The sequence below is a fragment of the Sphaeramia orbicularis genome, chromosome 7 (assembly GCF_902148855.1).
Source record: "Sphaeramia orbicularis chromosome 7, fSphaOr1.1, whole genome shotgun sequence".
Lineage (NCBI taxonomy): Eukaryota > Metazoa > Chordata > Actinopteri > Kurtiformes > Apogonidae > Sphaeramia > Sphaeramia orbicularis.
Window position 1 is genome coordinate 47,087,261 of NC_043963.1, and position 121,896 is coordinate 47,209,156.

Sequence of the window (121,896 nt, forward strand, 5' to 3'; positions counted from 1 at the left end):
TCGGACTTCCTGGACCTGCTCCTCCGTGGTAACTGGATCCAGTTCCTCATTTTTATAAGTATCTGGCATAGACATGAGAGGTCAAATGTTTGTGTCACAATTTGAGTTTTAAAGGCTACATTTGTATTACTCTGATGTACAGTTTCCAAATGACTACTGTCATTGCAAAGTGCAACCTGCAAAGAGGAAATCAAGACTGCAATTTGATTTGGCAAGAAAATATTATAGCACATCAAAGTGTAGACAGGTTAATATTAATATTTCATACTGATTGGTCTGACAATAGTGAATGTTTTCCACTGATTTGTCTGGCATCATACGCTCTGACACCAGACAAATCAACAAAGCTTGTGGGCACATTTAACACTAGGCTTCCTTTAGGCTCAGTAAAATTTGAACTGGCATTTGTGGACTTAACTCCATAATGTAGTGCTTGACAAAGATTTGTCACATCAATCCTGACCTGACCCATGTCTTTCTATCAGCTATAGATAAATGATAGTGCTATGTCATATGAGGGACTAGCTATGGTTTGCACCCTTGGCCTTTACACACTGCAATAAATCCCAGTTACTTTTATTTTTTAATGACATTACGCATAGAGAGTAAAATATACTAATCTCTTCCTATCTTTCTTTAATAAACATTGTTGTGTATTTGTTATTGAATCAGTAATCTCTGGACCATCTTTGCCACTAAAAAACAAGACTTTTCCTGGAAGCTGCTTTTGTACCAAATCATAATCATAATTACAATTTCACACCACATGGCTATTTCATTATCTTAACTAATCATTAACCCTACGTTGCCCCTGTCACAGCTTCAAGCCTTAGTGTTAGGAATGGATGTATTTACAGATTGGATTTACATATGAAATGAAGTTGATCAAATCATGAAATATGCTGCCTTCATAGTGTCTACAGTACAAAGAAACAAAGTCAAAGTACATTCATATTAACATTCATTAAATCAGTGCTTTTTTTATATGCAGTTTCCAAGTTGTTATTCTCATTTGATGTTATCCAAGTAGTGAATGCAAATTTTAGCATTTGGCAATGGAAAATTATTTACAAATCTCTGAAAGTGAATGGAATAATATTATCAGCAGCACTATTTCAGTTTGGACCAATTAAAAACTGGTACCAATTTTAGCCCAGTTCTCAAAACAGAGGTAAATCTTACCTTCTAGAAAGGTAGCACTCTCTTTTATGTAGGCTCCCAGCTGTTCAAAGATCCCATTGATCTTCTTCTTAGCTGTGACGAAATGCTTGAGTGGAGACACATTCACCTCCGCCATCAGTCTCTTATCCTTCTTGGTGTGGACTGTACTAGCGTTGGGTCGCGGGAAAACCAGAGACATGGCACTGGGCAGGAGACAGGGATTTGAATGAAAAGAACAACAACAAAAAATAAATAATCTGATAAGACTGTCACTATACAAAAAGAAAAGGCAGTGTTGAACAAGTGCAGATAATGATAACTAGCAGAATAATAAAGTTGATTAATGCAAACAAAATGCATCTCGGTTTCCTAAACTGGAGAATATAGAATATTATATAATATTATATAAATATGTGAGCATATTCTGTTTTCTACAGTGAACTCAGGACATTGTGCTACATCTTAACATCACCCTTCATGGCTCCAACTACAATACAGCTAAGCACGTATTCACTTATACACTGTTTTAAATACTAGCAAAGATGTCAGTTTATAAGTGGACAAACCCATAACAATGTCTGGTTTTGTTGACTTTTTGAAGAAGAGATATGAGGAAACTTACACCGCCATACATGGCAAACAATAACTGGATAGATTTACAGAAATGGCAGTCTAGGGATACACTGACCTGATACTGATATCTGGCTCAATACTGTCCTAAACACCTTTAACAGGTATCTGATAATGGTGATGGCTCCAATCCATGGTCCATCTATAGTATTTACTTAGGTGTTTGTGTGTGATTAAATCATGCAGTCCTTACATCCACACAGTGAGACAGAATGCTTGTTGGGGATAATACAGGGATCAGCATTCTCCCATACACAGCCTGTGAATTAATACAGGTATCAGAAGTTCGGATCTGCTTCTACCTTGACACGCAATTAACTCTCCCAACAGGAACAAACTGTGGCCTCCAGACAACCACTGGTTTAAATGAAGGTTATCATGGTTTATAGTCCAGGGTTCTGTTTAGACCTGCTTTAGACTGGTACGTGTCTGTCCTGACTGCACTGCTGGGAGGCCCTTATTCAGCTACGACCTTTCACACAGTTCCAGATACACTGCGGGCGTGGAATAAATGTGAGCTAGTCTGTCTCAGAAAGTCAAAACGATCAAGAAATGTTCTAAGAAATTTCGATATTGATGACCAAAATTCAAAATCCCACGGGTGTAGTTAAAATTTTACGGTAAAATGAGTCAGACTTAACCATTTGTCAAAACGCCGACAGGTAAGCTAGCCTAAAACTAGCCCCAGCCTCTCACATCAGAACTACATTGGAGTCTGAAAACCGAAAGAATATAAGTGGAAGTCCAAGCACTAGTCTTTAGCCACTGAATTTTAAAAGAATAGATAGAAATACAAGACAGATAACAATTCCATAGATTGTCAAAATATTACAGTAATCTTACAAAGCCATCTAGCTGTCAGTGAACAAAATAGTTGCATTAAAAAAAGAATGTGTCGTCTTAAAAGAGTGAGAACATCGGTTTAAGATGTTAACTCGTTTAGTTTTTATTTCCCACCCATCTTCAACTTAATGCGGTGCGAATGCAGCGATAATACATGACAGACATCGCCAATTTCAACTTGTCTTGGCAGTTAAAAGCTTTGGCTTAATTACCTCCGCAAAGGAGGTTATGTTTTTGCCGGCGTTTGTTTGTCTGTCTGTCCGTGTGCAAGATAACTCAAAAAGTTATGGACGGATTTGGACGAAAGTGTCAGGAAATGCTGATACTGGCACAAGGAACAAATGATTAAATTTTGGAGTTGATGGGGGGGGGGGGGCTGATCTGCCTTGGCGGAGGTCTGCGCTCTCCGAGTGCTTTTCTAGTTCTACCTGTGCCACCGACATGCTAAGACGCTGTTACACATGATTGACAAGTTATGGCTTTGAATAGTTACGAATAAGTCACGGTAGACTAAGAACTAGACTAAGAAGCTAACGCTCCACTAACCTTTACCAGGCTTAGCAGCTACAGTGACCTAGGTTGGTCTATCAAGTGTTTCAATTTGTTGACTTACCGTAGCTGGAGATCGTTCACAAATAATCCTCTGGCATCCTGGTACCTCGACTTCTGAAATGTCTGTAAGCTAAGTAGCTAGCAATATGTGACAGAATGCCAAAATTTAGCATAAATGGCTAGGGCTAAGTGAAGGGGGCGTCTACTAATATTTCAGCTAAGTTAGCTTAGCTTATCTTGCGAACAACCGGTTTCTTCTTGGTATATCTGCTCACTGCCCGTAATGTATTTCTACAAGACGTTTAGAAATATGTTTAGCAATTTCCAAACACTATATTGTTCAGTATCAATCGCGTCTTGTCCTTAGTAACTACCAATCGATGTTTCCTCTGTGATGCTACCAGTGCTAGTTGTTTCCGCGTCACTCCTCCGTTGCGTCACAGCACCTTACTGCGCTTGCGTACAAACAGCACAGCTCTTTCATTAGGTCCAGCTGAAACCACTGTCAGTGATTATTCTGTCCCAGCTGATAGTTATCAGTGGATTATTTTTTGACTGTCATTTGTTTTTAAATCTGAGTCTCAGATTAACTAGTGTCAATCAGGCTCATTTACTTTTAAGTAGTGGTTTTAGAAACATTTTGTTTCATTTTGTTGTGACACACGACTCGGAATTAAAAGTGAGGACGGTCTTTGCGACTCATATTTCTGATGTGATTGTCTAGCTTTGCTACGGAGCCCGGGAAGGGACATGAAGAGAAAAAAATTTATTGCGTTATAACGCAATAGTTCAAAAGTATTGCGTTATAATGCAATAGTTTTTGCGTTATAACGCAAAAGTATTGCGTTATAATGCAATAGTTTTTGCGTTATAATGGAAAAGTATTGCGTTTAAACGCAAAAGTATTGCGTTATAACGCAATAGTTTTTGCATTGGGATCTGCATTCGGGATCGGACAGGTCGTCAGGTCAGACACACCTGTACCTGCAGTCCTGTGCCCTATGCATTTGTAGTTCAGATGACCGTAACTCTGTCATTATTTGTCCGATCAGAAAAATTCCAACGGTTTCTGAAACCTGAGACTCTGTGCTTTATGGACATTCTCGGGTCAGTGCGAAAATTTCACGGGCACCCGTCCTAGAAGACGCAAAATAAGCCCCTCTGACTGTAGACGCACACAGCAGAGCGGATTCATGGAGCGAAGAACCGGAGCGCATAACAGAGTGGATAACGGATTAGATCTAGTTTTGGAAAATGTAGGCAAGACGGATATCCCAAGTCCCATGACCCCCCTGGAGGTTTACGGATGGATTTGTGACCGAAGGAGAGACTGATGGAGCAACATCTGAAGAAGAAAGGTAAAGTTCACCCAGTTCCATTTAGTGGATTTTCTACATGACTGAAGCACTGTCTGGTTTTTTCTATGGAGTTTTTACTTGTTTCACTTTAGTATATGTGTAAACTGACGCTTATACTGCATCGTGGTTTTATAGAATAAAGTACGAACCGTGTAGAGTATGTGTTAGTTTGGAGTATGTTGGACTTTCTGTGCGTAAAAGTGCGCATGACGCTCTCCAAAATAAGAGCGCATACGCTGATGTTCGGTGACTTTTTTTCTTCAATAGTACAATTTGACCTTGTTTTGTTTGTCTAATACATTGTTCTATGTTTGTTATTTTTCCATGTGTCCACCGGTAGTTACATTCAAGGATGAAGAGAGAGAAGACACGGTGATGCGCAAAGGCTGTGGAGATGAGAGCAGAGACTGAAGACAGTCCACACACAGATGAAGGACGGAGGAAGAGCCTGATGATGATCAGTCCAAATCCCACAGATATTCAACACATCCACAGGAGGACAGACTTTTGGTTTCAACAGACTATTTTCCATGTGCAAACTGTGCCATAGGAGCACTGCCTGGATCAGAGCTGTGAACTGACACAACTGTTTCTGCAGAACCACGAACATGAAGGCACTCTGCAGCCACAGAACGGACAAATGCCCTATGTGTGTGTGTGGTGGTGGTGGTGGGGGACACCTGTAGAGTTTGGATTTTTACCCTGTTTTTGCACAATAAAAGGCAAATACTCACACAGCTTGTTTTAAACAGTTTTTATACTTTTAAAGTTCATATTTAACTTTCAAATGTTGTATCCATGTCTAATTTCAGTGTTTTTCTGCTAAAACTAAAAAAAAAAAAAAACTAATTCCGTTTTTGTGTTTTTTGTCATTTTAAATTGTTATTACAGTATTAAAACAAATAGTGATTGCAATATTGAACGTTCGAAGTGGTCTGCAAAAATTGACAAAACGACTCAAAGCATATTTTCCGACCTTTTTATGATCAAAATAAGAAAACCAGTCCAGGTGGACCATCTGAGGCTCAGGAGTATAAAGGATTTTAATACAATGCGCACATCCTCCTTCTCATGCGCAGATCATTCACACTTGGCGCACATACATCTGTATCCATGAAGCTGCACACAGACGTGAAGCTGGGCAAATAGGAATTTAATTCAAAAACCGTTGGAATTTTTCCGATCGGACTAATAATGAAAGAGTTATGGTCATACTACACAGGACAGGGGGGCGTGTCAGACCTGGTACAGTCGGACCCGAACTGGATTACAATGTATTATGTACGGACCTCAATCAAGAGAGAGCATATATGATTGCGTTATAACGCAATACTTTTGCGTTATATCGCAATAGTTTTTGCGTTATAACGCAATAGTTTTTGCGTTATAACGCAATAATTTTTATTTTTTGCATGTCCCCTCCCGGGCTCCGTACTTTGCAGACTGCTCTGTAAAGTTTCCAAGTTGCTAAAAAGGAGCCAGTGCAAACTAGACATTTCACCCCATGGAGACTTTAAACCCCAGATTTACCCCGTCAGACCAGCTGTGACCATGTGGATTAACTTTCTCTAAGTTTTTATGAGAGAAAATGACTTGAAATCTCGCAGCCCCGGTCTAAGGCATGAAAAGACCCAAAATGAACACTGTAAGTCAACTGATGACTACGTGAATTACTCAAACTTAGTTTTATTAGAGATTCTGTCACAGGTCTTTTGATCCGTGTACAGGAAGGAAGCAGGGCTGTAACTTACACTGATCCACGCCTTCAGTGACATTTCACCGGTGAGACTCCTGAGTCCAATCAATGTAAAAACTGCACTGTTAACATCTAGGCATTGCTACAGAAGCGTATTGCTCCCATGTTGGAGAAATAAATAAGTATTTTGATATTATTATTATTATTATTATTATTATTATTATTATTATTATTATTATTATTGTTATAGTCTGGTTTACACCACTTCTTACGACGGCGTGTTAGGGCCACATACGAAAATAAATACGTTTGTCACTACGAGAATAAAGTCGTTATTTAACGAGAATAAAGACGTAGTTTAAAAAAAAAAAAAAAAAAAAAAGTAATTTAACGAGAATAAAGTTGTTAATTAACGATAGTAAAGTCGTTGATTAACGAGAATAAAGTCATTATTTAACGAGAATAAAGTCCTTCTGTTGTGAAATTAAACTCGTAATATTTAGAACATCCGACAGTCTCCGGTTTTACAGCGAAGGAAACAAGCTAAGCAGCAACTTTGCCTTCTGTTGGACTCAAAAACTCAGAGTAGCATCCCCACAGTTTGTTCAGAAACAACAAACCCTCTCTGTGTAGTTCTCTGGTGGAACCACTGACAGCCCTGCAGCTGAACACTGCATCAGTTTCTCCTCCACAAAACAGCACTTTGCTTCAAATCAGTTCGGTTCTTACAACAAACCCAAATGTGTGCAAACGCTCTTCAAAGTCCTTATGCTAATTTTTTCCCAGCTAGAAGGGAACATTCCCACAACTTTGGCAAACATTCCCTATAAGTTCTGTTAAGGGTTTCAAGAAAACATTGTCACTTAATGTTAAAAGAACATTTTAAGAATGTTTATCATTTGATATAATGTTCCTATAATGTTACCTGTTAACAAAGGAAGAACATTTGTGATCCAACATTCTGTGGATGTTTTGGGGATATTTTTTAGGAAACTGAATATAGAATGTTCTACTATAAAACGTTCCTGCAATGTTAACTGGTAACAAATAAAGAACGCTGTCCTACCAACATTCAAAAAATGTTTTAAGGATGTAATTTAGTCCTCAGATTACAGAACATTTTTTATGACAGGTTCCCACAATGTTAGATGAGATCAAAGAGAGAACATTCTGAAAGCAACATTTTGAAAATGCCTTTGGGATGTTGTTAAAGCCTCAGATTATAGAATGCTTTTTCCAGACTGTTCTTATGATGTGATATGTGAACAAAGGTAAAACATTTTGTCTGTAAGATTCTAAGGATGTCTTGCGGACATTGTCTACATAACAGATTATAGAATGTACTTTTAAAAAATGTTCCCTCAATGTAACATGATTACATAGTTAGAACATTCTCAAAGCCACATTTGGAAAATGTTTTCAGGATGTTATTAAGGCCTCAGAATACAGAGCATTTTTTATAAAACGTTTCTACAAAGTTACATGGCAACAGAAGAACATTCTGAAAGCAACGTTTGGAAAATGATTTTGGAATGTTAGACGGCAGAACCAACCCATAAAGATGGAAGACCCTAAACAGCGTCGGCTCTCTGGTTGGGATATGAGTATAAAAAAAACCAAGGTGGAACAGTTGTTTACAGTTGTTTTGTTGAAAGTGCTAAAGATGTTTAATCAGCACATTAAGGGCATATATATATCCTTCTTTCTTGAGTCTCTTTGCTTATGCAAAATGAAACGCGATGAATATAGATTAAAAATGAATTATATTTAATCATGATCAATCAAAATGAATCCACAGCAACCCTGTGATTAATCCATGGGCGTATTTAGCCCATTTTTGGGGGTGCTTCAGCACCCCTAAAATATTTTAAGATTGCTGAAATTTTTCTTTTTTATTTTATGTCCATTCTTAACATGCTAGAAAAATGTCAAAACCATACGCAGTACATGGCTGAAACATAATATTTTAACAAAAATACAGAAAAATATATAATAAAATATATAACAAAATAAATAATTAATTGATTAGATCTATATATCCATATATATATATATATATATATAAATATATATATATATATATATATATATATATATATATATATACACACACACACACATCTATATGGCTATATAGCCATAGTTAAACTTTGTTATTCTTGTGTGTATTTCCTGCAATGTTGTGTAGTTGTCCATCAACTGATGTAAAAGCAGCTTCATTTCATATTGCGCCACCCCCTCCAAGATATTGTGCATAATGTCAACAGAGAAATTATCACAAGTATTGAAATACTGCAAGGAATTTAGAATACAAGACCGTTTAACATCCATTTCATAGGGAAGCCTGGGATTTGTCTCTATTTTTTGGCAGTGTTCCTCATGAAGTACTTGAGTTCGCAAAACTATCTTGGGTGAATCTTCATCAAATTCTGTCTGAAAGTCCCCTTTCTCAGCAAGACAAAAGCGGCAACAATATCTGGCACTGAACAACTCAACAAAACCAAACAGTGAAGACCAAGGTTGTCACCTGTAACTTGGACAATAGCACCATACACTGGCTGATCACAAAGGGGAACCTTTATGCCATCCTTCTCCAGGGCTTTAATATCCTGCACAATCGGATCTAGTACAGTATTTTAGAAAAGCCATATGTTTGGATATCTTGGGCATGAAATGAAGCAACCAAATGAATATTGCTTAAACTTGAGTTGTATTTTGGAGAAAAATTCCACAAGGTGAAATAGATTGCTCCTACTTTATATATTCCCCGTTTGGATCCTAAAGGATTTGAAGTTTCAAAATCATCATAGAAAAGCTGAATCTGAATGGCATTCTTATGTTTTGAAAACAGAGGATGACACTTGAAAAGTTCTCTGTCACATAAGTCCTTATGAACCTCTTCTCCAGGACTGGAATCAGCCTGCACCATCTCCTTTATATTAAATGAACTGTAGTGTTTTCAACATCGGAATGTACATAAATATATTAGTAACCACCACTTGATTATAGCCTCCACTAATTCGATTGTGCAGGGTATCAAATCTTGTTCCAAGAACATATTCAACTGGGTCTACACTTCTCCACTTCTCTTTGAAATACTTTGATCTCTTACTTTCAGAGTTCAACACACAAAAAGGATTTTCCATTTTTTCAAAGCACTCACCAGTTTTACACTCTGCCTCACTTTTGTTAGGCTCCTGTAATGACAGACACTTCTTCACAGATTCTTTGGCTTGATTGTAGACATCATCAATAATCTCTTCCATAGAAATCACCAAAGAGTTGATGACCGTTTCAGCTGCACCTGCCTCTTTAAATTCAGCTACTGTTGTAGCACAGCTGTCTACAAGACTCTTATTGACAAGGACGGAGAAAGAAGGAGGAATTGCTGATGGCAAATCCTCTAAATTACTTGATGTTACATCTTCAGTTGTAGAGGAGCCTTCGCCAGGATCAGAACCAGGGTCAGAACAATGATCATTATGCGCTGTATTAAGGTGCTTTCTAAAACCAGAGAATGTTCCATAAACCTGCAAACAACCAGCCTGACCACACTTAAGACGAAGAGTCTATCCTGAACAAAGTCCATGAACCAACTAAAAGTGCTTTATCAGGGAATAAACATCTGCCTGGTGACATCTGCAGAGAAAACACAACATCTAAGTATCAACTCAGTGCAGCATCCGAGCCTTCACTGCAGCAACCCTGGGACTCACTTTAGTGGTGTCAACATCTATTTTGTAGGTGGTCGTTTGCAAGAAGCTGTACACATTTGCCAGATCATAGTTGTACGAGGTACCTGTCACAACGGTGGAAAACAGAGGACTCACATGCACGGTGCTGAAGGGAAAAACAAAGAATTTATTAACATAAAGAAAACATGGAATAAACAAAAACCTGTGTCAGAGTCCTGAGATGGCTTAATGTCTGGGCTATGGCATGGGTGGAGGAGATGTAATGGACCAGCGATGTGCGACTGCAGCCCCAAGTCTGAAATAGCTGACAGCTAATGAGCTGCAGCTGCACCACAGGTGAATATCATCAGTCAAGATGAGGAGAGGGATGAGCCGGCGGTCACACCAGCGCAAGTCGTAACAGTACCAAACACAAAATGAGCTTTGAAAAGCTCATCAAAACAGGCAAGAGAGTCCAGTGACTTGCAGGGAAAGGCATGTTTGTCAGTGATGATGAAATACTTGTCAATCATGCTTTTCTGGGTTCCCACAGCCAGAAGATAGGATTGACGGCTTTCCGTGATGCTGGTCCCAGTCTGTGACACAAGAACTTAATTTAGTTTAAAAATATTTTTGATCTTAATTACCTCCGCCAAGGAGGTTATGTTTTTGCCAGGGTTTGTTTGTCTGTCTGTTTGTCTGTCCGTTAGTAGCAATAACTCAAAAAGTTATGGACAGATTTTGATGAAATTTTCAGGGTTTGTTGGAAATGGGATAAGGAAGAAATGATTAAATTTTGGTGGTGATCGGGGGTGGGGGGGCCCACGGGGGGGCACTGATCAGCCTTGGCGGAGGTCTGCGCTCTCCGAGTGCTTCTAGTCTTAATATTGTGTTCATTGCTGACATCTGCAGAAGCAATGAAGCAGACATACTGCGCTTGACCTGGGACACACGATGTGTTTTATCAGAATAGTTGCTGTAAACTGATAAATCCTGGAGATTGATTCTTTGCACAATGCAGTACTTGTACATTTCAGCGAGTAAAGCACACATTTATTTTAGGGATGCACCGATACCGATAAGAGTATCGGCATCGGCTCCGATACTCAGTGTGTGTACTTGTACTCGTAAAAGACATCCGATACAAATCCACCGATACCACTTACGGCCGTGTGACATTCACAGTTCAGTGCAGGAGGTACACGGCGGTGGGATAATGTGTGTGGAGTGTGGAAATTTTTCAAAATAAATGACGTGATAAAAGTAACGCTGACTGCAAGTAACGTTAAAGACACAGACAGATACGGACGCAGCGTTCTGTCCGTCCTCTGCGTACATTCCATCCCTTTACCAGATGCTCGCGGATGCGTAAACAGAATGAGAATACCAGCGGGTGTACGGAGTGGCGCGGACCGCTGCCAACAGAAGTGAAAACGAAACTTATCACTCATTTCTCTTTTCTCTACCTGCTGAAGTAAGCTTTTAAACCTTACCAGTGAAAACGCTGCAATATTAGTATCACATTAGTGTTGCCTCTGTCGTCTCCATGTTTGTTATTACTGACTTTCTTCTTCTCAAAAAAACTTTACTCTTCTTCGTGGTATTTGTCCAGTATGGTTAATTCAGAGCGGCGCCCCCTGGTGGATTAATTGAAAAACGCTCATTCCAACACATTAAATGTCAGTAGCAGCACTTTGTTCCAGTCAGACTAATGACAACGACAATAAAGCACATTTACAAAAGGAACTAAGAACTGGAATAAGATTATTAAGTACTCGTACTCGGTCTGGAAAAAGTGATATCGGTGCATCCCTAATTTATTTATTTTAAAGGCAAAATGATAGCCACCTTAACAAATTGATTTTTGTAATTTAACAAATATTTGAAAATCAATCAACAGCTGTGTACAGTACTAATCCAGTGTGGATTACTGATTGCCATCACTGTTGTATGGCCTGGCTCAGTTTAAACCCATTTTACAAACATGAATAGATACATACAGTACAAAGAATAAATGCTACAGAATTTCTTAAACATAAACAGTAGTTTCCCTCAAATTGCATTCAACTGCAACATCACTTTACTGAACTTCACAAGATGGTCACTGGCTTCTCTGGCAGAAAGTTTTACTGGTCTCTTGTGGCCATGAGGTGATGATGGCAGAAGGTGGACAAGGACCAAAATGGCTGATATTTCACTGTCCCATCCTGAAAAATGAAAATTAATAAATGTGTTTTCACTAATAACAGTCAATCCATTTCTCTATCACAAACAATCCCCACTTCTATTATTAGAGTACTTTCAAGTGTACCATTTTCTACTTCTTCTGTAGATTCAGTGTTTTGAACAAGGTCTTGAAGTTCAGCTGTGTGTGTGAGGCCACGGCTTTGCAGAAGGAATTTCCACTTGTAGACTGTGGGCCACTTCTCCAGGAAACTTGCAGAGATGGCATCACCAAACATCAAACTGAAATCTTGCTCAATCTGCAGACAAGATGGAGTAAGAAAGGACAGAGAAGTAAACATTACTAATACTATTGTTATGAAGGACATTCAAAATTTCAAAGTAAGGGAGTTGAAGATCCACATACCAATCCTGCAATGTCTAGGAATTTTGAATAGCCGCACTTTGAAAAAGTCACTGTGGTCAATGTCAAATGACTGAAATGATCAACAGATCAGATCAAACTTTCGCTTGCAACACATTACTTTGAATAGTTCATTCACAAAGAATCTTCTGGAAGCTAACCACACATTATGTTTTTGTGTGTGTGTGTGTGTGTGTGTGTGTGGGGGGGGTGTCTTTCCCCCTCCCTCGCTCGTTGCCGCTTACCGCGCCCCCCACCACACACACACACACACACACACACACACACACACACACACACACACACACACACACATACACACAGGGCCGCACGTCATTGTATCTATGGACACTCTTTTCTACATTGGAATTCTGGTGTTTCCAGGTTACTGCTCTGTCTATATATTCCACTGGACGGTTTTTAAACGCCACTTCTCCATCTGCCTGCAGACAGAGCAGGACTCACCTTCAGGTTGTCTATCAAAATGAGAAGAAAATCATTCTTTTAGGGCAAAAATGTAGTTATCAAATACTTGAATTCTTTTCTACTTACTCCTATCTTATTTTAAAAAACAAAAAACAAAACTTAATCCATTTGTGGCCTCACATTTACTTCTAGATGAAGTCCATGCGCCGATCCTTCTCCACGAAAAGCTCTATGACTTGGTTGTAAAAGTCTTCCTTATTTTCTCTTAGTATTAAGAGTGTCTTCGCTTCAATGGAGCTGATGGTCAAAGAAGAAAGACGTCCTTGATAAGGCAGAGCATAAGAAAACGCTGTTGTTGACCTACTAGCTTTAGCTTGGCGCCGACTTTCAATTGCTTCTGTTGAAGCCAATGCAGCTACAAAGCACCTGTTAGTTCACGTCCGCCCCCTGGAGGTGAGGCAGAGTACTGCCTGCCTCACCTGCTAACTTTTCTCTGCACTTTATTGTACGATCCGCAGGAACAATTCTCTCACACGAACATTAAAGACATTACACAAACTGTAGAGAGTCATGCTGTAGAACAAATATTTCTGTAAAGTCCATATTGACGATATGCTGAGGAACAGAAACGGGCACGCGCCACGTGACCCAGTTTGTACTGACTCGTGCAGTCAGATCTGAGGCAGAGCTGTCTCGTGCCTCACTGGGATTTCTGCCCTGGATTTGATCGCGAAATACTCAAATTCAGTGATTTTTACTGAATAAAATGTCAAAAACATGTAGAGTCATACTGAAAATGCCTCTGTAACACAGATCAGTGGAAAATAAGGTGGAGGTGCAGGGGGATGAGAGCCATCCCCCTGCCCTCCACCTCTGGTGAAGGGACAGGGACTATATGCTTGGCCCAAACGGTAATGGGCCACCAGAGAACCAAATGCAGAGGGAAGGGGACCTCTGCCACCGGCTCTCAGGTGGCCCCTGACCCGCTGAGCCCACGATGCAGTCCCCTGCCCTTTGCCAGAGGTGGGGGGCACCTGAGAGCAGGAGAGCCAGTCCACTGTCCTCCTGCTCTCAGGTGACTCCTTCGTGAACCATCACCTTACCGTGGTGAAGGAGTTTGAGAGCCCTAATGACCCTAGGAGCTATGTTGTCTGGGGCACTTTGCCCCCGGTAGGGTCTCCCATGACAGATTGGCTCTAGGCGAAGGGCCAGACGAAGAACGGTTCAGAAAACCCTTAATGGCAAGAAACATTAAGGGAATGTCTACCTGGTCGGAGGGTTAGCGGGACTCCATCCTGGAGCCAGGCCTGGGGTTGTGGCATGGGCGAGCGCCTGGTGGCCCGTCCTTTGTCCGGGTCTGGCTGGGCCCAGTCTGAATCTGAGACATGGGCCCATCGTCCTGTAGGCCCACCACCTGCAGGGGGAAGCAGAAGGGTCCGATGCCTTGCGGATCGAGCCTTGGTGGTCCGATCCTCGGTCACAGACCACAGGAGCAGGACTAGTCCAGATCCAGACCAGCCACAGATCAGGACAAGTTCAAGTGCAGTGTGATTTCATCTACAACTGTCCTGTTTTTTGCTTTTTGTTTTTTTCAGCAGCAGGACTAGGAAATGTGAAGACACACAATGGACACTGGTCTGGATCGTCAATCGTACAAAGACATTGTCTCAACATGTAAGTCAGCGTGTTGGTCTCTGAAGATACATTTTTCTGCATCTGATCAGGAATGTCCACCACAGTTGTACATTTGTCTTGTTGTGTGTCAGTGGGTGTCACAGTGGATAACCTGGGTCTTATTTTGACTGTGTTTCAGGAAAGACAACAGCGATGCAGATCCTCTGTGAAGGAGGAGGCCAGTCTGATGGAGCTGTTCATCCATTGGTGGTCGTTCTCCATCAGACCCAGTAGATCCAGAGGTAGGTACAAATCCACTTCCTGTCTCCTCAGGACCCACATTTACAAAACCCCATCCTGAAATCACTCTTCCTCATCCACACAGTGTTAGATGATTCTATCTTGATGTTTCTAGATGTGGGTGTAGACGACATTAGAGGAGACGTCAGCGATGGACCTGTGAGGGAGACCAGGACCAGAACCCAGACCCCCGACCAGACCCTCCCACAAACCCCAAAATGACCCCCCTGCCTCAAACCATAACTGCAATAAACCACATGAACTTCATCTTTTTCTTGTGTCTTTGTAAAAGAACTCAGATGGAGGTTCAGTGGATTTTATAAAACATGTTATTGCTTGGATTGTACCTCACTAATCTCGTGGTTCGTAGTGAAAGATGTTGTTTAACCCTTAGGGGTCTGAGCCTGTTTTGGCTATCTTTCAAAACTGATTTTGTCTTTATATAGCATATAATTTTTTTTTTTAACATACCCATGTTTGGTGTATGTTTTTCAGCACTATTTCACCTATATGATCTGATCATTCTTGTTAGACTTTATCTCACTTTAATAACATATTGGATGCAAAAGTACACAAAAATGTACGATTTATTAAAATGAAATCCACAGTCATGGTCAATAATCTATTGTGGAAGCTCAAAGAGTTAAACAAGTTGCAAATATTAACATACAAAGGTTTTTTATTGATCTATTAATCATATCTCCAGGTTTACATGGTTAGAAACAGGATGAAAAACTGTAGTCTGAAAAGATACTTTGAAAAGTACAACGTCTGACTCAGAAGCAGAGAAACAGTAAGTATAAGTTATATACAGTGGAAAAACTCAAATAACTCAAAAACATATGTAAGCTTTTTAGGTGAGGGGCTATTGACTGAGATCCTCAGACGGAGCTGACAGAAATGCACTTTAACACTAGGACTGGTGAAAAGGACCTCCTATGAACTAGACAAAATGACAAGTTCTGAGCAACTGTACAAACATGGTCGACTCTGTGGAGGCAACCCACTATATTTCTTCATACAAGAGAAATGCAAGTGCTGATAATTATTTTTATGAGTATTCTCATAGTTTAAAGTGTGAGGGCATGTATAGGTAGCTTTGGTTCGTCTCAGTCCTGCCCTCTACCCAGTCTATCACTGTGAAAATGACTCACCTCATGAGTCAAACAAACAGCATGATCATGGTAAAGTTGGTGGGGTACTTGGTCCTGGACTTGTGCTGGTACAGACAACAGGGGACCAACATCTTCACACAGCCAGTGACAGTGGTGGAGAGTAGGGGTGTGTATTGGCAAGAATCTGGTGATACGATACAAATCACAATACTAGGATCACGATACGATAAATCACGATACTGTTAAAAAGGCAATTCTTTGTTTGTTTCTTTTTTTAAATGATTATTTCCTTGAAGAACTGAATTACACCAGAAAAAATTGCACAAATACTAAACACATTTTCATTTGATCACAACAGGATCTAATGCTATATCACAAAATGTTCTTGTGTTAAAAATTAAATTATGTTTTACAGACATTACAGTTTAAGATCCTGTTCAAATGTTCATATTCTGAGTTCAGAGCTAACATCAGAACATTATTTTTGTGCAATCCCGACAAAGGAACTAACATTATTTAATAGAGTGTTAAATAATAATAAAGAAAAAACAAAAACAAAAAAACAAAAATGATGTAAATTATTAAATTTTGGTGGTGATGAGGGGGGGGGTCTGTGTTGGCGGAGGTCTGCGCTCTCCAAGTGCTTTTCTTGTTTTTAAGTTTGGAGTTTGAACTGAGAATTGACGTAACAAAATACAGTACACTCATTGTTTTGTTTTTACAAGCAAAAAATTGGTTGAAACCTGTGCAAAAAAAGCAAAAATATATGCCCACTGCAAAAATATGCATACTGTGTGCAACCAAATTAAATTGTTGTTATTCATATTTATAAGCTCAACAATAAGATGCACATTGTTTAAAAATCTAGACTTTGTTCCAGCATTACAGTTATGTGTCCCACGCAAACACAGCCCTTGTCCCACATGTGGCTCATAAGCACTGATCACCCTGTGTTCCGCAGAGCAGCGCACCCGTGCTGTTCCTGCAGATTTCTTGTTTTATTCTCACATACCAAGCAGATACGCCTCCAGTGGATGAATGTGGGGAAGCAGCACGGCAGCTCTGACTGCAGCCTATATTCCATAGTCTTTGCACAGAGTCTCTGCTGTGGCATCTCACATGTGACCTCACATACAATCAGACTGAGATGTGAGAACACCTGGTGAGATGCTCCAAGTGGAACAGGATACCTCCTTTCCCTTCAGCTCCTTGCCCTCGACGTGGACCGCCCCAAGTTCATCCAATAGATGTGTTCTGTCGCTGCCGCCAACCCGACGATGGGCACTGGATGATAGAGTGCAGTGAGTGCAACCAGTGGTATCACAGAAGATGTGAAAACATTCCTCACTGTCTCCAAGAGATATGTTTTTACCTGTTCCACTTGTAAAAATAGGACCAATGGCCCTGTAGCTTACCGGCCAAATTAAAAGCTTTGGGAAATGTATCCAGATGCCATTTATTATCACCCAGTTATGTCTATTTATTATATTACAGAAATAGCCCATGTTTTGGTCATATTCCAATCAGATCTGTAAAAAATTCAAATTCCAACTTGATATCATTGATACTTACTGATTTATTGGATCAATCCACTTCCTTTTTTTATAATGGGGAAATTTTTCAAAGTTGCACCAAATCCAGAATCAGATCTGGATCCAAATAATTTCACTAACTTTTACTGACATCATCATAAAGAAGCTGTATACCAAGTTTGAAGTCAATCGGAATTGTAGTTTCAGAGAAGAAGACGATTGAAATTTTTGTAACGGACGACAGACGACGACGACGACAATAGCTTACGGCCTGTTGGCCAGTAAGCTAAAAAAGGGAACTTATTTTATTCATATTTCAGTGGCTGTGCTCATTTGGCACTTTAAATCACATGTGCTTACCACTTTCAGTATATTCGCAGCATCCATTTCCTAGTGAAAGTGAATGCATGTCATTTTTTAACAACATGGTCTGATCTTTGAGGAGTTTTACTGGTTTAACACATTTACATTTGTTTCTGTTTCATTCCTTCTGGATTTTAAATAGTGTAAAAATAACTGAATATGTGAATCCCTCTGGAGGTGCATTCATGTCCATGAAATAAAAGTATCCCTTCACCTTGCAAATGTGTCCCAGTTTAATAGAGTACTTTGGACTGAGTTAGAACTAGAGCTGCACAATTAATCTAAGTGTAATATCAGCCTGTGCAATTATAGTGTATAAACTTACAAGAAATATCGCTTTGATATTTATCATAAAAATTATTGACAACTTGGCATTTATGTCAGTCACAATATGTCAAATAACTTGAAATGTGAAGTTCTACAAGCTGTAGATGTGTCATGATATGTTTTATATGTCTATAAAGTGTATTAAAAATAAGAATTTTGGCAAAATATGGTTGTATATTTGGAAAATAACTCACAGAAGGTAGAAAAGACTTGTACTTATTTGGCTTAAACATACAAAATAACAGGTTTTCTGCTTTATGTGCACTCAGTCAAAAAAAAAATGCACATACTGTCAATGGCAATTTTGTGACATCATCTTCACTCGCCCCAGTGTCAGTCCACTCTGATGCATTAACCAGAGTAATAACTGGAAACCTAAACTCCGCTAGGAAACAAAAAGACTTTATAACATAAACTGTGACAGACACACCTGCACTCTAATAAACCCTGACGTACTAAAGATCCATTAACATCAGGGTTCCAGATGTGCCTACCTTCAGGAGGGGTCCTACTGAGGGTCTGAACCAGTGGAGGTTTGCCTTCACGGATACGCCATTCAGCCTCCCAGCAGCAGCAGGTGTGGGAGCAAAGAGGCTGGAGACAATGACTTTGATCCAGGAGTTTACTGTAGGGGCTCATGTCAGCTGAGAGACCAGTCTGTCATTGAGTCACAGAGAAAGGCTGTGAAAGACATGATGTTAGAAAATGTCCACATCAACATTTTCACATGTCATTATAGAAAAAAATAAATAAATAAATGAAAAACCTAAACTTAACAGGTGCCCATTAACATTTGTGAAAATGTACACATGTAAGTCTCATTACAAAAATGAAACTTGTTTATAAAAGCCAAAAGATGGAAAATCAGTAGACCAAAGTTTTCTTATATTCGAAGCCTTCAGTTCAAAACAGAGAAAAAGCTTGTTTATATGATATATATATAAGTACTGTCACATGCTCTGAAAAGGCAATCAATCAAAAGAAGAGTCAAAAACATTAGAAGAATAAAGCACAAATGAAAAAGGACAGTAAAATGTGGGTTGAATGTGCTTTTTTTTTTTTCGAACACATCATTAATTCATGGTAGCTGAACACTGTGAATACTGAGACAGTTGTGGCTGTAACAGCATGTTTCCACATGATGCTGTGTGTACTACTGACTCTGTGCTGTGATGCAGCCATCTGCTGGTCACATCCGACAGGTTTGGAGGACTTGAAATAGTCTGGAAGCTGGTGTCAATAGGGATGCTCCAGCAGTTTATGGCCTTGAGGATGTTTGTGGCTGTAAAGGCATCTTTGACGAATGGAAAAAGGAATAAAGAGTTTTGCATACATTTCACTGGGAAATCCAAAGGTGTTGATTTAAGAACATGGTTAATGTTGCTCTCTTGATATGTTGTGTTTTACTGACTGAAAGTTGTAGAAAGTGAAAAAAGAGAGTGTTGAACACAGAAGAGGAAATACAGCAAATTCTCCAATAGACCCACATGTGCAAAAGTTGTTCTGTTGGTGAAAAGACAAAATGTGCCCTAGTGAAAAACGAAGTGTAAAGTGTTAATTGTGTGTTGCTAATGTGAAACATGAAAGTTAGTCCAGACACAGAAATAGTCCAAGTATAAAGAATATAAGTGATGTTGACAGAAGATGTGTTGTGAGAATTAGCTCCTAGATTGTGTTTGTGTCAGTATATGAAGCTATCCATCTGAAGCTAGCTTTAAAGTCAGTCAGTATTGGGTGGTCAGAATACTTGAAAAAAGTCTTTGTTCTGATTTAACTTGGATCCAAAGTTCATGTTTACTTTTTGATGTGCGAAGTTTTAGCTGAAGCTAATCTCCTGTCGCTAAGACGATACCTTAGTGGACAGCTTCTTAGCCTAAATCATACCTGTCAAGTTTTGGATTTGAAAATAAGGGACATTTTTCGGCGGCCACCCCAAGCCGTCCCCCTACCCCAACCAAGCTTCAGTGTCCTTTACATTTTAACACAGATCTACAAGAAATCCAAAATACCACCTTGTTAACTAAATTTACAAATTACAATGAGGTGATCAGAACATGATCGGCTTCCCTTTGTTGACAATAAAAACATGAGTTTTTGCCTGTCCCTCATGTACCGTTGCCTTCTGATCTGCTCTCCTGTGTATGACCTGGCCTGTTTTTTGACCTTCCTTTGCTTATTCCTAGTCGGGGTTCCGTTGGGTTTTTCCCGGCTCGGCCACGCTGGTCGTCAGCTGATCCCTCTCATGGCCCAGACGTCAAGCCCCGGACACAGCGGCTCCGCAGATTCACTAATCTGTGTTGTGTCATTTCCCTTGTTAAAGTGTTCAATAAACACACTCGACTTCACGTCTGTCTATTGGTCTTGCATTTGGGTTCAGCCTCTGTACTAGACTCATCACACTAATGACATATTATACAGATGAGTGTCAGACTTTGCATCCTTTCAAACTTTTCTGGAAGGAGTGTACTTGTGGGCTGGGCCAGAGTGCTTCATTTTACAGGACAGTAAAGCACAAACAGTGCTGTTGTCTAATGCCATTCTGTTCTCAGTACCATACTAAACACCCTTTCAGAAGTGGCATTACTCTGGGGAATGCAAAGGAAAGCCTTCATGAGTCTGGACAGCTCACTGAACCTTACATCCTTCCCTATCAGGCCCCAGAATCTGTCCATTTGACCTTCTGGAGGTCATTGAGGATGTTAGAGGACATTAGATAATGTCCCGTCATAATAACATTGAAAGACATTTTCTGTTGTTTTGGAGGAATGTATTGTTTGGCCTATTTGAAAGTAGCTTGCTATTTCAGATGAAAAAACAGACACTTTTGTAGCTTGGAAGGGAATCTTGAGTATGATTACTCCACAATTACACAGTAAAGTAGTTCATGGTCTTTGTGTTAATAGTAAATGAAGTACTAATACCAAATATACCAATTTCATGATGTACTTATTGGGAAATTTTATTTTATTCATCATTGAATGTAGTCTTAAAGCCTATTTCAGATGAAAAAAAGACTTTTCATACAAAGACATTTCTGGCTAAAAGTTGGCTTGACCGCAGTATCCAAATACTCCATTGTACAGATGTAGTAGCCATTGCACCACAAAAGGCCAGAGCAAAAAACCTGGCTCTCCTCTTTTTTAATCTCCTACTTAAAATTATTTGACTGTAATGGTGATGACTTTGGACTTTATCAGTGCCACACACGAGATACCTCCGTATTTACTTCCGTAAACACAGTGCATGCTGCGTGGTCACATATTACATCAGGACCTCTTTTGCACATGCAGGTCACTTCAAGGTCGCATTCAGTTTATACTGAGAACTGATAGAAGTCGCATTTAATTTGTAATATGAACGAGCACACAAAAAATCGGATTTCACAAAAAAATCTGAATTGTGCACCAAGACCTGCACTTTGAACATAGCCTAAGATTATTATTTTCTAAAGTGCACAGCAGTAAAGTGCCAATTAAGAGTGCATTCCTGGGCTTCAATGTTGAACAAGAGTTCATTTGCCTTACCGCCTCTGGATAAAATCTATTTCGGAGTCTGGTGGTCTGTGCTTGAATGTGCCGCAGCCTCTTGCCTGATGGTACAAATGTAAAAAGTCTGTGTGCAAGGTGGGAGGATTACTGCACCATCCTGTGATTTGAAAATTGCAGCAAACCATATTGTGATTGTGATATGATTAATTGTACAGCCCTACTGCATAGGTTGTTGTGGAACCTGGTGAAATTGGCCCCCCACCCGACCAAAACCTCTGGATAAATTGTGTCATTCGTTTGTGCTTCTGCTCCAGGACATAAAACAAACAAACATTTTAACAGCACAAACCAATGTTATGGAGCTATGTGCAACCCCACATGATCTCAACGGTCAGATCCCTAGGCTAACAAGCATGTGTGATAGGCTTACTAGTACAAATCTCCTCTTGATGGTGTGAGTCTGTTGTGGGCTGCGTGGTGGAGGACCCTTGAGCTGCTGTGACGGAGCTGGAGGTGTCAGCCAGATAGGACATGCAGCTAGTTCCAGCCCTCTGTCTTCTCCTCTTAAACCTAGAACCAAAACACACAACAATCAACAAATATTAGTTGACATGTACTAACACTGTTGGTAAGGTCAAATGATTTGTATTTATTTATTTAGTTACAGGACAGTGTGTATTGGCATTAGTTGCAAAGAACAAGATGTATGCACCAGATTAAGCAGAAAAACTCAAAACTCAAACATAATAAAACATCACATAGACTACGAAGTATTAATATACTGGAAGAAAACTGTTAGACATGACAGATATAGGAAAGTTTGCTCAGACTGAACAGTTACTGCCAAGTACATAAAACGGGGCTTACATTGTAAAAGTACAATAATATTTCCTAGAAAAAAAAAAAGATATAAAAGAAAGAAGAGGAGAAAAAAAGAGAGAAATAAACAGACAGACAGACAGACAGACAGACAGACAGACAGACAGACAGACAGACAGACAGACAGACAGATAGATAGATAGATAGATAGATAGATAGATAGATAGATAGATAGATAGATAGATAGATAGATAGATAGATAGATAGATAGATAGATAGATAGATAGATAGCAAAAAACCCAGAGTTACCTGTCCAGTTTTTGGGTGCTTCCATACACTGACTCTGCTTTGACTAATTGAACAATGTGGGAACAAAGTCTGGACTTAGTGGATCCACACATGCCTCCCCTGGAAGACATCATCAGTTCTTATATTATGGGTCCCATGGCTTAGCTAAGTGTGTGCTCAGTCATAATGTCAATATACGGCACGTATAACATTGCTGTACAGTAATATGTACTGAGTGATGTCAGTGGAACCAGTGTGATTATTTCCCATCTACGTTGCATACTTTGTTGTGTGTCGTCCCACAGGCTGGAAGAAGGAGGAGTCTCAGGTAGAACTAAAAGCACAGTTAGTCTGAATGAAAGAAAATACAGTCGCAGAAAAAGTGATTAGACCATCAAAAGTCATCAAAAACAATGGTTATGCCAGTGGTTCCCAACCTTTTGTGTCTCAGGACCCCATTTTAACATCACAAATTTCTGGCAACCCCAGACATTCAAAACGGAGACTTTTTTCACTAAAATTAATTTGTTTTTGGTCATGTTTGCTATACTATGTTTCAAATAAAGGTTAATTTTAGAGGACATTTAGTCATTATAATGTATATTATTATGGACGGAGGCAGAAAAGCCAGGTGTAGATTACTGCACAAAGGTAGAATTTGATTTTCCTTGCTCAGGAAATGTACAGTCAGTCCATCTTGGATTTACAAGGCTGGCAATTAATACTGAACAAAACAGAACTCAAACTATGAATTATGAAAGAGCTGCAGCATCTGAAACCGACCACAATGAACATTTGAAAGATAAACAGAACCACAGTGCTTCAGTTTCAGACTCACAGTTTGTCATGGCTTTTATGGATTGGGATTGTCTCTTAATTCACATATATTTTTTATTAGTCAGTTTTTTTTATTTTTGATCAATTAATAGAAATTTCAGGCAACCCCATTTGAATTCCAGGCAACCCCACGGTTGAAAATCACTGGGTTATGCAATCCAATATTAACTCCTGTGTGTATCATGTGACTAAAGCAGACAGAAAAGAAAACATGGAATGCCTAAAAGCACTGTTTTTGTCAGTACAATGCCATAGATATTGATGGAAGAACTGAAGTGATTTTGGTTATTATCAAGAAAACATGGAAAATGGATAGATATCAGCTCTGACATGAAACTACTATGAGCTATTTTTGTCATTATCATTATATTTGTCCAAACAAATGTACCTTTAGTTGCACCAGGCATTAAAATGAACAAGAAATTGAAGAAAACAAAGGTGTTCTAATAGTTTTTCTCCCAAGACTGCATAACTTGAAAACATTCAACCCAGTTTCTGCTTTTTGTGTGGCCTAAATGTTATGAAAGGATATATTTTTATCAATGAAGTGAAGTTCACACAAAAAACAAAGGTTAAAGCCTTAGATAAACTGTCGTCAGATGTACATAATAAATTAAAATGAACTTTGTTGTTGTATTTATTCAGCAGTTGAAGCAGCAGAAGCAGCATTTCAACGGCTGTCTTTACATGACCAGTCCAATCCTAAGTATCGTCGTAGTAACACTGAGTATAGAACGACTTAAAGGGACTTCCACAAGTTCCATACATTTACTTTACTACAATACTGCAGTAGGAAAATACTGTAATATAGTAATGAAACTAATGTTAAAACAGCAAATAGGTTTAGTAGAGTAGCGTTTATCAGAGATGAAGATAAAATACAGTTTGATCTGTGGAAATATGTTCTGACGCCTGTGCATTAGTTATTATTAGCTTACATGCTAAGATTAGCTTCCATGCTAATGTTGCCAATTGTGGTCAATGGTGTTTTCTGTTCCGAAATAGCCTATTGGGGATGGGCGTTTAGTGGTTCCAAGTTTGTCGTTATTGGCTCCATATTTGTGTGTAATAATCAGAGGGCAAAATCGTACCTGATATGAGGTCAGAGTTCTGGACGGTTTCATCAGTCCAGTCCGTCCTTTAATGGCTTTAAGCACAAGTGTGTCCAGTTTGAGTGCGTCTCGAACCAGGGTACAAGTGAAGGGTGGGGTTTTTAGCATTTCTATTGCGATAACATATAGCACAATAAGACATTTTCCTCCTCTTTTCTGTGTATTCTCTCAATTGAACTCACTAAATTGCGTACACAATTGCGGTGACAAAAAAAAATTGACCAAAAATTGCCACCCCTCCTGCAAATGAACCACACATGGTCTCTCTGCCCTCCAGTCACCCACATCTTAGACCGTGTGCACCACTCACAGAAGGCCGAAAGTAACAGGAATTCGAGACCTATATATATCTGACCTCAATGTACCACAATGCATTGCGGGTAATGGGTATTGTCAGCTCATGTGCTGATGATAGTATACCCAGAAGTGAGTGTTGCTGTAGAGCTGAGCTCTTCCAAAAGAAGTTCATTCAAGTTATTAAGTGATGGGACTTTTGACTCTTTGAAGGGAGCCGTTCAATCAGGAGCCGTTCACTGAAAAGAGCCGTTCAAAAGACTGGCTCTTTTATGTTTTTTGCATTATTTTGAAACACCAGTGTTTTCATGACTAAATAGGCTACATGTGATGATTGACATTACATTTTAAAGGTGTTTAATTGGCGCGGCAGTAAATATCTTTTTATGCAATATTATGCAGCAGAAGCAAAACTTTGACGGTCCGACTGAACAATACCTGACAGAGAAGGCCCTGATATGACAGCTGAAGAAACCGACGACACACTTGCACAATCATTGTTACTTTCAGTTGTAGAATTCATATCATCTGTGACTGTGACATGTCGCCCGAGCTGTTCCACCAGTACATTTGGTGCTAAGTTTTCAAATGGTGGTGCAAATTATTCAATGACCCAGACTTGAAAGACAGATTTTTTGCAAATATTGCAAGTTGCATGCCCATCTTTTCTTTCTGAAAAGTGCTTTCAAATACTCCTCCTTTTTCTTTGACTCATTACTCACGGGTGCTCACTCACTCACTCACTCAAACTTCTCTCTGGTTTCGTCCAGTCTTCCAGCTCCGCCTCCTCCAGTCTTCCAGCTCCGCCTCCTCCAGTATGCTCACCTGACGCTTCAAACTGTTGTTTTTTTTTTTTTTTTTTTTTTTGCTAACTTCTTGCCAAGAGACATGCGCAGTGCACAAGCACTCTTTTTTTTCTGCTTGAACATTCTCCTCCTGCCAATGCCTCCCCAGTGACGCTAAATTGACAGGCAATCGGATACTCCCTCCTTAAAAAAAAACAAAAACCGCTCTTTACAAAGACTCGGTTCCCATCGTTCATTTCAAAGAACCGTTTAAAAGATTTGATTCGTTCGTGAACATCACATCACTAGTTAAAGGAGGCCAAACTTCTGTAAGTTGTCTTTGTATTATCCGACTCATCCTGTAAGAATTCTGTTGAGTTTTGAGTTCGCTAATGTTGAATTTTCAATGAGTTTAGAGTCCGTGCTAACACTAAATTAGCCGTTATGCTAGCCGCTGGTTAATGCCATTCATTGTGTGTGTTATCAGGAGAGCAGAGCTTGGCAATGTTTGTTTTAAAATATCAGCATTTTAACATGTTGTATTTTTATACAGAATTCATTGGAAGAATTCTATATCTGTAACAAATTTCATTAATTTGTTCTTAAGCAATTGGATGAATTTCAAACAAAATCATAAACATTTTTGAAGGACTGCATCTAGTAACTTTGTTCCAAACTCTTATGATTATTATTAGCTGCACGCAAGTAAAAAGTGACATGTAACATCAAAATCATAAATTGTTGAGGATTTAGCCTTATGACACATCTCTTGTACATCCATGGACTGAACCCACAAAGCCTCCAGCTGATCCATGACAAACATAACAAACCTGGAGCTGATGGGACTCACTCTTCCTCTTGTCATGCGATATTAAACTTTTACTAAGAAAACACTGAACCATCAGAATCTGAACTCCACTGGCACAGGGCGAGGGTAATGTGACTTGTATGAAAGTTGTGAATATTTCATATAGGCGAAAATGAACTTTAAAAAAGTTAACTAATTGAATGTTCTTGACTTTAATTCTTGTTTTTATATTGCTTTAATCTCAGTCTGGTTTAACAATCCCAAATACAACTTCCTTGATTACCAATGAAACAAGGAAAACAGATTACTGTTCTAATCTAAATTTTTAAAACTCTATTGTATCAACTTAAACAAAAAAAAAAAAAAAAAAACTTAAAAAAATGTAGCAACACTGCCTCAATGTCACTAAATCCAAATTATTCCCATGCACTCCCCCATATTTCTAAAATAAGATCCTAAATCTGGACATTTATACAGCAGTTGTCCACTTGCAGTTTGATGCTGTGATTATCATTTACAGTTGGATTAACTGTGCAGCCCTAATGTTCTACTATAACATGGTAAAGGGAAGTTAAAAATCACATGAATTTCACAGGTTTTTCATGGCTGTGACAATGCTGGACACCAACTTGTCAACAAAAAACTTGAACTTTCCAACAACCCTTTAGGAAGAACACACACAAGAACACAATGGAAATCTAAAGATTTATTTTGTATTACTTTACGTTCAGACAAATTAGAAAATATCTTTTCTTTCCCAGTCTTCTAGTCTATTCAATGATAATACAAACACCTACTGCAAAATCTATCTATGTCAAGGGTGGTGAAACCTGCGCTGTAGCCGTTCTCCGAGCCAACCCACATACAGGTGACACCATAGTACTTCAAATAAAGACTGGTCTCCTGTTTGTCTTCTGCCCAGCACTGTTTCTGTGTTCAGTCTGGAATGCTTTGACCTGAGGATGGTGTTGTGCAGACTAATTATCCACATCCCCAAATATGTCAGAAAATGATAACAGCAAACGCATAAAGCAGAACATTTTGTGACATGACTTGAGGTGCGCGAGTCTCGCACATTAAGACCATGACCTGACTGGGCTTCTAGGATGTTCTGCTACTGGGTAAAAATGATCTGTGGGCACCCACTGACCCCAGGTTTGTAACAATTTGGTTAAAAACAAATATATCTAAGTATATTCACCATGTTCATTTTCAACATCTGACCTAAATAACTGGTCATTAGTCAGTACCTTCCAAAAGCAGTCTGGATTCCATGTGGGCTGATGTATGCAGAACATCACTGCCCTTACAATTCATCACATCAAACGATATGGTCAAACGTTTCCTGTCTGATGTGTAGAGCTTGGTTAAAAGTACGATATGATGGTTACAGTTATAACAAACCATGACCATTGATGACAAACACCATGTGAACAGCTGTCTATTGTCTCCAAGTCAGCTGTACATTAACATCACAGTAGCTCAGCGTTTGCACCAACAAGTTATTTGCAGTCACAAATGTAAACATCTATAACACAAATGGCTCAGACTGTTGGGGTGATTTGCAACTCCCAGTTTGAAAGTTAAAAATCTGTGTACGAGTGCACTCTTCCCTCATTGTACCACTATTTCTAACAAAGCCACACAAAAGGCAGAGCTCTTGTCCAATGCTCTGCTGAGTAAGGAGGTTTTTCCACAAGCTGCTAGGGTCTGAAAGTGCCATGAACGCAGCTTGATTGGAACACTAAAAAAAAAAAAAAAAAAAAAAAAAAAAAAAAAAAAGAATTTCAAATAACTAAAAGAAAATAAGACCAGGTACAAATTATGACTTTTCCCTGTTGGGAAAATCACAGGTCACTCGAGTCAAACAAGTACTGCATGGTTGAAAAGAGCCAATTATCACAGGGTCCATAAATGTCCACAGTCTTTAAACTACTTGTTCACTTTCACTGAACTCAGCGACATTTAAAGAGGGAGCAGATCATCACAGCGGAGCCAGCAGGTGTTGAACATGTTTAGGATAAATTTGCATCAATCAGAGAACAGTTTTAAAATATCGACAACCACAGAGTTGTTGGTACTTTTCCTACATGATGCCAACTGTTCAACATAAATAGAACATTCCAGACTGAAGAGGCAGATACAAGGTTACAGAAAAAAATGTATATAGTCAATATGGTAAATGTGCTAGACATCATTTTCCTGTGAGCTAACCTCAGTAATGACTACAAGTATATGTGCTTGTTTTGACAAAAATAAAACTCTACAGACATTTTCTCTGAAGTTAGACGGACAGTAACCTGTCTCTTCTGAGGTAGTAAATAAGTAGAAATATCAAAGGCAAGGATAGAAAAAGTGTGTGTACTTCAAAGTTGAGTTATAAACATCTCCAACTTCTACAGTGATAAAAACTGATCAACTGTTACAGGTTAGAACTTCTAATGATTTTTGATGGAAAATAATATGACATGGTAGAGGTAGAAAGTTTGACTGAATTATAATGTCAATGTCTGCTGCTAGATAAAGAGTTTAGATTTATAAAACCTACCTTTATAGTTTTAATCTAAATGGCACAAGTAACAGCCAAAATAACTAGAAGCAAATACAATTAAAAACATAAACCCAACTCTGCATGTTTGAGGTACAGCTCAAAATTATCCTTTTTTGTTTTTTAAAACACGTCGTTAAGTGCTTAAACCCAGTCAAGAGATTAGACACTCTTAAGAGGCACAACAGTAGAAATTTAAGACATCAGACTAACACTTTGAAGATTGTGACAATGCTAGTGAGTGAAGTCCTTCAGCAATGGGTGAAGAAATTAAGGCAGAGGGGAGAGATGGGGCTATCTCTGTAAACCTCTTCTTTTTAATATCACATCAATCACTTGCAATGGTGGTGGTGGAGAGGGAAGACATCTCCACAATACATGCCCAATTTCATGAGGAGCATCTGTTACTGAAGGCTGCTGCTCAGGATCCATTTGTTGAACTCTGGGGGTGGGGGTGGGGGGGGCTTGGAAAAAGCAGCTTCCTGTCTCTGTCTTTGCTGAGCCTCTGCAGCAAAAGGACCAGGGCGGAGGAGGGGCATGCCTCTAGTCCTGATTCTGTCAGAAACCTTTCACACTAGATCCAGCACCACAGCCGAGGAGGAATGGGCGTCAATACTAACAGGAACATCAATACAAGTAGGAAATGGGTACATAGTGCTCTGGAAAGGCCTTTGAAGAATTTAGCTGCTTCCTATTCAAACTAGTCAGAAATTTACAGCAAGGAGGCCACCGTTCCACCTGCCCAGACCCAGTGGTCCAAACTAAAAATAACAAAATAGAAAATGAAACACAGTACTGTCCCCCAGTGTCCCAGGGCATGTCACACAGCCAGGGTTACCACCTCATTAATACTAACACCATTTTTACAACAAAGATTAGAGTCTATATCCAGATATTTAAAAGGTAGGTGAACCCACCCAGAATAAATGACTGACTTGTTTAAAACTGCCAGTAGATGAGCTGGCAAATGAACCCCAGCTTGCTAGTTGATTTCCAAGTGTTCATTTAATGTGTGACGTTAAATGGATGTGTAGTTAATGTACTCCCAGCAACCCCGACGATAGTGACCTGGCACAGAGTGACAACGACTGTCCAGAAACTTTGACCTTCACATCAAGGCTGGCTCATTGGGTGCCTGCTGCAGCTGGATCTGTGATCCATTGGTGCTGTACCTACATATTCTTGATTTTTTTTCTTAATAAACTCATAATGGCATTCTCCCAACTATAAAGGCAGAGATGAAAATACTCTTTTACTCATGTCTGTGTGACCCATTAAGTTGGGACTAACAGACAGTAGTGGCGGAGCAGCTTTTGAATCTAAGAGCCCTTTAAAGGTCTAAGATGCTGAAAATGGAATTTAAGTGCATTTACTCCAGAAATGCTGTAAAACACAGCAAAGAAACTAGCTTTGTGACGATTAACTTAGTCAGTCTGTTGTGACTTCACAACTGCATTTTAACAGATATCAGAGGAGCTGTATGTAACATTTTTTTCCAGAAGGAATGTTACTTTAAATCACACTCTGACATGTGTCAAATAGTTTTGTAATTCATTTCACCTGCCAGTGTGGGACATTTTTGACTTGTCTATTGTTAGTAACTAACCGAGTTGCACATAGGGGTTCATTTTGTTATTAAAATGTCAGAATTGCAAGCAGGTTTCATATCAACTATAACCAAATGCACTTACTGACTCTTATTATGGGTTTAAAGGGTTTCCACACATGCAGGGACAATGATGATAATTTTTTTAATAATAATAATGTGCTGGATACCGGATATACTAGTGTGCTGCACATGTGACAAGTGTGTTAAGTGCATTCACTGTTGGTAACAGATTTGACTTATCAAAGTCATTCTCCATTTGGTTGTAGTGAGATCATCTACATTTCCCCTCAAACGTTCAAGCATTATTTTTTAAATAATGAGGTAATACTGATGAGGTGATTTGTTGTGTTCAACAAAAGACAACTGAGGTTAACATTATTAGCACTGACTAAAGTTTCTTTTTAAAGTAAAAGTTGTGTTTCTCTCATTTTTGCGTTTTCACAAAAGAGTGTGGGGCCAGAGCTGCTTACTGCTGAAAGGCCTGGTAGTAGTGAGGTAGGGAGCTTGAAGTGCTCATAGTAGGACTGCTGTAGGCCTGAGGTAGCTGGCTGTGGTTGTGGGCTCCAGCACCCTGGGGTACATGAGCCTGGGGAGGCTGGAGGAAGGAGAAGGGCCCTGGAGCCTGTGAGGACAGCCCAGTAGAAGAGGACTGAGAGGAGGTGGAGCTGGTTGCAGGTGGATAGTTCATAACTAACCCCCCCATCCCCATATGGGTGCTGTATGGTGGCAGACCAAAAGGCAAGAAGCCCAGCAGAGGCCCGAGGTCCATGTTAGTGGAGCAGGACAGCTCGGTTGAGGAGATAGCGGGGCTCCTTGATAGCAGGTGAGGGTCACCACTTGCACCCACCCCTTCACCAAGCACCTCCCGCTGAGGGGAGGCAGAAGTAGAGGTAGAGGAGTTGACTGCACCCAAGTGGGGTGGTGGGACACTCTGTAGGTCCAGCAGGAAACTGTCCACGTCAGTGCGAGGATATGAGGTAGATACATGCTGGTACCGGCCCATGTTGCTGTAAGGCTGCTGCTGCGGTGCCGCTGGGGGCTGCAGGTGATGGGGGTGAGAGGACTGGGGGGGCATGTGGCGACCCACACCCATGCCTGAGGGCAAGGAGCTCTGCATCAGGCTATGAGGATGGCCCATGCCTGGGACAGGACTAGCCATGGAGTACGAGTTGTACATGTCCCTGGAGAAGGTCTCAATGGGCTCCTTGGAGATGGGGCCCAGGTCAGAGGTCACAGGGCTGGGCTCCTCTTTCACTGAGCACTGGGTGGCAGGGGTCGGTGTTGCCACAGGAGTGCTGGGTGTGCCAGGAGGCATCAAACCTGATTCCTGTGCATGACTCTTCTTCAAGTGGCGGGTCAGGTGGTCTCGACGGCCAAAGCGCTGCGCACAGCGGGGACACAAAAAATCACGGCGGCCAGTGTGCACCACAGCATGACGGCGGACATCTTTGCGAGTGTAAAAGCGCCGATCACACCTCTCACATGAGTACTTTCTCTCTCTCACTGGCACAGCAGCGTTAGTGTTTCCCTCTGAAGGTGGAGGCCTGTCAGTATGGCTACCCAGGTGCTCCAACAGGGATGGTGCACCCTCAGGACAGGGCAGACCCGCTGCAGCGCTGTGTGCCGCCACCAGATGTCGTCTATATCCAAGCTGTGTGTTGTACTGCTTGCCACACTCCTGACAGTGGAAGAGCTGCCTGCTGGCTGCGTGGCTCTCTTGAAGCTGGCTCTTTAGATGGTCCTGTTGATGGAACATGGTCTAACAGAAGTAACTGTACAGACTCTGCTGGTGCACAGGGACTCTGGCCAAGAGCCTGAGCAAACATAGACAACACTCATGAGGATTCCCCAGAGAGCCGACCATCAGCCTACAGATCTCTTGTTTTGTGAATTTCGAGTGCTCAAGTTAATGCTAAGTGCTGTGTGTTGACTGTGTGATGGTCCCTTGTGGCAATGACTAGTGGTCTGTCCCGCCTTACAGGGGCAAGCCTGTGTCCAGCACTTGGTTTCTGTGACAGCAGCTGCCATAGCAACCCCAAAAGGGCTGCTGGGATGAGGAGCTTTGGAAGCTCTGAGTGGGTCTGTGTTTCCTGAGAGAAGCTCTTGTACTGGCCTGTAGTCCGTTTTAGTATTCAGCAGTCCCTATCACCCCAGCAGCTGAATCACAGAGGCAGCTTAGCATCATTATAGACCTGCAAAACACAAAATCGCTGTAAGAAAATTTGAAATTTATGCAGTGTCATGCCAAGCAAAAAACAAGTGTAACACATCCATTTGACTCCACAGGTTTGCACAGTAGACAATATTTATTATAAAGTATGTACATAATGAAAATTTTAAAAATTTTGAACTTGAACCCAATTTTACTGCATTCTCCTCTGGATACATTAACCTTATGATATTTAGATTTAGCTTTTATTTTTTCATAAGAAACCAATCTGTCAAAAACTCACTACGTACCACTTTTTTTTATTATTGTCTGTGGGAAATAAAGTATCACAGCCAACCTAGAAAGATTTAGATTTAAGGAGTCCTCTAGTAACCATTCCTTAACAATTTTCAGTAACTTAAATTCATATTCATCAAGTAAGCTTTGAATTTGCCTCTCCACTATAATAAAATATCAAAATTCACCTGGTACAGAAATAACTGAATTCACCCATAACATAAATTTGTGGATGGCCCATAGTGCAGTTATAGATTTGTCAAATATTCACTTTATCACTGCTAATTTGTTTTTTTAATTATATATACAGGGTGGGGAAGCAAAATTTACAATGAATATTTAGTTGTTTTTTCTCAGCAGGCACTACGTCGATTGTTTTGAAACCAAACATATATTGATGTCATAATCATACCTAACACTATTATCCATACCTTTTCAGAAACTTTTGCCCATATGAGTAATCAGGAAAGGAAACGTCAAAGAGTGTGTGATTTGCTGAATGCACTCGTCACACCAAAGGAGATTTCAAAAATAGTTGGAGTGTCCATAAAGACTGTTTATAATGGAAAGAAGAGAATGACTATGAGCAAAACTATTACGAGAAAGTCTGGAAGATACTATTAAAGAAGAATGGGAGAAGTTGTCACCCGAATATTTGAGGAACACTTGCGCAAGTTTCAGGAAGCGTGTGAAGGCAGTTATTGAGAAAGAAGGAGGACACATAGAATAAAAACATTTTCTATTATGTAAATTTTCTTGTGGCAAATAAATTCTCATGACTTTCAATAAACTAATTGGTCATACACTGTCTTTCAATCCCTGCCTCAAAATATTGAAAATTTTGCTTCCCCACCCTGTATATATACATATATATACATATACATACATACACACACAGATAGATAGATAGATAGATAGATAGATAGATAGATAGATAGATAGATAGATAGATAGATAGATAGATAGATAGATAGATAGATAGATAGATAGATAGATAGATAGATAGATAGACAGACAGACAGACAGACAGACAGACAGACAGACAGACAGACAGACAGACAGACAGACAGATAGATAGACAGACACACTCAATTTCTCACATCACATGAATCACATAAAGTAATACAAAACATTTTTTAAACTATCAGGTGACTTAATTTTGATGAAACACACCAATGCTGGTGATAAAACAACTATTGGCAAACGAATGTATAAAAGTATGCATTTTGTAATAAAACTGGCTCAACGCAGCAATTTCTGTTTTAAAATTCATACTGTGCCTTCCCCCTTAGCTTAACAAAGGCAGCCAAATAATATCTTACTAAATGCAACTAAAGTTGAGTTGTCTGTCAGAAATTTTATCAAATAACCATTCTAAAAATCCAACTCAGCAGCCAACGCAACTGTCAGGCCTATCAGAAACCTAAATATGGCAGACATCTCTTTGGCATGAGATATTATTGAAAGAGCAATACATTTTAATGTGAACTACCACAAATCTTTGATGGTTTGAGTAGAATGAGACGAGTGACGTCTAGGTTGAGCATAACGTGCTGCGCACTAATACTCCTCAGCCAGACGCCACTCAGCCGAGGGGTAAAAACTGACTTTTTTAGAGACAGGTCCAATGTAAGTCTGCAAGCCAGGCTTTTTTGGAGCCATCCTCAGAGGCCTTCAGTAGTTTTACTACTAAAATATTTCCATACAGACATTCATTTTGGAGCCAAAGTCATTGCCTCTTGGTTTACACTAACAGAATTTTTGATCAAGTACTATGGATCATATTGGCCAATTAATTGGCTATCTTATATTAATTGATCCATGATATAATACTAATTCAATCCACTTTATTTATATAGCACATTTAAACAACAAGAACTACTACTAACAATAATAATTATTATTATTATTGTAACAATAATAATAATAATAATAATAATAGTAATAATAATAATAATAATAATTATTATAATTATTATTATTATTATTATTATTACCATCATCATTATTATTATTATTATTATTATTATTATTATTATTATTATTATTATTATTGTTATAGCTGTATTTAAAAATTACATTTTCACCTCTAGGGTAAGCCATACCCTCTAATATATTCCTGATCAAAATTTTAAGACCAGTTGAAAAATTGCAAGAATTCACATTTTGCATTGTTGGATCTTATGAAGGTTCTAAGTAGAGTTTCAAAATGCAAAAATAAGAAATGGGAGTGAGACAAAAAAAACTGCGTAAGCAATTTATTGAAAACAACAAACTGATATAGGGTGTTCATCAGCCGATCAAAAGTTTAAGACCACAGGCTTTAAAAGCCAAAATCTGTCCTAAAATGTGGATTCAATGTTATTCTGTGTCAGGTATTCACACTGTCAGGACCTCCTGATGTCAAAGGCAAAAAAAGCTTTCTCTCTTTGAACATGGTCGGATGGTTGAGCTGCATAAGCAAGGCCTCTCACAACACGCCATCACTGCTGAGGTTGTTGTTTTCAATAAATTACTTAATTTTTTTTTGTGTCACTCCCATTTCTTCTGCTTGCACTTTGAAATTCTACTTAGAACTTTCTTGAGATCCACCAGTACAAAATGTAAATTCATGCAATTTTTTAACTAGTCTTGAAATTTTTAATCAGGTGTGCATCTCATCAGCTGATCTATATTTCACAGCAGCTGACATGACACACAAATGACATCGCGTAGGTGCCAATTCTATATGTAGAGTAATTCAACAAGTATTTCACTTCATTAGTACTACATGTACAACTCGTCTGTACCGAACCGTTTCGGTTTGGGGCCTTCGATACAATATGGAGGTGTACCTAATGAATACATGTAGCCTATGTGAAGAACGCAAAACACTTGGGAAGCAGGGTGGCCGCAAGCAGAACCCATGTACAGGGTTTCCCCCTATATACACATTCTGCAGTGGCACCGCTGCAAAAACTAAACAAAATACTTTATTCTGAGACTGGAGTGGCGATAAGGGAGGGTAAAACATGACAACAGAGAGTATAACAGAACCTGGGTTGGACATTCGAAGCGTGTTAAGTTTCACTTTCGGCAGTTACAAAGTGCACCCCCCCCTTCACTGGTCTCCTTCACTGTACCGAAAACGTATCGAGAATGTATCAAACCGAAAACCCCTGTACCGAAAACATACCAAACCAAAATTTTTCTGTACCGTTACACCCCTATTTATTGCAATTTGTTTACTTTTCAAAAGGTAGACCATGGGAAAAATTATAAATCAAGTAGTAAATTGGTAAGTAATTAGTAAAATGTTTCTTCTTATAAAATGTTGCACCAAAATGAAAAGGGTGAGCCAAATGCTAGCTATTAAATTATTAGCTGTAAGTTTACAGCTAATAATTTAGTTGTAAACTCTAAACTTTCAACTGAGTTTATATTGACGATAAGTTTATATTGTAGGCCAGACTTTATTTACTGGTTGGTAGATATAATACAATTAATATTCAAGATTAATAAATTCCAAGTTTTTACTAATATCTCGCATGACATCCCCCCTGACACATACATAGCTCATCAGAAGACTGTAGTAGTGGTAGTAGTAGTAGTAGTAGTAGTAGTAGTACTACTAGTGATAACAGTGGGATCCTGCCTCCAAACTTTTCTTAAAGGGCCAAACTGTTTATGTCCTACATTTTTTTTTTTCCAGTTAGCATCTCCCGTGCATCTGTGGGAAAACTATTGGAAGAAAAAGCACCAAGTTGACCACAGGAGAAGCAGCCAAAGATGTTACTGCTGGTCTTATCAGTGTTTGATAATTTACCCATACTATCTCACTAACTGCAAGGCTTAAATAAATATATACTTTCAAAGTAAAATAGAACTCTCTTGCAAACTTTTCCCGTCTGCTGGATAAAGAGAGTTAAGCTCTTTCTGAGTCATCTTTAATCCAAAGCCAAGATGAAGGAATTGAATTTTAACTATACTGAGAATGTAAAAAAAGAAACCCATTTCAAAACACTGATGAATGAATACATTTTTCCTGACCTAATTATTCACTATTCCTTATATGTTGAACTAAACAAACCATACAAGTCATATGTGGAATCATACAACAATAATTTAAAAAAACAAAACAAAATTGTAACATTTTTATATGCATTGGAAATTTAATGAGGGCACTGTGTAGTAGGTAGTCACATACTCCCAAGTCAGTTTAATGCACTACATAATAAATAAGGAACGATTTCAAGCAGAGCCATGAAGTGGACTTGACCTGCTGCTGCAACAGCATCTATACTGAAAATTGTTCATTTGTGGACTTTCTGCAAAATGTGGCTTAAATGATTATGCTCGCTTCACCATATAATATCAGCCTTTTCTGTCAAATCAACAAACAAATTACTGTTATAAGTAATGGTGTAATTACTTTTTTTAAGTGCTCTAATTTAACATTAGTATGTACATTGATGTAACATACACAACACAAAGATGATCATGAAAGTTCACTTGCCAACATAAATGCTTTAACTGTTACTTCAGTGAACTGATGACATTATCTGTAGAAAAATACAAGAAAATAGCACAAAATAACACTTCACTGCTCCTTCGTGTCCACAAACGGCAGTTTAATAATTCAGACTCAGTCACTGTCCTGCTGTCTAAAATTGGAATCTGTTTTATTTCTAAAGATTAGAACAGGATTTTTTATTTGTTTTGTTGCATATTCAAAATAGACTGACCTGAAAATACTCAACAGTAGGAGTGTAAGAAAATATCGGCTCTGCAATATATCGCAATATTTCATTTCATGATACTGTATCAATATTAAAAAGTACTGTATGGATATTTTTATGTATTTATTCAAATGCAGATACGGTGGAGGTTCATTTTTGTTTTTGGTTTTCTTTTTTGTTTATATTTTATTTATTACTATTTAACACTCTTTTATTAAATGTTAGTTCCTTTGTTGGGATTGCACAAAAATAATGTTCTGATGTTAGTTATGAACTAATAGAATATGAGCATTTGAGCAGGATCTTAACTGTAATGTCTGTAAAACATAATTTAATTTTTAACACAGGAACATTTTGTGATGTAGCATTAGATCCTGTTCTGATCAAATAAAAATGTGTTTAGTATTTGTGCATATATCAGCTGTAATTCAATTCTTCAAGGAAATAATCATTTAAAAAAAGAAACAAACAAAGAATTGTCTTTTTAACAGTATTATGATATATAGTGATATATCGTATTGTGATCCAATTATTGTGATTTGTATTGTATCGCCAGATTCTTGCCAATACACATCCCTACTCAACAGTATACTCACTGTGGATTAAGTAATATGAAGTCCACAAAAATGCACTGTGTTCTCTTATCTATTTTTCTAGGGCACAGGTGTCAAACATGCGGCCCGGGGGCCAAATCTGGCCTGCCAAAGGGTCCAGTCTGGCCCTTGGGATGAACTTATGAAATACAAAAATAGATATTAAGAAATTAACAATCATTTTAGTTCAGGTTTCACATGCAGGCCAATTCAATCTCCAATAGGTCAGACCAGTAAAATTCTATCATAATAATCTATAAATACTCACAACTCCAGATTTCTCTCTTTGTAAATGTAAATATTTTTCATGTATTTATACTAAAACAAAGTATAATTTCACAAAAAAATGTGAATAATCTGAACAAATGTGGAAAAACCTGAAATGTCTTAAGAAAAATAAGTGCAATTTTAACAATATTCTGTCTGATACTAAATGTTTTGTGTATTTGTAGACCCATTGTGATCTGTATGTTATAATGAACATGTGGAAATGATAAACTGAGGAAGAATATTGTTAAAATTACACTTATTCTTTCAGTTTGTTGAGGTTATTCACATTGTTTGAAAGGACAATTTGTAGATGTAAACATTTTGATTGTTTACTTTTACTTTTTTAACTGAAAATATAGACAAAAGTTTGGAGTTGACATTATTTCTATATTATTATGTTGTTATTTTACTGGTTCGGCCCACTGCAGATCAAATTTAGCTGAATGTGGCCCCTGAACTAAAATGAGTTTGACACCCCTGTACTAGGGTGTCCCACTGAAGTTGGAAATTGCTAGACCCCTTCAGAATATGAAATAAATTATTTTTAAGTATTCAGCTGTAAACAATGTGCTTACAACTCAGTCTCACAAAGTATAACAGTCAACCAAACACTGAGAGATGTATACTTAAATTATTGATATTGATCTCTCTGTGGAAACTGTTGACAATGAGACAAACAAAAGTTAATTAAATGATGACTTCGCGTGTTAGTTTTTTTTCTAGGAGTGATGTGATGGGAGCTGTTAGTGCCATCTTGTGGGTCCCCACCGTGGAGCTACATTCAACACCCTCACCGCTACGTTTCTTCTATTAAATATTCCACCATATGAAAGCAACACCGAGTGGGTTGGGTTGTTAAAGTACAAACTAAACTAGGAAATACAGTCCATATAGGCTGCATAAGAACTTGGTTGAAATCACGATGTCTCGGGTGGAAGGGGCTGCGGGACCGGGACGTTACTAGACCTGGGTTAAATTTGACTCCTAGCCTCCCTGCCTTTGCAAAATTCGGCAACGGGGACTTCTGTTTAGTACTTGAAGGCTTTCGAATTCGTTGTGCTACTTTTATTTTCCATCAAAGAAACCCAATAACACTATCTAGTATTAGTATGGATGAAGTTAGTAAGTTTTCCAAGGTAGCATGCTGGTTAAAAAACAAAAGATTAGCGGTTCACCAAGTTGTATCGGAGTTTGTCTTGCGGGAGCTAACTCTGTGTTTCATAAACACACGTTTAACTATAACCGAGGTCAACAGAATCTAACACGAAGACGCTTACCGATTGTGCCTCAGACCAGCTGTCCACCCAGCCTCCATTCTGTACCCACATCGACATTTTAGAAGAAGTTTTAAAGATGTTTATTACAGTCCGGGCCTGGACTGCTGGGCGCCGCGCTGGAAGCCATGCATTCTGGGAGAGTGACGTCACGCCCCGGGCTCAGTGAGGCTCCAGCAGGAAGCAGATTCTCAAATAGCCTACATTTTTCCACAGAAAACACAGTGTGGTGACTGCCAGACCATTTGATTTATGTACAACTGCGGCTGTGCTGATAGCAGTTGTTGTGTATTTAAGTTTCAATGTACCAAAAGCAGCCATACGCTAGTCTACAACCTGCAATAAGTAAAAAAAAAAAAAAGCCATAAAGAAATTGTGGATGTTTTTCCATTGAAGAACACATTTATTATAAGAAATCTAGAGACCCACTCATTACAATTACAATTCCAGCTACAAGACTGAAATGGCTGCTTGTGTCCTATGGCCTGGCTCTGCAAAACATCTAGCAATATTTACAAATAAAACAATCCACAAAGAGGTTAGGTGTTGCTATTAATTCCTTTATGTATAGATATCTTCTGAGTCATAGGAAAAGATTTAGAGAATTACTTGTTTATCTCTTTTTTTTCATCTCTTCATTCCATTAAAATTGTATTTTCAGCTGACAAAAATCTGAGTTGTTGGTGTTGTAAGTGATGATCATTTTTATCATCTATCTACTGGCTTTAACTGATTAAGCGGTAAATAAAAGTTAATAAAATCAGTAACTCCCTGATAACTTTTGTCAGAAATGCTTTGATTGCCATTACTGCTCATTATGCAGTTTGTAAATTCTCCTTAGTAGTGTATTAAGGGGAACATGTGTTTCTGCACCTTTCACTACTGAAATAATTCCCTTATTATGTATGATAGTGCATAATAAGGTGTCAATCAAAAATACAAAATAGATCTCAAAACACTGCCTCATATAACATGTACCTTTTACAAGCAAAATTGTTCTGAGATTGATATTTTGAGACTGTCTTGCGTGGCTTCCTAAAGATTCCGTATGCATAGAAATGTGCAGTATTCCTAAGGAAAGACAGTAACCGAATGTTTTGAATTATTAGAAAATAAATCAAATAGTCAAATTGTAAATGCTGCATTTGCCGATAGTTTTCCTATGAATATATAGCAGAGCTTTTTAATAACCTCAACCAGCTGGCCTTAAACTAATAAAAGGAGAAAACAAATGTTTTTTCAGTTGACATATCAAATATCAAATGGCCTATACTAGTCAAAAATAAAGGGCATCACTATGTCTTGACTTGTGGTTTGAGTTTTGAATGTTACCCTGTCTCTATAGCCTTGTTTGACACTAGAAAACAGAGATGAAAATGGCAAAACACATGTACAATAATTGAGGATGAACCACTGGTAGTGGTGATCTTTTTCTACATTTGTTTGACATTTATCTTACAAAGGGGAAGCAAAAATCAGTGATCAAAATCGATATTGTACCGTATTTTATATTTTAGTTATAGATTACACGTCATCACACAACTGAAAGATCTGAATTTATCATTATTTCGTGTCAATTGTGGGCCAAAGGGACAATTATTTGGACACAGGTCTAATGCAAACTGCTCACAGGTCTATGGGTTATTCAGAATAATTGTTTACAAATCAACAACTTTTGAGTTTTAGCAAATACAAAAAATCCTTTTTACTCCAATCCACTAGGTTAAATTCTAGTTTGATCTTGCCTTGTTGATTTGCCGTTGAGCAACAAGCTGAAGGGTGCCTCGGTCTCTTGGACATCTTGCTTTTTTAAGAACTGGAAGAAGTAACTGAATGTCATCCTTTTACTGCTTTTACTAATGTAATTGCATTTATAATCTAACAAATCATTATGACACGGTGTATCTTATATTTTACAATTACACTGTCACCCTATACATTTCCTGTATTGTGCACATTTCTAATATATGTATATATATATATATATATATATATATATACACACACACACATATATATATATATATATATATATATATATATATATATATATATATATATATATATATATATATATATATATATATATATATGTATGTATGTATAGTATGTAATAAATTTAGGGCAGGACAAGGTAGTTATTTGCTTTAGTTAGTGGCCACCATTTATTGTGTTGAATGAGTACTATGTGTAATAAAAGTAGAAAGGACCATCTCAATACGGTACTTACTCGCTTAATTAAAATAATGGAATTTGCATGCACCTTTTTGTTTTTGTTGCATTCCTGCAGAAAATTTGACCTTTGACCTGGTTGTTGCATTCCAAAGAGGCTTGTCCTGCTGCAGCACTACAGCTAACCCTGCACTCACTCCATCTGAGATACAGAGAGATGATGCGTGTTGAGCTAGTTTAAATGAGGCACTGGCTACTGTAGTATTCATTATCAAAGACGGGCGAACGCCACAGCATCGTGCCGACCTATAAAGGAGCGTGCTGTTTTGGAACGGAGCTTGCTATACTAAGCTGGAACGTAGTTAGCCATTTTGCTAAGCAGCAAACCGCCACCGTATTGAGGTTGCTTTGTAAACGCATATCAGGGTAGCCGCAGATACCAGCGCAGAGGAAATGAAGGACAAACAAAAGAGAAAGAAGGAGCGGACCTGGGCTGAGGCAGCTCGCATGGTAAATTGTCTACATTGAAAATAAAAGTAGCTGCACGTGAGTACGTGTGGATTAAAATAAGGCGAAGAGTCCAGATGTGTAGTATTAGGTAATTCTCCTCACGACCACAGCCTGTGCTATGCTATCTTACAAGCGAGCTACGAACAAAGCACTAATTTGCTAGCTAATAGGCAAATTGTGTTTGATTTAATGTTACCCTAAGTAGACACATTTTAAGGTAGCTTCATGTATTTTTGTGGGCTGACATGAAAAACCAAAGCGACGCAACGCAGCATGCTAACGCTGCTAGCATGCCAAATCCACCACTCCAGGTTTGAGGTCTTTGTTTGCTAGGCAGGAAGAATGCTAACGCCATGCTAATTACCACCAGAGCAACCTAAATAACACACGAGTAGGTAGCGTTAGGATATTTTTTACACATTGCAATGACTCACCGTGCTATATTAGATGACCTTGTTTAATTTGCAACCTTAATGTTACGCCCAAATTGGTGCAGTACTTGTACAATATATGCTAACATTAGCTAAGCTAATTACATGGTTAACTAAGCTCTGCAATGTTTAAAAAAAGACACGAGAACCACAGGAAACTGAATAAACGTTTAGTCCACTTGGTATACCTATAAGTGACAAACAATATTACAATTTAAGAGCTCCATTTACGGTGAAAAAAAAAGAAAGGAAAAAAAACCAACCGCTTACGCATATGCGTGCTAACGGGGCTATTATTTTAAAACTATAGCTTCAACATAGAATCAGCATTTGTTGTGAGGTTACATGTTGGGTACGGAATGATGATGGATGGGGATGTGGTTTGACACTGTTCAGTGTTTGTCTTATGTGGGTAAACAATGGGTTCGCTAGCTACTCGAGTCTGTTTGGGTCAGATAGGTCCTTTCAATTGTTATGGTATAGCTGGTAGGCCTGCAGTATGTAAACAAGTGCAGAGGCCCGCAATGAAACTAGAATATCTGAAGATTCTGCCTTTACTTAAAAAGGACTACATTTTATTAAATGTGCCCGCCCTAATCATCATTTACACATCCTTAGGACTTTGCAAATGCATATATTTCACAACAGAGATTAGTATTATATGATGCTGTATACATTTAAGCGTTTTGATTATCCATTTTGTAGCTTGTGTGTTGATTGGCATTATCATTGCATTGAACCACCATCTGTAGTGTATTATTATCAAAGTAGTGCTCAAGAGGGTGGGGTTACACAGATCTAACAGTTTTGGTTATGGTAAGGTTTGTGGAAAGAGGGCAGGTTAAACATGAAATAATTCATATGAAATATGTTTTTGAAAGGAGCCAGTGTTTTCCTTCACAATAGCTTTCTTTACTGGGCATATATTGTAACCGGCTTCATGAAGTCATCTGGTATGTGCCTTACCTTATTAATGTGTTTGACACCTGTTTTGTGCCAATATTCTGTTAATATGAAACAAAAGCCCTATGCAACTGTCAAGATCAGCTCAGCTAACTAAAGATAAACAACTGTTCAGGTGTATTTTAAGAACGGAAGGTTGGTTCGTTCGGAAAATGTAAAAACCTTAAAGTTTGTTCAATTTCGGATCCTGTTCAGATCTGGCATTAATATAAGTGGTTGGCTTTTAAATATGTCAGTCCACACATGGAATTGGAGTGTGTCCACTTACAAACATTAGTGATAGACATGTATACAGCATTTTAAAATTTGTCACTGCTTCACCTTGTTCTCAGGCCATTTGGGCACCCTCGAGCTCTTTGGCAAAAATGGGTTACAGCTGTTTGAAACCATAGAATTGCACAACTAGTAGAGGTCAGCTGATCATGATTATTTCAATCATGATATGATAATTATAGTTTGAACAAGAAAAAGCCAGTAGTTGATTAAAAAGGAAAAATCTGTGCTAATAGGTGTCAACTTTGCCTATTGTATTATAATTTTCTAACTGGCCATAACTAAACTGTTCTTAATGGAGTAATATCTGCATATTTGTCTTAGGTCTTGCAGCACAGTTTCAAAGTAAAGCCTATGGTGTCATATTGAGGTCAGGTGCACACCGATGGCATTTAACTGACATGTTAGAAACACATTCATACACAAAAAGAGGGGGGGAATTTGAATCCTGGCATTGCTGCTCAAACTAATTGCTGGAGTGGAGTAGGTTGAATTCAGTATTTATGTATTTTTTTAAAAAAGTATTTATGAATTTTCATCTTAAACAATGAGTGAAATTGAACTTCATTACAAAAACTGGTCGCTGGATAGATTGGCTGCTCCCTGTCAGTCAGATTCTGTCACCTGCTAGGTGACCTACTGGCCTACAGCCCCTCCCGCCCATCTCCAAACAGGGTTAACCTTGAACCAACGGCAAACCAGGAGATGGCGAGACATGAGAACACTTTGAGATTATAGACTATAGAATGAAAGATTCACAATTAAGTTTCAGTTTTCTGTTGCGATGCATTTAGGTGCTCGTGATTTAATTAAAAAAAATATATTAAAAAATTCCCTGCTCCCTATAGTTTTTGTACATGAGCTTAACATTAATGTTCTTTATTTTTTTAGTATATTGTTTACATGCAGTCATGCACACACACTGAAATTGACCTTCTGCATTTAACCCATCACTTGCTGAAACGTGCAGGACCACACCTCATAGAGCAGGCTGCCATGTCAGTTACTGGAGGTGCAAATGTGGGGTTAAGTGCCTTGATCAAGGGCACATCAGTCAGCGATTTCTGTTCTGGTCAGGGAGAATCGAATATGCAGCCTATCAGTCACTAGCCAGTTCTCCAGGCACGACTGCCCCATGTTTATGATTTTAGATAGAATTTTGATCCAGCTTTAGTTTTTTAGACCAATGTAAAATATTACATTATATTACATTGAATGAGGTGAAGTTTGAAGCCATTTTACCTTTCTAACTTTCCCCCTGTTAGTTGAAAAAAGAATAGGTGTGAAAATCAGAAAAAAATGAAATATTTTCATACTGAAAAGTCCAAATTATGTTTTTATTCAACTGAAGGAGAGCAATTTTGTTAAATGCTAGTTATGGCTCAGTGTTTTTTTTTTTTTTTGTTTTGTTTTTTTTTTTAATAAACTCAAGTTATATGAAGCTTTGTGATTATGTCATGGAGCAGGCTGATTGTGCCATTTGATATACTGGCCAACTATTGTTATTTGTCTGATTCTTTTGTATTGGTGGTCAACTAATGTAGTTGCCGTTGGATTTTGGATTCTGAGCCTTTGAAGCTGTGATTTGTCTTTGTCATTAAAGGAATGTAAATGTTTTCCAGGTTTTAGAGAACTTCTCTGATGCCCCAATGACTCCCAAACAAATCCTCCATGTGATCCAGACCAAGGGCCTGAAGGAAATGAGGTCAGACACCCATAGACACATATGTATCTTTATTGAACTTGTTTTATGAATGCATGAATGAATGAATGCTTGTTTTATATGGTGTAGCCAATGTAAAACAACTTGTTGGAGCCCAATATAGGCCAGAAAAACATGCAGAGCATGGTATATATTTGCCATAAAAATTATACATATCATCGATTGTGAATCTCTAGGTATAGTATTGGCTAATATACCATAACAGCCAGTTTAACTCTTTAAGTGCCAGACAGTTAAGGGGCTAATAAGCCTTAAAAGTGCCACAGAATTTGGCCGTTTTTCAGTATTTCGCGTCGTTTTTATAATATTTGAAGAATCCTGCAGGAAACCGCTCGGTAACATCCGACTGATTGCTGATTAGATTCAAAATGCACTGGACACAGCCGATTCATTATTGATCGTAATTTGCATAATTTATAATAATAATAATAATAATAATTTATATAGCACTTTTCATACATTAAAAATTGTAGCACAAAGTGCTTTACATATCAGTTTAAAAACCAGTACCGCCCCCCACCCACACCCACCCACTCACCCGCACACACACACACATATACATGCAAACCCACAAGCTCACACATACTTTAGAAGACTGACTGAGCACGGGTAGACCAGAACAAAAATGTACAAGTAAAAGTAAAACATCAATTTAGGAGGCGCTGTCTCAGGGAGCCATCCGCACCAGGATGCAGCCGCCGACCCCGGCGACCAGGCACCAGCAACACAGCCCCGCATCCCAACTAGTGGGAGAGGGCCAACTGGGACTCCCACCCACCAGAAAGGAGCGGACCCCAGTGAGAGAAGGTGCCACAGCCCCCGGAGTCCACAGCCGCCCTCCAGCATGGAGGGCTCCCTCTGATGAAACACCGGAGAATAAGAAACATTAAAAAGATATAAAAATATTATTCGGTCGCGTGACCTCAAATTCCCGTCTGCTTGGTCTCAAAAGGGGGACACAGAAAGAACGTCATCGAAATGTGAGAAAGAAATGGGGGTGGATGGTTTGTTTGTACACAAATGTGGCGTGTTCTCCAAAGCCGATCTGATCGGCCCGTGGCACGTTACAGGTTGTTTTCATAAAGCCGATTTAATCGGCCCATGGCACTGAAAGTGTTAAACATGGACAAAATGTCAGTTGTAATTAGGCTAATTGTCCTAATTGTTGAATTCATTATTTATGTCGCACAGTTATTTACATGCACAAAATATTCCAGGTTTTGCTTTTGTTTTCAGGAGAATATTCCTAATAAACTGTGTACTTGTCTAATGGAAATGAATACAGTACTAATACTCTTGGGACATGTAGCCAATCACACTTCAATTTAAGAGGCTTTTTTTTGTTTTTCAGTTTTAAGTTTTTCAGTGGTAGAAGTTTGATCATATAAACACAGCCTTCCACTTTCATTCCTCCAACCACATTCTTGAAAACATTGGTGCTACAGTAATGAGCCTGTTGATGTTCTCTTGTATAATCTTACAAGAAGGTTTGTATAGAATGAGATTTCTTTCACACAAGACATGAAAACATACAACCAACTTATAACTTTCCATGCACGGATATGAACTTTGTATCATTTACATCCTGTGTGCTCATTCAACACCACTATGCACCATTGCAATGACAAACAGAATCAACAGAAGGGCCAAAGAACAACACTTGCATGTGCTCAACTTCGCCATGCATAAAACATTCACTGTGTGTAAATGAGTCTGTTTTCCATGATGGCAATCCAGTCCAATAGTATTACTCGCTCACAGGTTTGCTCTGCTCGCAAAGCTTAATTTACTGCACATGACTCGATCTGACATTTGACACTCTTATGAAAGGTGACTTTCAGCATGTTCACACTTCATGTTTGATTGAACCTTAATTGCTTGACAACCATCATTTAAAACAGGGGTGTCAAACGTGTGTGTGTGTGTGTGTGTGGGGGGGACAATACTACCATATGACCATACAAAGTAAAAGTGAAACTTAAGACGCTTTACTAATTCCTCTGTCTCCCGCTGTTGTGCACCTCATTTTCCTTTTCCCTACCTTCAGAAACTTTCATGTCACACTCTTGCCAACCCCCACCCCCCGAGAATCGGACCCAGCCAGACCTATGATATTTACCGTATTTGTACAATAATTTTATTTTCTGTGCGATGTATGATCAGTAATTCCACAAATATGTAATATGTACAATAATTTGACCCCTTCATTACACAAATAAATTATTTAATTACCAAACACAAATAGGATACAGATCCTTCGCATAGTGCTGCACTTGTTTTTATTTATCCTCTCACATGCCTCTCCACTCCTGAGGCAGGACCTTGATTCAGCCCAAAGCATGTAGAAGTTGGGAATGTCTGAATGGTGTTCTGGTCCATTCAGTGCAGGGGTTCATCCCGTGCTCCACATATGTAGGGACACTTTCTTTTTCCCAAGGTTCTGTTAGATTATTTAAAAGTAAAACTGGGTTGCAGCGTGTAATATGTACGGTCTATGATAATGTGTTACTAAAGCAGATGGCCTGAGCCACTTCAGAATAAAAATAGGGTGTATATGATAATTTTCAGCTGCTGGTATGATACGGGACTCACTAAAAACCAGGAAACCTGGCACCTTTTTGCACACTTTCCTTCTATTTTTAAAATAAATGTTCGAATGGGAAAGTTATATTGCATGTCTTGTGTGTTGTGTTTGGGAAAAAATGAGATTGGAATCAGCCAAAATCTGTATTGGCCGTCCAAGCACCCTGGAAATCGGAAATCTGGATCAGCCTAAAAAAATGTAATCGGTGCAAGTCTAGTAAATATAAATATTTTCTTAATTTAATGTTTGTTTTTTTAAAACAAAGAGAAAAATTTGGACTTGTAATTATTTATAGGCTATTATGTTATTTTACTGGTCCAGCCCACGTGAGATCAAACTAGGCTGAATGTGGCCCCCTGAAAAAAAATGAGTTTGACATCCCTGTTTTAAAACCAAAGATGAAGAAGACGCTTCTATCCAAGAGTATGAAACCAAAACTGGAAATCCGATGGTATTTTTTGGCAACAGCTTTCAGTCCACAATTGCAGATCTTCCAGATCTTCAGACCTGATCACTTATTGTCACTGTATTGATAAATGGAGAAAAAGTGATGATATACAGTCAACTATGTGCAAAGGTGATGGTTGATCTAATAGCCAAATAAATATCAAGGAGTGATTTGCTGGATTTGTGGACCATTTTTTGTATTTTTTTTTTTTTTTTTTTTGGTCAATTGCACTTCTAGCAACCAAACAAAAATTACATTTCACTCCTTTTCAGTATAAATTGTTCGATGGTAGCAAAGTGCCTGGATGGAAACCCGAAAAAAGTGAAAATGTGCTTTTGAGAACTTCTTCAATCCATGAATGTACTGTAACTCTTACAGGTTACCTTATTATAGTTAAACTTTCAGTTCTTGGTAGGGTAAGTCTTTGTTTCTGTTGAGTACGCAAGTGGACAACAGCTGGACAATGGCCGCAGTGACGCCCAACATCTATGTGTATATGTTAGATATCATAAATAGTTTTATTTCAACCCAGCAATTAAATCCCTTTTTAAGATGCAAAATAAGTAGATTTGTTAGTGTAATTGAGCTTGGATAGCCAGCTGCTGTAGCTTAATATTACATAAAAGTAATTTTCTACCTTTAGCTATTTAGCTGCATATTCTTTAGAGGATTTGAAGTCGAGCAGAGTAAACCAGTGAGAGTGTACGTTCTATTGCTATCATGAAGAACACTCACTCACTCAGATGTGGTGGATATTTTGTGTGTGTGCACCTGAGCTTTGCACACACGTGGTGTTCTTTTCACGCTGTGTTTTATTTCTAGCTCACAGTGACCAATACGGCTGTTGGTTTGTTGAATTTGTGCACAGGCTGTATATCGTTGTTGTCGGGTGGAAACCTCTTTTTTTTTTTTTTTTTTCTTCTTTTTTTTTTTTTTTCAGGAAACTGGAAAAATGATGTATAATCTACATTTATGAATGGAGTTAAGAGATGTAGTCACAAGCCATTTTCAACACTTTTCATAGGTTCAATATTTCTTAAACCGTAAGACCATGGTGAAGACTGACCAATAGAACCATTTTATGACAAAAAAAAGTCCAAAAATGTACTTACAACATTTGCACCGAGCAGCGATGATACTGTGCAAGTGGACAGTTAATACCTGTGAGTGTTGCTCAGTAGCATGTTTATGTTTATGTTTACGCATTTGGCATACGCTTTTTTCCAAAGCGACTTACAGGGGAAAACCAATTAAATCACTCAATCAATCAAATTTTATTTATATAGCGCCAGATCACAAAAAAGTTATCTCTTGACATTTTATATATAGAGTTGGTCAAAACCAGACTCTAAGTCAATTCTACAGAAACCCAACAGAATCCTCCTGGAGCAAACACTTGTGACTGGTGACAGTGGTGAGGAAAAACTTCCCTTTAACAGGCAGAAACCTCGAGCAGACCCAGACTCCTGGAGGATGGCCGTCTGCCTTGACCAGTTGGGGTTAAAGAGAGAGAGTAGAGAAGGGGAAAAAGAGAGAGCGATAGAGATAGGGACTGGGGGAGAGGGGGAGAAGGGGGGAGTAGGGGGAGACACATGGAGGCGGTTGAGGATAAGTGAGTGGTGATGATGAGGGCAGGGAAGAGGCCGGACCACCGCAGCAGGTCCAGAGATAATCGTGAAAGAATCTGTGGTTGTCCTGGGAAAAACCTTATTAGAATATTTAAAATGGAATGTTTGAAAGTGCTAGGACAGGAGGTGCTCTCGGAAGAGCTGGGTCTTCAGGAGCTTCTTGAAGATAGACAGGGATGACTCTGTTCTTGTAGCACTTGGTAGAGCGTTCCACCAACGTGGAACGACCCATGAAAAGAGCCTGGATTGTCTTGTACAAGGTCTGGGGACCACCAGACTACGTTCCCCAGACGAGCGGAGTGGTCGTGGGGTGACATAAGCTTTTATTAGTGCACCTAAGTAGACAGGAGCAGACCCACGGAGAATTTTGTAGGCTAGGATTAAAGATTTGAATTTGATGCGGGCAGCTATGGGTAGCCAGTGTAACTCAATGAGTAAGGGGGTGACATGTGCCCTTTTAGGCTGATTGAAGACCAGACGCGCTGCTGCATTCTGGACCATCTGTAGTGGTTTGACAACACAAGCTGGGAGGCCCGTTAGAAGAGCATTGCAGTAGTCAAGACGGGAGATAACCATAGTCTGCACCAGGAGCTGGGTGGCCTGTTCGGTTAGGTATGGCCTGATCTTTCTTAGGTTGAACAGAGTGAAACGGCATGATCGGGTGACAGAGGCAACGTGATCCGTGAAGGTCAACTGATTATCAATCATGACTCCCAAGTTACGTACTACACTGGTAGGAGCCAGAGGTATGGAGTCAATAGTGATGGAGATGTCCTGCTGTATGGTTGGCTTAGCTGGGAAGACCAGCAGTTCAGTTTTGGACAGGTTCAGCTGAAGGTGATGGGCTTTCATCCATGCAGATATGTCAGAGAGACAATCTGAGATCCGCACTGAGACTGTGGAGTCATCAGGTGGGAATGACAGATAGAGCTGGGTATCATCAGCATAGCAATGATATGAGAAGCCGTGTGAGTGGATGATCTGACCGAGTGAGGTGGTGTATATGGCAAAAAGGAGGGGGCCCAACACAGAGCCTTGGGGGACCCCCGTGGTGAGGCGGTGAACTGCTGATGTGTGCCCTAGCCAGGACACACTGAAGGACCGACCAGTAAGGTAAGATTGAAACCAGGAGTGTGCGTGGCCTGTGATGCCCATGTTCCAGAGTATGGATAACAGGATATCATGATTGACAGTGTCAAATGCTGCTGATAAGTCCAGTAGAATGAGTACTGAAGACTTGGCTGCTGCTCTAGCCTCTTTCAAGGCTTCTGTCACAGACAACAGAGCCGTTTCAGTGGAGTGGCCGATTTTGAAGCCAGATTGGTTGATGTCAAGGAGGTTATTTTGGGAGAGAAATTCTGTGACCTGTTTGAAAACAGCCCTTTCGATGATCTTAGAAAGGTATGGGAGGAGTGAGACTGGTCGATAATTCTCCACTTGAGTGGGGGTGAGGGAAGGTTTTTTGAGTAGTGGTGTTACCTGCGCTTGTTTAAATACTGTAGGAAATGTTCCTGAAGTCAGTGAAGCATTAATCACATGTGTGATTGGTGCTGTGATAGTAGGGGCAACAGATTATATAAACCTTACATCATCGGTATGTCATTCTGGCTTTTCTTTTGAACATCAATCTCTACCACAGAACACTGTGCTGCAGCATGCGTTCAACATAATGTACACACTGTCTGTTGCACTAATACCCCCCGGCCAGAATGGACAGACAGATGATAAAATGAGTACAGTACCCCGGAGGGTAAAACCCTATATGGTATCCTCATGAAACCATAATCCTATTGGTGTATTTCACACCTTATTTGGAAAATACTTGTCGTTTTGTAATATCCCAACAAAATATACTGTTTTCATGACAGCAGTCCAATTCAAAATGTGATATTCAGAATAATAGTTGAATATTAATATGCATATGAACTAGTGAATATTTGTTGGTTAACTTCTGTCAATTACTGGACTAGACTTGTGGCAACACTAGCATCTTTGTTGGAAATGACTCTTTGTAATTTGTCAGATTGTTTGTGTACAGTTGATCGCTATTGAACATGTAAACATATGTCCTAAACACACTTCTTGTCCTCTCTTCCCTGTGGACTCCCCTGGTCTGTTGGTGTGAACAGAAGGTATGTTCAGAACTTTTCTTATTCCACTATCTGCTTTTCTTCTGTGACTGAACACCTCTGTGTTGTTTATGGCAAACTCAGCTGCCATCCCTCATCTCACACTTACAATCTTAGCAAGTAGTTAAATGCAAAGTATGGTTCCAAGCTATTGCATGGAAAATGGCATGTACTTCATTTTTGTGTACAAAGCATTTAGTGAGGTACATAAGTGTTAACACACTATTTTACATATCACACATTGTCTGTACTGTTTGAAGACAGGTATTTCAACAGTGCACAGATACGGATGAACTTTATTGATCCCCAGGGGAAACCTCAAGAAAATAAAAAGAAAGAAAAATAACTGTCAATGTGTCATAGACGAGAGGAGAAAGTGCACTACACAGGGCTCTGTATCATTTGATAGGCAGTTAATAAAAAAATCAGTGAAGTTCACTTATGCAATCATCTGCAATAGACATTCAAAGACAAGATTCAAGATTGCTTTTGGTTTCATGCTGTATAATAATAAGACATAAAATAATAATGATAATTATTATTACATTAAGAATTAAAGTATTCTGATAAGACCATTGGTTGACATGTTTGTGCACTTTTGCTTACCCGTTGTATGTACCCGTATGTACCCGTATGTACCCTTACCTGTTGGATGTATGTTTGTCCCTTAGTTGTTTTTTGTAAAGCGTCTTTGAGTACTTAGAAAAGCGCTATATAAAACTGATGTATTATTATTATTATTATTATTATTATTTTGCAGTGGTACGGCGCCTCTGGCCTGTCTGGTCACCATGTTACACTCCCAGGTGAGGGGAGACAGAGTCAAGAACAGTATCTTCTTCAAGCTTCCTGGACGAATGAGCCTGTTCACTCTGAAGGTACATGCTCCTACATCCAACACCATTTACTCTGAGAACTTCACCAGTATTAGAAAGTTTAGCATGTATTTAACAGCAAAATATGTAACTGGAATGTGTGGACACATCCCAGTTCATGTATAAAACGGTTATTGACATTTGAGAAACCTTTGTTTATTTTGCTGTATTATGATATTCTATGTTCAGTTTATCATTTTAATAGCTCAGTTTATAATGTCATATGTTGTTTAAAGGTATGTTGGGTTTTTGAAGATGTGACACTGCAATTAAGTGCAATGTGGTGCTGAGATGAATACAAATCTTTAAATGATCAGAGATATTCATGCACAGTTGCTCCACTCTAATGTGGACCACTGGCAAAGCATCTGATCTGTCGTTTATTGAGCCTTTTTACATTCACACCAATACTCCGGTCATTATCTGATCTATGGCGTTATCAGATTATTCAAGTGACCATGTAAGTGGGAAAATGTGATATGTTTTATTAGATAACAGCAGTAATCTGATTATGAGAAATCAGATTAACACTCCTGGATTTCTCCCCAATACCCCAATGTCTTCCTGCATGTATACAGATTAATCTGATTTATTTCATTCTTTTATGTCTGCGCATGTGTAAACACAATTAAAATCATAGAAAATGGAAGTTACATAGTCCAACGTGAGCAGAAGACAACAGGAAATTTGACTCTACCATCACTATCTCCATACGGACTCTGAAAGAAGTCCAATAATGGACTGGAGCATTTAAACCAGAGTTTTCTATTATTGTATTTCTTTAGTGCATGTAATTGTGTCAGATCTGATTATTACAATTATCTGATTACTCTCCGTTATCGGATTTTTATGGTCATCTTAACAGGCTCATTGTCTCAGAATAGGAGGATTCAGAGATCAGAAGGATGCAGGAAAATTACCACACTGTCAAAATAGTTAATTCTGCATTCAGTTTTACATTTAAAAATGATGAAAAAGCCTACTTTTTTTTTTTTTTTTTTTTGCAGTAAATAGTTATTTATCATATTTGTTTCATATTCCTATCATAAAAGTTGAGCCTATGATGATTACTTCAAAATATTGCTGTTGCACTTCTAAATAAGGTTAATTGTGTAATAATTATTCCAGCCAATGTTACAAATGAGAAAATAATAAATAATTCTGTTCACACTTGAAATTGTAACTGTTCCCTTAGAAAAGAATCAGTAAGAAGTACTGTATCTGCAAGAGTAGTATCGATAAAATCTTAAAGCAGCGAATGAAGTTCTTCACCAATTTTTCATCAAATCTGTAAAGCCCGAGTGATAGCCTAAAGTCAGCAATCCGTTAGGCTTTCTGTGATTACGCACCTCAATCACTTCGATCACGGTGAACAACTTTGAAGTGGACTCCATCACAAGAGGTCCGTGTGTTGACATCCAGCAACCAAACCATCACTCGGGCCTTTTCGGAATTCCACGGAGCAGCAAGAAACAATGGAGCCTTTTCCATGTTTGTTGCTGCTGCGGCCATACTGTAGCTGCATGGAATTCCCAATCCTACAATGCACCTCACAACAAAATTTCCAGAAAAACCCGAGTGACATATCGGTTTGGTATGTAAACAAATGGACTGCTTGTGATGGAGTATACTTTGAAGTTATTCACCGTCAAGGCTGTTCTGAAAAAATGCAATCACGCAAAAGATTATCATTAATACAGATGTAACTGTGCTACAACACTGGACTTTGTTACCACAGTTTTCAGCCAACTCGATTGTTTTTGTTCCATTTTGTGCAATAGTAGTTTGTAATTTCAGTTAATCACAGAATGTCCACTGTATGACACATCTTAGGCTCCTCCTCTACTGCAGCTGCTTGGAAGGTTATAGTGAAATTCAAAATGGCTAAAGGTGTATTTACTTCTGTAGAGCAGTTGTAGATGCAACTAACCTCAAAATGATTAACCCTATATATCACATTAGTTAACCACTATTAAGGCTCACTCATGCTCGCTTTACATGCGTAAATAGGTACGGCCATTTTAGGGATGCACCAATACCACTTTTTCTCCAGACCAAGTGCAAGTATTTACATTTGATTACTTGCTGATACCGAGTACCGATATGAGTACTTAATAATACCATTACAGTTCTTAATTACTTTTGAAAATGTGCTTTATTGTCATTAGTTTGACTGGAACAAAGTGCTGCTACTAATATTTAATGCATTGGAATGAGCGTTTCTCAATCAATCCACCAGAGAGTGCTGCTCTTAATTAACCATACTTGCTAAATATCACGAAGAAGAGTAAAGTTTTTTTGAGACGAAGAAGAAGAAAGTAAATAACAGACATGGCGACGACAGTGGAGGTAATACTTATGTGGATGCTAATGTTGATATTGAGAAGGGTTTTTGTCATAAATATGCCAGTAGTTTTTCACTAATTCACATAGTCACTCCTTGGGAAGTTCCACGACTTCTGGAAATTATTCTCTTCAAATCTCAACACTGCCTCCATGGTTCCTGGTGGTACTTCTCTGTATTCTCTTTCTGGGTTTGCATCCGCAAGCTGACGGAGAACATAAAGAACGTAATGAACGTACAGGACAGACAGAACGGTGCATCTGTGTGTGTCTTCTTTAACGTAGAGCATGAATGAGCCTTTATGGGCACAAAATGTAGCCCAAATTTCCTGTTGTAATGCCTTAGGTAGTATGTACAGTACTTTTTTGTTTAGATAATTTTGAATGGCTTTTCTCTAATGAACAAAGGAGTATTAACTCTACCCCTCACTCACTGTAGAAGAATGCCCTTCAGTGGACAAAGACAACGGCAGAGTCAGAGTTGCCAACAGTGCCCGCCAGTAGCACCCCTCCCCCCGTCTCCAGCAGCAGCCCACCCACCACTAGCTCCACTGTGGCTCCAGCCGGCCCCTCTGAAGCCACTGAACAGGAGAGCTGTGACTCTACTGAGACCGCTGCTGCTGCCAGTGGAGACAATGATGGTAATACTTTGTTCTTCATACCCCTCCATGATTTTCTGGTCATTAGACATTTTTCGATGAGAATGTTATCGTGTGGGCCGAGGCTCAGTTCATGTCATTTACATGGGTCCTGATATGATCACAAGTGCAAGTGCCTGATGCCAACCATGTTGGTATAACATCATCAAAGACCCCTCCCACCCCGATCATGGACTGCTCTTGCTGCTGGCCTCGGGAACGAGGTTCTGTAGCCTTCGTAGTAGAACAGTCAGGCTCAGAAACACTTTCATTCCACATGCCATAAGACTGCCAAACTCAACATATAATCTCCCTCCCTCCCCCACCCATCCTCACCTACACAGGGCTGCTCCAATGTGCAGTATTAAATACTGAATTTTTTTTTTTTCTTTATCAGAAAACCGTAGTTTTTTATACTTACTTGCTGAGCCAACTGCAATCAATTTTAATTTTTTAACGTAAAATCTGGAATGACAAATTAAGTCTGACTGTATAATTAATGGGCAGAATTTTCGGCTTTTTAAGAGGAGTGTCATTGTGTTCTTGTTTGTGTGCCAATTAATAAATTTGACACATTGTAATGAACTTTGAATACCATTAAGTAGAAAGGTGCTATTAAAAAAAAAAAAAGTCCAAATCCATTTACTTTAGATTTACATGTGGTGCGGATTCTACATCCATGTAGAAAATATTACATTTTTGTTAGTTTGTAAGGTGAATTGCAACGCTTTTTTAAATGTGTTTATTTATGTTTTTTTACCACTGCAGCCTCAGTGGATGAGAGCTCATCCAGTGCATCATGCTCCACGGAGACTCCGGCTCCTATCAGTCAGCCTCAGACTCGCTTGAGCAGAGCAGCAGGACAACAGGGCCGCTCAGACTCACAAGGCCAGCAGGCTCAACATACTCAACATGCTCAGACCAGGCTGAGCCGCTCCAGACAGGTATAGTCTACCCTGAACCAGACTTACAGTCAGTCTGGAACAATTCGACTGTATCAGTACTTTTTTGGAGTAGATTGTTAATTTTGTACTACCAGAAGTATCTGAACAAGGTTTGGTGAATGGTTTGTTTGGATTTGATCTAAAGACAAACAGGAGGTCTTTCTTCCATACAATTCTAAATGAGCATCTCATGTTCATCATTTTTGCAGTCAGGAAGGCAGAGGAAGAAAGCCGTTATGATGCCTCGTGTGGTCCTTACACCTCTGAAAGTGAATGGAGAGCATGTCCCATCAGGTACATACACTTCCCTTGCTGTGTTGGCACACACACTTCATAGTTACTAGAATTATAGTACGGATGCAGATGAGCCAGACAGGCTAAAGTTTACCTAAAATACTGAAATGACTAAACCCCACTGCCAGAAACTATGTGAAGGCTGGCTGTCCTGTTAAGTTGTGGTTTATGTTGTGGCAGGTCCCATGAAGAGGAGTCGTGGAGGAGTTGATGTTGATTTTGAAACTCCGGGCTCTATCCTGGTCAACACCAACATCAGGGCCCTGATTAACGTGCGGACCTTCTCAGCCTTCCCTGCCCACTCTCAGCAGCAGCTGCTGCAGCTTCTGCCAGAGGTTGACAGACAGGTAAGGTTCTTTTGTTTCAGTCTGTACTGGTGGCTGGGTATTGTTCCATCTATCCACCCTCCCTTCATCCTCTGTTTGTCTGGGTCACGTGGGGAGCATTTTAAGCAGAAAAGGCCAGACTATATCAGTATGCTGATACTGTACTGATCTACCCAGTTCTACCTCAGTCTCCTGCTCCATCCTTATCCTCACTCAAGATCAGAACTCCAAATCACTTAAACTCTCCTACTTTGGCCACAATTCTTCCTGAGTAATCATGAGACCACCAAACTGGATGCCCTCCACCCCCTGGCTGTGCCTAGATATTGTGTCCATAAAGATTATGAATCTGAATTATTCATTAAATAACCATTAAAATGTTCATATCTTTTCAGTGTAGAAATCTTCAATGTGCCAACAATTTTAACACTTTCAGTGCCATGGGCCGATTAAATCAGCTTTACGAAAACAACCTGTAAAGTGCCACGGGCCGATCAGATCGGCTTTGGAGAACACGCCACATTTGTGTACAAACAAACCATCCACCCTCATTTCTTTCTCACATTTCGATGACGTTCTTTCTGTGTCCCCCTTTTGAGACCAAGCAGACGGGAATTTGAGGTCACGCGACCGAATAGTATTTTTATATCTTTTTAATGTTTCTTATTCTCCGGTGTTTCATCAGAGGGAGCCCTCCATGCCGGGGGGCGGCTGTGGACTCCGGGGGCTGTGGCGGCGCCTTCTCTCACTGGGGTCCGCTCCTTTCTGGTGGGTGGGGGTCCCAGTTGGCCCTCTCCCACTAGTGGGGATGCGGGGCTGTGTTGCTGGTGCCTGGTCGCCGGGGTCGGCGGCTGCCTCCTGGTGCGGATGGCTCCCTGAGACAGCGCCTCCTAAATTGATGTTTTACTTTTACTTGTACATTTTTGTTCTGGTCTACCCGTGCTCAGTCAGTCTTCTTAAGTATGTGTGAGCTTGTGGGTTTGCATGTATATGTGGGTTTGCATGTATATGTGTGTGTGTGTGCGGGTGAGTGGGTGGGTGTGGGTGGGGGGCGGTACTGATTTTTAAACTGATATGTAAAGCACTTTGTGCTACAGTTTTTAATGTATGAAAAGTGCTATATAAATAAAGATTATTATTATTATTATTATTATAAATTATGCAAATTACGATCAATAATGAATCGGCTGCGTCCGATGCGTTTTGGATCTAATCAGCAATCGGTCGGATGTTACCAAGCGGTTTCCTGCAGGATTCTTCAAATATTATGAAAACGATGCGAAATACTGAAAAACGGCCAAATTCTGTGGCACTTTTAAGGCTTATTATCCCCTTAACTGTCTGGCACTTAAAGAGTTAAGTACAAATGGTCACGGCATGTATATAATTATCCTCAGTGTCCGTTTTCTGCAGTTTTCTTTTCCTAACAGACACACACTGAAGGACTAAATGTACTTGGTTAATCACTTTTAACCAAGTGATTGTGTGCTGCGACATAATGATTTAAGTTCATTTTTTCCATAGAAACATCTAGCAATACCTTCAAAAATAACAGATCCTTGATGAGCTCAGAAGAAGAGTGAACAAAGTGAGAATGAAAAATCATAAATAGCCTCTCATAACTCTCTTCACCATGCAGTGCATTTATGAACATATCTGGTAACTTGTTACTGTAAACTACAATAACACTATGATACTTTTTACTTATATTGCAATGCAGTACAATTCACTATGAGTAGATTCAACACAGTGTAATTCAAAACAATTCAAGAATATAAAGATTTTGAAATTATGGTAAAGATAGTTTGAATTGAGTTTTATTTTTTTTACCATTAATGTAGACAGCCAATCTTAGATTAACTTAAAGCATTATATTTTTTCTTATGTGTGTTTAATTTGTTTGTGTTTTTTGGTAATGACCCAGTAAGCATGCCTTTTCTGCTGTTTCTTTTTGTCTTTTCATGCAAACTGACAAAATTTAAATCATGCCAGAGCTGGGCTTAAACCCAGTCCTTCTTTCTTGTTGTGTCTTCTTACACTTCTGTAACACTCCTCAGTCTCCAGAGCAACTCTTGAGCTTCGTTTAGAAGTGTATGAGACTTTGCAAGTGTTGGCCACTGACAGCAGTGGAGATCAGATGAAAGTTTGAAAAACGTTTAGAGAGAGAGCAGTCAGCCATTGATTCAAACTCCCTGTTAAGCTGAACAAGTTACTGCACCAAGAAACAATATTGACATGTGAAAGCAACTTCAGAAATCAACAAGGCAGGGCAGTGGAAGATTTTTGTTCTTTTCCAGTTACCTCAAAATGAGATTGAACAAACACATACCACCCCTCTGTACTTGACCCCTCTTTGTGGAAGTCCTTGTCCAATGTCACAGAAAGCTTCAATTTTCTCCCTGTCCTTTCACATCTTAAATTTAGAAACATGACTTTGAGTGCAGTCACAATGCGGTCTGTACTTTCCACTGACCTAAATCTAAAGGAGACTTTTTCCACCTCACACACATCAGGATGAATACAGGCACTGACCTGTGCAAGTACAGCTGATCTCACCATTTGCTGCACATTGGTAAATGTTGTCCTGTTTGGTTCCAGATTGGACCTGATGGTATGGCCAGACTGAGCAGTTCAGCTCTCAACAATGAATTCTTCACCCATGCTTCCCAGAGCTGGAAAGAAAGATTGGCTGAAGGTGAGTGATTGCTTTATTTTCTCAGACACGATGTGTGACAGAATCCCCAGAGATTATTATTATTACTCCAGCAATTATTAGTAAAAAAAAATATTAATATAATTGCTACTGCAATATGATTTATTCAGAACAAGTAATATCCAAACAGGTAATATAAATAGCAGATTCTCTTTTCTATTTTTGGTTTCGGCCTCAAATGTTCTGCCTGTCTTTCTGGAGTTTGTGTTTTGTATTTTGCTGCTGTAAACGCTGCAGTTTCCCCAGGGTGGGATCAATAAAGTCATGTCTTATCTTATTACATCATTGCTAAATTGCACTTATTTGAAATAACAGATAATTGTACAATTATGATAATTGTCTTCCTTCACCTGGCATAAAAATGGTTGGACATTAACAATAATAAAATATTTAATCATTCATTCCCTCATTATTTCCCATTGTTGGACTTTTAATGATGTCATCTCATGGTATCTCTTTGAATTCAATGAAGAACTACTGCCTCTGTGGTTTATTTTAATTTTGTACCATGGTCCAATATTTTAGTAATGGGCTTTGTGTATTTTAGTCGTGGCATATTAAATCAAAGTTTGATATTAATAGATGACTCATCATATGGCGTTCATGTGCTAATGAAGCTATTTATAAACTCCTACTTCAGTGGTGGTGTTAAGTTAACAGAATAGACAACATCAGTCACATTTATTTGTATGACCACATATTGTGAATAAAAATTGCAGTGTTGTGACACCTGCACATGCTGATATCAGAAGAGAGAGAAAAGAGAATGACAACCAAAAACGCTAGACTCCCAAAACACAATAGAAACTCACTGAAGTGTTTTTTTGTTTTTTGTTTTTTTGTCCCTAGTATTATTTTGATTACAAATACTTCCCTTTTAGTGTGAGGGGTGGTTATCCTGTGACTGGGACTGTGTGCAGCAGGGATAGATGTTACCAGATCAGATTTTTCACAATTTAAATTATTTTTATCTGAGAAAATTAAAGTTATTGAAAGATGCTGGTCTTCTATGTCTGACTTTTATCTGGTGTTATTTTAAGATTACTTTCAATATTTTTCATTTCCACAGATAACAGTTATTGGTCTCTTTCTTCCAAAGAGTGACTTTCCCTGGGAAAAAAAAAAAATTTGCTACAGAAAACAATTCAACCAGTTTTGAAAACACCACTCAGTTAGTGGTTAGGTGCATTTGGTCACTTACCAGCCAGCAACTGATGGACTGACCCCCACGCTGCATTGTTTCCCACCTTGGATATTAAATTTCATTTCATCTTTTTATCCCTAATGACATTTTTTTGTGTAAGGAAAATTAAACTTTCAGACAAATTATTGGATGACTTCATAGTAGATGTCATCTATCTGAGCATTGCGAAATAAGTGGAATTTATGTGGAAAATACACTGTTTTTCAACATCACTCATTTTCAGTTCCCTGAGCCAGTGATTCTCAACCGGTGGCTCACAACCCAAAAACTGGGATGCAAACCTGTTTTTAGTGTATTGCGGGCCTTTGCCTGGACAAAAAATAATGTTAAGACACCGATCTGTGCTTTATTTTTATTTAGCAGAGCGCCGTCCATTCATACTCCTCAACAGTAGGTGGCGGTAATGCACTGTAATGCTAATTAACGCCACACATTTAACAATATAAAGGAAGACCCAAAAGCTTCTATTCATATCATGGAGAAACTCAGACATGACGACTACATCAGATTTGGTTTGTCCTACATTGAGGACAAAAACCTTAGTGTGTTTAATGCTTGTGTTTAAGTGACTGAACACGCTTTTAATTTTTAACTGAATGGACTTTTTTGGTTTTGGTTAAAATGTACCAATGTGTTAAAGGGAATATTTCCATATCTAGCATCACCACCTACTGGTCATTTTGGTTTATCATTAATTTTGTCTTCTGTGGCGACATACTGTGTGTTCTGTATTATCTCAGGTTCAAAACTCAATGTATTCTATGCATTTTGAGCATTCTAAAGGTTATCCCATTAGAGCAGTGGGCTGCCACTGTACACCCAAGGACATTGTCTAAATGAACACCACTGTAGCGATCAGAGTCAAGACAGGAAAATCATCTTATTATGTCATTCTGGGCATAAAAACAAGGGCCTGTTTTTAGCAGGTGAAAGTGGGCTGAGTGTGGAGCTTCTCTTAAAAATGTCTTTGTCCTGTTTAGGCGAGTTTACCCACGAGATGCAGGTACGTTTCCGGCAAGAAATGGAGAAAGAGAAGAAGGTTGAAGCATGGAAAGAAAAGTTTTTTGAAGAGTACCATGGACAAAAGTAAGAACCAAACTATTGTTAACCCATAATTGTTTAGTCAACATTATTGATGACTATTTCATTCCTCCCTGAAGTGCATTGTCATTTTTGACTGCATGTTTTCAGAAATGTCTCCTTCTCAAGGCTGTTCTACATCAGTCACTGGACCTGTTGGTCAGCTGTTTAAATTAGACATAAGTTAATGTTTTCATCACCTTTTCTGTCCCTTCAGATCTGGCCTGACACGAGAGGAGTCCCTCAAGCTCACCATGAGTGAAGCTAGTGAAGTTGCAGCCAGTGTGTTGGAAAGTGATGTTGCTGTGGTGGCCACTGGAGCCCCGAAAAGACGTAGCGTGGGGCGGCGGAGGAGAGATGGCAGGATGAGGAGACGTACCCGAGCTGACCTACGGCGCCGGGCACGCCGGACCCTCTGTAAAGCTCCTGCCCCGGCCCAGCAGGCAACAGAACCACCTGAGGTTGGTACGGTTCTGGAGACCTCAGCCGTTTCCATCGGCTCACCCATGTCAGACAACGCTGTGGTTCAAGGGGAAGTCGTACTGCAGGCTGAGTGTGGTGTAGAGCTCCCAGCCGAAAGTGCCTCCATGGAGCCAAAGCCTGCACCCACCCCAGAACCAGTTATGTTGCCAGAACCCACTCCCACTCCTACTCCCACTCCTAGCCCAAGTCCCAGCCCGGCCTCCACCAGCGCCAATGAAGAACCTGAAGTCAGTGCTCGGCTGCTTCCCGAAGAAGCTGCGCCTGCACTGGCTTCGACCTCTTCTCCTTCCTCATCATCCTCTTCTTCTTCATCAGCTTCTTCACCCGCCTCTTCACCCTCCTCACCATCGGATAGACAGACATTTGCTGCAGGTTTGGACTCTTCTTCGTCATCTTCAGCATCATCCAGTGCTGCTGTCGCCGCTGATCCCCTGGATGACACCGCTTCTGTCGTCACCTCCATCACCGGGGGTACAGCCACCAGTAGTCGTGAGAGCAGCCCCTCAGCCAGCCCTGCTACCACTCCTGTATCCAGCACCCAGCTCAAGGACCAGAAGAGAAGGCCAGATGAGACTCAGGCCTTTTGCAGCTTTCCCGAAAAGAGGCCGCGGCTTGATGACCGTCAGTCCTTTCGTACCACAATTGACAGTGTCCGCTCAGAGAAGCCGCAGCCGACAACCGAAGAACCCAAAGTGCCGCCAATCAGGGTAAGAAATTGTTGTATGAACTTAAAAGATTCAAATTTCTACACAGAGGGTTATAGGGCTGAAGGATGGCTATCGTTAAGCCTTTATTGAAACTACTACTTTTAGCAATTCTTATCTATCCGGTACTTTGAGGCCAGGGTGAGGATTACAGTGAAATTGTGATCAGAAATATTAGCTTTTTTTCCTCACTTATCGTGTAGGCCTATATAATAAATATATAATTATTATATAATTAATATTCTTTAGGATTAAAGTGCAACATCATTGTTTTGAACTGATTACTATTACAAACATGACTTTGTAATGACAGTAGTGTGAAACAAATATAGTAATATAGCAAAATAATCAGCTGTGGACATACATGTCATGTTAAGTCCAACATGTCATGCTACACATTTTTTGCATTTTGATTGAGGAAATCATTTTACTTCAGTTTCATTGTTTATGGATAAATTGAATTTGTTGTTAGTGACAACTTACTAACCTTGGTCATTGTTCACATTTTTGGGTTATATAATTGCTACCCGAAAATGTAACGTAATTCTTTTGTGGCCAATTGTTGTGCATAATAATATTTTAGATCTTTTTACACATGTATTAAGTAATTAATAATTTATTAAATACAGCACATTATTAATTATAAGTCCTTTTGAGAAAAACTTGTGTGCGACAAACATCAGGTTTTCAGTCTCGTAACAATGTGCTGTTGTAGAGATCTGCAGTTGACCTGGGGTATTCTTGTGTAATGAAGGAGCACACCTGCTTTTGTGTTTGAAACTAATTGTAGCCTTATATTTGAAGATGGTGCGTTAAAATCATAGAATAAAACAATTTTTTGCTTTAAAATTTTTCTTTCTCCAGATGCATTTTGCAGCAAGATCATTCAGTTTATTTTATAATGATTAGAATTGTTTTATAGTTCGTTGTAATTACTTTAGTTTGTTTTTTTTTAAAATTACAATACATTCATCAATTTCAGTTTTTTCAGCATTGTGTATCCCTAATTTCGTGTCTGCAGGAATAGATTCCCCATTCATTTTTATGTGGTTTAACCCACTTATTCCCTCTGTGCAGATTCAACTGTCCAGGATCAAACCTCCCTGGGTCAAAGGGCACCCCACCTACCAGATCTGCCCCCGGATCGTGCCCCCCGGCCAGGGCTCGCGGCGGTCGGGGACGGGGGGCGCGCGCACTCTGGCCGACATCAAAGCCCGCGCCCAGCAAGCCCGCGCCCAGCGGGAGGCCGCTGCTGCTGTTGCAGCCTCTAGCGACGGGGCAGCGCCGGCCGGGATCGGGCTGCGGCCTGGTACTGGGCTACACGATAGCAACAATGGACGACGAGCGCGAGAGCATCCAGGACCTGTCGAGCCCGGAGGAGGAAGAAGGGGAAGTGGTGGGATGGAGGAACAGGGATCATCTGCAGGCTCTGATTCGTCTGGAACACAACTACTGCTTCTCAATGTAGAGCCAACTCCTCAGCCATCCCCCTCCCCGTCCTCTACCTCAGTCTCTTTATCCTTAGAGCCCTCACAGACCCCCAGTCCTCGCCAGGAGGACGCCATTGGAGGCACATTGGGTGGAGAGGAAGAAGAGGAAACAGCAGCTGCAGTCAGTATTCAGAGCTCCTCCAGTGAGACTGGAGACAAGGCGGTTGAGTCAGGCTCTCTGGAATCTGACACTGGATCCAGGTCTGAAGAGAATCAACCTTTCAGGCAGAGCCAGACTCTTGAGTCTGCAAGTGTTCCTTCAGAGAAGGCAGACAAAAGTTGTGAAAGTCCTCCACTTGCACCAACCTCCATTCCAGATTCACTTCCCAGGTTTGGTGCTCAAGGTGTTGATGTTATTCAGAAGCTGGCATCCTGTCAGACAAAAGAGCAGGAACAGGGAAAAGAAACTGGACTGGGAGGTGTGATCCAGCATGGGTCCCACCACATCAACACCCAGGACACTCCATTACACCGATCTACAGAGCGACAGACAGGGACTGCTTCTCCCCATCACGTGGACTCGTCTAGTGGTGAAAAAGATGACGAGGTTGGTGTTCACAGTGACTCGACTGAAACCGCCTCTGACTGTGAAAATGAAAGTCAGGAAGAAGAACAGCAGCAAGACCGGGACTGGTGTTCTCAAATGAGCAGCCAGCGAAATAGCCAACTTGTCATTTGCAATCCTGCTCCTCAGAACCAACAACCAGTCATTCAGGCCCATGTATCAAGCCGCTATGGTCAGACTGTCATCCAACACTGCTTCCCCAATGGCCTCTCCCACTCACAGCAACACAGGGATCACCAGTCTGTCCCTGCAGCCCAGCCACAAGGGCTCAAGGAAACCAATATTATGGTCAAAATGGAGCAAGGAGACGACTGCAAAGCCTCCAGACAGAGTTCTGCTGAGGAGGATTGTCGTGGGAGTTTAAAACCTTCCATCACTCCCCCAAACTCTGCTGCAGGCTCTAAGAGATCAGTCAGCTCAGCCAGACCAGTGTCAAGTGTCGAGGCCAACAACCCTCTGGTCACACAGTTACTACAAGGCAGCCTGCCACTGGAAAAGGTTCTGCCCTCACACCCTGTCAACAGATTAGAGATCAATCGATTGCCAGGGTCCCAACTAAGACCACCAGTAGCAAGGACCCCAGGGCCTCGCAGCAGATCTGAGACCTCGCCCCAGTCTCCTGGTACAGAGCCAACTCCAGTAGCTCAGTGCTATAATAAGTCTCCAACAGGCCGCACAGTCTCCTGTCTAATGGAGACCCCCTCCATGTCACAGTATCAGTCCCAGCAGGCTGCAGGGGCCGTCCCAGTCATTACGTCTCTCCCACCCTCCTCATCCTCCTCCACCTCCAAATGTAAGCCTGACCTCAGCTGCCAGCCTTCTGTGGACTCGGTCAAAGAATCTCCTGGTCATCAGCCATCCCGGGGATCCACTCCAGACCGGGCCCTGCCAACCCACCGAACCATTGCAAACGGCCCCTCTCCTCCCCTTGCAGACCCCTGTCCCCCAGAGGCAGTGCCTACCATAAAGATTAACTGGCGGCCCCCACAGTCTCTGCTACCCTACTCTAACCCACAGCAGCTATCTCCTGTGTCCTCCGTGAAGAATGAATCGGGTGCTCGTCCCTCTTGCCAGGCTCTTGCCAAGTCGTCTCCTATTGTCCCTTTGAGTGTTACCAAAAAGGAGCTTGTGAACTCTATGGATGGATACCTGAGTGGAGGGGCCATGGAGGGGCTCCTTAACATGGAAATGACACTAGCCAGGATGGCGAAAAAGGAACACAGCAAAGGAGCCTACTCCACCGGCTCACCTTCATCCACCTCCCCCTCCCCTTCATCCTCAGCTTCGGCCCTCCCTTTCCAGCTGTATGGGAAGTTGCCCAAACAGACCACAGCTGTGGGTGGAGTCAGCTACACCGCTAACGTGTCAGTAATGGACAACAGTAGTTTTTCTCGGAGTGTGGCAGATGGAGTGCTTCAGCTGCGGCCTCGCCTAACCTCAAGCCAGACGACTCTGAGTATCCAGGCCTTTACTGACAGTACAGCTGAGGAGGTGGCACTCAAGTGCTCCTGCCGCCTCAAAGCCATGATCATGTGCCAAGGCTGCGGTGCCTTTTGCCATGATGATTGCATCGGGCCCTCCAAACTCTGCGTGTCATGTCTTGTGGTCAGATAGTATGTTGAAGTCCAAGTATACTAAAGACCTGCTGTCTGTCCCATATCAGTTGTAGGACTGGGCGGGGGCTCCAGGATTTACTGAAACCTGCATTATGGTAGAGCACACAGTAGGAGCCTGACAGGCAAAATTGCCTTGTATGATAAATTGGTCTGTATTTTTTCTTGATGGAGATTTTCAGGATTTTTTTAGCTGTACTGATATTATTGTTGTTGTTATTGTTGTTATTATTATATTATTATTATTATTATTATTATTATTATTATTATTGTGGAATTGGGGCATGATTGATTGTAAATTGTGCCTTTTTTTGTTTTGTTTTTTTTTTCTCCTCAAAAACATTTACCTCATCTTATCTTGCTCCACCTGTCATCAGTTGGTGGCCATCATTGTTTTGGTCTCTTGTTTGCTCAACAAACAGGGACTTCTTGTCTCCTTGCGCAAAGAAATATTTTTTTAACCATTAAAATGAGTAAATTAAATTGTTTCAACAGTTTGTGTTTTGACTCCCTTCATCAAACCCTAAAAGCCTGTACACACTTGGCTTGTTTTTAGTTAATTTTCATTTGTCTTGCCTTTACAACATTGAAAATGGCAATATTTGTCATTTTCTTTTCTAGGGATCTAGGCACAGTATACTCACACACATTTCCTCATGGACACTACTTTGCAAAGGTACTGTTGCTGTGTCCTGCTTCATCAACCCAGAGAACCTTGTAGTCCTACTCAAGAGTGATAGTGAATGGTTCCAGTGCTGAGGTGTGGAGATAGGATAGGCTGTGCAAGGCTAGCTTAAGAGTTTTAATTTGGTTGCAAACTCCCATTAGATGTCACAAAATACAGCACACTGAATCTGTAAAACCATACTGCATAAAAGGTTTTCCTGGAAACGAGAATGTATAGACTCAGATTCCACTTTAGACCCACTAAAAGTGTGTGGTGATATGTTCACTTAGACCAGGGGCGTCAAACTCATTTTAGTTCAGGTGCCACATTTAGCCCAATATGATCCCAACTGGGCAGGACCAGTAAAATAACAGTGGAAAAAAAAAGTAAAATTACATTATGAAAGTGTTCATATCTACAAAGTTTCCTTAAAAAGCTGAATAACATAAAGAACCTGAAAGGTCACACAACTTTTAATTTTAAAAAGTAGTGTCAGGCACAACAAGCCCACCCCTTACACATGTAGCTTATTTTGGCATCGATCCGGTTGATGTCATATCTATGTGTGTGCTTTTTTACACTAAAAGGAAAAATTGCAGTTGTCATTATTTATAGGTAATTATGATAGTATTTTCCTGGTCTGACCCATTTGCGATAATATTATTCTCTGTGGCCCCTGAACTAAAATGATTATTTTGACACCCTTGATTGATTGTAATTTTTGTATTTCACAAATTCATCCAACGGGCCAAATTGGATCCATCGGAGGGCTGGTTTTGGCCCTTTGTCTATATGTTTGGCACCTGTGACTTGGAGACTATGCCATCTGCTTCATATTTTTGAGATATTTCTGGTTGTGGCCCTTTTTAAATAGTTGGTGTGTATCCCATGACATCGCCTCACGGGGCTCCTCTTCTATGGCTGTTTCAGGTAGGTGTGTGTGACAAACTCCGTCCCCCGTTCACTAAACACAGACTGTACCTGACATCAGCTGATCAGTGGTTGACTGCATGGACTAGAGATGATAGGAGAATGAATTGGACAACAGTTATATATTAGCAATGAATACATGAGATTAACATCATTAATCCCCTCAAGAAAATTCAAAGAACATACAGGTCAAAATAAAAATGGTTAATGAAAATTAAAACCCCTTGCATGTATTGTAGCTTATTTTGGCATGGATCCAGCTGATGTCATCATGTCTAGGCATGTGCTGATGTCAGCATGTCAATTGCCTCTATATATGTGCCAAGTTTGAGGTAAATTGAAACAAAATTGATGTTTTTCTAGACATTTAAAATTTCGCCCATTATAAGTAAATGGGAGGAGGAAAAGATTTAAAAGTTGCATTAAATATTTTGAACTTTGACCTACTTCTTCCCAAAAATGTAATGAGATCTGTCCTGGGTCACTGGCAATATAGAAACCAAATTTAGTATGAATTCAAGAGTTTTGCTGCTAAAGTGTTAACAAATAAAGAAACAAACCAAAAACAATACCCCTTGCCTCACCTTTGGGGGGAGGGCCAATAATCTTATTTTGGCTCCAGAATAGTTAATGCATAATGTCTCATATCTATGGGTTTGGGACTTACTGTTAACCAGCTGTTTTTTGTAATCAAAGTAAAAAAAAAAAAAAAAAATCGTTAATGAATTGTTCTACAGGGTGTCCATCAAGTATCTTTACAATTTAACAAATTTAAAACAAAACAAATGAATTGACAAATCTGTGGAAATTAAAAATGGAAGGTAGATATTGAAGGTTTTTTTTTGCCTCATTTAATTCACCTCTGTATGGACACCATTAGTTACATGAAGCACATCCAGACGGAACTGGATGTTATTCACTACTTTTATCCATCACGGTCCCTGTCTCCATAAATTTTTCGTGCCATCCACAAATTGACAGATGTGATGGACTGTGTCTTCCATACTTAATCCTGTAATGTCACTGAGTCTGCATATCTGATTTTATTTCAATAAACCATGAAACGAATTGTGCCTTTTCTAGAGGAGTAGCCATGTTTTAGGGGGTTTATTCAACGGAACCTATTTCATTGACAGGGTACCTGAAATACACAAATGCAATGTGATTAAATACTTTGATAACAACTGAGTACATAGAACAAATCTGATTCATATATCTCATCAACTGCTTTTGTAATATTTTTTTAAATTGTAGAGACTTTGTGAACCCCCTGTATAATAATATACTGTACTTACATTCCTTTCATTTCATGTGTCTGTATCATCTCAAATATAGACCTCCTGTAGTCCTTGTAAGTCTTGATTTAGGTTACTGGGTCTCCTTGTACAAACCCACTTCTTTAGTTCTGCAGATTCACAAATGTTACATTGGACAAAGGACAGGGCTTTGTGTTCTTTTTAGGTATGTTGCAGCCTTTGTGAGGCCCATGTAGAGGCACTGGGTGTAGTTACATGAACAGTTTTTTCATTCTGATTCAAATCAACCAGATCATACAGTCATGGAAAAAATTAGACCACCTTTGTTTTCTTCAGTTTCTTATTCATTTTAATGCCTGGTACAACTAAAGGGACATTTGTTTGGACAAATTTAATGATAACAACAAAAACAGCTCATAACAGTTTAATTTCAGAGCTGATATCTATCCATTTTCCATGTTTTCTTGATAATAACCAAAATCACTTCAGTTCTTACATCAATAGCTATGGCATTGCACTGACAAAGACAGTGCTTTTAGTCATTCCATGTTTTCTTTTCTGTCTGTTTTAGTCACATGATACACATAGGAGTTAGTACTTGATTGCATAACCATTGTTTTTGATGACTTTTGATGGTCTAATAATTTTTTCTGCAGCTGTATGTTGACATGGCAAATATCAAATAAATTATCAAAAGTTTATTAGTAGAATATTAGGGTCCACACAGACCACAGGGGTCAAACATACGGTATTGTATTATACTTTGGTCCACAAAACACTGATTTCATCTTTGAAATTTTTGTTATTTTTAATGGGTTTTTTTGCACATTTTTAACAGTTAAAAAAAATTATAATTTGAAAATCTGATAAGCTATATATATATATATATATATATATATATATATATATATATATATATATATATATATATATATATATATATATATGTATATACACACACACACACACACATATATATATATATAAAGTATATAAGGGATAGTATGTAACAGCAATAGAACAATGTCAACATCCATTTTGTGAGTGAGTCCTTTAGTTTTGCTGTAGAATGAATCAAAGGTTCAGATGTAACTCCACTGCAAATGAATGTGGATCATTTTGACCCACCTATGGAAGTTTGGGGTAGTAATACAAAAAGTACAATTTCCTAAAATTTATAAAAGGTACATTAAAAATTTAAATACCTGTAACGTCAGTAATGTCAGTAACATGTTTTTTGAGGAATACCTGGAATATGAAATAATAAAACAACTTTTCATTACAAGGATATTGTAAGAAAACAGCCTAACTGGGTCAAAAATGACCCAGTTATGAATCTAAGGGTTAAAGGAACAAATGCAGATTAGAGACAGATTGATATTCATTAAGTCCAGACCAGACTCACTGTGGGTTAACCTTTATTTCAAGAGCAACTTAAGGACTAATCCATACACAGCCATCATTAACACATAGACAATACAAAATAAATATTCACCATCACCTTGTTCTTCATCACTAAATAAATACCAAATATGTGCAGCTCAATAATCCGAGTGTATTGCAGTGTACTCAAAATAGTTTGTGGAAATAAAAAGGAAAATCATATAAACAAAAGCACCGAAAAAAATCTTTAGAAAATCATTAAAAAAGTTTGAGTTACAAAATATTTGCACTTAAAAAGATTCCTGTATTTAAATAATAAGATATATAAAACAATTTGTAGTTGATATCTTAAAATATTTCCTCTTTGTTCAAGAATGCAGAGGAAATGATTCCCTTCTCTTGGTTACCATTTAAAATCTTCTCAGGTAGCACTTTGAAATAAAAAAGTTCATAAATATATAATGAATAATAAATAGGCCAACATAAAAATAAATACAGCAGACATGAATAAATAAGTTGTTAACCAACATTTTTAAAGGACTTAAATAGTTACACAGCAATAGTAAGAATGAATCTACAAACTAGTCCTGGAGGTGCAACATCACTATGCTCATATAGAATACTATTAACATCATCAGGTGGAGATGGGATCTGGTCACTAACTAAGAGAATCTGCTCAGCACATAGCACTGCCCCCTCTGTTCTGCACTGATGTCTGACTCATGTGCAAACACAATTTATAGCCACACTCTAATCTGTTCACACATACTGTTCTAAAGGAACATGCAAACAGGAAACAAATACAAAGAACAGATGAGAAAAATGTCCAAATGAGAAGAATTAATTACAGACAATATCGAAATAGTTGGAAAAGAAACACTGGTGTAATCACTGGAGACGACCTGTCACACCTCGATGCCCTTCACCGCTTGGTTGATGGATTCCAGCAAAGCCCGGTTCTCAGGGTTCTGGTAGCAGTCTTTATTCGTAAACATGTGAGTGAGGGTGTCCACGTAGCTGTCAAAGTTCTGTTCAGAGAGCGGCTCCTGCTGAACACAGACAAGTTGAAAACCCTGTTAAAGACCCTCTGATCCTCCACTAGATGGCTGCTCTACCAGGTACCCAGCATTTGCACAGAACTTGGTAGAGCAGCTTTCTCTAATTTTGAGCCATGGTCAAGGAACAATCTTCCGAACACATAATGATTTGGTCTGCCTTAAGGTTATTATAATGAAAACTAACAAAATGACAAAAACTAGAATTGAAAAAACATTTTCGTTAACTGAAAAAAATAAAAACTATAATTAAAAGAAAAAAACGATAACTAACTGAAACTGTATTGTGTGCTTACAAAACTAACTAAAATGTATAAAAATTATGGATAAAATTCCCTTCATTTTTGTCAATGTCGGATTGATATGAAATCGATTTATTTCACTCAAACAATTTTAGCTGTTGGCACCATACGGAACTTCACAGTCCGTCACTTCTCGTCACTTGTGGTTTAGAGTCGTCTTCTGGTCCCCACTCTACCTGGTAACATGGAGACTAAAGTTGAGAGAAAGCAGCAGAGTCCTGTCTGGGATTTATTTGAATATGACGGCGAAGAAGATAAACGATATGACAAAACTAAAACTAAGCATTTAGAAAAAAAATAAAAACTAATAAAAACCATCAAACCTGCTGTAAAAACTAATTAAAATTAACTGAATTAGAGAAAAAAAAGGTCAAACTAAATAAAACTAAACTATAATGAAAAATCCAAAACTATTATAACCTTCGTCTGCCTGTTCAAAGCTCTGATAAAAAAAAAAAAACAAAAAACTGTGTTACTGAAGAGTGCAATTGCTTTTCCTAAGATGGATTTTGTTGTATGTGTCGGTGTCCTTTGTCTGTTTTTAACGTGTTTTATTTTAGAATTTTTGAAACTTTGTAATGGTGTGCGGTTCTTGGTCAAGTCTCCCTCGAAAAAAGATTTTAATCTCAAGGGATTTCCTGGTTAAATAAAGGTTAAATAAAAAAGAAAAATAAAAGTTGGAAAGTCAAAGCTCAATCCAAGTTTTAGTCATTTGTTTGGGTGGACCCACTTTAACCCATAAAGACCCAAACCTCCACTGGTGACCAAAACCATCTACTGATCTGAACTGTTTAACCCATAAAGACCCAGAGCTACTTTTGTGTCAGTTCACAAATTATTTTTTCTCTCTGTTCTAACCTTTCTTAAGTAATGTATCACCATCTATCACAGTATTATCCTCTGTATTTTGTGTTTTTTCAGTGAAAATCAGGTATTTTCCTCTATGTATTTTTCTGATCATGTACTTTAATCATCATGCTGAGATTACATTTGAGGATTATCATACCAAAAACAGAGAAAACTTGAGAAAAAGTTTTTTTTTTAAATTTTTTTTAGCAAAGATATTATTAACTGAATACAAAAACAAATGTCTCCATCCACTGTCATTGATCCAACTCCGTGGGTTTTACTGGTGAATCAGTGTTGTAGAAGTTGATGGTGTTTCCATGGCAACTACAGAGCCTCTGAACGTCCAAATGGGTCATATCTGATGACCATGAAAAGATGACAACCTGTATTTTACACCAAATATTTATATGTATTGATAGAATTAATGGATCAACAGGTATTAAACAGTTTAGATCCATAGATGGTTTTGGTGGATATTTGTGTCTTTATCTGTTTATCCACTAATTCTATCAATCATGTAAATAATTGGTGTAAAATGTACAGTGCTACAGCATGAACATGTATGGCTGCCAGTGGAACTGGGTCTGACAGAAGGAAAAGGATTTCTGAAGTATTTTGGACTATCCTTTCTGCTGACATTCAGCTAAATGCTGCCAAACTGGTAGGGTGACATTTAACAGTGCAGATGGATAATGACCCAAAACATAGAAAAGCAACCCAATAGCTTTGGAAGGTAAAGAAATGGTATGTTATTCACTCACCTCTGAATAAGTAGAAAACTGCTTTGCAGATGGAAGTGAAGTTATATTTATTATTTTCAGTCTGTTGTTTTTTATTTGGTTTTATTTTATTTTATTTGTTTATTCGTTGACTTAATTTATTTATCTTTATTTAGCCAAGACAGTCTGACTGAGATCATGGGTGTTGCACCTGTGGGGGATGTGAGTGTTTTAACACCCATGCTTTTCCCAGTGAGAGGGTTCAACACCCTCACTCCCCTCCCACACAACACACACACACACACACACACACACACACACACACACACACACACACACACCTTTGAAAAGCTTGCTATGCCTCTGACTGAGATACCAGATGTCTTCCTCCAGGTAGTCCTGGTCAGTTAGAAGGGTCTAATAGTCTTAATCATTAACAGTAATATTAATAATATTACATGAGGTTCAGTTTGCTTTACACGCAGACACTAGAAAAGTCTATCTTTCCCAAATATGTACATTTCAGTGCCTGTACTTTTGCAGTTACACTGCAGTAAAACACTGTATTAGTGCTTCTAGAGCTAGAGGTAGGATGAAAATAAGATAATTTTTTTCTAATAATAATGGATTAGATTTACATAGCGCTTTTCTATGAACGTGTACAGAGGATCCATTATTCATTCGCTCTCACATTCCCCCTCTGGTGGTGGTAAACTACATCTGTATCCACAGCTGTCCTGGGGCAGACTGACGGAATCGTGGCTGCCAATCTGCACCTACAGCCCCTCCGACCACCACCGAACATTCACACACATTCATACACCAGTGTGAGTAGCAGCACTGGAGGCAAGGAGGGTGAAGTGTCTTGCCCAAGGACACAACAGCACATGGACAGAGCGGGATTCAAACCGCCAACCTTTCGGTTATTAGACGACCCGGTCTACCATCTGAGCCATGGCCGCTCCCTACATCTTCTACATCTTTTTGTGACAGTTTTGTCATGTGGAACAACTGGTGTTTCAGGCAGATCAGATAATACAGTAGGTGAATTCCACTTAAATTTCAACTTGATTTCATTAATTGATATTTGAAAAAGAGGCATAACAAATCTGAATAAACTTGTAAAATTTACAGAGCAAATGTCATCATTTCTCACCATAGCAGGGAGGCGGATGTTTGCCAAGCTGCGGATCAGAGCCTGGCTCAGGCCTGAGAGCTCCACGAACAAGGCTTCATTCTTCTCCTCAATCTGCTTGTTTTCCTCCTCCATGCTTTTCAGGTTCTTCTCCATAGAGGAGATCTGACACAACACAAAGAAAACAGTGGTGAAGCAGAATGTTGGGATGCTTGGACAGTAAGGGGGACTCTGCCTCATCTTCTGCTCTCCCATAATGCTTCTGTGTGCAGTGAGCATGCTATTATGGCCGAATTGTGAAACTGCAGGTCACATGACGCTGTGGGATCCAGATAACTATCCCCTCCCCCCACCCCTTGAGGATTATGCAGTTCAGTGGCTGAAGTGATTAACAAATTGTATGCAGGTACAAACTTGTGTGGGCATGTTTGCATCAGCGTTATGTTTAGCACAAAATCTTTTGTTCTTAAAATGGAGCAGATTGCAGCTTCAAATGTTCCCTGTGTAATTAGTGCACACCAGTGGAGGACCAGAAAGGCCTTCTCTGCTGGCCTAAACACTATCAGGAACACTGACCTACATTTACAACCTAAATTCTAATATTTGTTCCATGAAATTGTATGAATTTATTCCCAATGGACTATTCTCTTCATTTCTTAGTGTTTCTCTCAGCTGTACTGCTCCAGTACGTGTATGTGGATGTAAGATACTTTGTCCAATCAGATTTCAGTCTCTGTGTGTTACCAGGGTTAATCTCATCTTCCCTGGGCCTTCAAAATCAGTAAACTGTATAGGACTGTTTCTTTAACCAATCAGATTCCAGCTGGCCCCTAATGTCATCAGCATTTATCCTTCCTCTGATTGGATGGTAAGAGCAAAACTATTAGAGGTATTGTTTTTGGTTCGGCTTGTTTGTTTGTTAACACTTTAGCAGCAAAACTATTGGTTGAATTCATACCAAATTGGGTTTATAGATTGCCAGTGACCCAGAATAGATGTGGTTACATTTTGGGAAAAGTAGGTTTAAGTTCCAATTTTTTAATGAATTTTTAAAATCTTCTTTTTCCCATTTACTTATTATCAGCAAAATTTCAAATGTCTATAAAAAACATAAATTTTGTCTCAATTTACTTCAAACTTGGCACATATATAGAGGCAATTGCTTTGCTGACATCTGTACACGCATAGACATGATGACATCAGCTGGATCGATGAAAAAATAAGCTACAAGTGCGAGGGATGGGGTTTGTTGTGCCTGGCACCACTTGGTTGAAATAGATTTAACAATATTCTTTTTGATTCATGACAGTAAAGCTCATTGAATTGAATTGAATTTAACTATTAATACATTTGAGGTAGAATTTTGTTTATCCACAATGGCTGACGGAGGAGAGGAAAATTATTTGGTCTCAGACATACTTAATCTATTTTCAAGGCAGACTTTTCCAGAAAAGCTGGACATTGTGAGTCGCGGTCGGCCAACCCCGATGTTAGCTAGCTGGTCGAGCGGACATTCTTTGCTCTTAAGAGAATATAAACTTATATCAGGAATACGACTGGATAGAGGAGACTCTCAGCCTTGGCCTCCATGGACAGAAAAAGGACTGAAATGCACAGATCATCTCTAGGACAGAGTCAGAGAAGTTTTCCTGCATAAAGATAGGAGGTTGGATTTTGTAAATATGAGCATCTCTGGTGAGTAGGATATTTTGTTTTTTATTTAACTTTTTAAAAATGTTTTTGCCATGTTATTAGATATACAGTATATTGATTGTGAACTGCTCCAGATGATGTACATCTATGTACAGCTGTGGTATTAACCTCCTCAGACCCAGCAATGCATTTTTGTCCTCTGTAGTGGACAAGAGTTTCAAAGCTTTACTTTAAAATAAAAAAGTACATAATGTCCACTGAAAAGGACATTATATTAAGAAATGTATCTGAAAAAACTGTTGCATCATGCTGTTTCCAATTAAGGCAATTATTTAATGTAAAATGGCAAAAATGTTTACTTACTGGGTGTCAGGAGGTTAAGAGGTGGATTTAGTCGAGTAAGTCCCCATTGAAGGCCCAGATACCAAATGCATGGCAACTGGTGCTCACAATCCATTTTTTGTGACCTTAAAACTACAAACTCTCACCAAACATCCCCAGTTATAACACTTTCCTACAATACACCACATTTCTTTCGCTTTTACTGTCTAACCTGAGTGTGCAGGTTCATCATGTCCGCTTCCATCTCTGAGTTGGACTCACTCAGCTCATTGATCTCTTTGTTCAGCTGCTTGATGTCCTCATCGTTGTCCAGCACTAGAAAAAAACATCATTAGTTTGCAAACAAAACAATCATAGCCCTTCCATATTAGCACTCACATACTTCTTTTGTACAGATAATTTATTATATCTACTCATAGCACAAAACAGGCTTTTTACATTAGTTTTAATGCGTTTAAGGAGAATTATCTATTGTTTATATTTTGCATCATTGTCCACCTTCACAACATCAAGAATGATTTCAGGTTAAATGCAAGAGACAATAATATTGAAAAAAAAAAAAAAGATACCTTGGTAAATCCATCAGTGAATATCACACATAACAAATGTACCAAGACTTTTTGATTTGAAGGTAGGATTTAAAATCTTTACTTTGACATGAGGTTCAGTTCAGTCTGTAAACAAACTATACTTTTAAACTTGATAACTAATTTTATTTTTCATAGTTATGTTACCATATTATGCAAATTAAAAACCATGAAAGTGTGAACATGCATTTTCTGTTTGTATGTGCAGCAGTTCATTTTCAAAAAAAAAAAAAAAAAAAGAAAAGAAATGCATGTTTTAAGTGAATCCATAAGTTACTGTGTTTTACATGGACCCTGATATTCCAGTAACAATATGAATAACAGCTTATTGGAATAAAACTACCTTATGTAACATTAAGTCATGTCAAAGACTGGCCTGGATTTCCACACAGAAACACGGTGGCAACAAGACAAAATTAGTCTTTGGCTGATACAACTTTTTTTTCTGGAGACTGAAGGTTTAAGGATTGTTTAACCCTCTCAATGGCTGCTAGAATTGTCATAATGGAAATATTATTATTAATTTAATTTATTATTATTATTATTATTTTTTTTTTTTTTTTACAAAAGAAAAATATTGTGGGTCCATCTAGATCACAGGTGTCAAACATGTGGCCCGGGGGCCAAATTCGGCCCACCAAAGGGTCTGATCTGGCCCCTGGGATGAATTTGTGAAATGCAGAAATTACACTGACAATATTAACAATCAAGGATATTGGAATCATTTTAGGTCATTTCAATCTAAAGTGGATCAGACCAGTAAAATACTATCAAAATAACCTATAAATAATGAAAACTACAATTTTTTCTCTTTGTTGTTGTGTAAAAAAAAGTAAAATTACACAAAAATGTTTACATTTACTGACTAGCCTTTAACAAAAAAACAATGTAAATAACCTAAAATGTCTTAAGAGAAGTATGTGGAATTTTACCAATATTCTGCCTGTTACTAAATGTTTTGTGTATTTGTAGATCCACTGTGATCTGTAAGTTGTGATGCATATGTATGAATGATAAACTAAGGTGTAATACTGTTAAAATTACACTTATTTTTCTTAAGAATTTTCAGGTTCGTATTTGTTCATGTTACATTCAAGTACGGTTCATCGATGTAAACTTTTTTATTACAGAATTTGGCTTTTTTTCATTCAAAAACATAGAAAAAAACTTTGGAGTTGACATTATTTATAAGTTCTTATCCTATTATTTGTATTATTTTACTGGTCTGGCCCACTTTAGATCATATTAGGCAGAATGTGGCCCCTGAACTAAAATGAGTTTGACACCCCGATCTAGATCATATTAAAAAGCTTCTTGTGCTTTTCCTTTTTCTGCTGTTATATTTACATACTTCATATACTTCCCCATTCTGCTTTGAGCATGTAAACTCATATCCATGTAAACAGCAACATGTAAACACTTAAGTCAGATTGAACAGATATTGTCTTGTTGCCAGCTGCCAATGACATATAGCAAAAACAAAAAAGCAAGATGAAAAGCTTGAAGAATATTTTACAGTATGGTTTTGAAATATTATTTTAATTTGGATGGTTGAATTCTTGGGTTTGACCACAGGTTAGTCAGTTTTAGTATTAGTCAGTATAAGTTAGGATTCCTTTGTGTCACTAGATTTTCTTTGTTTCACTGGTCAGTCGTAAATTTCTTAGGGTAGGTCACATCTTGGTCACATACTAAACTGACAGATTTATGTTTACAGGACTTAGGTTTCATCTTAGGCACACTGTTAAATACACCTGCCCCCAGCTGATCGTAAACAACAAGAGATAAAAGGTAAACACGGTCATTATGGGGTTTTGCATTGAGTTGAGGAATTTCATCTGCTTGACTTTAGAGTAAGATGACACCAGTCCATTTTCTGTGATCCAACCCACAAGGGGTTCAGCCCATAGTTTGAAGATCACTTTACAAGGATTATAAAAGTGAGGTGCATTGCAATGTTCGGGATCCATTTTCCCCACTTGGGGTGTGGATCCTTAGCTGAGTTATATTTTGTTTGTGATCAAATCAAGTCAATAATAAATTTATAAAAATGAGACCGAAAAGAATCCGGACTTATTCTTGGAGCTTCCAACAAAAGAACACGCTTACAGTTTCCTAGGTGGATTATTTGGGTTTGGGTGACAGGATTAGATCAATATGGTTTTTTTTCTATCTGGTTTTCTTACCGTCACTGGCTCTGAACTTCGCAGTGATGTACTCGTCTCCAGGGAACTTGGTTCTCTTCTTATTGACTGAGGCTCGGGGACAACCTGACAGACTGAGAGGAACAGCTGGTCAACACAGAAAGCTTAGAAACAAAGTGGACACATTTCATTTAAACTGCTCAGATTATACTAGACCTGTATCTACGCATTGAGCTGCGTGTTCTTAGTAGGTCCATGGAACACAGGGCTCACCACTTCTACTGACACTGTAATTTAGTGGTGACTGTTTCCAAATTCACATCACCACAACTCATTTGAAATACAGTCAACCTCTGCATTTTGCATTGTTGCTATGTTGTTAAAAACTCCACTTCCTGGCTGAGAAGGGGTGGGACCTGGCCTCACCTATCAGGTCACATCCAACCCTATAATAGGATGGATCAAGCCCAGCTCATTCCTTCTTTCTGACACGGTCTGTATGTAAGTTTAACCGATCGACCTGATTTAGATGCATATTTGAGTAAGCTGTATTTTATGTTGTGGTTATTTGATTAAATTTCTGAGTACATTTGGAATTGTATTGTTAAGTGAGGTACTGTTTTTCTTATGTTTGAGATTTACATCATCTTGATCCAAATATGTGAAAGCCTGTAAATAATCCTCTTGAAGGCTAAAATAAAATCTTCAAACCCAGTCCCTGACCACTTCATACCTGACCGTATCCCAGTGCAGAAACTTTAACGACTCCATCTCAACCAGCCCTTTACATCATCCTTCATAGTTTTTACACCATGTGGTCTAGAGCACAGGTGTCAAACATGTGGCCCGGGGGCCAAATCCGGCCCATAGGGTGAATTTGTAAAATGCAAAAATTACACTGAATTCAAGTTCTACATATAGACCAATTAGATCTCAATTGGGCCAGACCAGTAAAATAGTATCATAATAACCTATAAATAATGAGAACTGCAGATTTTATCTTTGTTTTAGTGTAAAAAAGTAAAATTACATGAAAATATGTATAATAACAAACTATCCTTTATAAAAAACATGAATAACCAGAACAAATATGAACAACCTGAAATGTCTTAGGAGAAGTAAATGCAATTTCACCAATATTCTGCCTGTTACTGTGTATTTGTAGTTGTAATATGAGTTGTAATGCACATGTGTAAATGAAAAACTGATCAACTGAGGCAGAATATTGTTTTTGTTAAAACTGCTCTTGTATTTCTTTAGACATTTCAAGTTCAAGTTTCAAATTCATGCTATTCATTTTTAGGGAAACGTTGTAGATGTAAATATTATCATAATGTAATTTTACTTTGTCCACTGTTATTATTTTACTGGTCCGGCCCACTCGAGGTCATATTGGGGTGAATGTGGCCCCTGAACTAAAATGAGTTTGACACCCCTGGTCTAGAGTCTCAGGTTTCTTGCTGGGTCTGGTTGGTACTGAAACCTTGGTGTAATTGCTCTATAGCTTTGTCACAAGACAAAACTGACACATAAAATGTACGTGTACCTGGTCAAATGTGAGGTTAGCCTGGTTCGGCTGCGCAACCAAATTATGAATGACTAGGGCGTTGACCCATGTGGATCCACATGTTCTAGATGTGGTAGTTTTTATGCTGTTGTGTATTCGTGCATGCTGTACCACATTTGTCCAGCAGTCACCGCCAAAGCGTTCTAGCCATAGCAACGTGATTGTAAGGCTATTGTATTCCAAAATTACCAATATCTCCCAAAATACTGGTCCCATCAACTTACTGTTTTTGCTACTGTCTTCCTTGACCAAAAATACATAAGTATGCCAAACTGCAGAAGTCAGCTCTTTACGGATTTTTTGTGAATCCCTGGACACACACACACACACACACACGCCACTTGGCTTTTTTAATACAGATGGCTAATAAGAAATGGCTATGTTCTGGTCTAGCAGGTGCCTCACAGTAGGCTGTCACTATACTTTGAAACAAAAGTAAGCATAAACTGTGGATATGGTACCATTGTGTGTGTTTATGTTTATGTTTACGCATTTGGCAGACGCTTTTTTCCAAAGCGACTTACAGGGGAAAACCAATTAAATCACTCAATCAATCAAATTTTATTTATATAGCGCCAGATCACAAAAAAAAGTTATCTCTTGACATTTTATATATAGAGTTGGTCAAAACCAGACTCTAAGTCAATCTACAGAAACCCAACAGAATCCTCCAGGAGCAAACACTTGTGACCGGTGACAGTGGCGAGGCGTGGTGTGTGTGCTGACATTCTTAGAGTACCTGCGGTGGGTCAGGAAACTGCCGTTTGCATGCCCGGAGCCATCACAGCCTGGTGTTGGGCAGGTTGGCCCCTCAGTTTTGAAGGCCTTCCAAGAAAATGGAGTACCGTTAAGAAGACCTTCCTTCTGCCGACGTGCAGCCAGCGGACAGCCATAGGCACTGCGATGGGTGGCATACTTCCCACTGATGTGACCCAGGCTATCACAGCCAGGAACTGGACACCTAGTGACACACAGAAAACACTGGTGGGTTGGTAGGCCTCAGACTGACAGAGAACAGAGATGCACAGATGGAAGGGATTGTGTTTGGAAGTGAAAAGCAAAGAGGTTCATGTACAGAGCCATACTACCAAATATACTTAAAAAAATCTAATACAGGTCAGATAGTAAGCTTTTTATGATTGCTGGTATAAACACATTAATTACTGTTAACTGGTCTGATATTAGGCTGACCATATAATCCACTTAACTACTAAATTATTGCCAAGATTCCCTAAAATAAAAAACAAGAATTGTGTGAGACTGTAACATTCATGAAGCATTAGAATTTTGACAGTCTTGTTAGCGTAGCTCTTTATGTGCATCTACACTAGTGCTGCCTCTCAAAATAAATAAATCAGAACCTCCAGAGCACTGCTGACTCAACAGACAAATGAACTGATATGGCATTAATTATGAATAACCTTCGATGCTATTTATCCTATAACTGTATCCATTTTTGTCTTTTTCAGTATATCTTGCATTTGTATCTGCAGATTTGTACAGCACTTTGGGCACTTTGAGTTGTTTTAAATGTGCTATATAAATAAACTTGACCTTGACCTTCAGCCTTAACATCATTTAAACAAATCAACCCCAAATTAGTGCTAAAACTATTTATTGTAGGAAGCTGTAATCCTGTTTATTTCTACTGTAATGAGGGAGATCTTAACCTGTGGGGTATTAGTTGTTTTTAGTGTTGGCTTCAAGTGCCAAAATCTCGGTTTGTTGCTTGCTGCAGGGCAAGCATATCGGTCACTTCATCTCTCTGTCTGTTTCCCTTTATGTGTTCTAGCGGTCACATTTAAAGCATTATGGATATCAACCATGACCAAGTGATTTGCCATCTTCTCTCGTCAACCTGATTAGTTTTTGTCGATAGTAGGCCAAAGTACAGCTGAGATATAGGCCAAAGTTCAAAAAAGGATTTTTTGTGGCAACTTTTGTCAAAATCATCATATTGACTGGAAACCAAACCCAAATTTTGCATTTTTCCATTCTGCATCCCATAGTATGCATCATGATGTCATAAAGGTCATGCCCTCATTAGCGCCCCGAGGTAAATATCAGGGGGTCTGTAAAGTCAGTTTTCTAAAATTTCAAATGGCTGTAATATCGCCAATATTCATACCAAAATTTAACATGCAACATCTCTGTGCAAGTCCCTTCTCATATGCAAAATTTTGTAACTCTAGGTTGTGTGACTTCAGGTTGTTATGGTAACGTTTGTAACATTTCTTTATTGTTAATAACTTCCGTTCTGTTCATCAAAGTGACGCTAAATCATCGGAAATTCAATTCTCTATCCATTACCTGCCTCAATTGTCATGCGTGTCTATATATAGACTTTGGGTTATTGGCATCTAAAGTGACCAGGGCTCAAGCGTCTAATTTGCATATTCAGAAAACTTGTATCATGAAACTAACACAGATATTGACTAACTTTTTAAACGGTAAATGGACTGTACTTATATAGTGCACCGGTGGGCAACTGCTGCCATGCAAGGCAGCTGCCAGGCCCTACTGGAAGTAATGTAGGGTTCAGTGTCTTGTCTTGACAGTTGGAGCCAGGATTCGAACCACCAACCCTTCGGTCAATGGACGACCCACTCTACAAACTGAGCCGCAGCCGCCCACTGACCTATAGGAAGTTGGATATGGTCTTTCACTTGGTACCAATTTTGTGGACCTTCGATGACCTTGAAAGGTCAAACTCAAGGTCATGATTTTCAAAATGCCCAATTTTTGACCATAACTCCCTCAATTGAGCAGATAGGGAAAAACAACTAGTATCAGATTAAAGCATGAAAATATAGGCCATAGTTCTCTGTCAAAGACCTCTGGGAAGCACACTGCCTATGGCAGTTCTATTTCTTTGTTTCTTTGTTTGTTAACACTGTAGCAGCAAAACTATTGGTTGAATTCACACCATATTGGGTTTATAGATTGCCAGTGACCCAGAATAGGTGTCATTACATTTTGGGAAAAGTAGGTCAAGTTACATTTTTTAATGAATTTTTTAAATCTTTTTTCCCCCCATTTACTTACAATGGACGAAATTTCACGTCTATAAAAACATCAATTTTGTTTCAATTTACTTCAAACTTGCCACATATATAGAGGCAATTGATATGCTGACATCAGCACATGCATGGACATGATGACATCAGCTGAACCTATGCCAAAATACATATTTTGTTGTGCCTGGCACCACTTGTTAAGGGATGAATTTGAATTTCTGATGTGCATAGATTTTTTAAAGATATCTAAAATAAATTGAAGTTAAATGAAATGTTACTGTTGAGGGCAGATAAACACATTAGGATAACTGTTACTCACCTCAACAGTTCGGAGTCCTCTTTGTCTTCTTTGCTCGGAGTTGTTTTGATCCCACCTTTTTTGGCACGAGGGCATCCGGAGAGACTGGCAGAAAAGAACAGAGTAATGAATGTGATGCGAGATGGAGGAGGGAAGATGAAGAGGAGGAAGAAGCAGAGAAGCAGTCATACCTTCGATGTGAGGCATAGTTTCCAGTAATGTGGCCTGATCCATCACAACCTGGAGTTGGACACCTGACAGACACATACACTTTTTATATTCACATGCTCAGACAGATCGTCAGTAAACTAGAGACAAAACTATATTTGCTCTAAATAATTAGGGCCAACAGTTCTACAGTTACAATTTTAAAATAGAATTTCTCATGATTGATTGTTATTGTTAGAGCAGGGATAGAGTTGAACCTGCAGGGTCAGTGAACATGGTGGAGGTGAGAGACAGGAAAGAGCAAACATACTTTAATTCAGCTGTGTGGGCAGCCATAAGGGTCCGAAGTGATTTATCAGCAAGAGGACAGCCTGATAGACTGGAAGATAGTTAGACAGAGAACATAAGAAAACCAGACTAAGAACAGGAAGTCTGAGTGTGAATGAGTGAGAGAGAGCCACAACCTCATTTGAGGCTTGTATCACAAAGCAGGTTCAACAGATCAACGATCTCTTTCCATTAACTGAACAAAACACTGACAGTCATGCTAAGTTGGTAAACAGTTGTCAATTAACTTTGTCAACTCAGGGATTCTGATTGTGATTATGAGCTCACATTAACCCATAAAGACCCAGTGCTACTTTTGTGGCAGTTTCTAAATAAATTTTATCTCTATATTTAACCTTTCTTCAATTATGTCTGGCAATGTATTATAATATTATCCTCTGTATTTTGTGTTATTTCTGTGAAAACCTGTTTTTTCCAAAATGTAATTTACTGATCATGTAGATGTTCATAAAAGCTCAGGTTAAAGTTAAGGGTTATTATAGCAAAAACAGAGAACACTTAGAAAATAGTGACTTTTCTCTCAAAATATACTATTAACTGAACACAAATCCAGTGTGTCTATCCACTGTCATTGATCCAACTCCATGGGTTTTACTGGTGAATCAATGTTGTAGAAGATGACGGTGTTTTCACATTCATTACAGAGCCTTTGAACGTCCAAATAGGTCATATCTGATGACCATGAAAAGATGACAAACTGCATTTTGCCCCAATTATTTACAAGTATTAATAGGATTAGAGGATCAATAGGTATTAAACATTTTATATCAGGAGATGAACATAATTTCCAGTGGCAGTTTGGGTCTTTATAGGTTAAAGGGGTAGTGTAAACACAGACATGGGAAGGTCTAGATCAGATATGTATTTCTCACAAAAGGAACTTCAAATATTACATTTAAAACAGATATAAGGAATTTAGGAATTTAATAATATAATATAATATAATATAATATAATATAATATAATATAGGGAACATTGCTGCTACAGCCAACTAATCCATGGGGAGGTTAGCTTAGTTTGTTAAAGGTCACTGAAAAAACTCTTAATAAGGATTGTCATTCTCTCTTCTATTCCCTATGTGTCCCCCTCACTTTGAAAAAGAAGATTCACTTCCAAGCTGCAACTACACCATAAGAATGTCAAGCATTGACTTGATGTGCATCTCTTTCTGCCATATTTTCTTTGGAAGGATTTCATTTTAACATGACACTCTTCCCCATGTGCACACATTTCTAACAGGTATAAACTTCTTCACTCCAACTTTTCTCTCTTCAGTATTTTAGCAAATGCATTGTTGCAGCATTGTGTTACCAAAAACTAGCCAAACCATCCAGATAACTTTTAGCCCCATTACAGAAAGAGAGTGGAGGGTGCCATGTAACCCTAAAGTATACAAGTATGGTTTAGTTATATTTGAGCCATATTTAACCTTATGTGGTTTAGCTTGTGTTTCATCCATGTTAAGCACAGAATCTAGAAGATGTTCCCTTTCAAATGAAGTCTAACACACACATTTTGGCCTTAAACCTTTTCTGCTTAGGGTCAGGATTCCATGAAAAGGGGTGTGAAAGGGTGTAGACAATTGGGGTTAGTCCATGAGTAAGTAAAAATTAAATGTAATAAAAACAGCATTCAAAGCAAATAGTCCTCTACTCAGTCTCTGACATTAGATCCATGGAAAGTTCAATATTCAAAGGAAAACAAAAGGGTTTGTTTCGATGGTCTGTATAACTCTTTCCTACCTAACAAGCCTTCTCACCATCTGCACCTTGAGCACAGGTTTTAGTTGTTGTCCTTTTTTTGTTGTTTAAATTCATGCACCAAGGTCAGTGGGATCTTTTAAGAATATTGATTGGTCAGTTGTGGTCAGAAGGAAGGTGCTATCTGGAACCTATTCCAGAGTATACTGGTAGGTAGGTAAGTTTCCATTTTACCCAGAAAAACTAAACCATCTTCATGATAACCAAAATGTTGGGCTGACCTAATGGTTATGTAAACAGCCCCTCAATCCTGCTTCATGATACAGGCCTCTGGACTGCAAAGCCAGGACAGAACACAAAGAGGGCTGACAGAGCCTGTTATCATCACAGCAGTGTAACTAAATAAAATCACTGAATAATCGTTATGTGTCCATAAAGCCTGTTTCCATTGTAGTTCCAGGTATATAAATAATGTTCAGAGACAACAGGAATGTTGTATACTTTAAAAAGTAAGATCCACGTGGCTTATTCTTCAAATTAGACTGAACTCAAAATGCCATCAGATCATCTCTACAAACCATCATTACATTATTAAGTTATTACAACAAACTCTGACTTGTGAAGGACATAATGTCTAAGTGCTGGTCTCACCTTCGATGTGATGCGTAGTTGCCAGTGATGTGTCCACTACCGTCACAGCCTGGTGTAGGACATCTAGAGCCAACACAAGGAGTCAGGAAGGGGTGCTTATTATACTGGGTCACATGCAAAATGTTAAAAAATAGGACCAAGGGTCCTATAGTCCGACAGCATATTTAAAGACATTAATTGGCATTCATTTGACCTTTCAGGGTCACTCCAAGTCAAAAGTCATGGCACCGAATGAAAGCCCATATGTGACTTCCTATCTATTGCCAATAGTAAATATATCAATATCTTCAACTGTTTGGAAGTTATAGCACTTTGAAATCTTTCCCATTATAAACCAATGGGGATTTTTAAGATGTCAAAAAATCAATATTGTCAGTTCTTTGAACAAACTTAGTAGACCTTGCCCCAAGGAACATCTGCTATGAATTTCAGTTGATTCTGGCAGACAGTTTTGGAGAAGAAGATTCTTGAAAAATTGTTTACGGACGACAGACAGACGACAGACAGACGACAGACAGATGACAGACAGACGACAGACAGACGACAGACGGATGACGGATGGACGGATGACAACTGATACCAATAGTCCATCGGACCTTTCGGGCTGCTGGACTAAAAATGTAGCCCACTTCATTGGATACTGTATGTCTTTGAGACTGCTGTTGAAGACCATACCAGAGACTGGATAAGACCAATGCAGAGCTCCTAAAGCTTGTGTTTTGTACAAATATGTATCATCAAAGTGGATTTTAAAGTTCAGTGTAACTTGGAATCCGTAGTTTACTCTTGAATTATTGAATTTCAGCTCTTTACCTTACATTTCTTTAATGGTTCTGAATTTGATTGTACCTCCAGGTCATACAAGGTGGAAGGTAGCTGAATTTATACCATGTGAGCACTGAATAACACAACTCAACATGGTCTCTAAAGTATCATGCACCAGTCAATTAAATGCTTCTGCAGAAAACGGAGATCACAGAGTTCATATTTCACTTTTCAGGCATATTAGGACCATTACAGGGAAAAACAGAATATACAAAGTCAGGAGATGTTGATGTTCAGAGACACAACAACCATTAAGCCAATATTATCCATCTCCTGTTTGTGTCATCATCTGTTTATGCGGAAACATGTCTGACCTACAGACTTGTTTTTCAGAGAGGTATGGTAAAGTAATGGAAATACTTCTCAGTAGTCTGCACTTCACTTTTGTAAATAAATAATATCTCTCTAATAATAAATCTCTCTCCCTACGTCATATTTACCACCCATGGAATCACACAGAGTTTTTAATGTAAGTAGAGAATGTGTTGTGACTCACACAAGAACCTCTTTTTTGCTGTCTTTGGGTTGAAACTTGACCTTGAAGCTGGATGTTGTAACCTCACCAGGGTACTTCCTGTCTTCCAGGTTCTCCGGATCCTCTTCCTCACCATCGGATGAGGTGTATGATGGAGCTGCATATTCTACCTGAGAAGAGGTGCAGCACAACAGAGTTAACATGAACAGTTCTGATAGGTTGTGTGTCCACAGCTGCAGGTGCTGGGTTTATAATCAATCAGTCAACCAACTAATCAACCAACTAATCAACCAATCAATCATTCAATCAATCAATCAATCAAATTTAATATATATATATCACCACATCATAACAAAAGTTATCTCATGACACTTTACATTTAGAGCTCAACAAATTGAACTATAACTGTTAAAAACTAGAACTGCTGTTGCTAGTGTAACTACCAGTAACTAGTACAAATACTCATGACTGTTAATACTACTACTCCAAATACAAGTTCTAACAGTGGATATACTACTACTGCAGCTGTTAGTATTAACAATAGAAACCTCTACCATCCATGTAACTATATTATAAACACTATCACAACAGTATGGATGAATGAATAATGATGATGGAGGCAGGAGAGAAGCAGGACTACAGCAGCAGGTCCTGAGATGAGTTCTGGATCTGAGTACTCTACCTCATCGTGGTCTTCCTCCTTTACTCCACTTGTCGTAGTGAAGTCCAGTGGCCCCTCCCACTCCTGCTGACTGTGGCTTTGAGATGAGGTGGCTGCAACATGTTGTGAGGATGAAGACGTGGAGGAGGAAGGTTCTGGAGACTGCATGCCCTCCCTCTTGGTCTTCTTCATGCTGAGGTCCAACGTGCCATTTTCATCGACTTCGATATCTGTCTCCTAAAATGTTCCACAAAACCAGGGCCCAGATGACATCAGAAGAGTGTGCAACCTGTATCTTTCCTAAGAGACCTTCAAAGGCCAGAAGTGTGTGTGTACCTTGGGGCAGGCTTCCCTCGGCTTTGCACTGAGAGTCTCAGGTCTCTCCCAGCAGCGAGTGGACAGGTTGAGGATGGCTGTTGCTGCCATGTGCGCTGCCTCAGCATCTTGACTGTAGTCATAAGTACTGGAGGATGTGGTTGTCTTAGGAAATGTTCCAGACACACTGTGACTCGGGGAGGAGGCCTTGGGAAATGATTTAGCTGTGTGGTAAGAGAGCAGAGTAACTGTAGTGAAACACATTTATTTGTTTCATTTCTGTAAATGCCTGACTGTAAATGTGGCTGCTACATATTGAAGGTAATATTTTTAGTGACAATATTTACCCTACTATTACAAAGCTCAGGTTTTGGGTAAAACCGAAGCCAAAATCATGTCAGATCAATGTGGAAATGGTCAACTCAAACTCAAATGACTTTTTTCATCTAATGACTCCCTTTGGTCTCATTTGGTCCAACATTTGAAATCTTTTGGAGGGCAAAATGTGCGGTAAGAGAGCAGAGCAACTGTAGTGAAACACATTTATTTGTTACATTTCTGTAAATGCCTGACTGTTAAATGCGGCTGCTACCTATTGAAGGTATTATTTTTAGTTGCAACATTTGCCCTCACTGCAAAAATCAAAGTCTTGCCAAGTGTATTTTTCTCATTTCTACTCAAAATATCTCATCACACTTAAAATAAGACATAATCACCTAAAGAGTACATTGTGAGACATAAGGACTTATTTTTAGACAATAGATCGTGAAAATCTTATTTCAAGAAATCTTACCAAGGTAATTTTCACTTGTTCCATTGGCAGATTTTTTTTTTTTTTGCTTGATTCTAAAATTTTTTTTTTTTTTTTTTTGCTTAATTCAGGCAAAAATCTGCCAGTGGAACAAGTGAAAATTGTCTCTGTAAGCTTTCTTGAAATAAGATTGTCAAGATCTATTGTCTAAAAATAAGTTCTTATATCTCACTTACAAGTCACTCTTCAGGTGATTATGTCTTATTTTAAGTGTGATGAGATATTTTGACTAGAAATGAGAAAAATACACTTGGTAAGACTTTGAGTTTTGCAGTGCTGCCATTAAAAAGCCAAAATCATGTCAGATCAATGTGGAAATGGTCAACGGTCAATCAATGGTCAATTTGAGTTTGATCAAATGACTTTTTTCATCTAATGAAAATGAATTTGGTCTCATTTGGCCCAGCATTTTGTTTCTTTTAGAGGGCAAAATGTTGTATTCATGTATAATAGTGACCTCATTTTGGAGCTGAGGTCCCTATCACTTGGTCCAGATCCAAATTAACTAATTAACTGAGGTTGAATGCTAAAGACCAAACAACCCCTTCCAAACTGTGCTGTGGAGGAAAGGCATGTGGATCTTACATTTGAAGGCTTTGGGTGATGTTTCACTGGTGCTGGTTGTCTTTGGAATGAGCATACGCTTTCCAAACACCTGGACATCAAAGCTTGCATAGTCAAAGGACACCTTGGAGTATTTCTCCAGCTCCTTGGCCAGGTTAGCCCGGGGTGTTGTGGTCACTGTACCGGGCCGGTAGCTGCCATACTGAGGGATCTCCAGCTGTTTTACAAAACACATGGGCCTGAAAGAAAAGTCATTCATTACCAACAGCTCCACTAGTTTATCTATTTGACAGGTGTATACAAAACATTGCACTGAACTATTGTGCTGAAAAAGTAGCAGTTTATACACTGTTCGGTTTTTAAGTCCGTAGACGCTCAGCTCAACTGGCTCACCTGAGAACTCTGTCAGAGTTGGAAGAGGGTTCGCTGGATGCAGACTGCAAATGAACCTGTTTGTCCTGGCTCTTATTCTGCTTAGCTGCAGCTGCGATAGGGCAGCCAGACAGACTGATGCAGTAAAAACATTCAGAAGTTAGTATTTAATGGAATATAAGTCTTTTCAAAGCTGTGTTAAGTATGTTTTAGTATTATTAGACATGAAATATGTTAAATATTTGAGTATTAGTAACAAAAATTTTCATTTTTGAAAATAATTCTCTGTTGTTCTTCCAGGGTTGTTTGTATATGTATGTTTTTCATGTCCACATTTGAGTGTTACCCATACAGCGTGTGTATTTTTTGTGTATATTAACCTGCGGTGAGTGTTGCGGTTACTGTTGACATGGCCTTGGCCTGTGCAACCAGGAGTCGGGCACTTCAAGACATTCTCATGCATGGCCAAGACTATGGACACACAGCACACAAACAGCTCAGTCCCACTACTTTGTTGCAGAAGGGTTTATATCAGCAGTGGCTAGAACACTTGTTATACAGAACCTAGTAATGATACAAGCAGTCATGGAAGTTAGTAATACTATTAATATTTTTACCATTATCATTAATAGTGAAGCAATTACTGAGGGTAATTACAGTATTAGTGATGAAATACAGATGACATTTCAACTAAAAGCTTCTAAACTGTAGAATTTCCTGTAAATCTGACAAATAGCTAGCTGACCTGTAGGCAGTCTGTGTGTACTCACTCTCTGGAGGGATTCTGTCTTTGTGAGGACATCCAGATAGACTACGATGGTGAGGGTACAGCCCAGTCACATGACCAGTCCCATCACATCCTGGGGTTGGACACTTGACCTCTTTCTTCTCTGAAAAAGGAGGGTATGATTTGAATGGCAGTATTCACAGAGCATGACAATAGTGTTTTCACTGGTCTCTATGTAGAATCGTCAGATATATACTGTACAACTAGTCAAGGATTCAAGTGTTTCAAGGAATCTGGATATATTTAATGTGTAAAGAGCAAGGTCACAAGCTTCAGCTGAATACTGGGACAAAACCACACCAAGAACCATGATTTACCAGTAACTGATAGAAACTCATGGGCCCAGGATTACCGTGGCAAACTTTTTTTTGTTTTTTTATCTACAATAAAGTCTTATACAAAGCCTGGCCACCAATAATGTCCTGCATGCAATATTTCTTTAGACAGCCTTTTTGGTCGTAGAATGGATTTGCAGTAGCTTTGCATGTCATACAGTGTTTGTGCAATGTCCCAACAAATGTCAAATAATTTATTTTTCTCCAGACTTAATTGTAGGTGTTGTATTGATGAAGGGAGAGTTGGACCACAGCGTAAAGTCTTCTCCAGTATATCAAAAAGATTCCCACTGGAGCTAAGGTCTGGACTCTGTGGGTACCAGTCCACATCTTATATTATAAAAGGGAAGTGGACTCTGTTTGTGTGTGGGTGTTTGTATATCACACAAAATCCAGAAAGAGCTGACAGCAGCAGTTTGGCATACTCATGTATTTTCGGTCAGGGAAGAGACTAAAACTTGCCATTTTCGCAAATGGCAAGTTGACAGGACCACTATTTTGGTAGATATTAGTAATTTTGGAATACAGTAGCCTTGCACTCACATTACTATGCCCAGAACCACGTGAATACTTTGGCAGTGACTGCTGGACAAATGTGGTACAGTGTGCGTGAATACACAACAAATATCCATACTGGGGGACCGGGCTGTTGCCCCTCAGGGTCGGGATGCGGATTTTAAACACCCTCTCCCACCCCACACCCCCTTTTTGCATCTCACCCTCAGTATTGACAATAATGATGTCCAGGATCTAGAACCCGTGGTTTTCCAAACAGGTCAACGTGCTAGTGACAAAATTATGTCTTCTGCTCCCTGAACTACTCATTCACCTGAGCCCAGTCCAATCATTATGCTCCCTGCCAAAATGATGGTTGTTAAAGATTTGAGAAAACTGAATAGGATCTCATGAATCCTGTTGAACTTGTTCTCATAAAGCTGTTGAAGAACAAAATTAAAAGTTAACACAAATTTTTCTTGATAAAATTCATATTTAGTGCAACTAAAACCCTGAATAGGCACTGTGTGTTTCATTATCAGCCCACTGCCCTTTCCTGCAGACAAATAATTAGAGGTAAAGTTTGAAACTGATCTCAGAATATGCTATGTCTACCTAAACATTAGCTCTGACTGGAAATCTGACTGCTCATAGTTACAATCTGACAACCCTGTTCTGAAAGTGAAAGAGTCACTTCACTTATTGTATTTGGCAGTGGAATAAGACAAAACAAAACATGCTGACATGGACCAATGTACAATATGTGTGTTGCACAGTGCACACAAAAGAGGAAAATACTAGTGTCTTGCTATCCACTGCAGATACATGAGTATGATTGCAGCTCTGTTACGACTCTGCTAAAGGGTTATTTGAATGAGCTCTACTGCCCATACACAAATCTATGCCCTTGCTTTAAATTTTTCCACTCATGGAACCATGACATGATGGTCAAGATTATGACTGACTATGCATGTACATGCATGCATGTTTCATTTGAAAGGGAAGACTTTCTGCTTTCTGTGTTGAAGGTGTGGCTGAAACACAACCTGAATTAAATCACTTTAAACATGGCTCTTACATAATCTTAACCCAGTGGTGGGCTGTGTATTTTACATCCAACCCTTCAGAGATCTTCTACCTGATTTAATCCACCTATTAATATCATCACTACAAAATAAATACTAAAAACAAAACAATAAAATAACAAAAAAACAAAAAATGCAATAAAAACAAAAAATGCAATATGACAGGGCGTTGCATCACAGATATCTTATGTAATGAATGACATTACTACAGCAAGAAACTCAGCAGGTCTCCTTTCATTACAGTCACAGCTGCATCATGTACAACATCTCAAGCAGAATCATCAATATATGCTTAATAAAATGATAAAATCCTAAAAAAAAAAAAATCTCCATAAAATATTACAATATTGACCACAACTACTGTTTATTTTTAGTATGTCTACGACCAAATCAACTTTCTTCTCCTCTGTCAGCCATTGTGGGTTGGGAAAACAGCTATTCAATTTAATCATTATATTTTACTTTACACAAATCTCTACAGATGTGGTTTGCTAGCTAAGCTTGCTTTTAGTATGTTCTTTGACTATCCAATGAAACAATGTGAAATGCAAACATTATAGTACTTATTCTAAAATCCAGTATCAGAGACAATCTAGAACGTAGATCGTCCTTGTGTGGTCAACATGAAATGTTATTGGTTAAAGCAACAGGTTCTTTGAAGCTCCAGGGGCCTGAATTGTTGCGTCTGAGGGCCTCGTGGCGGATTTCTGGTAACACATGATGGCTGAAATATGACTGGACAAATACTCTAACATACACATACACTACTGGAAGCAGTGCAACCTAGTGAAAAGCCACGGACAACTGAAAATAGACTACTGACAATAATACATCTAGGAACAAATGGGTTCAATTTCACTTAATTAATAACTGTATGGTTAAGTGTATGTATGTATACTAAACATATTATACACAATGCAAGCCTTGAGTGATCGCCCATAATCCATAATCCACATGCATATCCAAACAAGTGGTGCCAGGCACAACAAACCCCACCCCTCACACATATTTCGCCCATTATAAGTAAATCGGAAGATTTTAAAAATTCATAAAAAATTTTAACTTTGACTTACGGTACATTTCCCAAGATGTAAAGAGATCTATTCTGCGTCACTAGCAATCTATAAACACAATTTGGTAGGAATTCACCCAATTGTTTTGCTGCTAGAGTGTAAACAAACAAACAAACAAACCAAACCAAACCAAAAACGATACCCCTAGCCTCCCCTTCAGGGGGCGGGGTAAAAACTGAAAATGCAGTTCTGGGGGTAAGAAGGGAATTTTCCTGAGAACAACATTATTCAGGTTTTTCGTCCTTTCTTGCAGTGAGAGAGAGACAATTGTGGGATGGTTATCCCCCAAAGGGGGGAATATTGTGAATTATCTAATGTCTAATGTTACAGCTGGATATGTCACAATGCTTAACTTGGCTGCTACATCATTACAACCTTTCTCAGGTGAGAAGTGATGAAACAGGAAAGCCTCACACTCTTCCAGCCATATTAATTATGTTCCCTAATATTCTGTTTATATTCATGGTTTGGAACAGATGTTCTGGGATTCAGGTGAAGGGTTATGTGAGGATAAGATGGCTGACAGCTTAGCTCCATGTTTGGTTAAAGATTTCAGGTCGATCCTGTATGAAAGGGAAGAGAAATAAAAATGGGCAGAGAGCCCAGATTTGCCGTCCTGTTTGCTGTCTTTTTTCCTTTAACCCATAAAAATCCGAATCTCCACCGTTAACCAAAAGTATCTACTGATCTAAACAGTTTAATACCTGTTGATCCACTAATCCTATAAATACATTTAAATAATTGGTGTAAAATGCAATTTGTCATCTTTCCATGGTCATCAGATATGACCCATTTGGATGATCAGAGGCTCCGTAGTTAACATGGAAGCACTGTCATCTTCTACAACATTGATTCCCCAGTAAAACCCATGGAGTTGGACCAATAACAGTGAATAGAGACACATGGTTTATGTTCAGTTAATGATAGACTTGCTGTAAAATGCACTTTTTCTTCATTTTTTTCTGTTTTGATATAATAACCCTTGAATTAACTCTGAGTTTTCATGAACATCTAAATCAAATATAGGAAATTAAATATAGGAAAATAAAACATTTACAGTAAAAAATGCAAAACAGAGGATAATATAATAAATGGTGATAAATTAAATAAACTTAAGAAAGATTAAATAGAAAGAAAAATTCATCTGGGAACCGTCACAAAAGTAGCACCAGGTCTTTATAGGTTAATAAGGCCGCAACAATATAAAAATGTAGGTGATAAATGTAGGTCAAACCTGCGCCTCTGAAATAAGTCACCAATGACCTGGTGGATGTTCAGAGGTTGAAACAAGTATCATAAAGGTTTGAATCTGATTTACCACTCTCTGTGTATCATACACACATACACTGCCTATGGTCCTTGTACCTTTGCTGTAGTTGGAGGGGCGGCGGGCCACTGCAGCCAGGTCTCCAGTCTTGCTGGAGGAGCTGTAAGGCTGATAGTCAGGGGAGCTCCGAGACTCCAGACCTCCTTTCACCTCCCCAGCCTTCAGAGCAATGGCCTGTTCCAGCAGCACTAGGTTCCCTCGAGTCATGTCCCAGTTCTCTGAATCATCTGTGACTCCTGAGCCTTCTGAGACCCGATCTTGCTCCTCTCCTTCGTCATCCTCCTCTTCTTCCTCTTCCTCTTCTTCGTCATCGTCATCCTCCTCGGAGCGGACTTCTATCACCACCGTAGCCGGAAAGCCTTTACTGGAGTCTCGGTCTTCCTCTTCTTCCAGAACCTCACCGGCTTCCTTCCCAAGCCTCTTGTCCTCCTCTTCTTCTTCCTCCTCCTCATCATCATCCCTCTCCTCTTCCTCCTGCTCTTCATCTTCCTCCTCTTCCTCAGTCATGGAAGTACAGAACTTTTCTTCCCTGAGTAATGCGTCTGCTTCCGATCCCTGAGTGAGTGGACTCAGAATATAAGGAGTGTCGACTTCTTGATGGACTCTCCTTTCCTCTTCCTCCTCTTCTTCCTCCTCCTCCTCTTCTTCTACATCCTCCTCTTGATCATCCCCTTTGCTCTTGTCCTTTGTCAACTCTTTGGCCTGATGGTTGTAATCTCCACTTGAGTACTGGTGATCAGAGTTTTCCTGATTTATTATCTGTCTCTCTACTTCTCTTGGACGTGGGATGTCTTCTTCTCTTCCTTCCTCTGTTTCCTCTTTTGTCTCAGTCAGCTCAGTCGTCTCTGTTTCTTCCTCTTCTCTTTGCTCTAACAGCCCGTCCTCCGTCGCAGGCTGACTCTTCACCTCTTCCTCTTCGTCTTCCTCTTCGTCTTCCTCTTCCTCTGGTTTCTCCTGAGGATCATCAGGACGCTCAGACTCCGCTGACAGCTTCACTTCCCCCGTTTCAGTTTCATTTTCAGTTGCTGTGGGGATTCTTTCATTTTTTTCCTCTTTAGCTACTAAGTTTGTGTCATCTGTGGCCTCTGGTGAGATGTCAGCTGTGAATTAAATGAATATATGAATGTCATCATCATTGTTCCCACAAATGTACTCAAAACTGTCCACTGCTCCAGATTCACCTTCACCTATTCCTGAAAATTCATTTTACAGTATCGACAGTAACACCAGTGACCTCACCTGTCTTTAGCTGAGACATCAAACCACATGAAAGCACACAAATAGTGAACTTTTATTATTTATTTTTACAGTTTAGCATTTTAAAGGTGCGGGAGACTTCCGTGACCAATTTTTCATCAAATCTGTGAAACCTCAGTCATCTCCTCAGTATCATGAATCTGTAAGTCTTTCTGTGATTGCTCACCTGAATCTCTTGCATCACGGTGAACTATTTCAAAGTGCCATCCACTGTAAATAAACCATGTGTTTACAAAGAGAGCCAGGAAGTAACTCGGGCGTCTTCGGAATTTTGTTATGACGTGCATTTTGGGAGATGGAAGTTCGTGCAGCCACCTAGCAGTGGCAGCGGCAGTGCAGCAATATGATTTTATATGGATGAAACAAACATGTGGAAATGTCTGAAATGCGGAAACGGCTGGAGGAACGTGCATAGAGGGAAGGGAGCTCCTGCCGTTTCTGCATCATGTCTGTGGCAGCTGCTGCTGCCAGGTGGCTGCGCAAACCTCCATTTCCCACAATGCACGTCGTAACAAAATTTCCGAAGATGCCCGAGTTACCTACTGGCTCTGTTTGTAAAGAAATGGTTTGTTTATGGTGGATGACACTAAGAAATTGCTCACCGTGAAGCAAGAGATTCAGGTGAGTAATCACAGAAAGACTTACAGATTTGTGATACTTAGGCTATGACTGGGGTTTTACAGATCTGATAAAAATTGGTCACGAAAGTCTCCCGCAGTTTTAAGTAACCATGATGTCAAGATTCCACAAAAAATATGGAATATTTCCCATTCATTTCCAAAAGGAACACTTCTTGAAAATTATCAAAACATCCTTGATCATTAACATCTTCAGCGTCACTTTTGCGTTTCAGAAATGCTTCCCAGGGGCCGGGTTTGACCTTGTGCTGGGCTGATTTTGGCCCACGGGCCGTATGTTTGACACCCCTGCTCTACACAAATGAGTTTGCAGTTTTTCATCAACTTGCTATCATCTTAGGATGTTTTTTTTCAACATCCAAATTAGTCATGAAGACATAATTGACATGTTAGCCAAAGAAACATAATCATATGTCAGTGTTTCACTTCTACTCACATTGTATTGCCTCAGCTCTGCTTTTCATTTTGTTTTTCTTCCTTTCTTTGAAGTCATTGTCTTCCTCTTCTCCTTCCTCTTCTTCTTCTTCTTCCTCTTCCTCTTCCTCATCTTTTTGCTCAGCATCACTGCCGGCGTCACTGCCTGCAGTAAAGCCATTGTTTGCTGCCTGTTTGCCAGACTGGTTCCTCCTTTTAGGAGCAGACTGGATCTCCTCAGCCTCAGCTTCAGCCTCAGCCTCTGCCTCCGCCTCCTCAAGCTTCCTTTTCCTTACAATCGGACATCCCAGTACACTGAGGAAAGCAGGATAGAGGATGGTTACCACAAACTCACTGACATAACCTTAAAAATTAGATTAGGGATGTTTTTGTGAACTGATAAATGCTGCAACTTCTCTTAATGCTACATATTTATTTACTTACTTACTGGTTTATTGAACAGGGACATTGTACATGAATTCACATTGCTGTAAAGCCCAATAGCTATTTTTCATTTGCAGTCCCTGGTCCCTGGACACTAGTGGGGCTGTAAACATCTGTGAAACTTACTGTACATGAAAATATGTGACCATATAACCTACTGCATTAAAATAACTCAATGTAGTAGCATGAAGCTTGGAAGCTGTGAAAGGATAAGCCTTAAAATGCTAACTCTTCTTTTCAAGGGTTCAGGTTGGGTTTAAAACAGAAGAAAACTGTCTTCTACATCTTGTAACATCTTCTAACTGCATCATGTGAACTATATGAGCTCAAATATGTCTCACATGCAGCCCTAACTCTTAAATGGGTTGCTAATGAGCTTGTTATGTGTGTTCATACAAGCTGCTGGGGCAAAAGCATGATTTTGGTATAGGGGTACTAATTGGACCTTCTGTGTCTGGAGTATCTTCCGCTGACATGGCCTTTGCCGTCGCATCCAGGGGTGGGGCAGCTGCTACTGACACAGAGCAAGAAAAATATATATTCAGATCAGTCATGCAAACATTCTTATTTTTTATGGTTATAAGACAACACATGAAGACACTATAAATAACTCACCTCAGCTCCTGCTTCATGTCTTGACCTGCAAGTTCACATGATCCTGAGAGCAAAGCAGTACAGTTATGACATGAAACTAAGTGATATGAGAACAGTGAATATAAAAAGCCAAAGTTTCTTTCATTGCAGGTTTATACACAGATAAATACACAGTTCTTTCTGTGGTGTCATTTGCAGGAATATTACTGATGTAATCAGGATGTACATCTGTTTACATCAGTTCCTTACATGGACAAAATGCAATTTAATTTAAAGTTTGGACTGTCTTCAGCAAATTGATGCAAACCATTAAAATGTCCAATGAACATATGGAAACACAACTTCAACAACATTTGGGCTACTTTTGAGATTTAACCTGTTTAATCCCACTGGCAACATTTGCTCTATAGTTATTTACCAGTTTTATAGGACTATGAAACACAGTAATTGCATTATTGTCATTGTTAGTTCCATTATCGTTGCATTCATTCATTCATTCATTCATTCATTCATTTATTCATCTTCTGAACCCAGTTTATCCTCACTAGGGTCATGGAGTGTCCTGGAGCCTATCCCAGCTACCTATGAGCGAAGGTGGGGTACACCCTGGACAAGTCACCAGTTCATTGCAGGGCTGACATATAGAGACAAACAACCAGTCACTCTCACAGTCACACCTATGGGCAATTTTTTAGGTTGACCAATTAACCTATTAGTGCATGTCTTTGGACGGTGGGAGGAGCCACACAAACACAGGGAGAACATGCAAACTCCACATAGAAAGGACCTTCTTGCTGTGAGGTGACAGTGCTATCCACTGCATTATCATTATATATTATATCCAATAAAATTCTGAACACAATGTGACCATATCTGGTTATATCATGTTGCACATGTTATAATTACATTTTACTCTTAATTTTAATATATATAAATAGGTCAAAATGAAGAATTTGTGTAAAATGCTGTTTCCCACCAACAACAATTGTTGCCGAGCACAAAACCTACATTTTCAACAACATAATCAACATGAAACGATAAAAGAATCATACATATTATGTGTTAGGGAGGTCTAAAGAGTGAAACGCATAGACTTATTTTGCAGGGAAAAACTGGGGATTAAAGAGGTTAATTTAGGGTTCAAGTACATTGTAATGGGTAAGAGACTAAGAGAGTGCAGTAAGTTAATGAGATTCTATACACTGACCCCGCATGGTTTTGGAACGAGTTCGTGTTCGTGTTTCTGTTGTATCTTGGCTCATCTGACAGTGGGAGAAGAACATAAATTAATAAAGGATCAAGTGCATCAGATAGATAGATAGATAGATAGATAGATAGATAGATAGATAGATAGATAGATAGATAGATAGATAGATAGATACTTTGATGCTTGGGCTTGTCCGTTCTGTTGTTCTTCCCTGTTCCACTTGTGATTCAGTATCTGGTCTTTAAACTCATTTTCTGTTGGATTAAACACAGTAAAATACATGTATACAGTTAGCAAACAATACATTTAACTAGTTGTAATTAGTCTGTTATTTAGTCTGGATGTTTGAAAAATTAATTTCACTGAAAAAAGAAATGTCCAGTTAAACTAAATAAATAAATAAAATATTATCCACAGCGAAAACATTTAAACTTCCATTCTAAACACTATACCATAATCTGAAAGTCTTATAAAACAGATCCATCTAATTCCTAATAATGAAATAAAAACAATGCTTCTTTTATTAAGATAAACTGACATTCACTGTAGTGAACAAAACTAACCTCAAGCTTTTGCAAATAACTCTAAAATAATTTCCAGTTCCCACCCCATAGAGGACCTTTAAACACAGTGTGCGTCATCTCTGTCTACTGTTCTATGCAAACGTCAGTCATCTTACGGCTGTCAGCTAAAAATGGCCACAAAATGTAAATAAAAACTACAAAAATGCGTATATTCGGTCTAAATATAGGGTCGTGGGTCTTGATGGACTCGGTGTTCCTAGACTCCTGGATGACGTGACGCAACATGGTGAATGTGAACGGAATGTTTGTGTCTACATTCCGCCGTAAACACAAAGCACACAGTAATATGCTTAGTAACAACAGAGATGTAGGCCAGGCTCCAGAATGAGGCCTTTCTCTTATCCGGCCCACTGACAAATCGCAAAAACAATATATAAATAAATAAACACGAACGGCCCTCGGCGTTCGGCATTTCCATATTTAAAGAATATGACGCCGCGCCGCCATTGTGGCATCCGGCAACAGCGACAGCGGAAAATAAATCGTCTTGCTAAAGCTGCCTGTGTGGACATTCGGACCGGCCTTGTAGGATTCCCCCACGACTGTAGAACCGTCCTCTACCGACAACCGTGAGTCAACCCGAACAGCGCCTCGTCCCGGCCTCTGTGCCCGGTGTCAATGCCACCGTAAGGCCCAGAAAGTATGGGCACAGAAGTAAACGCTTAACGCTCTTTGTCACAGAGAAAGAAATAAAGCCTTACCTTACGCTCAGACTACTTCCCTCCCCCCCTCCCCTTTCTCCGAGCCGGGAGGCACACGGTGTTGTTTCACGCTTCCACACTCCGACGCCTGCCGGTGCCGGTGCCGGTTCAGCAGCAGAACACAGCAGAACACACCGGGTCTGTGACAGCGAAGCCCCAGCCTGAGCCCAGCAGCTCCTGTTCAGCACCTCGGACAGAGCCAGCCGGATCTTCAGCACCATGGACAGAAACCCCTGTGTACTGCCGCCTGCAGGAGCACAGCGGAAGTGCAGCCGCTGGAACTGACGGGGGGTCCGGGGCGCAACGGAGAGACCGGATCCCAACGGGGAGACCGGATCCCAGCAAACCACGAAATATGGGACGTGTTCGAATATTGAGTGTTAGACTTATCTACTGAACCCATGAAGACCCAGTGCTGCTTTTATGTCAGATCCCAACTGACATGTTCTCTTTATGGGAGCCTCTATGAAACTGGGTACATTTTGTTACCTGGCACTTTGCCAGCTTTCTTAGACCCAGTAATAAAAGAGAAAGTCAGACACGTTTCCCCCCAGGATGTACCTAATGATGACCTCAGATAAATACAAAAAAAATGTATGCTGTTGTTCTGAGCCATCCCAAAATTGATGAATTTTTAATCAAATACTGGGGCCAAAAATAGGACCAAAATTGATGATATGAAAAGCTACCAAGGTGTCAGTGCATTTAGTCTTGAAAACATGGCTGTAAATGGTCTTATATACTGCCATAAATAAAGACACCGTGTTAAATTTGATGATCCTTGTGGTTTTTCTAATCCAGACGTGGGTTTTTCATGAATCTCAGTCTCATTCCAGGTTTTGTGTGTAACCCATCATGTCCACTTGCATTACATGCAGAATCTGCCCATTTAAACACATACAAATGGCAAATGATTTTGCAACAGTGGTCATTTTTGTGAAACACTCTGCCTTGCATAATTAGTTTGATTCCCAAAATGTACCTGTGAGACAATAAAAGGATAAAATATTTTTAAAAATAGCAGCACATAATTTTCATGTGCTTTTGACTGTGTTACATACAGATTTTTGTATTAAATATAATGTAAAATAATATAAAAATGTATTGTATCTCAAAAATTGTTTCTCTTTTATCTCAGTAAATATTTATTTTTAAAATAGACCCAAAGTGCTTCCAAATTTGCTTCATAACATTAGTCTACATCTGGTTTGAATTTTTTGCCCCATGTCCTGTTTTTAGGACCAGTTTCATAGAAGCACCCTTATCTAACCCTTCTAAAGTGATTTATCACCATTTATTTAAAATATTATTCTCTGTATTTTGTATTTTATTGGTATGAATCAGGTATTTTTCTATATTTGATTCACTGATGATGTAGATGTTCATAAAAGTTCAGATTAAAGTTGAGGGTTATTATATCAAAAACAGAAAAAAACTGAAGAATAAGTGACTTTTTCAACAAAATATATCATTAGCTGAACATAAAACAAGTGTCTCCTTCCACTGTCATTTATCAAACTCTGTTGGTTTTTATTGGTGAATCAATGTCGTAGAACAGTGGTTCTCAAACTTTTTACCGTGGAGTACCCCCTGAAATACGCTTTTTCAAAAAATTTGGCAAAATTTATTCCTGTGCCAAAGGTGTCTGTTTATATTTCCAAAACTTTCTAAACAAACAACATATATTTAACTGTAATATATATAACAAATAACACCATTTTTATGTAAATTCTGTGTGCAAAATATAAACTGAAAAGTGCCCTCATTCATTGATAAGAAAAATAAATAAATTGGTCATTAATTAATAAATGAACCTTTCATCAACCAAAATTAATTACTTAGCTACTCAAATAAACTCGTTTTGAATGATATAAGATAGAAATGTTCTTAAAATATGACCAAAGCATAATGGGTTTTACTGGTGAATCAATGTCATGGAAGGTGACGGTGTTCCCACATTCACTACAGAGCCTCTGAATGTCCAAATGGGTCATAAAAGATAGAAAAGACAAAAAACTGCATTAAACACTAATTATTCACATGTATTGGTAGGATTGGTGGATCAGCAGGGATTAAACATTTTAGATCAGAAGATGCTTTTGGTCCGTGATGGATTTTTGAGTCTTTATGGGTTAAATAACAATATAAAAATGACCTTGATCTGTTTTATGTGAAATGTCATCAATACACGAACATCAGAATTGTATTTTTTAGATATTTAAACAGATTTTAGACTTTCAGAATATATTTTTTATAGTATACACACATCACTTTTTATATTTGAGATTGGATATGTGACAACTGTATTTATCTTTTACATTGTGTTCAAGATCGATCTATCTGTCTGTCTGTCTGTCTGTCTATCTATGTATCTATCTATCTATCTATCTATCTATCTATCTATCTATCTATCTATCTATCTATCTATCTATCTATCTATCTATCTATCTATCTATCTATCTATCTATCTATCTATCTATCTATCTATCTATCTATCTATCTATCTATCTATCTATCTATCTATCTATCTATCTATCTATCTATCTATCTATCTACTTTTACTACTCAGAAAATAAAAAAGATTAATAAAGCTTAAGTTGAAGAATTCAGAGATTCAGATTGCTCTCATTTTGTTGATTTTAATTTAATGATGCATATAATTTCAAAGATTTTTTTTTCTCTGAAATTCCATCAGAATTTGTGATGGAAACCTGACTGAAGGTAGATGGATAATAGAATACTATACAGTCTATCACATACTGGTATGCTGCTGGGCTTGTGGAGGCTGGACACAGTGTCAGTATTTCAATATTGAAAGAGGTGTGTTAAGCAGCTGGTAAATGGGGTTTGGAGCATCGCATACACTGTTCATTAAAACAGACAGTAATCTAAAACCAGAATGTTTAAGTGGAAGGATAGGACTATAGATATCAAATACTCCTGCTGAAGTTTCTGTCATTGGCGCCCTCCTGTTCATTTACAGTTTTATTCAGTGACTTTGGTACACACACTGAGATCAGAATTGAAACTCTCAAAACTACCCGTTCAATCTTCACATCATTGTGTCACTTGTGCGCATCAAAAAAGCAGTTTCTCCTTTCTTTGAACAAGTTGCAAATACTTTGGTAAATCCATGCAAATGATTATGTACAATTCTCTGCTGTTTCCTACATTATCAATTGCTTATGTCATGTTGATCCAAATGTATTATAATGGGTCTGTGTGGAATAGTCTCACCCCCCCACAACATTTAGGCATTAAGTCATCACATAAGTCTTTACATGCAAAATGGTTGAACCAGTTGTCATAATATGTCAAGCATATTTCTATACATTTGCATTACACGTTTTTTCTAAATCTGTCCTGAATTGGTAAATTGCTCCCAGGTGAATCTTTACAGATAGGAACGTCAGGAGGTGTGGGAAGACTGCACTGGAACTCCTGCACCACTGCATGGACAGTTTTCCCTTAGGAGATCGTCCTGTGTTCCCATTTATACTTTTGTTTGTTTGTTTTTTTCTTTGTGGTATGCAGTGCTGTCTGTTCTTTCCTCTATCGTAATGACATGGTCTGTCAACAAATTCCAGTACAAACAGTAAGAGTGTAAATGTGAAACTTGTCCAGTCTCTTGAAATCAATCTCCCACGTAACTTAAGGCAGTGTTTCTCAACCTTGGAGTCATGACCCCACGTGGGGTCGCCTGGAATTCAAATCGGGTCGCCTGAAATTGAATAGAAATAAAAAATAAACATACTAATAAAAAATATATGGTGAGTTGAGAGAGACAGTCACATTACACAAAAGACATGACAAACTGTGAAGCTGAAACTGAAGCACTGTGGTTCTGTTTATCTGTCAAATGTTCATTGTGGTCGGTTTCAGATGCTGCAGCTCTTTCATAATTCATGGTTTGAGTTATTGTTTGTTCAGTATTAATTGTCAGCCTTGTAAATCCAAGCTGGACTGACTGTACATATCCTGACCAAGGAAAATAAAATTTTCACTTTGTGCAGTAATCTACACCTGGCTTTTCTGCCTCCATCCATAATAATATACATTATCTAGACTAAATGTCATCTAAAATTAACGTTTATTTGCAACATAGTAGAGTAAACTATTACATGATCAAAAACAGATTAATTTTAGCAAAAAATTTCTTCGTTTTGAATGTCTGAGGTCGTCAGAAATGTGTGATGTTAACCCTGTAAAACCTGAACCATTAAATCGTTGAAAGAAAGTTCCAGTTCTTTGAAACTGGAGCCTTTACTGGTACTTCTGAACCAAAAACTTTTTTTTTTTCAAACTAGCGGCATTGTACCCGTGGTGCCATTGTTTGATAGTATGAGAGGCTAAAATCGCCCAGCACACAACATTTGAATACGGACATAAAATTGTGCCTAGTAGATAGTCAGGTAATGTTTGTATTCATTTGGTGAGTTTGGCAGCGATCGGGCCTGTGAAGGCTGAGGAAAATCCATACAAACGCCCTCCTGTGCTGCAACAGCTATCGGATGGACACAGAATGTGCATTATATAGTAGGATATCAATTTTCATGTGTGAGTTTCAATTTTGTATCATATTTGATACGCTGGGTCACAGTGCTCAAATATTATTATTTTTGAACAAACAAAAACATAATATAGCACAAACATGTCTAACAAATTGGTAATTCCTTTTCAAAATTGTCAAAGTTCTGCCTCCTTCCTCATTAATGACAGTCTTGTAGTGTCACTGGAAAGGCCTCCGGTGAATGAATTCTTCCCCCCTGGTGGATTATCTGTGTATTGCATGAATCTAATTGTATATGTCAGGTTTTTCAGAAAAAGATATTACACTGATCATGTAGAGGGTTTCAAAACTCATGTGTCAAATATAACATGTTTCGCGTTATAGGGTTAAAATGGGATCCTGCGCCAAAAAAGATTGGGAAGTTACACTAAGGTGTAACTTACAATTATCAATAATTGTTGTCAAAACTTTAGCCCTGGTTTCCATCAGAACATCCCTCCAGAGTACACTGTTATTGACAACATGACTAAGCATTTGGACTGTCTTATCTTTACGCAGTGACACAAGGACTTGTCATTCTGATGCCACTGACATGTTCATCGATACAGATATTTACTTTTGACACATGAACTAAGGATTTTGAGCAACAGACTGGTGTTTGCAGGTAATCCATGATGTTTTGCTATTTGTACGAATTGTTTTTGAGAAAATGCACTTACCTGATTTTACCTGCAAATGTTGATGATGATTTGAGAAATGTACCAAAGCGACTGAGAAAAACTGTAATGTTTGATGTCTTGCTTTTTATTTTCTACTTTCTTCATAATATCATCATTTATTGAACATACTCTTTTAATGATATACAGTATTTTCCTGAATAAGTCACTTTTTTCTTCCATTTTCTCTGTTTTTGATATCATAACCCTTAACCTTAATTTGAGCTTTTTATGAACATCTACATTAGTGGTTCCCAAACTTTTTTGGCCCATGACCCCATTTTAACATCACAAATTTCTGGTGACCCCAGACCTTCAAAACGGAGACATTTTTTGGGGGGTAAAATTAATTGGTTTTTAATCATGTAATAGTTTACTCTACTATGTTGCAAATAAATGTTAATTTTAGATGACATTTAGTCTATATAATGTATATTGTTATGGATGGAGGCAGAAACACCAGGTGTAGTTTACTGCAAAAAGTGAGAATTTTATTTTCCTTGGTCAGGATATGTACAGTCAGTCCAGCATGGATTTACAAGGCTGACAATTAATACTGAACAAACAATAATTCAAGCTATGAATTATGAAAGAGCTGCAGCGTCTGACACCGACCACAATGAACATTTGAAAGATAAACACAACCACAGTGCTTCAGATTCAGCTTCACAGTTTGTCATGTCTTTTATATATCGTGTTGGTCTCTCTCAGCTCACCATATGTTTTTAATTAGTAATTTTAATTTTCATTTTTATCAATTACTAGAAATTTCAGGTGACCCCATTTGAATTCCAGGCGACCCCACATGGGGTCACGACCCCAAGGTTGAAAAACACTGATCTACATGATCAGTGAATTAAATATAGGAAAATACCTGATTTTCCCTGGAAAAAAGTAAAATACAGAAGATGATATTATCATAAATGATGATAAATCACTTGAGAAGGGTTGAATAAAGAGAAGAAATCATTTGGGAGCTGACACAAAAGTAGCACTGGGTCTTTATCAGTTCATTTGATTGTTTTTTTTCCTTCTAGGCCACAGGTGTCAAACATGCGGCCCGTGGGCCAAATCCAGCCCGCCAAAGGGTCCAATCTGGTCCCATAGGATGAATTGGTGAAATGCAAAAATTACACTAAGATAGTAACAGTCAATCCTTTTAGTTTAGGGGCCATAAAAAGCCCTATTTTAGTCTCAAGTGGGTCAGATCAGTAAAATACTACCATAAAAAGCTACAAATAATGACAATTCCAAATTTTTCCTTTTTGTTTTAGTGTAAAAAAGTGAAATTCCATGAAAATGTGTACATTTGCAAACTAGCCTCTCACATGAAAAACTAGAAATGTGTTAAGAGGCGTGAGTGCAATTTTACTAATATTCTGCCAGTTACTCAAATATTTTGTAAATTTCCAGATCCACTGTGATCTGTAAGTTTTAATGCACATTTACAAATGATAAGCAGAGGCAGAATACAGTTAAAATTGCACTTATTTTTCTTTATAAATTTCAGTTTTTTCATGGTTGTTCATGTTATTCACATTTTTAAAAGAACAGTTTATAGATATAATTGTTTCCATAATGTAATTTTACTTTTTTCACTATAAAACATATTGAAATGTTTGTGTAGTGCCCCTTTGCTCTTCATGCTTTGACAGGGGTAGCTAACCTGGGTCCTTGTTAAACATGTAATCTCTTACAATATTAACGTTTATTTAAACTATGGCTCTATTTTATTTTCTATACTATTTTTAGTGAAATGTAACTTAATATTCCTTTTTAAAGCATTTACCCTATAAATGAACTCTTTTATAAACACTGTAAGCACTTTAACCACACTGTACACACTTTAAATCTTCCATCTACAATGCAAAAACACACACACAATTTATAAAAAAAAAAAAAAAAAAAAAAATTCAACTATTTACTGTGATTAATATTCAATTAACAAACAAAAAAAAATCATAGCTTTCACATTCAAATGTCTTTTTTTCAATAACTATTTGAAGTTGGCATTATTTATATATTATTATGTTATTACATTATGTTATGTTATATTCACTTCAGATCATATTAGGCTGTATGTGGCCTCTGAACTACAGTGGGTTGGACAGCCCTGTTGTAGGCTCTGCTTTTTTTTTTTTTTAATTTTTTTTAAAATTCTTTTATGGGCTCAGCTGGCTGACAGGCAGCTGTCTGTACCAATAAGGCAGCAGCCAACACCAACTGTACTCCCAGTCATCATTGCCCATTTTTCTAACACCTTTGCTTGTGTATCCTCTTTTATTTGGACATTTTGCCAGGGAGTATCTCACACTACTTTTTTTAAATTTTTTTTCTCCCCTTTTTTTTCCCCTACTTGTCTTGTCCAGCGTTCTAACATCAGAATGGTAGTCTGGTTCCTTTTGGTGCTGAACGAATTTGCTTTGCCAAGGGTAACTTCATAAAGTATATGAAGCGCCCTTTGATATTCTACTGTGTTTATTATGAGTTTTGTTGAACCACATTCCGATGCTGGACCTGACATGGGGGGTGGGGGTGGGGGTGGGGGGGGTAGAAGAAGGGGAGAGAACAAGAGAGAAGAAGGTGGTGAAGACCCTCACAAGAAAGTATCAACAATAGAAACAGCAACAACCATGGAGACAATTATAATGGTGACAATAACTACAACCAGAACTGAGTAAACTGGGCAGAAGAGAGAGAAAAAAAAAACACAAAACAAAACAAACTGCTTCACCATTTGAATGTGCCAGTTCAACTCCAGACCACCAGGTGGCGGTAGTGGTCTGCTGCATCTGGTGGAAAACAAGGAAGTTGTGGAACACTGGTGTTGTGTTTTTCTCTGTCATTCTGATTGAACTCTCTGCCTTTGTGTAGTATGATGTTTCCACTTTAACTTTCACGGATAATATCTTATTCGGCTGCTGTTGTTTGCTGTTTAGCTGGACCACCGTGTTTGGAAGAAGAATGGCAGACGAAGCTCTGTTCCAGTTTTTACATTACGAGTTGATGCAGTACATTTACAAGTCAGCGGACAGTAAGGAAACGGTAAGACAAGTGTTCCTGTCAGCTAAAGAAGTGAGCCAACAGTTTGGAAATGTTCTGACGAATTCTACTGCCCCTTAGAAGTCAGACATGAAGAGGACAAAATGTGACCAAATCCACCCAGTTACTGCTCTGAAATGCTCCTTTCTGAGTGTAGGGTAGGAAATAAACTGTGAATTATTCAACCTTCAATTCAAAAACACATAAGAAAATGGTTTTCACAAGATATAGGGATGAGGGTCACCATATGTTCACTGTTGTTTCTATTTCTTTGAGTTCATTATTATTTATTTATATTTTGCCAGTGCCATTAGGAAAGGCAGAGGTTAAAGATTAAATGTGTGTGTGTGTGTGTGTGTGTGTGTGTGTGTGTGTGTGTGTGTGTACTTGTATGTTGTGTATAAACGTATGTACAGGTGTATGTACAGGGTGGGGAAGCAAAATTTACAATATTTTGAGGCAGGGATTGAAAGACCGTGTATGACCAATTAGTTTATTGAAAATCATGAGAATTTATTTGCCACAAGAAAATAGACATAATAGAAAATGTTTTTATTCTATGTGTCCTCCTTTCTCAGTAGCTGCCTTCACACGCTTCCTGAAACTTGCGCAAGTGTTCCTCAAATATTCGGGTGACAACTTCTCCCATTCTTCTTTAATAGTATCTTCCAGACTTTCTTGTAATAGTTTTGCTCATAGTCATTCTCTTCTTTCCATTATAAACAGTCTTTATGGACACTCCAACTATTTTTGAAATCTCCTTTGGTGTGACGAGTGCATTCAGCAAATCACACACTCTTTGACGTTTGCTTTCCTGATTACTCATATGGGCAAAAGTTTCTGAAAAGGTATGGATAATAGTGTTAGGTATGATTATGACATCAATATATGTTTGGTTTCAAAACAATTGACGTAGTGCCTGCTGAGAAAAAACAACTAAATGTTCATTGTAAATTTTGCTTCCCCACCCTGTATTCCTTCTATAGATGTTCTGTGGAGAGCATCCTTACCCACAACATCTTGGTGTGGTATAGGAGCAGCTCTCAGGCTGACAAGAAGGCTCTGGAAAGAGTCAGGAAGTCAGCCCAGAGCATCACAGGAGTCCAGCTGTCCTCTCTGTCAGACATTTATAACACCAGGTGTCTGCGTAGGGCCAGAAGCATCACCCTCGACAGTTCACATCACAGACACAGCCTGTTCTCACTGTTGCCCTCAGGGAGGAGGTACAGGTCCATCCAAGCCTGCACCTCCAGATTTAGCAGTATGTTTTATCCAAGTGCAATATGGGTACTGAACACACTGCAGTGACAACACCTCACAAAGGACATATATTTAACATATATTCATAGTGTTCAGCCAGGGTCAAAGTGCGATATATACTTATCTCTACTGTTTCTTGGTTGGTGACACGCCTGTTTTTATTCTGTATATATATTTACTCTTTTCTTTCTTCTTCTTTAAACTGTTTGCACTACTCACCACTAGAGAGTTGTCTCTTACAATTTCGTTGTACATATGTATGACAATAAAGGCATTCTATTCTATTCTATTCTATTCTATTCTATTCTATTCTATTCTATTCTATTCTATGTGTATATGGGTGTGTGTGTGTGTGTGTGTGTGTGAATGTATATGTAAATACAAAAGAGTAATGTAAAAGGAAGAGGGACATAAAAATTTATTATTAAAAAATGTCAAACAGCTCAAATAATGTACAAAGCTAAAAATAATATTTTACCAACACATATACAGAAATTATTCAGTAGTCATAAGGGGGGTTATAATTTAAGGGGGAAAATTAACTTTAAAATTCACTAAATACGCACAACTAGGAAGGGTTTTTGTGTTTCAGTCAGCGGGATGAGACTGTGAAACAGATTTAACCCTTTCATGCATAGTGGTCGCTACAGTGGACAGTTATTCTGCAGCGGTTTTCTTGTATATTCATGGGTTTTGTTGTTTTAGTTCCATATCAGTCAACAGAGTGGACACTTATGCATCATGTAGCTTTGCTTTTCTTGATAAACCTGATATGCAGTGAGATGTTTGAGTGCAAACCAATTGCTGATATTTAATAGACTGTAATTATCTTTTTTTTTTTAACAAAATGTTGTTGTATTTTGTATATTATCTCCATGAAGTGAGTAATAATTAGTATTAGAGTATGTTTAAATATGAGAAGACATCAGATTAGCATCATTAAAAGTGTTTTTATTGCATAGTTTTCACACAGTAGATCAGTAAATACACGTTTCGTGGTTTCAAAAATTAAATGTATCATATCCATCTGAGTGGACATTTTTGCAACTTCATGAAAACAGGTTCATATTTCAGGTTCACATTGGGGTTTTTTTCATGCCTAAAGAGGAATAAAAACAGGGAGGAAAAATTGTGATTAAGGTTCTCATAATTCATGCATGTAAGAGTTAATATAGAGTTAAAGCAATGTCCAAGCATGAAAGAATTCAAAAGGAGGTACAAAGACACAACTTTTCAGAGGTACAGGGATGAGGGAGGTGTTGGGTATCACTGGATGTTATAAAGATGTACAAGTATGTGCTATGTGTGTGTGTGTGTGTGTGTGTATATGAATGTAGGTAGGTATGTGTATGTATGTGTATATGTGTGGGTGTATAGATCTGTGTATGAATACGTATTTACATATGTGTGTTATTGTATTATGTGTTTATGTTTAAGTGTTTTGTTTATTTATTTTCTTTTGTTTTGACATTAATATTCGAAATCAATCAATCAATCAATCAATCAATCAATCAATCAACTTTATGAAGAAGGGGTGGGATTAAATAAGTTGCACTTCTTTCCACCCCTTTACAGCCATGTAAATGAAACTATTGTGCTGTTCTTCTGTCTAAGATTGTCTTGATTGTTGATTTTTGTATTATTATTTATGTTTTACTTGTTTGCATATATGTTAAATTTCATTGCATGTTTGGAATAAATCACTAAAATCAAATAAAAAAAATCAGCCTCTTAACACCATCATAGCTGCGTAGCAATTAAGTAATTAATTAATAATATTGGAAGATATTGCAGTTATATTTTTTATGTGTTTAATGTTAAAGAATGTGCAAACTGTAAAGTATATAAAACTTTCAAAAGTTAAATCTTAGACACACAACACACAAAATATATAACAATAAAAACAGAAACTGCATCCCCCATCAGAATAAGCTTGTGAAGCCAAAGGAGTGAAATGACTTTAGCAGCTCCCATTTGGAGCTCTTCTGGTGCAACAGGATGACTTTGGTGAACTTTAGAGGTAGACCAATATATCGGCTGGCTGAGACACCGGGCCGATGTATTCATTTTTTTTTTTCAATATCAGCCATCTGCCTTAATTTTTGTTTGAAAGCCAATATTTGATCAGTTGTAAAAATGTTGTAAGATATTTGATCAGGCACCTGTGTGGGCAGCACCTGAAGTTCAATACATGTTAAAAGAGTACTATATGTATGTGTATTAATAATTTAATTTACACTGCTGCATAAAATCCTAATTATCTTAGTGTTTCAATTGTATTTTACGGTCAATGTGCTTTAAAAAAAAAAAGGAATTGGCCGTAAATATCGGCCTCAAAAATCGGCTCTAGATATCCACCATCGGCTGACCAAATTTTTAAAAATCGTCATCGGCCTTACCCATATCGGTCGACCTCTAGTGCACATTGTCCTCTTCATGGCTGACTTAGGAAGTGGGAGCTGTTTTCAGCAGCTGCTGTGCATTGCAGTTTTCGTCAGGGAGCAGAAATCGGCACAACAGTGATCACCATAAATGTATTAGTTGACCTCATCATTTCTCCTCTTACTTTCATTCAGGAGAATGGCAGAAATATTACCAAACTGGAGAACATGGGATTCAGAGTTGGACAAGGTTTAATTGAAAGGTAATAAACTAACTCAAGCACCCACTAGATCTGTGTTATTTAATACATTCTTAATACCTTTCAGGATTTCCCCACCATTATAACTCTTGTGTTTTAGGGTCAAAACAGGGTGGAATAACTGTAAAAGACAGAGTGGAATTGAAATTTTGCAGGTTTTTACTTAATAAAGCACTCAGAATGTACATCAACAAGATAAATTTAAAATTGATGCCACTGTCCAAACATACATGGACCTGACTGTATGTACTCATAAGATGATTGATCACATGTTACATAGAGAAGAAGAGCAATGTTGACTGAAATGTAAAGCCTTAATATAGGAACTAATCAGCAAACTAATGCTGCAGTTCACTGACCTAAACCCCTAATATGTAACATTTCTGATTTAAAATCTCTAAAATAGCTGTGCCAGTTTACATATTTTTTTAGTTATGTGCTCACTGACTTCAGTTAAATGATTTTGTGTTTTTCGCAGGCTTACAAAAGACACAGCACGCTTCAAAGATGAGCTGGACACCATGAAATTCATCTGCAAAGACTTTTGGACATGTGTGTTCAAGAAGCAAATTGACAACCTCCGAACCAATCACCAGGTGATCAATCAATTCATAAGGAGTTTAAGTTGAGTTTTTACTTAGGATGATAGGATGAAAGAATGCACTGTAAAAATATTCAAATATGACATCATTTGGCATCAAAAATCCATTTAAAGTCCCATATGATGCAAAACCATTTTATTTACAGGGTCTTTGAGCAGGTCTTGAAAGTCTTAAAAAGTGTGTAATTTTGAAACGCTATTTTCCAGACCTTGAAAAGTCTGGAATTTTGTGTGAAAGTCTTAAGGTATGGAAAAAAGTTTCTGTCATAGTCAAGTTTCAGAGTATCCTCAAAGGTACATAGTCTTGTAAGATAAGAAATACATGAGGAAAACATATAGAACATTTGATATGGTTTCACTAATCGGTCGGTACGGGAATTATTCTAGTGAAACTTGTTTGTGTGCTATCCATGCACTTTTGTGATTTTCATCTATTTTGAAAACGTTTCTGTCAGTAAAACATAATTTACTGTTAAGTATGCATTCACTCATTCATTTATTCATACTTTGATTAAAATGAACTTTTGTACTACACACAGCAGGTACAAACTCAACCAAAAAAGTAGTAACGCTAGTATAAAAGTACATAAGGTCAAGCTCTTGGGGGGGGGGGGGGGTAGCAGTTTTGAAAAAGTCTGGAATTTTTATTTGGAAAAAGAGCACACATCCTGTATTTACTGTTCACTGTGAACTGTTACCACAGGGTCAGTACTGAAGCAAACTAACGTTATCTGACATTCTGTTTTTTCAGTTACATTCTTGTTACACTATTCAATCTAGTTTTTATTTAGTTTTTTGTTTTCTTTGTTAAATTTCAGTCAACTAAATGATTTTGTTGGCGTTTAGTCTGTTTTGCTGAACTATAAAACCCCTGATCCATGAATTCTGCATTAATACTATGCAACATGTTAATGTTATGTGTCTTTATTACAGAGGTATTCTGCTTCAGGGACAAAATGTGCAAAATTTTACATACTTTGATAAGATGAACTGGAAAACAAATGACAGAAGTGCTTATTGGCTAATGTTTTCAAAATATATATAAGTCTTATTACATATATACATAAGTTTATGTGTGTTTATGTGATAGATTTATAAATCATACACTAGGGGGCATCTGAAAAATGGATGTATTCTAATGTGCAGACAGTGTTTTGAAGTAGAACTGGTAGTAATTATTTTCTGACTAAAGACTCTAATCTTTACTAATAACCACGTCTGAGCCTTGGGGTCGATGTAGGGAGACCAGAATGAGTTGATTGAATGGAGTCCTATGGGAGAAATGGCCCAGTTCCCTCAATAAACAATGATTATGTGAAGACTGTGGGTTCTATAGAATTAGAGGACATCTGTGATGATCTTAAACATCTTATCCATACACTAGTAAATTATCGTGCAACCTGATAAGCTCTAATGAGAATAAAAACAGTAGTTTTGTGAGATAAATGACACTGAGGTGCTGCAACAGGTGAGGCCCATTTTTGGCAGCTCCACAGTCTGTCCTGTAACTGAACCATGAACCAAACACATATTACTTTTTAATTACCTCCACCAAGGGGGTTATGTTTTTGCCGGTGTTGGTTTGTCTGTCTGTCTGTCCGTGTGCAAGATAACTCACAAAGATAACTTGCAAAATTTTGAATGAAAATTTCAGGAAATGTTGATACTGGCACAGGGAACAAATGATTAAATTTTGATGGTGATCGGGGGGGGGGCACTGATCTGCTTAGGCGGAGGTCTGCTTTTCTAGTTTATATCTTTTTTCTTCTTTATTGTCAAAACCAACCTTAAAAAAATAATAACAGCCAACAAACATAACTAGCATTTCCCATCAAGCTAAGAAGGCAAAACTGTTTCAGTTAGGTCACCGTGATACACATGATCACAGCTTCTGCTCAGTAGCCACAGGTTGGCTGTTACACTGTGAGCCTACACTGGAGTATCTGGCCTTTAGTATTTTTGTTGGTTGTTCAGAGAGAAACATTCATTTGAAGTAATATTCATTCACTGAATTTCACATTTTCTGCCAGTTCGATATCTTAAAAATTTTGACTTAATGTTTATTAGTTGCCCAAATTTGTTTTACTACTTTATATTTAGAAGAATTTGCTTGTAGACCAGTGTAACAGCAGGTAGATTATGTACTTGATTCATTTTGTTATATATGTGTAAACAACACTGTCTGAATCCATATGTTTTTAATCAGGGGAGGATTTTTATTATGACAACATTACTTGTCAAGTTGTAGCATTTTGATTTGATGAAATATTAGGAGTTTGTGTTTATAGGAGGGTTTGTAGAAAAGTTTGTAGAGATTTTTTTCTGCGGTACTGCTTTGAAGGTGTAATCTGATTAACTATTATATGTTTTAGGGCATCTACGTTCTTCAGGATAACAAGTTCCGCCTTCTGAGTCAGCTGTCTGCAGGGAAGCAGTATCTGGAACATGCTCCAAAGGTGCTGTGCTTGGATTTCTGTATTATATAATGTTGCTGAAATGATCCCAGACCACCAGTTTTATTACACATCCAGACATTCTTTACTGTCTGACTCACTTCAGACAAGGGTCTGGTACTGAACCACAAAAGTTTCAGTGAATAAAATGGTAACATCTTGTAGAATTCATGCAGAAGTGACTGAATTTGCATTAATAGGGTCAGAGAAGGAACAAAATAAATTGCATTAATAGCAAATCCAAAAGTTCAACTTCTTGGGGGAATTTGAAAAAAGTTAGTAGACAAAGAATAAGTCATAAAATGTAAAGCAGATCCCCACTGTACTGTGACATGATGAGTGACCTGTGGACTGTTCCTGCAGTATCTGGCCTTCTCCTGTGGTCTGGTGAGAGGAGCTCTGTCCAATCTGGGAGTGAAGAGTATTGTGACCGCTGAAGTGTCTGTCATGCCTGCATGTAAGAACTGCATCATCCATCATCCAAGCACAGACATGAAGTCGGGGGGGTCAAACATGTGGCCTGTGGGCCAAAACCTGCCCACCAAAGGGTCCAAACTGGCCCCTGGGATGAATTTGCAGAGATATTAACACTCAAGGATGTCCGATTCATTTTAGTTCAGGTTCCACATTACAGACCAATGTGATCTCAAATGGGTTAGACCAGTTAAATACTATCATAACAACCTCTAAATAATGACAACCACTGTTTTTTGTCTAAACTACCCTGCCCCCCAAAGGGGAGGTAAGGGGTATTGTTTTTGGTTCAGTTCATTTCTTTGTTTAACACTTTAGCAGCAAAACTACTGAATGAATTCATACCAAATTGGGTTTATAGATTGCCAGTGACCCAGAATAGATGTGGTTACATTTTGGGAAAACTAGGTCAAAGTTAAATGTTTTTATGAATTTTTAAAATCTGTTTTTTTCTTTCCCATTTACTTATAATGGCCGACATTTGTCTATGCTGTTTATGTCTGTGCTGACATCAGCACACGCTTTGACATGATGACATCAGCTGGATCGATGCCAAAATAAGCTACAATACGTGTATGTTGTGCCTGGCACCACTTGTTTTAGATTACAAAAGTAAAATTACATAAAAGTGTTTACATTTACAGACTATTCTTTTACAAAAAATATGAGTAACCTGAAGTGTCTTAAGAGAAGTAAGTACAATTTTAACAATATTCTGCCTATTACAAAATGTTTGGTGTATTTGTAGATCCACTGTGATCTATAAGTTCTAATGCACATGTTTAAATGAAATACTGAGAATAATGTTAAAATTGTTATTTTTCTTAAGACTTTTCAGGTTGGTTGTGTGATTCAGATTTTTAGGGAAACTTTGTAGATGTAAACATTTTCCTAAGGGGATTTTACTATTTCAGTTATTATTTTACTGGTCCAGCCACTTGAGATCATATTGGGCTGAATGTGGCCCCTGAATGAAAATGAGTTCGGATGAAATCATTTTTCATCCAAATGTGTCCCAAAATTTTATCCAGTTTTCAGAAAATTAGCAAAAGAAAATGTGAATTCATGCAAGTTTTCATCCACTATTATTATATGAATATTAAACCCTTTCATCATTATCACCACAGTTTAAAACTTTGCCAGTTAGATGTAGTATTTTATACAATAACATACAAACCTGAGCTGTTGATCGATGAGTTCATAGTTGTTAAAGATGTTTTTACAAAAACCTGAATTTGGCTGACACCTCTAACGCCAAAGACTGAATTGATACACTCATCTGGATCATGTAACATTGATTCTTCCATACTTAGTCAAAGCATTTGTTTACTACGCAGCTCTTCATGGGGTCATGTGATGTGTAAAGTTCTGTTTTGTTGTATGTGTTATAGTGCAGTTGTCTCATCATAAAATTGGGTTCAAATATTAACACCACATAGGCAGAAGGAAATATGACATCTTCTCCTGTTTAGTAAGAATCTGTGAACTAACATATATTTATGTCTTTAATGTCTTCACAGGTAAATTCCAGGTCATGATCCAGAAAATGTAGGATTTCCAGGAAGAACTCTATTCAGCATGTATTTTTCTTTTGCCCCTATGTATCATTGATGGTGTGTCGTTAAAGGAAAATCCATCGAGCTTTATCAGTGATGTATGCCTTTTATTACAGTGATGATTTGCACAAGTTTGTTAATACACAGGAGAGACATGATTACATTGTTATTATTGTGATTATTATTATATATGGACAAGCAATACTACAGTGGTCACTAGTAAAAATATTAGAAAAATATATAAAACTAATATATTTTTATGAGTATTATTATTATGGATAAATATATGTATATCTATAACTACATTGACATGAAAATGATGTTTTATTGTTAATGGGATTGAGAATGGGAACATTTTTTCGCTAAATACACTGATATGGAATTTCTAGATTGTGTAATAAAGAAGGACAGTGGTTCATTCACTACTACCATTTTGGTTTGGTAACATCACACTAGTCTGAATAACAGAGGAACGTCCAACCCATGGCCCTCGCTGCAGGGTATTGTCATCAGTTCATCGTCCGTCCATCTGTCCGTATGTGCAAAAACTCTGGCGTGGACTGAAGGCCGAGGGTTTTCAAGTTAATCACGTTATGTTTTTTCACCACCTTTCAGAACTGTCTCCAATTCTTGACTGTTACAGCATTAAAAACTAACAGATCAGACAGTTTATATGTTGAATTCAAACCAGTCTGATGAAATCTAAA

At 38.6% G+C, this 121,896-nt stretch overlaps 5 protein-coding genes across 10 annotated transcripts in view; 2 read left to right on the plus strand and 3 right to left on the minus strand.

Annotated features, from left to right (window-relative positions):
• Positions 1 to 3,622, minus strand: part of mfn2 (mitofusin 2) — a 25,836-nt gene extending 22,214 nt beyond the window's left edge. Inside the window, exons 1-3 of the mRNA XM_030138609.1 lie at positions 3,248 to 3,622; positions 1,183 to 1,364; positions 1 to 62 (exon numbers count right to left, since the gene is read on the minus strand). The exon at positions 1 to 62 is cut by the window's left edge and continues 74 nt beyond it. Coding sequence (XP_029994469.1) covers positions 1 to 62; positions 1,183 to 1,360 — 240 coding nt within the window. The 5' untranslated portion in view covers positions 1,361 to 1,364; positions 3,248 to 3,622. The remainder of the gene's footprint in view (positions 63 to 1,182; positions 1,365 to 3,247) is intronic.
• A 23,678-nt stretch (positions 3,623 to 27,300) lies between these two features.
• LOC115422846 (zinc finger protein PLAGL2-like) lies at positions 27,301 to 40,215 on the minus strand. Its single transcript, XM_030139433.1, has 2 exons — positions 40,071 to 40,215; positions 27,301 to 32,958 (listed from the first exon to the last, which is right to left on the minus strand). Exon 2 carries the CDS (start codon positions 32,520 to 32,522, stop codon positions 31,233 to 31,235), a length of 1,290 nt encoding a protein of 429 aa, XP_029995293.1. The 5' UTR covers positions 32,523 to 32,958; positions 40,071 to 40,215; the 3' UTR covers positions 27,301 to 31,232.
• A 2,172-nt stretch (positions 40,216 to 42,387) lies between these two features.
• Positions 42,388 to 68,697, plus strand: asxl1 (ASXL transcriptional regulator 1). 2 transcript variants are annotated; one of them, XM_030140033.1, is made up of 12 exons: positions 42,388 to 42,749; positions 46,039 to 46,121; positions 46,944 to 46,946; positions 53,689 to 53,806; positions 56,586 to 56,787; positions 57,553 to 57,728; positions 57,938 to 58,022; positions 58,203 to 58,369; positions 60,947 to 61,043; positions 63,246 to 63,351; positions 63,563 to 64,535; positions 65,610 to 68,697. In XM_030140033.1, the coding sequence occupies exons 1-12, from the start codon at positions 42,693 to 42,695 to the stop codon at positions 68,199 to 68,201; spliced, it is 4,659 nt and encodes a 1,552-aa protein (XP_029995893.1). In that variant the 5' UTR covers positions 42,388 to 42,692; the 3' UTR covers positions 68,202 to 68,697. The 2 variants fall into 2 exon arrangements, with proteins under 2 accessions (XP_029995893.1, XP_029995892.1); XM_030140032.1 differs by lacking the exon at positions 42,388 to 42,749 and adding an exon at positions 42,830 to 43,060.
• Positions 68,698 to 72,454: 3,757 nt separating this feature from the next.
• myt1a (myelin transcription factor 1a) lies at positions 72,455 to 104,161 on the minus strand. 5 transcript variants are annotated; one of them, XM_030140037.1, is made up of 23 exons: positions 103,937 to 104,158; positions 102,827 to 102,905; positions 102,652 to 102,706; positions 101,466 to 101,508; positions 101,296 to 101,364; positions 100,429 to 100,721; positions 98,136 to 99,197; positions 93,766 to 93,885; positions 93,376 to 93,466; positions 93,017 to 93,130; positions 92,645 to 92,862; positions 91,270 to 91,472; positions 90,955 to 91,170; positions 90,294 to 90,442; positions 88,973 to 89,035; positions 86,583 to 86,651; positions 86,296 to 86,358; positions 86,126 to 86,209; positions 83,529 to 83,750; positions 81,265 to 81,356; positions 78,703 to 78,806; positions 76,518 to 76,661; positions 72,455 to 73,482 (listed from the first exon to the last, which is right to left on the minus strand). In XM_030140037.1, the coding sequence occupies exons 3-23, from the start codon at positions 102,704 to 102,706 to the stop codon at positions 73,342 to 73,344; spliced, it is 3,615 nt and encodes a 1,204-aa protein (XP_029995897.1). In that variant the 5' UTR covers positions 102,827 to 102,905; positions 103,937 to 104,158; the 3' UTR covers positions 72,455 to 73,341. The 5 variants fall into 5 exon arrangements, with proteins under 5 accessions (XP_029995897.1, XP_029995894.1, XP_029995896.1 ...); XM_030140034.1 differs by having other exon boundaries at positions 72,455 to 73,485; XM_030140036.1 differs by having other exon boundaries at positions 72,455 to 73,485; positions 101,296 to 101,361; positions 103,937 to 104,157.
• Positions 104,162 to 111,954: 7,793 nt separating this feature from the next.
• Positions 111,955 to 121,614, plus strand: trappc6b (trafficking protein particle complex subunit 6B). The gene is made up of 6 exons (XM_030139988.1): positions 111,955 to 112,207; positions 116,041 to 116,108; positions 116,584 to 116,701; positions 119,079 to 119,162; positions 119,523 to 119,616; positions 121,154 to 121,614. Exons 1-6 carry the CDS (start codon positions 112,127 to 112,129, stop codon positions 121,183 to 121,185), a joined length of 477 nt encoding a protein of 158 aa, XP_029995848.1. The 5' UTR covers positions 111,955 to 112,126; the 3' UTR covers positions 121,186 to 121,614.
• Positions 121,615 to 121,896: the final 282 nt, after the last annotated feature.

Bases quoted from the DNA above. Each gene is read 5' to 3' on its own strand.
- LOC115422846 (XM_030139433.1), bottom strand. From the start codon at position 32,522: ATGTTCCATCAACAGGACCATCTAAAGAGCCAGCTTCAAGAGAGCCAC.
- asxl1 (XM_030140032.1), top strand. From the start codon at position 42,995: ATGAAAAACCAAAGCGACGCAACGCAGCATGCTAACGCTGCTAGCATG. The intron at 43,061-46,038 runs GTTTGAGGTCTT...AATGTTTTCCAG, and splicing joins TGCCAAATCCACCACTCCAG to GTTTTAGAGAACTTCTCTGA. The intron at 58,370-60,946 runs GTAAGGTTCTTT...GTTTGGTTCCAG, and splicing joins TGCCAGAGGTTGACAGACAG to ATTGGACCTGATGGTATGGC.
- myt1a (XM_030140034.1), bottom strand. From the start codon at position 102,706: ATGAGCCAAGATACAACAGAAACACGAACACGAACTCGTTCCAAAACC. The intron at 101,365-101,465 runs GTGAGTTATTTA...GCTCTGTGTCAG, and splicing joins GACATGAAGCAGGAGCTGAG to TAGCAGCTGCCCCACCCCTG. The intron at 86,359-86,582 runs GTATGTTTGCTC...TGTGTCTGTCAG, and splicing joins GCCCACACAGCTGAATTAAA to GTGTCCAACTCCAGGTTGTG.
- trappc6b (XM_030139988.1), top strand. From the start codon at position 112,127: ATGGCAGACGAAGCTCTGTTCCAGTTTTTACATTACGAGTTGATGCAG. The intron at 119,163-119,522 runs GTGCTGTGCTTG...CTGTTCCTGCAG, and splicing joins ATCTGGAACATGCTCCAAAG to TATCTGGCCTTCTCCTGTGG. The intron at 119,617-121,153 runs GTAAGAACTGCA...ATGTCTTCACAG, and splicing joins AGTGTCTGTCATGCCTGCAT to GTAAATTCCAGGTCATGATC.